Source organism: Glycine soja, chromosome 2 (assembly GCF_004193775.1).
Source record: "Glycine soja cultivar W05 chromosome 2, ASM419377v2, whole genome shotgun sequence".
Taxonomy (NCBI): domain Eukaryota; kingdom Viridiplantae; phylum Streptophyta; class Magnoliopsida; order Fabales; family Fabaceae; genus Glycine; species Glycine soja.
The window spans coordinates 40,993,110-41,136,538 of record NC_041003.1 but is presented as its reverse complement, the minus strand read 5'-3'; the positions used below and the strand labels follow the sequence as shown (position 1 = coordinate 41,136,538).

At 32.9% G+C, this 143,429-nt stretch overlaps 13 protein-coding genes, 3 long non-coding RNA genes and 1 pseudogene across 19 annotated transcripts in view; 5 read left to right on the top strand and 12 right to left on the bottom strand.

Annotated features, from left to right (window-relative positions):
* Positions 1–5,047: 5,047 nt before the first annotated feature.
* On the bottom strand, positions 5,048–8,260 carry LOC114394508. Its single transcript, XM_028356104.1, has 4 exons — positions 7,299–8,260; positions 6,163–6,233; positions 5,629–6,025; positions 5,048–5,533 (listed from the first exon to the last, which is right to left on the bottom strand). Exons 1-4 carry the CDS (start codon positions 7,410–7,412, stop codon positions 5,336–5,338), a joined length of 780 nt encoding a protein of 259 aa, XP_028211905.1. The 5' UTR covers positions 7,413–8,260; the 3' UTR covers positions 5,048–5,335.
* Positions 8,261–10,954: 2,694 nt separating this feature from the next.
* Positions 10,955–14,550, top strand: LOC114394501. The gene is made up of 2 exons (XR_003662783.1): positions 10,955–11,258; positions 14,187–14,550. It is a non-coding gene; the product is annotated as an uncharacterized LOC114394501 (long non-coding RNA).
* A 670-nt stretch (positions 14,551–15,220) lies between these two features.
* On the bottom strand, positions 15,221–22,356 carry LOC114394490 (serine carboxypeptidase 24-like). Of its 2 annotated transcripts, XM_028356078.1 has the most exons (9): positions 21,925–22,355; positions 19,377–19,484; positions 19,076–19,171; positions 18,814–18,906; positions 18,638–18,720; positions 18,133–18,524; positions 17,895–17,990; positions 15,621–15,726; positions 15,221–15,551 (listed from the first exon to the last, which is right to left on the bottom strand). In XM_028356078.1, exons 1-9 carry the CDS (start codon positions 22,190–22,192, stop codon positions 15,408–15,410), a joined length of 1,386 nt encoding a protein of 461 aa, XP_028211879.1. In that variant the 5' UTR covers positions 22,193–22,355; the 3' UTR covers positions 15,221–15,407. The 2 variants fall into 2 exon arrangements, with proteins under 2 accessions (XP_028211879.1, XP_028211889.1); XM_028356088.1 differs by lacking the exon at positions 19,076–19,171 and having other exon boundaries at positions 21,925–22,356.
* Positions 22,357–24,684: 2,328 nt separating this feature from the next.
* Positions 24,685–28,540, top strand: LOC114376284 (annotated as a pseudogene).
* A 17,811-nt stretch (positions 28,541–46,351) lies between these two features.
* LOC114394480 (early nodulin-55-1) lies at positions 46,352–48,081 on the top strand. The gene is made up of 2 exons (XM_028356067.1): positions 46,352–46,735; positions 47,443–48,081. Exons 1-2 carry the CDS (start codon positions 46,546–46,548, stop codon positions 47,850–47,852), a joined length of 600 nt encoding a protein of 199 aa, XP_028211868.1. The 5' UTR covers positions 46,352–46,545; the 3' UTR covers positions 47,853–48,081.
* A 634-nt stretch (positions 48,082–48,715) lies between these two features.
* On the bottom strand, positions 48,716–53,534 carry LOC114394472. The gene is made up of 2 exons (XR_003662777.1): positions 53,154–53,534; positions 48,716–49,026 (listed from the first exon to the last, which is right to left on the bottom strand). It is a non-coding gene; the product is annotated as an uncharacterized LOC114394472 (long non-coding RNA).
* Positions 53,535–58,326: 4,792 nt separating this feature from the next.
* Positions 58,327–70,196, top strand: LOC114394462 (probable cyclic nucleotide-gated ion channel 5). Its single transcript, XM_028356048.1, has 8 exons — positions 58,327–58,475; positions 59,807–59,894; positions 60,527–61,106; positions 61,606–61,818; positions 61,902–62,200; positions 67,011–67,122; positions 68,631–68,867; positions 69,246–70,196. Exons 2-8 carry the CDS (start codon positions 59,836–59,838, stop codon positions 69,930–69,932), a joined length of 2,187 nt encoding a protein of 728 aa, XP_028211849.1. The 5' UTR covers positions 58,327–58,475; positions 59,807–59,835; the 3' UTR covers positions 69,933–70,196.
* A 307-nt stretch (positions 70,197–70,503) lies between these two features.
* On the bottom strand, positions 70,504–73,698 carry LOC114376266 (transmembrane 9 superfamily member 9-like). The gene is made up of 7 exons (XM_028334293.1): positions 73,579–73,698; positions 72,910–73,074; positions 72,705–72,814; positions 72,501–72,609; positions 72,301–72,413; positions 72,043–72,205; positions 70,504–71,956 (listed from the first exon to the last, which is right to left on the bottom strand). Exons 1-7 carry the CDS (start codon positions 73,696–73,698, stop codon positions 70,796–70,798), a joined length of 1,941 nt encoding a protein of 646 aa, XP_028190094.1. The 3' UTR covers positions 70,504–70,795.
* A 1,119-nt stretch (positions 73,699–74,817) lies between these two features.
* LOC114394449 lies at positions 74,818–78,119 on the bottom strand. Of its 2 annotated transcripts, none has more exons than XM_028356028.1 (7): positions 77,854–78,119; positions 77,585–77,626; positions 76,213–76,295; positions 76,027–76,128; positions 75,704–75,918; positions 75,449–75,543; positions 74,818–75,358 (listed from the first exon to the last, which is right to left on the bottom strand). In XM_028356028.1, the coding sequence occupies exons 1-7, from the start codon at positions 77,993–77,995 to the stop codon at positions 75,105–75,107; spliced, it is 933 nt and encodes a 310-aa protein (XP_028211829.1). In that variant the 5' UTR covers positions 77,996–78,119; the 3' UTR covers positions 74,818–75,104. The 2 variants fall into 2 exon arrangements, with proteins under 2 accessions (XP_028211829.1, XP_028211838.1); XM_028356037.1 differs by lacking the exon at positions 77,854–78,119 and adding an exon at positions 76,540–77,453 and having other exon boundaries at positions 77,585–77,602.
* Positions 78,120–80,968: 2,849 nt separating this feature from the next.
* Positions 80,969–85,892, bottom strand: LOC114394439 (leucine aminopeptidase 1-like). The gene is made up of 10 exons (XM_028356017.1): positions 85,649–85,892; positions 84,988–85,402; positions 84,701–84,895; positions 84,329–84,554; positions 83,761–83,887; positions 83,318–83,413; positions 82,741–82,818; positions 82,243–82,303; positions 81,848–82,035; positions 80,969–81,452 (listed from the first exon to the last, which is right to left on the bottom strand). The coding sequence occupies exons 1-10, from the start codon at positions 85,835–85,837 to the stop codon at positions 81,315–81,317; spliced, it is 1,713 nt and encodes a 570-aa protein (XP_028211818.1). The 5' UTR covers positions 85,838–85,892; the 3' UTR covers positions 80,969–81,314.
* Positions 85,893–90,055: 4,163 nt separating this feature from the next.
* On the bottom strand, positions 90,056–94,251 carry LOC114394430 (probable GMP synthase [glutamine-hydrolyzing]). The gene is made up of 5 exons (XM_028356005.1): positions 92,965–94,251; positions 92,257–92,314; positions 92,077–92,160; positions 91,783–91,924; positions 90,056–90,756 (listed from the first exon to the last, which is right to left on the bottom strand). The coding sequence occupies exons 1-5, from the start codon at positions 93,428–93,430 to the stop codon at positions 90,391–90,393; spliced, it is 1,116 nt and encodes a 371-aa protein (XP_028211806.1). The 5' UTR covers positions 93,431–94,251; the 3' UTR covers positions 90,056–90,390.
* A 4,541-nt stretch (positions 94,252–98,792) lies between these two features.
* On the bottom strand, positions 98,793–100,109 carry LOC114394423. The gene is made up of 2 exons (XR_003662771.1): positions 99,975–100,109; positions 98,793–99,642 (listed from the first exon to the last, which is right to left on the bottom strand). It is a non-coding gene; the product is annotated as an uncharacterized LOC114394423 (long non-coding RNA).
* Positions 100,055–107,203, top strand: LOC114394412. The gene is made up of 2 exons (XM_028355987.1): positions 100,055–100,274; positions 106,934–107,203. The coding sequence occupies exons 1-2, from the start codon at positions 100,088–100,090 to the stop codon at positions 107,116–107,118; spliced, it is 372 nt and encodes a 123-aa protein (XP_028211788.1). The 5' UTR covers positions 100,055–100,087; the 3' UTR covers positions 107,119–107,203.
* A 310-nt stretch (positions 107,204–107,513) lies between these two features.
* LOC114394391 (probable WRKY transcription factor 32) lies at positions 107,514–115,106 on the bottom strand. The gene is made up of 5 exons (XM_028355969.1): positions 114,661–115,106; positions 114,472–114,524; positions 111,410–112,116; positions 111,141–111,299; positions 107,514–108,068 (listed from the first exon to the last, which is right to left on the bottom strand). Exons 1-5 carry the CDS (start codon positions 114,899–114,901, stop codon positions 107,711–107,713), a joined length of 1,518 nt encoding a protein of 505 aa, XP_028211770.1. The 5' UTR covers positions 114,902–115,106; the 3' UTR covers positions 107,514–107,710.
* A 7,642-nt stretch (positions 115,107–122,748) lies between these two features.
* LOC114394375 (eukaryotic translation initiation factor 5A-2) lies at positions 122,749–125,962 on the bottom strand. The gene is made up of 5 exons (XM_028355968.1): positions 125,750–125,962; positions 124,136–124,258; positions 124,000–124,056; positions 123,391–123,465; positions 122,749–123,260 (listed from the first exon to the last, which is right to left on the bottom strand). Exons 1-5 carry the CDS (start codon positions 125,870–125,872, stop codon positions 123,156–123,158), a joined length of 483 nt encoding a protein of 160 aa, XP_028211769.1. The 5' UTR covers positions 125,873–125,962; the 3' UTR covers positions 122,749–123,155.
* Positions 125,963–129,333: 3,371 nt separating this feature from the next.
* On the bottom strand, positions 129,334–132,722 carry LOC114394359 (probable LRR receptor-like serine/threonine-protein kinase At2g24230). The gene has a single exon (XM_028355967.1). The coding sequence runs from the start codon at positions 132,097–132,099 to the stop codon at positions 129,535–129,537; it is 2,565 nt and encodes an 854-aa protein (XP_028211768.1). The 5' UTR covers positions 132,100–132,722; the 3' UTR covers positions 129,334–129,534.
* Positions 132,723–141,122: 8,400 nt separating this feature from the next.
* Positions 141,123–143,429, bottom strand: part of LOC114394333 (ubiquitin carboxyl-terminal hydrolase 23-like) — a 6,886-nt gene continuing 4,579 nt past the window's right edge. The window contains exons 8-11 of one of the 2 annotated variants that reach the window (XM_028355965.1): positions 143,313–143,423; positions 142,594–143,236; positions 142,090–142,198; positions 141,123–141,705 (exon numbers count right to left, since the gene is read on the bottom strand). In XM_028355965.1, the coding sequence (XP_028211766.1) occupies positions 141,546–141,705; positions 142,090–142,198; positions 142,594–143,236; positions 143,313–143,423 (1,023 nt within the window). In that variant the 3' untranslated portion in view covers positions 141,123–141,545. The remainder of the gene's footprint in view (positions 141,706–142,089; positions 142,199–142,593; positions 143,237–143,312; positions 143,424–143,429) is intronic. The other variant, XM_028355966.1, reaches the window with a different exon arrangement.

Sequence of the window (143,429 nt, the reverse complement as noted above, 5' to 3'; positions counted from 1 at the left end):
ACGGGTTCCTTACTAGTAGTAAAATAGATTTTGAATTTTTATATAATACATTTATTTTCAAATTTAAATAATTAAAAATAAAAATAAAAAGGTGTAAAGTGAAAAATAAAGATATACTCAAAGTTAATTTAAGCTAGTTTTATATTTAATTAAAGCTATAAATTATATTATTTGTCTTTATTGACATTGAACCTCTAACTTTTGATAAAGTCATGGAAGACAAAAGTTGAGACAAACCATTAAGAAAGAAATCAAAGTCATTAGAAATAAAAAAGAAATTTTTTTTTCTCACTTTTACATTTAATTAGAAAATAAAGAAATAAATAATATTATCAAGTTTAATGTATGTACATCACTAATCACACAACTTTCAGTACTAAAATAGATTTTTAAGATATTTTTCAAACAATAAATTTATTTTTAAATTTAACTTATTTAAAATTAAAAAAATGTGTAAAGCGTAAATTAAAGATACATCCAAAGTTAATTCAAGTTATATTTAAAATTACTTTAACTCAATCTAATTCTAATGAACAATAAAGTCTCTTTTATTTTTATTTGTCTCTTTACTTCAGATAAATATTTATATTTTTTTAATAATTTATTTCTATTATATTTAACAAAAATAGTAAAAATCGAAAAAATTAATGTTTTTATCAAAAAAATTATATTTAATATTTTACCAATACATCCTTTATTTCAGTAAATATTTCAAAAAAAGGTTTATCAAATATATTAAATTATTAACGGTATTCTTATATGAAACATAAGGAAAAGCATTAAACTAATACCCTCATTTAAAATTCAAGATTTTAAATTCATTTTTTGATGTTACGTATTTGCCAAGATTTATATTCAATATTAAGCATTCAATACATTTAACTAACTAAAAATAAAATACCTCTAATTAATATAACAAAGAATTTAAAACAAAAATAAAATAATCATTGTTTAAAATATATTGGAAATAATAATTTTATTTTTTAAAACAATATTGTTCAAAATTAAAAAAAAATTATTATATTTTTTATTAATTAATAAAATAAAATAAAATAAAATAAATATCTTTGAAGACTTTTTCCTAATCTAAATTTTATTGTTTAACAATGTCATTGAAAAGTCTTCATTATTGCAATCAATGCATTTTATTTAAAAAATTATTTAGTGTATATGTTAAATGGAAGGCCTTTTCACAATTTACTATTTCATTCGTTCCTTTTTATCAGTTTTTTAAGATTGTTTTTATAGAAATCAATAAATATAATAAATTTTCTCAGTTTGAACAAAATAGTAAAAGATTTCCTATTTTATGTCGTTTTCTTGTTACTCCACAATAAATACATGTATAAATATTAAAAAAAAAGTAGAGATATAATTAACAAAAGAGTAATTAATATGATATTGAATTTTGCAAATGAAAAATAAATAAAAACAAAATTTTTACAAAAATTTGACAATTAAAAAATAACGAAAGCAGTACAATTACGAAATCTTCAATGTTGCAATTAATGTAATTAGGTCATCACAATAATGAAGGTAGAAAAATTGTATCTACAATTAATTGCATTGCATTGCAATAATTATTATTTAATTGCAATATTGTCCTATGTTGAAGATAGAATACATTAATTCCAATTATTTAATGCATTTACTATTTCAGTAAATGTTTTTTTACAAAACAAAAGCTTGTTAAATATATACGGCCACTGCTCATAATTATAAGAAATTTTAACTAATGCCCCTTAAAAAATAATTAATTTAGTTAATCACATTAAACATGTCAATTATTTGTATTATTATTCTAATATTATCCTTTTCTTATCTCTTTATCCATCTAATTGTTTCTCATTAATATATAGAGAGAATAATTAAATGAAAACATGTAGGAAAAAATAATAATTACATTTAGAAATTAGAAAAAAAATCTTAAGAAAAGGACAAACAAAATTCTTAAAAGATTTTATAAAAAGAGACAAAGGAAGTACTGTTAAGCATTTTTTTTATCATTATTTGTGTTATGATTCATCTACTAGTTGATTTATTAATAATATTAAATGTGTAATAAACGAATATGAATAAATATTTCAAATATTCTATATTTACTCATAATGAATGTTTTTTTTATTGGAGACAATTTTTTACTATGGAGTCTTATTCAACATTAGAAAAAAAAATTTCTTTTTCATTCTCATTTCATAGTATTGAAGCATGAATAAGGCAAACTCTCAATACTTGATTATCACATGCATCACCAAACCAAAAAATTATCACACAAAATGATATCTCTAAACTCAGACCATTTGATGGAATGAAAACACCTTGTTCTCTAAACGTGCCTTAGATGTGTGTGTGCCAATATCCCTCGGTCACACTCACATCTATTTAATGACACATTCAAACTCAACACTACACACAAACACTCACTCTTGGATTTTATAGGCACATGTTTATCTTTTTTAGTGTTTTTTTTCCTTTATTTCACTTTTGAAATTTTTCCATGGAGTTCAAATATCGTGATGGCCAAATCCAAAGGACACCCTCACCATTGCAACCCCCTCTTCCCTCCAACACCTATGTCGCCAATCGCCCATTACAAGGTAACACTTGTCTAATCTTCATGTTCCTTTCTTTAGTAGACCCATTTGTTTTTCTGCTTAAAAATACAAGACTTTTGTCACTAATTCACTCTATTAACAATCTAATTTCTAGGGTGAGTTTGCATCAGGTGGTTTTCCTAGCAATGTTTTGGCGCCTAGAGTTTTTCTAATGGTCATGTCGGTCAATGTTGACAAAGAGTTCCAATGAGAGTTGGAGAAAGAGAAAATAAGGCGAGGGCTAGAGAAGGAGGAAATCACGAGAGAAATCATTGCCCATTAGATGACATTGGCAGGACAATGAGAGCTGGAAGAGGAAGTAAGAAAGGAAATTGAATTGGAAAGAACATTCAAAATCTCGATGCAAAGATTAGATGAGATTGCGTTTTGAGAACCAACTTCAGTGTCTTTTATTCAAAATATGAGTCAGTTGAATAACATTACCATGTGTGGTGGACCACAATTCCATTTACCATCCTAAGCTTCTATGTAGATTAACAAGGATAATTCCCAAATTGATAACAAACAAGCTTCTAATAACAATGATAAAGTGATCATACTGGTTAATGTATAGTCTTATGATTAATTTATCCTTCGTCTTTGTCTTTATCATTGTCTTCAATTTTGATTTTCTTTTCTTGCTTCTTCTTTAGTGTTATTTGAACTATGAAAATGTTTTTTCTCTTTTTGTTTTTCATTTAAAAAATGCCACCTTATTGGAGAATGTCCCTTGAATATTTTGTTGTCTTGAAGCCTTTATTTGGCTAGTGAGCATAATAATCATCTTGGTGGAAAACACAAAGCAGTGATACCTATGATGACAATGAGAGTCTACAGAAGAAAGCCAAGAAGGTGTGGAGTTGCAAGTTGTGTCAAATTACTACAACAAGTGAAAAAGGCTTCAATGATCATATTCGAGGAAAGAAACATAAGGCTAACAAAGAATTCACTAGAACTCAAAAAATAGGTAAGAGAAAAAAACAACTTTATCATTGAAGAAAAGTAAATATGGTATGAACTATAATAAAGTCATTGTTACCATGAATTCAGGATTGGATTCAAGACTAGAAGGTCAAACACTTCATTCTTTCTTAACACCAATAGACATATCCAAACTAGAATCTAAAAAAGAGGATCAGGTTGTCCACAAAAGCAAAGGTTTAGGTGGTATGGACAACCAAAATGAAACAACTACTAGTAAACAAGCAGGGGAAACAAATGACCAAAAAGGAAGAAATTTAAATTTTGGTGTGCATTCTGTCAAGTTGAAACTCGATCGGAAATTGTCCTGCAAAGTCATAAGATTGGGAAAAAAACATCTGACTATTATGAAGAAATTTAACCACAATAATGATGGTGTTGCAAATCCTAAATGACAATACAACCCATGTTATATGTATAGTTTATAGATTCATAAATTGTAAATATAATGTTTATAAATTAGTTTTTGAATGTGTATAAAGTGCAAGAAATTAGTTGTGCAAACAATTTGATAACAAATTTATCTTTAAACTTTAAAACTTAATGTTAAATTAGTTCCCAAAAATATAATTTATCGTCAAATTGATATTCTAACATTACAGCTTTATGAAAAAATCATTTAAAAAATTTAATATGACTAATTGATCACACTTTTTATACATTTAAGACTAAATCTGTATTTTTTATCTTTTAGGAACAAATTTATCACTGCATCACACTTTTGAAATCAAATTTGACTATTTAGTCCAACTTTTTTCAAGCTCTTTTTATTTTATTTCTTTATTATAAACAAATTCCTTTTCCTTTTAAGAGTTTTTGTAAACACATTTGAACTAACTTAAAAAAATAAGAAAAAACTTACCAAACACCACCTAATTGCAATATTTTCTCAGAAGTTCATTTTCTTTTCTTGTCAATTAACATGAATAAGAGGGCTAAAAGCCGAAAAAATGCCACTATTGCAGAGTTAGTTAAGATTGAACTTGGATTAAGATTTACAAGTACTTATTTTATAGGGTTCCAAATAGGCTCTTTGTTCGGTTTCATATTCGGAGTTAATATCCAAACGTAAAAAATAAAATAAACATTTTTGAATGTAAAGATTTCCTGACTTGGGCAGCCAAATGTGCCTAGAGCTGGCCACCTAGTCCAATTTCTTAGCAACTTCTACAGAATAGACATTTAATAACTCCTTCGTCGTGGCGCCCAAACTCTCAACAGAATAGACATTTAATAACCTTAAATTCTGGTAAAGTATATAGTATTTTTTATACATAGATTTCTGCTAAATGGCTGTGAAGTTGAGTCATTATACAACAGAAAAATGCAACCGGAGAATCTTATGTTACATAATTTAAATACTAAACAAACAAATGTGCTAAGTGAACTAAGAATGTGTATAGACATCGTGAACAAAACCAACCGACCCTAGTCCCTAGTCCCTAGTCCTAAACCTTCGAAACCAGCCACAATGAACAAGAAACTAAGGCCACCATCTCAATCACAGAATGGAAATCCAATTTTGGATTTTCCATGCAAAAGATACATCAAGCAAAACTTGCGAGAAAGATATGATGATTTAGGGGAATAGAATTCTCCACTTCATCTAATATATATATTGAACATATGATTCTACAAGGTATATTTAATCTTTACAAAGTAAAAGATAAAACTAGAATTGAAGGTTAAAAATCTGTTGCATATCAAGGCAGAGTACAAGTTCGGAAAGGGTAGATTCAGTCTACTGTGCTTATATAAGTTCAAACCCTCAATGCCACCTGGTCTTGCCATGAAATCTTCCTCTTCCCTGCCCTATTAGATCCATCCCCAACACTTCTACAAGCAGCCGAGAGCTTGATATCGCCATGCTGCTCGTCAGTCGCAACTCTTTGTGAACTTCTCTTTGGTTCTTCGATTCCCATGGGCTCACTGTTTCCCTGCAATTCCTCCTCTTCTCTCTGCATGAAATAAAAAATGTAAGGAAACTATAGGTCTACTTGAATCAAAAACACAAACAAGGATTCATGACGCAAATGTAAGTGTAGTTAATTACCGAAATCTGGTTCAAGTCGAAAAATGGAGTTACACTCTTCTTCGTGGCTTCCTTGCTGCTGTTAATCCTTTCTTTGTGATTCAAGTTAAGCACTGGTGGACCAGAAATGTTAATGGAAGCATCTTTTTTACTAGAACTCCTAGCATTCAGGTTTAGATCAAACAAGTGGCCAGTTTTTTTCAGTGGGACATCAGCCACATTGGAAATCCTTCCATTTGAGTTCAAATGAGATGCAGGGTGGTGGGGTCGCAGGTTAGGCTCCTTCTTGTTGTAATTCTTTCCCTTTGAGATGATGGGAGCTTGGATTTTGAGCTTTTGTGGCTTTACAACTTGTTGCTTTGGTTGAGGCTTTAGAATAGGGTGTTTTAGCAAGTAATTGTAACGTTGCCTCAAAAATCTGCAGCTTACAAGAGAGACAGTGGTGAGGATAACAACAAACCGCAAACTATGAACAGTCAATAACCATTTTATGAATAACAATAAACTGCAAACTATGAAAAACCACCTACTACTTTGAGGCATGAAAAACATTACCTAACTTCATCTTCCAGCATAAACTTTTTCTGCTTCGTAGCCTGCAATTTCCTTCTCATGGCTTCTGTTTCCTGAGCATATTAGAAATAGAAATTCCATTAGAATAATTTCTCCAAAAAAATGTTCGACAAAACCTTTGAAGCAAGACTTGCATGAGGAACATAGACAAACAAACACTAACGAAATTATTTTGATAAAACTAGGGAAAGTGAGCCGCCATGAAAAGAAGACTAATAATTAAGTATTATTTAATTATTAAGTTCATGACGAGATTAATTTAAAAACCGAACGGAAAATACGACACGAAACAAAATATACACAGGTAATTAGCAAAAGGACCCATGAATGTCATGGGAAAAGTGAGCCGTCGGAAAAAAAGAGACTAATTAACAATTAAGCATTATTCAGTTGTTCATGATTGAATTGGTTCAAACAACTTCTGGAAAATATGATACATAAACCAAAAAACAAACGTACAAGGCTAATTAGCATAAGGACCAAAGAGGCTGAGACTCAAAACTATACAGAGGAAAGGCCCCGGGAAGAGCTTCATTAAACATGTAATTTTTTTTAACAAAACAAGAGAACTCACATCACAAGAGCACACTGCTATGTGACTGTAGTTTTATGTCCACAGATACTCGAAAATTTTGCAGATAAGAATCGAAGATTTTATTTGGAGTACAAAAAATTGATTTGCTTGAGATAAAGAAACGAACAAGTTAGACACACACAAGAGAGATGTGAACAAATACCATAAAAATGAACATAAAAACTCATCATCCCATTAGATCGGAACATAAACCTAGGTAAAAGCCAAACAAATGATCAAACAAGCATATCAATCAAAACATAAGATCCCTTCATTGTTTCCTCCAAAAAAATCCATAATGTTCACAACGATCAACCAACACAAACCCTTTAAACTATCAAACAAACATCTCAATCGAAACACAAGATCCCTTCATCGCTTCCTCCAAAAAAATCCTTAATTTTCACAACAAAGAACCATTACAACCCCAAATCAATCAAAAAGACACAAAGCCATCAAGGGAAAAACCAGATCCAAAGAACCCCACGACAAAAAAATTCGATCTTTGAGAAAAATAAAGAACAGGGCAAGGCAAAGGGGTTACCTTGTGCAGGTCTTCATAGTCCTGCAAGAGACTCTGGTGTCTCAACCTGGCCCTCTGATCCTGGTACACCTCATAAGGAGGTTCCATGGGGACAACCCCTTTCATCTTCTTCATGAGATCAGAGAGAAACAAGAGAACCCACAAGGGAAGAACAAACGAAAACTAAAGGGAAAAGGGAAGAAAGAGAGAAAGAAGAAGGTGGGTGGGGTGGGGGTAGGGTGGGGTGAGGTGTGAGGGATGATGGAGCGAAACGTGAGAGAAAGAAATAGGAAAAGAGAGAAGAGGTGAAGGGGTAAGAAGGTTCTCGCTTTCCTGTTTTCTCTGTGAGAAACTCTGACCGAGACAAAGAAACCCAAAAAGCCCACATAACTCGGTGAAAAATATTGTTCTTTTGAAAGACCAGTGATGAAGATGGGATTTTTTGGGGGCTTGCAGAAGGGCAATTCGGGGAACATGGTTTTGATGAGAGAGAGAGAGAGAGAGAGAAAGAGAGATGTAAGGTGGGTTTGGTTGGAGGACATTTGAACACATCTAACTTCTCTTTCTTTTGTTTTCCCATTCTTTCTTTTTTGTTTTTCTTTCTTCTACATAAATTTTGGTCCAGCTGGGCCATTGATGAGAGAGAAAGAGGGTTGGGTTGGGTGGTGTGGACTCTTTGGTTTTGATGGCATGATGGATGCGTGGAGTTTCCATGTTTCTTCTTTCATTGTGTGTGCCATTTGTTGTTGGTGTCTGTGTAGAGAGAGAGAGAGAGAGAATGGGTCAGAGAGAGAAAGAGGGGTAGTATTGAAGATAGATAGATACATAGATTAGGGGCTGGAAAAAAAGGCAAAGGGGTGGGATGGATAGATAAAATGAGTGAGATGATGCTGTTTCTCTGCTACGCTGTAGCAGTTGTTGTGCAACCTTATTTTTAGGCTTTGGACTTGAGTACTTTGGTTTTTGTTGCCCCTTCCCTGATGGTGCCATGGTGGCGTTTACGAATCATACAGATGCCCCTTTCATTTCTATTATTATTAGAGACACTTCGTCGTCTCTTTAAATTTTTTAAATAATAAAAAAATAAAAATTAAATACAGTTAATAAAATAAAAAATTAATAGTATAGAAGTAACAGAAAGTTTAACGTGAGTTAAAAGAAAAAAATTAAAATTTAAGAAATTGATTTAAAGATAAAATTATTTAATGAAAGTGAAAAATGACTAATGAATAATTATTTAATTTTGATTAATAAGTTAGTTTTAATCTGCATAATTAATCAGAATTAATTATTATTATTATTAAGAATAAAAGTAAAATGATTTAAAAAATATGAAGATAAAATTCAGAAAATTGTACCTCCTTTATATATATATATATATTTATAGGTGAAGGTCAATTGGTGTGCATTTACCTGTGTACCCTTCTCATTTTGATGCTTCCTTTTTCTGCTTTTTCACCCTGTGTGTCCTGGGTGGAGAAAAGAGAAAACCAATATCAATATGGTTTTGTTTTTTCATGATGAAGCGGATAAAGTAAAGAAGAAAAATGTCACACATGACACAGCCATTTGCCAATTGCGACATTATTAGTATTTGTGATAGATTAGTGCCTCACTAGCATTAGCATATAATACGAGAGAAGGGTGGATTAGGTACATTGTCTTCTACATTCATATATACACCCAACTGAACTCCTATCTTTATATTTAATGTTTCCTCCATCTTCACGAATGGAATTAGAAAGATCCCACCAGCACCTACTTTCAGGACTTTTGTGAGTGACACCAACCTACCTAACCTAATAGCCACTAATTCTCTTGATTGAAAGCTCCCTCACCATTACTCTTCATTTCTTTCTTTTGCTCCATGCTTTGCTTGGTGTTATAGCCACAGATTTTCAGATCTTTTTGGTTGTTTTCAACATGCGCACGCCTTACCCTTTTCTTTACGTAATTCCGCATTACGTATTTTTCTTTTTTGGTAGCCATTCCGCACACGTATTTATGTATAGTATAACAGAAATTTAAGTAAAATACGTTCTAGCTAATATATTTTTAAAAATAACTTTGATTAAAATTTACTAGTTGTAATATTATTGTTTTTAATAAATTTTAACTAATTATAATAATAGAAGGTATAATAAAGAGTGTTTTATAATTTATAGTAAGTATAATATTCTAGTTAAATGCGTGAGTACTTTGGTTTATCAATGGTCACAGTCTTGTATTGAGGGCAATCTGGTTAATGTCTCTGGTGAAAGAGGGTAGTATTGGTGGTACAAAAGGTGAACCTACCCACACACACCATCGACAACCAAGGTAAGAATTTTAAAACTAACACAGATTGCATAAGTCTCCGAAAACAAAGATTCTGATAATTTGACCAGTGAACAGAAGTTAGGGTAAAATAAAGCTGCCGGTGCCTGTTGATGTTGGAGTTTGGTTTTTTGCACTTGTTAACATTTTTTGTCGGTCACTAATATTCCACTCTTTCTCTCTCCACCACTGTGTGAGACTCCATTCACGTATATTTCTCTGTTTGTCCTTCTCTTGCAATTTCTATCAATCAAATAAATAATAACTAGATGATCGTGTATATATATATAACTCTTTCCTTTAATATGCAAGAAAGTGTGAGAAAGAAAAAAAAATAAGAAGAAGAGATGATTATAGTTGCTTGGTAGGAGGGAAAAAAAGAGATGGTAATAGGAAATAAATAAGCATATCTATAAAAAGACACAAATGTTCCTAATAAAAATGAGACATAATAATTTTGTTTATATATATTGTAATTACAAAGAATAAAATAGTAATGTAATTTTTTTTACTCTTTTTAAAGAGTCTTTTCTTCCTGAATCGGAAAGAATCAATTTTAATATGAGACTCATAATTTTTTTCACTCCTTTCTTATTTTCATATGAACTAAAGGAAGGGAACTTTTTTTATATAAAAAAAAATGTACATTTCTTCTCTGTCCCATGCTCCCTTTCTCTTTACCTCGATCCAAAATGCATCAAAGTGAGCAAAAGTTAAAAAAAACCATTATATCCTATATGATCATAACATATGCTGAAGATTAAAAAAAAAGAAGTAATTTATACAGGTTTTCACTTATTACATATTCCACATTCTATCATTTGCTAACCTTAAAAAAACTGAGCAATTTGTTGCCTTCTATAACACTTGGATACCACACTCCATTGTTTTAGCCTCTATTGTTAACTAACAATGTTACCAAATAATGTAAAACGACGTTGTTCATTGTCTTGTTACGTCGACAAAAAATGTAATCGATATTTATGTGAACTATGTTTTTAATAACTTATCAGTCAAAGGAACACTTCACAATTTTTAATAAATAAAATACTAAATTATAATCTAAAATAAAGTTAAGAAACTACAAGAGTAATTTAGCCAAAAAAATATTATTACTAAATATAATATTTTTTACACTTTCTTATGATTTATATAATAAATATTTTTTAAATTTTTTAATTAATAACTTAAGAATACTAAATAGGAATACCAAGGTCTTTTAAAAAAAAAGGCTAGAAATACATTTAAAAAAAAAACAGGGGAAAAATAGTCAACTATCGTATAACGCGGCAATTTGAGAGTGATAAGTGATAAACACAGGGACAGGCAATAATGAAACCAATTCGGAGGGATCACTTGTTTGTTACTTTACGATTGGTGAGATCTATGAGTAATCTAAAACAGAGATTACACACATTGGGTCACCGAGTTTTGAGTTTTCAGCCTCACTGTCCAATAAATAGAACCAAAATATCTCCATTATGTAATATAATACTGTGGTACTTTTCACCCTCCAAAATCCATCACCTCCCTCCATAATCAAAACCCATACTTTCAAGTTTCAACTCTTTTCCCCTCCGCATGGAAGCCAAATCCAAATCACAGGCACACTTTCTCTATCAACTGAGTGGGAAATGCTTTGCCCTCTATCATCATCTTCTCTCTGTAAGTCTCCCCTTCCATTAATTCATTTTTCTTCTGGTTGCTTCTAAGGTCAATAAAGTTGAAAACTTTTTCTCTATCATGTTGTATGGGATTGGATTGGGGACTGGAGGGAGGTGTTATTTGTAATATTAGTACCTTCTACCTGCATATGTTTTCTTCGTGTAAAGACCTTTCTCTTTGTTTGACTCTCTTAAAATTAAAATATCTTCTATAAACAGATTTATTATATGCTCGTGTCTAGCTCAGTAGGAAAGAGCGCAAGGCTTAAGCTAGTGTTTGTGGGTTCGGGCCCCACTGTGGGCGCATAAAATAAATACTAAAATTATGTTGTTGTTTTTTTAAAAAATTATTCTGGGTCAAAGCCAACTATCAATGCAAAAACATCCATTAAAGAAATTGAAATAATCATGTGTTGCCCGTAATTTGACTTCAAAGAAAATTCTGTTCGGGTGACTTCACAAAAAGGCATCAACAGTTTACAATTTACAAAAATGAGTCAATACTAGGAATATAGGTAACTCTGAAATAGTCTTAGATGAGTTTATTTATTTTAATTGTTAAATTTAACTTGTCATTAAGTTTTTCAACATTTATTACTATACAGGTCAAATTGATTTTATATAGTTTTGATTATTTATGCATCCAAGATACTTGTGTCCGTCTTCCTCCCAAAGGCACCCCTTTCTTTCAAGAGGATTCCCTAAGGTAACTCGCCTTGCATCAAATTATGCCTAGTATTCTCGTGTGCGGTGGTCACCCTTATGCAATAAGCTAATTTTTTAGGTTGAGATAAACTCAATTCTAGATTATAAGAATATTTCAGAGTTATCTATATTCCTGGTATTGACTTATCTTTGTAAATTGTAAACTGCTGATGTCTTTTTTTAAGTCACCCGAATAGAATTTTCTTAAAAGTCAAATCTTGGCTGAGAAAACTGACCTTAGTGTAGAGGTTTTTGTCTTGAAAATTGTGTATCAACTGTTCACTTAGAAAAATAAGCAGACCATTGATTGACTGAACTTTATTTCTATCATTTGTGAATTTTACTTTAGTTGGTTGATTGTCCTGTCTTCTCCCATGTTCTCTTGATCATCGGATATAGATTATTGATGTAGACCTCAAATAATGAGAGAAATAAGTCAACACAATAAAAAATTCTATCAAAGAGTAATAAGTAATGAAAATAAATTTTCTTAAACTTGTAAAAATATGGGAGAAGCACTAATAAAGTATAAAGCACAAAATTGATGAAAACAAAGACATAATTTGATTAACTTGAAAAACTCTTCAATGGAAAGGTAAAAACCACGGATCGTCTAGACTAAAGAAATAATTTCACTATGATCAATGAAAATACAAGAAAACCTTCAACAAGTGCACTAAAACCTGCTACAAATAATCAAATCAAAATAAACTCTCAAATTGGAACAATAGAAACAAGAAGATAAAACTCTAAAATATAAAACAGATAATACGAAACTCTTATCTCTCTCTACAAATATCTTTTTTCCGATTCAACCGTACAATTTGAAGTATCACGCGCTTAGAACCTACTGTCCAAGAATCAGCACGATCCAACGGTGAACGAATCCTCAGTTGCAATATAAAAATACTCTCCAGTGGGTATGCGAAAATCACGATGATTTTCCCTCTCTTTCTTTCTCTCTCTCAATGATGTGTAATTGCTTTCTCTTGGATGTTTGGGGGTGGTGGTGGTGACTTTTTTTGTGATTGGGGTTGTTGTATTTTTGGGCATGGTGGTTCGTGCTTTGAATTCAGGTTTAGAGTGGGGTTGTGACTGGGGTTGTTGTAATTTTGGAGGTGGTGGTGATGACCTTGTTGGTGATGATGAAGAAGAAGAAGACAGGTTGCTGTGAAAATGCAGAGGAATGCTGAAGAATGATTTTGTGATGCCAAAGGATAAAGGAAAACAAAGAAACAAAAAGATTCAAACTACGCGATAAAATAATGTCGTTTTTTACTTTAAAAAAATTATACATGTAATCATAGTCAGACAATAATCACACATGGCATGCCTGTATGGTCGATTAACGATCACGTAAGTAGATAATAGATTCTGACTAACGATAGGGACCTTGGACAAAACTTTTCAAATATTAGGGACTCGATCTGAAGAAAAAAATTATTAGAGACCAAACTCAAAAATTGAATATTTATCAAGGACCAAAAACATATTTAAGCCTTCATCTTTTTAAACCAACCTTTTATGTTTTTTCAACTGTATTAGTTGTGTAAAGGTTATGACTTAAGTGGTGTCGACAAAAAGTAACTTTTGAATCAAATACCTAATAAGATGTGTCAGATAAGTGTCAGTGTGTCAGTGTTAGAAACATGTCCGATATAACGACACTTCAAACAAAAGAGGTGTATGTGATTCATAGGTAGATTTAGATATTGGAAGTTAATTTGCCCTTTAGAGTTTTCCTTATAAAAGTTGTAAGACAGTTTTTATGTGCATCATCATCATCATATTCTTATATATATATATATATATCCTGTACATTAGATGGGGTATGTCTTATAACGTTATCATGGTTCGTTTTATGTTATGACTGTGGTGAAATAGGAGCAGACGTTTAAAAACATAAACAAACATGTAAAGATTATATATGCAAATTCCTTGATTCTTTCTGCTGCTTAGATAAAAAAAAAAATTCAAAAGAAATTGTCGGCTGAGACACCTAAATTTGGATAGTTTTATTCACTTTACAAAAGCATTCCACAGTTTTCCCTTTTGCTTTCAACTGGCAACTGACTTGCCTATAGTTCACGAAATTGAATATGTCAAAACTCAAAAGTATTGAGAGTTGGGGCGGATAACTGATATTTTTTATCAATCAAAGTATGGTCTTGAATGCACATCATAAATTGCAATTTGATACTATTAAACATGTTTTTGGTTGCAGAAACTTTCACTTTTACCATTGAACCATACAACGATGCACACAAGAAGGGTGTCCAGGTAAAAGTCTCAATATTCAAGAGGAAGATTGGAAATTAATTTGTGTAAGTGGTTATTGATATTGAAAAACAAGTTCCTGAATGCTGCCAGGGCTCAATAGGGTTGAAGACATGACAGTGAGATGAACCTCATTTTTGCGTACAAAACCCTGTCAGAAAGGCTTATTTCTCCTTTGACAGTGATTTTAATTTTGCAATCTTATTTATTCAAATTATGCACGGATAATTGGAAATAGTGGTGAACCTTCTTTTCTCCGTTTCTTTTGTCCTTGTCCTATTTTGTTTAGTGGGAAAAATCAATTCCATTTTTGTCTTTGTTAATTCGGGGCAAGTATAGATACATTTTGAAAAAGAAAAACCTTTAATGATGAAGTTTCTTCTTATTCTTTTTTCCCAAAAAGTTACTCTTTTAGTAAAGTCACTTATATATTTTTGCTTTTGGAAAATTTATCCAATTGATTTATTTTTTTATGCATTTTGAATTAAAAAAAATATTTTCTTACGTATAGCACAAATTACCCCAAGAAGAACTCGGGCCACATTTATCCTCTTTTTTCCCCTGTTCAAAACAGTTCTTTGATTTGTCTTTTATTTTTTATCAATGTGGTTTTTTTAGAAATGTTAAAAATACACTTTATAATTCACTTTTTTAAGCACATTATTATTAGTTAAAATTCATTAATAATTACAAAATTTTACAGGTTTTACTTATTTAATAAGTATCATTAATGATTTTATAATTTTTTATTATAAATTTTATCTAATATTAATAAAGAGTACGTTTGAGTGTAGTGTTTAATTAAAGCACACCTAAAAAAAAATTGCTCTAGACGAGGAAGCTACGGTGGCATTAGAATTCTTCCTCTAAATTTTGCACCCTCAATTTTTACAAATTACATAATTCAATTTGAAAAGAGGAATGTAAGAATGTAAGCAATAACTTTCAACATAGTTTTTTTTAATAGTACAAACTTTATTATAAATGTGAGACTTAATAAAAAGGAGTTCACATTATCCAATGAGATTCATGTTCATTTCATCAAATAATTAGTTGGAAAAAAAAAGAGGTTGTTACTAGAATTTCTCTATTTGAAAAATTGACACCCTAGCCGAAGGATATACTATTGATGAGTGTTGCAATTTGATTAACGTTAACGTGTTACATGTCAATATTTCGGGAGTTCATTTCCTGCCAAAAAAGACTTAAAAAGAATGTAAGCTCGCTTTGGCTGAAATAAAGGTACTTCATGGCCAGCTCCTCTTACTGTTGCAAAAGTTAGGCCATCATACACCTCTGTCCATCCACCAACCTAAAGTAACCACAAAACACATAAGCCTCAGTGTGAAATGGGTTTCAAATTTAATTAATAAATTAATACCTGTCCACCAGAGTACCATGGATACCAACGAGTTCTGGTCCTGAGGTTAAGGTGGTTGAGAGAAAACCTTGTGGCAGTAACTGGAACCACAGAATCTGTGTCCCCGCTGCATTATAGCAAAGCAAAATGATATTGAGTTTTTATTACACAGATATATAGTATCAAGTATCTGCATAATCTCATACAAGGAAAAAAATTTAAAAACAAATTACTAAGCTTCTTATTATGCTGCTATTCCCAAGAAAGATTTTGAGTTATGGGTCCCTAAGTTGTTATGAAGATGCTACACAAATAGGAGAATTGAGGTAGCATTTTTTGGATTGATTCTTTGAAATAAATCTAACTTAGATTGTTAGATCTTTTGTATATGTACATGTAGCTTATACACCTTGTCCATGCCGCTTTTGCTACAATCATATATATAATGCAACTTTACCTTTAAAAAAAAAACAAATAGGAGAATTTCTATGGTGATCCAAAAAATTGTGAGGGTTTTAATATTGTTGTTTTTTTAATCAATAAAATAGTCATATCATTTGTCTTTTCATTAATTAAATATTTTTTTTGTTTTTTCCAAATTAGTTCTTGACTAATTTAAATATTTTTAAAAATAAAAAATTACAACTATTTTAATTAAAAAATATGATTAAATATAAATTAGAGTGACGATTACCTTCAAGAAAAGTAGAATTGTGATTCTGTATTAATATCGGTGAAAGAGAGTAGGGTTCATACTTTTAAACTTATGTTCAATCAAATTTTTAAAATTTAAAATAGTTGTAATTTTAATTTAACAATAACTAATCAAGGACTAGTTTGAAAGAAAAACAAAAAATTCTATAATTAATGAGAAGATTTATGGCATAACAATTTTAATGGTTAAAAAAAAACAATACCAAAATTAATCCTCACAATTCTTTAGGACCCCATAGAAACTCTGAATACAAATAGTGAAGAATAAGTTTGAATTAGAGTAATTCTGGATTTTCATATAACGTACGAGTTATTTATTTGGTTGGGTTGATATTGAATGTGTTTTATATTTTTAGAATAAAGTTTGATGAACACTCCAAATCTCAATGTAACACTTAGAAAAAGAGAAAAAAATATAGGTATTATAGAATTTATGATATGATAGGAAAAAAGATAGAGAAAAGTGAAATGTGTTGATGGAGTGCTTAAAATAATGGTGGTATTTGTGTAATGGTAGTATTTGTGTATCATTACTCATACTTTTAAGACATTAATTATATTTATTTATTTTTTTTATAAAGTAGTAGGATGATTTAAAGGAAGATTTATATGAGAGAAATAATATACTATTACTCAAAAGTGATAAAAATCACCTAGTGTAATGAGCCTATTCCACTTGTAACATTTTTTTTATTCTTTTTTAAAAGCTAAGGGACTAACATTTCTCAAGTGAACAATTTCTTTCTCATTTTCTTTTTCGTGTCCTAATGAGAATTTTTGTAGTAATAGGACGTCGCCCAAGCCCTAACAATTAGTTAGAAAAAGGAGAGTTTTACAAAGCAAAGAGATTCCACTTTCGATAAACGGAGCTTCTGACGAGAAAGTAAAGAAAAATTCAACTAGGTTGTGACGACATATATAGGTCAATGACCCGTATGCTACTATAGTGAGTGAGACTGTGAGAGGCAACAATGACAAATAAGACGAAGTTGATGAGCTCAATGGTAATTATTAGGACTTATAATTTTTGAAAACGAACGAGAAAAGCATGCTAGCTGTTAGGTAAACTAAAAGTAATCCCCGTCGTGTGTGTCTAGTGCAATATAGGAGGCTTTTCTAAAGTCTAAAAATTAAACATGTTAGTTTCTCACCATTTTGTCAAACCAAACCTTAGTAGATAAAAAAAAGCTAAAAAAAATTAACCTGGCCTTTTTTATATTTAGGATTAATGAAATGCTTGCCTGCTAAACACGTCATTTTACCCAATAAATAGTCAACCCCTCGGTCAACGGGTGATCGTGGATGATTATATGATAAGTAATTAAGTACGACCTTCAAAATATGAGGTTTTAAATCAATAATAAATGTGTCCTGACTTTTTTATTTTATATATTTAAGAATCAAATAAAAGAAATCATGCTAAAACATTTGAAGTTTTCTACTGAATTTCATTCTAGTTTTGAAAGTGAAGAGGATACTTTAATAAAATATATATGATAAAATTTGAAATATTTTTTTATTTTTTGATTAACGATTATAATTAATTAACTGTTTTTGCATGTAAAGAAACGATTTAAATACCTGAAAACCCATATTCTTAATCCAGCGGCAATTAACTCTTTGTATATGGGCAACACAGAAATTTCAGAATCCTTCCAATTTTTCAGGAGCACATCACTGTCCAATAAACCAAGCCATGTGTTAAAACTTGTCATTTCATAGAATTTAGAAGAATTGGATTTTGATTTTAAGTTGTAAATTAAAGCACAGTGTTTTTGTTTATCTTTTCTAAACAGTATAACATAGTGAAAAACCAAACCTGCAAGCAGTCCATTTGTAAGGAATGTTGGTAACGTTCGCATGCATTGCTATCTGCACTTCTGGAAGGTTATAGTATTTCTCTGCATAATTTTCAGTACACGGATCATACCCAGAAATCAGATGAAGATTCTTGAATCGCATGTGCCTCACGGTATTGTTTTGTGATGTTGTGCACGTAGGAGTATAAATGCTGTACTGGTCTATATTTCCAAATTCATAGTTAACCGCATAACTATAAACATCATCACATTTTTTAGATGTTTCTTCTGCTGTGAAATTGCAGTATTTGAGGATAGATTTGTATGACTGATCAGATATCATAGAATGGCTCCACCAATATGTGACAGTTCCAATCCCATCATTGTAGCTATCAGTCACAGCATTTCCCACCTTAGGTAGTTTTCATATTGCAAACACAAAGCAAATATTACTTACATGTACAGAAAAGTTATGTAATTTTGATCCTTAGGTAGAGTATATTTGAGTTAAGAGAATTAACTTACAATGAACCCTTTGAGATTAATAATTTGAGGATTCTTTTTATTATAATCATGAATTTTCTTAGCCAACTGGGGGACGTAGTGCCCTATAAACATAAAATAATAACTCAAAACGTCAGCTTAAATTTTACAAAAATTAATTAGAAGTTTCTAGTGTTGTTACTAGCTAGTGCAAGTACCTGCATAGCTCTCTCCAGCAATGTAAAACTCCCTATATTTATATTGTGGAAATCTTGACATCCATCTAATTACAAAAATCAGTGCATCCTGAGCTGTGTGACAAATTCGGAATTCTCATGGTAATTAGTGATATAGAACAAGGGTAGTTATGAAAATGGATATATATATATATATATATATATATATATGCTCGTGCTGTGACAAATGACAATTAAATTAACTTCAACAATGCTTCAGAATCATATATATATATATATATACCTGTCCTTTTGTCCCCTGAAGTTTTGAGATCAGAGCTGGTATTTGTGTATGAGAAGCCAACACCAGCAGGCGATTCAAGAAAGAGGACATTTGCTTCTGAAAACCAATTTGAAAAAAGAAAGAAAATTGTGTTTATATTGTCATTCTGAAAGGTGGGTGACATAATGGTGAAAAATCGAGAAAGCTTAATAAAACACTTATAAGTTATACTATTTATCATTGTGTGACATATATTTAACTCCCGCTAAAAATATTCTTATAACTTAAAAAATAAAGTAATTAAGAGAAAACATAATATTACCTCTGTTCCATGCATATTTGTTGAGATATAGAGAAGAGCCAGTTTTGTTTATACGAAACGGCCCAATTTCCTCTGATGCCCCGTATGCTACCGATGAGCATCCTGGCCCTGAACCAGGAAACACAAAAATTATCATGTCACTGTGATTTAAGGGTTTTTTTTTATTTTTTATTTTTAATTACATTGGCATGCCAGTTTTATCTTTCTAATGATCTCTTTTCAAAATAATATATGCAATTATACTGATGTCCTTTTCGGTATGTGACTATAGGAGTTTATTTACATAAAGTAATCTTGCTTCAATTTTAAATGTTTATTTAATAAAAAAATTCTAAATATTTAACACAATTATATATTTAATCAATATATAAACTTGATATTATTGATTAATTTAAAATAATCTCGTACACACCCGTTGATTCACACTAATTGATTCAGGCTATGGTTGCATAGTATATGAATGTGGGACACCTTACAAATCATGTCTTCTATTCTAAGTAACTAACTAGTATTAGTATAACACCTACAACTATCCACTAAGCCATAAAATTTTTGGCCTTAAATTTCAACCACTACAAACTTTTTGGTTTGTTCTGGTTAGTCTAAAGTCTAATAAAGTTTCAGATGGGTGTGTTGTTAAAGATACCAAACTTTCTGGTCCCAAAATTTGAACAGGACCACATTGGCATTTTGCGGCATGACCATGTCTTTGACTTTCTTTTGAATTTTTATTTTTGTCAGATATGATTATATTGATACTGCCTTTTAATTACTTTAAGGTTTTTGTTTTAATTAAAATTTTAGATCGAATCTTAGAAATATTAATAAAATAAGAAGTACTAACACTTTTGTGCATCCTGACAAATATTTCATGTATTGCACATATTAATTTGTAAATACAAGTAAAATGTAAAAAAGTAATTTTAAAAAATATTAAAGTAGAAGTTGTTAAAAATATAAACTAAACACATGTGTAAAATATTTAAGTAAAACTTACCCAAAAAAAAGAGAATAATGAGAAAATAAGCATCTTTTTGAAGGGACAAAATGGAAAGGTTAATTAGTTCACTATGGGTTGCGTTGCTGTTGTTTCTGTTTGTTTTTCTCCCTAGAAAACAAAGAGGGAACAAAAAGAAGGTGAGTAAGAAGGGTTTTGTTTTTGTTTGTTTTTCTTCGGTTAAGAATGGAATAGGTTCTTCCAAGAAGGGAATAAATGTCAGAAATGGAAGGAATAAGGCACAAAAAAATACAGACAGAGAAAGATCACGAGGACACACATGGGTCACCCTAGTTTTTTTTTTCTTCTTTTTGCTCTCTTTTTTTCTTTCTTTCTATTTTCTCCATTTGTGAAGAAAAACTTACGTTTTAATAGCTAGTTGTCAATTTTTCTTCCTCAGAATCAGTGGTACAATACAACTCACTATGTGTTAGCAGTAAAGTGAGGAAACAGTGCACATTAAGTCAAGTGCTCAGAGAGGTAGATGGGGCGCGTTAATACATAGGTCCTTGTAGATAGGGTTGGTCATTTCAGGGAATAGAATGGTCAACACTCAACGTGTGCAATAGTTTAAGGGCTTCCCTTGCTTAATGCTTCAGCAAGCACAAAGTCACGGAGACAAACCATCAAGATTTTGAAAATATAGTGTTTCATTCAAGGAAAAATTTACTTGAAAAACTTAATGCATATACCAAAATTTATTTTTCAAAATCCTTATTTTATTACGAAATAATTTAATTTCAGTCAACTTAGTTGTATTAACGAATTTTATTAGGAAGTGACTGTTGCTCTTACTATGCTTTCTTTTTCGAATTAACCATTGCCAATGAGAATAACAAATGTTCAATACTCTTTCCTTTTTCCCTCGTTAATTTTGGTAGGAAGAGCTAGCTGTTATGCTGTTTTGGCACTTTTATGATTCCTAGCTAGTGCATGCAATGCAATTCATCTTTATACTTCCAAAGCCTTTTGAGGATGCACGGAACCTTTTCCTAACTCCTAAGCACTTAAAAATTAACAGCAATAACTGTATTTAGATTGACTGCATGAGTATCTTTCTGCGTTAATATATATGGACAAAATTTATATACAGTTCCGTAGGTGTTGTTTGTATTATTTCCTTTCAGAACTAAAGTTTTATATCAATAATTTGTATAATAAAAGTTTGCATAATGAAAGATCATGCCAGCTGAAAATCAATTCTTATTAGAGAATCATCTAAGGAACTGATGTTCAACCTTTTCACTTCTACTCGATGTGGGACTTCACCTCACACTTGTAACCCAAGATATATATGATTCATCAAACACTAGTAGGGAAAAAATAAAAGTCATGAAACTCACAAAGGCAATGGAATGAAGTTAGTATATAAGGTAGAAGGTGAGGAGTGAAAGCTCTCTCTACTCTGTAGCTCTCAATATATATGTAGACATGAAATTACATTATATCTAAAGCCTTTGTTTTTTGTTTTTTTTTTTGAGCTTCTCTACTGCAGAGAAGCTCTAATTAAAAAGCACTTATTTTTTTATCCAAACAGAATTATAGACTAACCTCCGTTGAGCCAGAGAACAAGAGGTTTATTCTGCGGGGAAGTGGGGGATTCAGTGAACCAGTAGAAGAGTGATCGGCCATGTTGCTCGTTCACAGTGACATAACCGGAGAACTGAGAGAATGCCACACGTGGCTGCCCCGGCAGCGCCGAGATTCGATCTTGCTCTTGCTCTTTTGGCACAGCAGCAGCAAGAATATTAATGGATGAAAATGCAAAGATTAATAAGCACAGGAACAAGATATGTGCCTTGCTTTGGAATGCCATCATTAATTGCACTCTTAATTAATTTCGGGCTCAAGGGCCAGTAGAATATATAATGTGTTTATGTTATCCCTCCCTCTAAGGACTAAAAGTCTAAATTAAAACTGTGTTGTTTGTACGAGATCTATAGAGAGAGAGATGAGAGGGTGGTAGCTATAGCTGGAATTATATGCAAGACAGCTTATATATATATATATATATATATATATATATATATATATATATATATATATATATATATATATGATCATGGAACTGTTGAGGATGTTGATGTCTCAATTATAAGGTACTCATAGGGTGGACTCGGCTATGTTATTGCAATACTACAGACAACTTGCATGCCAAGTTGGATATGAAGAGAGAGAGAGAGATGATTCTACAAGGCATGACTGTAACTTTGATCAGATACCTCATGCCCGATGAGAACAAAGAAAGCAAACATCCACATTATGCATTGCTTTCTCCGTCCCTCCCTCTTTATTTCAGTCTCAAATCATGTCTGACCAGTCACTCACAATTTCAATTGAAATAATGGCCATCAATATCATACATATGTTTTAGTTATATTATTACTTCATCTTTTTTAATTGGGTTGCGCTAGCTGCAGAGAAATTTTTATACGGTATTTTAAATTGATGAAAATTGTTAAACACACACACACATATATATATATATATATATATATATATATATGCATATAATTTTTTTTTCAAAACAAATTAATTAAACTAAATGTGATAGACATTACTCATGTGAAACAAGACAAAGCACGTCTTTAAATTGTTGATGAAAATTGCTAAAAAGACGTCGGGCACTCTTTTTTGATGTACGTATAATGTGGTTAGTTAGTTAATTGAGAGTAATTTTTTTCTTCCTTCTCCCTTTTTCTTTCGGGGCTAATAATTTGGAAGCATGCATGTGCAATGATCTATCCAACTTACCCGGCTATGCCTGGCCTTGTATTTGACTCAAATATTAAAAAACAACACTAAAAGCTAGAGACAGCACACTAGTCGATCCTTAATATTAGCATTATTCGGTCAAACTAAATGGTAGTTGCTTCATTCATATGCACATATTAAGTTTCATTTTGACTTCAATCAAATAAATTAAAAACTTGGATTGGAAGATTACGTAACATGAGGTAGCTTAGCATTGTCGGTATATTCAGCTTCAACCCTCCTCAAGCCAGCTAACTAATGCATATATTATTGTCTTGAATCAATTAATTTCAATTCAATATTGCTATATGAAAAAAAAATGTACCGTGAGATTATTAATTTTTGTTCTCTCTTTTAAATTTGATGCGTATTTTATAGTACTATATACGCGTATATATAAAAAACAATGAAAAGTATTATATATATATATATATATATATATATATGTAGTATATTCTTCCCTAGGTAGCTCGCTTGTGGTCATAATTAGAAGGAAAAAGAGGCACAGCGAGACGTGCGTGGGGTTGCATCAATATCTTGTGACCTTTAATGGACGAAGGGTTTTGATTCCTTGACATATAAGACAGGGGTTGCAGCCGCCCCATCCCATTCCCAACCATTAATTTGAGGGCTCACAAGAAAACGCTAGTTCTTGTCGCCTCATTTTTGTTGGAGAGTTAAATTGCTGATGCTGTAAGAATCAGAAATGGTGCAAAGTCGAAGACACAATTATTTTCTGAAAGAAGAAATTCCAGAAACCCATCGTGCATTTAATACAAAATATGAGGCAAATCAATTTTACCATTCACTTCTCATGAAAATTATGCGTGCTTAAAAAGGCTATCAACAGTGATCACTAGCTAATTACGTGTTAATTAATTAACTGATACATAAGTCTTCCAGTTATCAGATGCTATCAACGAGAAATAATTTAATTTCAAAAAAGTGTTATTCGTTTTGGAGGAGTTCTGTCAAAGATGAGTTTATTTCTTGCTTTCATCATAGGTTACAAGAAGAATTATTTTGTTTCTAGGCTTGCATGTGACTTGATCTTATATATGTAAATTAAGGTTCATAAATCATAATAACTTGCTATCTAGAGCCAACACATGGGTCATGTGAATTTAACAGCAAAACCGAATTTCTTCATGAAGCATATGGCTGCCATATTAGAAATACATTACTTTTAGTTAGTTACTTTTCCATTATTCAGTACATATTGTAAGCAGTATATTAATTAGAAATAAAACAATTTTTTTCTGACTCTATCAGCTCAATATTTGAAAGTAATGTGGATGTAAAAATGAATACAACTGAACTAAAAGAATACATTGATACACCCATGTATATAAGAAATAAAACAGATTTTTTCTCTGACTCTATCAGCTCAATATTTAAAAGTAATGTGGATGTAAAAATGCATACAACTGAACTGAAAGAATACATTGATACACCTATATATACTGCTTAGAATATGTACTGAATAATGGAAAAGTAACTTAACCAAAAGTAACCCTTTAAAACAAAACCAACAAAAAGTAATGATTTATTTCTAATATGTCAGGCAAAGTGTAATAGAAGAGCACATGGCAAACCTTTCCATTGTGGTTCAAGGACAAGGAGAGGCTGAAAGCTTAAGAGAACTCTGGTAAACAGGCACTGCGGTATTATGGTAACAAAGGAGGCAATACTAAAGATATTCACACATTAAATATATAATTATATTAAATACTAGAAAAATCTATTGCTTAAAATTTTTTATTTAGTTCGAATAAATTTGTCTCTCGTAAAAATAAGAAATATATATGTGGTCTATAAATAAAATAAGACCCAATATATTTTATACGGCATGACATATGCATTAATTTTTCGTTAATGCGAGTATTTATAAATATAAATTAAAAGTAATAAAAATTATTTTAATAATATCTAAAGAAAAAAATTGTTTTGATTAAATAATCAATTAAAAAATTCATTTACATGGAAGAATATACAACGTACTAGCTAGTACGTTCGCAATGTTTTTTTTAAGCAATACGTTAGCATTGTTTCGAACTAATTACTCACTACTACAGATCTAAGATTTTTTTTTTTAGCTGATATTAACGTACATATATAGATCCAAAAATAAGCGTTTGGTACAAGGAAAAAAAATATTTGGTGCATGAGAATCATCATTCATGTGAATTATGAATTTCAAGAAACACTAAATTTGTTTAATTGGTCATAAATATTTTCATAAGGTTGCTGAAAATAAAAAATAATGTAATATTTTTTTACTATAAATAATCCTTAATTATTTATCATTTTAACGTGATATTTTTATGAGAAATGATAAAGATATTTTAACTAATTACATTAAGAGTGTTGGAACACTATTATACATATAATTTTTACTAATATTTTTTTATTTAACATTAAAAAAATTAAAAAATGTTGTTAAAAACTTATAGTAATATTTAAAAAATGTCGTGAAAAATTTTAGTGACATTTTTACTAAGTATTAAACAAAAAAATGTTGTTATAGATTATACTTGTAATAATAAAAAGAAAATGTTAAAAAAATGTCGATAACATTTTTTAAATTTTTTAAATTTATTTTTTTAACTAGAGAGGGTTAAATTCCTGTTATGAGAAACACTAAAACTATTCCTGAAATCATTATTTCTCGGGGATATTATTTAAAAAAAAAATAAAAATAAATCAAATATGAGAAACAAACTTTCTGGGCATCAAATTCTTAAGAAACTTATAGTTTTGTTGTAGCCAATGTTAATGCTAAGCATAGTGGTGGTATTGGGAAAGAGAATGAGAGTTCCCATGTTGGGGCTTTTGATGTAAGTAGGCTTCAGAAGCTTAAAGGAAAAAAGGGGAATGGGAAGAAGAAAGATGCCCTTGTTGTTGCTGCTGCTGCCATGGAAGAGCCGAAGAAGGTTGATAAGCGATCACGTGGTACACTACTTATGTAATCAATTTCGTTGAATTGGAACCTTATTGATATTTTTTCTGCTGTTATTATGCATCATTCGTGGTGATATCCTTTAGATACACATTCATCATCAAGATGCCACAGTAATTGAACTTGTCCTGTTGTTAGGAAATTTAGGAAAGGAGTTGGAGTTGGGGACATAAATTGATAGGGGGAAAGGATAAAGGAGTCAAATAAATTAATTTCCATTTTGTTAATCTAGGGATGCTGCCCCCTCTTTCCATTTTCCTTTTGCTGGTATCTACTGACTACTGGTTTGAAGCTTATTGTGTTGTTTTGATGTAAATAACTTGCACCTGCTACATTGCTTGGCCAATTGAAAAACATTCAAGTTTATAACTTTCTACTTTGCAAATTCCATCATTGAACTGAAATGGCTGATGATAATAATCCTGTACATCCTTGTGCTCAGTATTGCAGGAAAGGCCAATTTGGAGAAGTCAGACTTGGAACCGGCTCTGAAAGCTCTGAAGGACAGGCTCATGACCAAGAATGTGGTATGCATTTATCCTCAACAGAATTAATATCTAAATGATTATCCATTGGCTGCTTTTTCCTATTATCAAGATTGCTAATTTTGCTTACATTCTTTGTCTCTTGTAGGCCGAGGAAATAGCTGAGAAACTATGTGAGTCTTGAAGGCAAAAAGCTAGCTTCATTTACAAGGATATCTTCAACAGTGCATGTTTGTTCCTATCCTTTGACCTATCAACACATTTGATTCTGGCTTTTTTCTTATATTTATGCTTCCATAACATTCATACTAATATGGTTCAAAAAATGAATGCAGACAGCAATGGAAGAAGCACTTGTTCCTATTTTAACCCCTAGGCGTTCTATTGACATATTGAGGGATGTGTATGCTGCCAAGGAGCAAAGGAAACCGTATGTTGTTGTGTTTGTTGGAGTTGGAAAATCTACTAATCTAGCTAAGGTAAAGAAAAATCATATTATTTTCTCCTATTTATTTAAAATTCTGCATGTTGGGCTTGCATTTTAACCAGCCGGAGATATTCTATTTTATTTGTAACTGTGTAGGTTGCTTACTGGCTTCTGCAACACAACATTAGTGTCATGATGGCTGCTTGTGATACATTTCGATCGGGAGCTGTTGAGCAGCTGCGGACCCATGCACGTAGACTTCAGGTTTATATTGATTTTTCTACTTAAAAATTAATGCATGTACATATATGTGTGTACTTCATATCATAATCAGTTATTGGAAGCATGTAGTCTTATAATTTCCCTTTCCAGATTCCTATATTTGAGAAGGGTTATGAAAAAGATCCTGCCATTGTAGCAAAAGAAGCAATTCAGGAAGCTTCGCGCAATGGTTCAGATGTGGTTCTAGTTGATACAGCTGGCTGTATGCAGGTAACTATTGTAGCTATTGTTATATTCAAGAGCTTAATGATTTTATGAGAATGTAAAAAGTACTAGGGAACTCCTATGATTTGTTATCTCAGTTTATAGTCTTTGCATTTACTTCCCTATTATGAACTTTGTATTTATTTTATGCATATTGGAATAGAGGCCCATTCTTGTTTCAGATTGAATGGTTTTGGCTATATTTTTGGATACCAATGATGATATTTACTTCGATGCTTTTACTTGTTCATTTGACATGACACTGCTGGTTTTCAGGATAATGAACCATTGATGAGAGCACTGTCAAAGCTCGTCTACCTCAACAATCCTGACCTTATCTTATTTGTTGGAGAAGCACTGGTTGGTAATGATGCAGTTGATCAGCTTGCGAAATTCAACCAGGCTTGGTTCTACATACTAGATATTTTTGTCCAACTACAATTTTGTTTTTGTCTCAGTTTTTCCTATATCTCAGTTATTCAACCCAGAAATTAGCCGACCTCTCAACATCTCCCACACCCAGATTGATAGATGGGATCTTGCTCACCAAGTTTGACACTATTGATGATAAGGTATGTGAGTTAAAAAATTGCAAGAAAGTTCAAGCATTTCAATCTTCTTGAATAGTTACCTCGCCTAGTAGGAGGATAAGGCTTTGTTGTTGCTGGAGCTGCACTTTCAATGGTTTACGTATCTGGAGCTCCAGTAATGTTTGTGGGCTGCGGACAGTCCTATACTGACCTCAAGAAACTCAACGCCAAGTCGATTGCGAAGACTCTCCTTAAATGAGGGAACAACATAAACCCGTCATGAATGTTTCTGTTTGATGAGGAACTTGATTATCCCCGTAGATCCCCATTACATCGTAAGACAAAACATTGGACGCAAATTGGTTTGTTTAATTTATATGGGAGGTAAATAGTCATTTTGAAAGATGAAAATATAAAATGTAGTCCCTAAGTATAAAAAGTGTAACAAATATATTCGATCGTTAACTTCTCTCCATCACCGTTAATAAAATAGTCTACGTGGCACGGGAGATGAATTTGTCACTGAAATGATTGTCAACGTGAATTGTCAGCATAAGAGCATATTTGTCATAATATTTTTTTTTTTACTTTTCGTCTTCTCACTTCGCTGATAAATACGTTTCTAAAAAATGAAAATACAAAATTTAATTCTTGAAAGTATAAAAAGTGTGATAAATATATCTGAACGTTAATAATAAATTGTATGGGAGATAAGGTAGGGAAAAAGGATTAAAAAAATAGTAAAATACAACTTAAGAATTGAATTTTTCTACTTTGATTATTTATTTATTTATCCATCTATTAAATTGTTAATTAGTTTTTTAATTAATCAATATAACTATTTATTTTTCAAAATAAAATAAATTTCTTTAGTTTTATGATATCATAAAATGAAAGTTTTTTATTTCTTGAAATTTTTTATTTTTTTAATTAATTATTAATTTTTATTACTTACTCTGTCACAATATGTCAGATAAAATGCAATATGCCAGATCGAATACAAGATCGCTGTAGCCCTTGAATCAGCGAGAGATACAACTTTACGTCGCAAAGACAAATAATAAACCTATGTACTAGTTTGAGCATTATTATATGTTTTTATTTAAATTTATTTGGATTTTTTATTTGTTAATAATTATTTTCATTTCATTTATATTATGTATAATAAGTATTGTCTCAAGTGGAAGCATATAAGGTTTATCCAAGAGATTCTTTCATATTTGAGGTATATATATACATTTTATTGATTAAAAAAATTATAATTCCATTTAGTTTTATCTAGTTTAAATTTTGTGAGACTTTTTTTTATAAAAAAATAGTCGATTAAATTCTTTTTTTAAAATAAATAAATAAATTTGGTCCTGCGATCGGTTGTGTTTTTTCTACTCAAAACTCTCGACATATTATTTTCAATCTAAATATAAGGATACTTAAGTTGGAATTGAGATATGAAATAATTTTAAAGATTAAAAGTGAAAAATTTAATAGAAATTTGATAAAATTATAAGATATAAGATAAAAAAAATTTAACAACAAAGATTAAGGTTTGACAATGAAATCAAAATAATAAAAAAAATATATTAAAAGGAAATTAAAAAAACATATTACCTAAGTACTAAACAAATAGGAACAGTAAATTACAAACACATAATAATAATAATAATTAGTCACAATCTATCATTAACGTCTTGGATATATTTGTCACACTTTTTATACTTTTTAGGAATAAATTTTGTATTTTTCTTTTAGGAACTTATTTGTTAGCAGAGTGGAAAGACAAAAAATAAACAAAAATATTATAAAAAATATACCTCTATGCACAATTCACCAATGGTTTCAGGGACAAATTTATTCTGTGTCAGTAAACTATTTCATTAATGATGACGAAAAGTTAACTGTTAAATATATTTATTGTACTTTTTACATTTTCAGGAATTAAATTTTATATTTTCATCTTTTAAAAGATGCATTTATTAACGAATCAGGCTTAAAAAAATTTTCTCTCTTCACCATGAGAATAACGCGGAAGGTGTAACTCTATCCAGTGTAGTACATTTAATTTTCCTCACCTTAATAAGTGAATAATCCATGCGAATCGTTCAAATATTTATTGCGACAAATGCATAGATATCGTGATTCTCAGTTATATGATTTTCCACAACTAGGGACTAAAAGATATGACGATTACAACATGATTTGAAGTATCTGTAACTCCAAATTTTGTTTGATTGACGTGAATTCATTTTCGGTACTTAAATAAAAAAAAGTTAAACTACCACTCATTGGTATGATATCACATCGAATGTGATTAATCGATGCCCGCGGCTATAAGCATTGAATTTTAAATTGCGGACAAGATGGATATCTTGTTAATTTTTGGATATAAGTATCACGGTTATTTGATTCAACATCCATCCTTAATATTTGGTCAAAATTTTGGCCTTTTTTGTGGTAACTTATTGCTCATCACAAAATGAGTTTAATTGAAAGGGGAATTTAAGCCTAACTAAACCTCAAAAGCTAGTTTAAGGGATGAGGCTTGTCTTTTAATTATATATATTCTAGTCTGGTTTCATTTTTAGTCAATGTGGGACTTCGATTTTTCCCAACATACCCCTTCACGTCCCGCACTTCTTAAACTTTCCCTGAATAACAATAGCCAATGATCCTTATTTTTATTAATCTTGAATATGAGATTTGAGTTTTTTCCAATACACCGTCTCACACTCATTATTTCTTAGGTTTTTTTGGTGCGTGAATAACAATGACGGTAGTCCTTTGGATTACTTGAAAATGTTCGGATACCATTTTAAAATCTTAAAATATGAGTTTAGATTTAACTCAACCCCAAAAAATAATTCAGGAGGTGAAAATTATCCCTCACTTTTATATATATATATATATATATATATATATATATATTCTAATTTAACTTTTTTAATTGATATATGTCGGTTAGATTTTTTCCCTTGTTAGCCTTTGAAATCAGAGTTCTTTGCAATTAATTTTTAACTGCAATGAATTAACCACTAATTTTTTATACGTTGTAAATTCAAAAAAATTGAATGCTGAAAGCATAATTGCACGTCTTATTATTAAAACGGTGATTGATTGTTTGTTCTGTTTCTTGATCTTGCTTCAAGTTTTTTTTCTGACTGAAAGGGGCATGATCTAGCTCCAAGTTATTATAGTGTGATAGTGCCCAATTTGTCGTTATTAAGATTAAAATACAGTCAGTGTGTAAATTCTTTTACACTAATGAATAATTAGAAATTACCAGCTTCTATTTAGTAGTTAATATGCAATATTTTATACTCATTTAATCACAAGTTATTATGCATAATAAATTTATTTATTTTTATAATAATCGTTATATAGATTATACTAATAGTTATTTTTTATGAGCCAACAATTTTATTAAAGAATATAAAATCAGCACAAGATGTGTCAATTCAATACACCAAAATAAAACATTACATCTGTTTACGCTGAAATCTGGTAAACAATCGCTAGTCTAAGTTAATTGCTTGCGAGATCAACTAGTGAATCTCAGGAGCATATCATTTGTGTGTTTGCATTAAAATGTAAAGCTTTGAATGTTCATCATTGCAACAAACCTTTATTGGTTCTGAGGTTTGCAGAAAGTAAAATTCTTTGAAAGAATCGAAATGCTGGAAGTAAATTGACAAGGGAAAGGTAAATTGCAGAATTTAAAGGATCAACAAGTTCATTCGATCGAATGAACCATTTAAAAGACAGGAATTATATAAAATGAAACGTAAATTGCATTGCATTCGAAATGTAAAGTTTACAGAAACTTAAAATGGTTCACAATCATACATTCTCCTTGCGTACTCGTTTCTCTCTGCGCTGGGTACTTTGAGTGTATAAGGATTTGTAGAAATGATTTGCGACCCCGAAATCTGACTAAAAAACTGCTATATATAGACATTCGAAAATAAACTGCCCTAACGGTCGAAACACTATCCTAATGCCAAGTGTCCTGCTACGTACACCTTGCATGCACATAACTGCTCCTTAGAACGGTTATTCATATCGCTCGAAGTCGAACTAATTTTGTGAAGTTTTGTCAGAAATTGCGCTAAGTCCCGAAATCTTGCTGCCTTGACTTCGATTCGACCATATGCCAGCTCGATTCACCCAATGGTTCGAAGCCCTCTTTCTTGTCTTAGCCTTATATTTTGTAAATACTTCCTTGAACCTGTGAATCCTTTTCAATAGACTCTTCTTTCTTTTCGATTCAAACAGAATCTGACAAAATTCGTATTTAGAGCATATTTTTAGCTCATCAAAAATATGGGCTAACAAATTGCCCCCAAAAAATGTCTGCTTCGATTCGAGATCGAAGGAAGATGAGAAGTTGACATTTTTTCTCTTCTTCTACCAGTTTTCCTGAAATGGTGACATGATTGCATGTTTACTGTGTAACCGTCGCCTCGATTTCCCACTACCCATCATTAATTCCACTTTTCTAGGCAGAGTGGGACACGTGTCACGCTAGGAAGTCGGAGGGAAATCTGATTTGATTGATTTTTGACAATTGATTATTATTATATTGTTTTTCCCTTTTTAAAGTGAAACTCCATAAATAGCGCAGAGAACCCCAGAAAAACCCCTTCAGTTCCTTTGCTTCAAAAACCCTTCTTCTTCTAGCTCGTATCTTCTACCTCCTGCGAAACCTTCTTATTTTCAGATATTCATATCAGCTTGTTACTCCTTTCATCATCATCCTCACCGTATTTCTAAACCTTGCAACTGTTCTCCGTGAATCCAAGCTTTTACTCACTGATTCTACCAGTTACCAAACCCTTCGCAAGAATCATCCCATTTCAGATTTCTTACGATGTCGCAAGGGCAATCCATTCCGTTTGCTGGGAAATGGCAACACTTTACAGTCAGGAATGATGGAGAAAAGGTGGTTCCAGAACCACATGGTGACGCCGAACAGACAGAAACCTGGGAATCAGAGGTGATGATCCCTTTTGCAGTGGAAAAAATGGTTTACGCTTTTGGTGGACCCCTGCCAGACAAAGCATCACTTTCGAGTAAAATGAGTAAGGTATTTCCCTGCTACCAAACTTGCGAACCTAGGATTTTTGATAGTGAGCCTTACAACTTTAATTGTTTAAGCAAACCCAACAAACTCTTTCAATCCGCCCCGTCAATAGCCCATAGGGATTACCTGCCTTGGCTTGATCGAGTCGAACAAGCGTATGAGGATTTCTGGAAGACATATGGCATCTTTGATTTGATACAATTTTCTCGATCTGGTCCTGAATATCGACCAGAAATGCTGATAGCAGCTATGCACTTTTTCGAATCTTCTACCAACACCTTTCAGTTTAAGTGTGGTATGATGACCCCTACTCTCTTAGATGTGGCCGCGCTCACAGGCCTTAGGCCTAGCGGAGAAACTTACGACCCCACTAATTCTAGTGATAATATCAAGCTAGTATATAAGGAGAACACCTTTTCCAAATATATAGCTGAACACAAAGGACCAGTCGAAGAGGAGGTCTCTGATGAAGAGCACGTAGCCTTCTTAACCCTGTGGCTATCTCACTATGTCTTCTGCACGAAATCCTTGCAAGTAGCCAAAAGATTTATTCCAATGGCATTACAAATTCATGAAGGTCAGAACTTTGGATTTGGACGCCTCTTGTTAGCAGTATTATACGAATCACTTGGTGAGGCATGCGATGATCTGAAGAAATCGAAGGATGGGTCTTCCTTCTTAGTGTCTGGGCCTATGTGGCTTCTCCAGTTGTGGCTAAATGCCACTTTTGAACAGGAAATGGGATTAATAATCCCACAAGATTATGCTGAAGAAGTTGCAAATCGCTCGATCGAAGGCCAGAGAGCACTTCGACTAACGCCCAAGACCTTGGATCCAAGCTCACAAAAGCTGTTCCTAAAGTATATGAGGATTTTCCTGAGTTTTGACAAGTTTCTTCCCCAACATGCTCCATTCATTAGTCGAGAAGTTGGCCCGGCCTGGTTCACTGATTATTTCCCTACTGTTGATCCGGACAATGAAGAAGAGGTGAACGAAATATGGTCATTTTACTTGAATCCACAGATCCTGTCTTGTCGTACAGGTGTTCAATCGAACTATTTAGGCCTGGTTGGATACCAGCCTAATTTGGTTTCAAGACAATTTGGCCTCTCGCAAATTCGTCCTAAAAACTTGTTCGAAGATCCTCAAGACGTCATAAGAGGGGCCAATCTTTCGGAAAAGACCTTCAAGAAGTTTTTGAAGATTTCTCTTAATGAAAACTATAACCTGCATCCTTTTGAGTTCAACCATTCCCACTTCTGCACCATGGGGTTTGTTACCTGGTGGGAAAAATATTATTCGACCCGTTCGATTGGAGACACTACTATCATGATCTCCAGGCTTGAGAGTGGTTTTGCGCAACCAACGATCGAGAATATTCGCTCAAGCCTTCAAGCTCGAGGTATTAACTTACTTTTGACTTTTCTAAATTGATATGTATTTTCCCTTTTCTAAGATTATTAATTTCAGGCAAAGCACCCATGACGAAGAGGAGTGCTGAAACGTCTCGAGCCGACGTGAGACCCAAGAAACCCACTGGGGTGAAAATCCAAGAAGAGAAACAAGAAGAGAAGGTAACTCTTCTGAACTTATCTTTTAATCTTAACGTCTTGCCTCATATTTCTTTATTTCTTCAGAGTCAAAAGAAAGATGATAGTACTGAGACCACCACAACTTCCAAACGCTCGAAGCATGCGGGCGTCGAATTAGACGAAGAAAAAGATGCAAGTTTTATTTCTAATGTCAATATTATAGCTTTCTTTCAAGTCTATACTCTGACAATTCTTTACCCTCGTAATACAGGAAGAAGAGGAAAAACCTCTCATAAGAAAAAGAAAGTTACCTACGACTTCGACCAAATCTGTTGACCAAACAGAGGCAGGCAATTCCCAGGCTCAAATACCTAAGAAGAAAAAGAAAGTGAAGCAGGTCGAGCCTGAACCTTCTGTGACTGTCGAGGGTGGTGAGCCAGCCAAGAAGAAAAAGAAAAAGACCAAGTCTTCAAAAGAACAAGGTGACAATCAACCTGTTGACGTCCCACCACCTTCGACCGATATTGACGGCACTGAAGTAGAAGCTGCTCCTTCTATTGCTGAAATGGGCAACCCTGTCGAGCAACCGAACTCACCACAAGAACAACCTGCCGTCGAGGTATCATTCTCTTAATGTGATTTTAATCATAGCTTATACGAAACTATTTGTTAACCTTTTTCCATAACAATTCGAATCAGGTACAACAAAATGTTTCTGCAGAAGAAATACCCTCATGTGCTCGAACATCTCCCGCTCCTGAGGCGGATGCAGTGAATGTTGAGGAATGGGGTGAAGGTCAAGGCATTGGATCCAGTAGTCCTCATGGTTGGGCAGAGGTCAATGACCCTCATGAGCCGAACCAGTCAGATAACACCATTCCTCATGAATCGAGTCAGAAAAGTTCATCCGAAGAAAACTTTTTCGATGAAGAGGCCATAAAAGAGGCTGAAGCTGGAGGCTCAGACATTTACCCGGTGTCCTCAACATCTAAACTTTCCGCTAGCATAGGGATCGCAGAAGACACATTCATTCAAATGCAAAATGAAGACCCTGCTGCAGCCCTTCGACTCTTGCTGAACACAAGTCAAGCCAACACCTCAAGTGACAAGATTCCTGGTGCTTCGTCCTCATCTGATGCTGAAATAAACTCTTCCGTACGCCAAGATTCTCTGCTCTTGAAGTTATCAACGGAATACGCACGGAAAGATGTGCTTAAATCCATTGAAGAGAACCCCTCTGCTGCCTTTGGGCACTTGAACTTTTTGAAGAAATTGCACAACCCCCTTACCTCTGATGAGACTCTAGGCAAAGTTATCCAAATCGAGACCATCATTGACCAATTTGCAATTGTTGTGCAGAAAAAACGCGAAAATGGCACAAGACTAGATGTCCAGAAACAGGCACATACCCTTCTGCTCGAGAAAGCCCGAGCTGCTCAACATGAAGTCGAACGTCTCATCAAAGAGGCAAAAGAAGGGTCTTCTGAGATCAAAGACTGTGATGATAACATCTCCTCCTGGGAGGCAACTATTACGGATCTGCTGTTTCAGGTCGATGATCTAAGGCAGGAAATTGTGACAGAGCAGGCCAAACGCAAGGAACTCCAGGAGAAGGCCGCTAACTCGATCCAGAAACTGGTTGATGAAAAAGGGAGGGAAGGCCTGAAGGCCTTTAGCGCATCTCAGGCTGTAGCAGATGAGGCAAAAGTTATGGAGAGTGCTGACCAGGTCTTAACTAAAGAGATAGCCTCCTTGAAAAAGCTGTATGGGGATTTGGTCATGAATTAGTAGAACTTGTAATTTCTTTATTTCGAATTCTGTATTTCGATTCTACTCTTTTTTTTTTTTTGTAATATTGACAAATGCCCTTTTGTGGCAATTTACTGTTATCGCCATTTTTATGTTTCCAGTATTTCTCTCATTCTATGCTTATTTTAACTTCGAGCAATGTTGGTTTATATTTTTTCAAATACTTACCATTTATACTCAAAGTACGTTTCTGAGGGGTTAGCTCCTCTAACTCATAAGCACCATTCGAATAGATCTGAATTATTTTAAACGGTCCTTCCCAATTTGGGGACCATTTGCCCAAGGCTCGATCCTTACTATCCATGGGTAGGATAACCTTCCAAACCAAGTCTCCAATATTAAAAATTTTTGACTTCACTTTCTTATTATAAGCCTTAGCAACTCTTTCTTTTTGTTTAGTCAAAACTTCTAATGCTCTTAATCTCTCCTCATCTAAATCAACCAATTCATCTGACATCATTTTCCAATAATGGTCGATTGGAATGCCCATTTGTTTTTGTACCCTGGCTGATTGCAAATGTATTTCGACCGGAAGTACAACATCATGCCCATAAGTCAGTCGAAATGGGGTAGTATTAGTTGATTCCTTAGGAGAATTTCTACATGCCCATAGAACCTGATCTAACGTTTTATTCCAATTTCTTGGCTTTTGGGCAATGTGTTTTTTAATCAAGTTAATTACAATCTTATTGGCTGCTTCGACCTGACCATTTGCTTGCGCGTAATATGGTGTTGAGGTTAATAATCGAAAACCAGTTTTTTGGGCAAATTCTTGCATTTTTCGTCCAGTAAAAACTGAACCTTGATCAGTGGTAATTGTTTCGGGAATACCATACCTATAAATAATATGATTTTGAATGAAACTAATTACTGCTTCCTGATCAACATTTGGCAAAGGGACTGCTTCGATCCATTTTGTAAAGTAATCGACACCAACTATGATATAACGCTGGTTCTTAGAAGAAGCAGGCTTGATTTCACCAATTAAGTCCAAAGCCCATCCTCTGAAAGGCCAAGGTTTGATTATGGAGTGTAACTCACTAGCAGGTACATGCTGTATCCCTGCATGCTTTTGGCATTCCTGACAGCCTTTAGCAAATTCTATGCAGTCTTTTAACATCGAAGGCCAATACAAACCTTGTCGAAATAAAAGCCATTTCATTTTATGGCCTGCTTGATGTGATCCACAGGCCCCACTGTGAACATGGGAAACTGCCAAGTATGCTTCTGATTCACTTAGACATTTTAGCAACACTCCTTCTGCAGTCTTTTTAAACAAATCATTTCCCATAACCACGTAATTTAAAGCCCTATATTTGACCTTTCGAGCCACATTGCCTATTGGATTTTCCAAATATTCAACAATGGACTTTCTCCAATCATTATCTAACATATTGTCAATGGCCAAAATTTGAATTTTTATTTTTTCCTGGAGATCATCCATGCTTTCATCTTCATTATTTTGTGGTGTACTTGCCCCCACAAGTTTTGGCATTGGCAATTTAGTGCTTAATGGCTCCGGTAACACCAGTTTATCTTTTATTTCGATCAACTGAGTTAACTTTTCCTTCGACATTTTGTACCCTGAAGCTATTTGGGCTAAATCATTTGCTTCTTGGTTTTCTTGTCGAGGTATATGCTCAATGTTAATGTAATCGAAATGATTCAGAAGAGAACTTGCTATAACAAAATATTTTGCTAAGTGTTCATTAACACATTTGTATTCTTGTGTTAATTGCCTCAACACTAATTCTGAATCACCCCTTATGTTAACATTTCTTGCCCCCAGGCTAATTAAAATTTCAAGGCCTGTAATTAGAGCCTCATACTCAGCCTCATTATTAGAACAAAGCCCTTTGATTTTATATTTGAATTTAGTTGGAACTTTATTGAGGGATATTATTAAAACTCCAATTCCAGTTCCATGTTTGTGTTTCAAACCATCGAAATACAAAATCCAAGGCTCTGTATCGACATAGTATTGCGGCATTTCGATCACTGAGTGATCTACAATAAAATCTGCCACAATTTGACCCTTAACAGATTTCAAAGGCTTGTATGTTAAAGAAAATTCTGTTAATGCTAAAGCCCATTTTCCAATTCTACTGTGTAAAATAGGTTTTGACAACATGTGTTTAATAATATCATAATGAGAATATACATAAACATCAACAGGCTTTATATATTGCTTAAGTTTTGCACAAGAGAAATACAAACAAAGACAAAGTTTTTCTATGGCAGTATATCTAGTTTCTGCATCATTTAGTACACGACTAAGATAATAAATTGCATGCTCTACGCCATCATCATCTTCCTGAGCCAACATGCTACCAATGGTCTTGTCAGACGCAGCAATATACAACTTCATAGTCTTGTTTCGACTAGGAGGCATTAACACAGGAGGCTTGATCAGATATTCTTTAATTTCATCGAAAGCCTTTTGATGCACTTCATCCCATTTGAATGGTTCATCTTTCTTGAGTCGAAGTAATGGCGAAAAAGTTTGAGCTTTGCCACTTAGATTCGAGATGAATCACCTCAAGAAGTTGATTTTTCCTAGCAAAGACTGAAGCTGTTTTTTGGTCGAAGGAGGCTTCGTCTCAAGAATAGCCTTTGTCTTGTTTTGATTTATCTCAATGCCTTTTTTATGCACCACAAAACCAAGGAAATCTCCTGCACGCACACAAAAAGCACACTTTAATGGATTCATTTTTAATCCATGTTTCCTCATTCGTTCGAAAGATTGCCTAAGGTAATCCAAATGGCTATCTTCTGAGGAGGATTTGATGATTATATCATCAATATAAACTTGCATAAATGTGTCAATAAAATCATGAAACATGGAATTCATGGCCCTTTGATAAGTGGCCCCAGCATTTTTCAACCCAAAGGGCATAACCACCCATTCATAAGTGCCTAAAGCACCTGGGCATCGAAACGCTGTTTTTGACACATCACTTTCAGCAATAAATATTTGGTTATAACCAGAATAACCATCTAACATGCTTAAAAATTCGAAGCCAGCTGCTGAATCTACCAACATTTCTGCTACTGGCATAGCATATTCATCTTTAGGTGTAGCATTATTTAAATCCCTAAAATCTATGCATACTCTAAGAGTTCCATTCTTTTTAATGACAGGGACTATATTTGCTAACCATTCGACATACCTGGCAGATCTGATGAATTTACACCTCAGCAGCCTTTCGATCTCTTCCTTAATCTTGGACATGATTTCTAGTGCGAATCTTCTTGGTAGTTGTTTTACTGGTCTTTTTCCCTCCTTAATAGGTAATTTCATTTCGACCATTTCTCTGCTTAACCCAGGCATTTCGTGGTAATCCCAAGCAAAACAGTCTTTAAATTCTCTAAGAAGAGGCACCAGCTTTTCTTTTAGACTTGAGGTGATATTGGCACTGATATAAGTTGGCCTTTTTACCGAGCCATCTCCAATGTCGATCTCCTCCAAAGGATCTTGAGCCTGCATCTTTGGCGCCTCACTTATGGGATTTTTCTCAAAACCCAGTGGCTCATCATCATAAATGCAGTCCAGTCTTCGATCCTTTGTTTCTTTGTTTTCATGATCTTCGATCTTGGCTTCAACTGCCATATTTTGTTGGAATTCAGCCTCAAGGGCCGTATTTAGTCTATTTTCGGCCATATAAGCCGTAATTCTGGCCCATGCAGTGGCCTCAGTCATATTAATCTTCATATATATTCCACCCAGTTGGTGGAATGACTCCATCTTCAGAGGAAACAACATTAATTTCCTCCCTCTCCCATATAAATCTATGGGTAGGATGGAGTTTGACAGAATGGATAACATTGTCACCTGACTCGAAAGCAATCTCCTTGTCACCACAAGGTGCTATGTTAGCCAAATTTTTGTCAAAGGTTTGTGGAGTAACATTATCAATCTCTGACTTATAGAAACTTTGATCTGCCTCTATATTTTCAACAATCCCATCCTCCCTCCAGATAATGAGTTTCTGGTGGAGAGTAGATGGCACAGCCCCAACTCCATGGATCCATTCCCTTCCTAATAGCAAGTTAAAATTAGCCTTGGACTGTATCACCAGGAATAGAGTTGGTCGAACTATACTGCCTACAACAACATCTACTTGAATGGCTCCCAAAGAATAGCCAGTTTTGCCCTCATAATTAGAGAGCACAATGTTGTGAGCAGATAGATCAGTGTCATGTTTCCCGATCTTGTAGAGCATAGATCGAGGCATTAAGTTGACAGCCGCTCCTCCATCTATGAGCACTTTGTTGATTCCAACATTCTCAACTTTTGCCCTGATGAAAAGAGGTTTGAGATGACTTTTCATCTGAAAATCTGGCTTTTCGAAATAAGCTAATTGTTCTTCCACACAGCCATTGTTCATAACATAGTAGCACACTGGCTTTGGGTCAGCCATATCAAAATGATCGAACTCACCTTCGATCTCAGTAACCTCAGACTGTACATCATATTCAGATGGCAAGATAGATACCACACAGATGACATCAAAGTCTGGTTCAGAATCCAGTAGATCCTCATCCTCCATCTTATCTTCATCCACTGGAGGCAGGAGTCTCTCCTTTACTGGCCTCCTAGACACTTCTTTATACTGGCCCGTTTGCAGATTCTGTTGGGCCAATTTCCTCTGACGCTGGAACCTGCGCCATTGGGTCCTCGTCATAGGATTCTTTCCTTTGTAATTGTTCCTATAAGAGTACCTATTAGCCTCCTGTGGGCCAATTTGCTTCGTTCCACTCGAACCACCTACTTCCATGGCCCTTTTGTTGAACCTTATGAGTCCCTGGTGCATCCATTTTTCGACCGGAACTGAACCAGGAGGAGCGAAAGTATTCCTTCGACCAGACTTCTGATTACTGTTCGACTGCACCATAACCCTTTTGCCTTTATCGAAACGTTGGTTCTGCTCTGCCCCCTTGTTAATAATTTGGTATTTTTTGAGGCCCTCAGTAGCCTCCCTATCACATACTGCACTGCAGCAAGGGCAAAGCATCACACTCTTGCTTTCGAGTTTGCATCTGTTCAAGAAATCAATTAGATCCTCCTCAGCCTGGGGATACACAACCTTCATTTGTTCGTTGTAATCCTCTTCAGATATGCCCTGCACCTGCACCTGAGACAACTCCATTGTTTCGACCATCATTATTTCTTGGGGTTCTGCATAGAGAGTTTCAGCAGCTTTGGATGTTTCAGCATTTGCCTGAGCAACCTTTGGTTTCTCACCAAATTTGAGCCTCCCTTCGTTGAGAGCCTTTTGAACCAAATCCCTGAAAAGAACACAACGTGAGGTTTTATGGCCAAGGAAATTATGAAATTTACAATAACCCCTTTTCTTCTGTTGTTCGATTGGGGGTACTTTCAAGCCCTTAGGAACAACAATTTGGCCATCTGTGACTAATAAATCAAATATTTCATCACATTTAGTTATGTCAAATGTATAAGTTTTAGACACAAATTTATCATTTTTAGGTTCAACAGGGTTTTTTCCATTGGAAGGTCTAAGGAGTTTACAAACATAAGGAGGTCCAGGTTTTAACTCTGCTAAATCAACCTCATTGTCTTCGATATCTTCATAAATAATATCGAACTCCTGGTCACTGTCATTGGTTTCGACATATGCAACCTTTTCCTTCTTGTGGAACTTAAAATTTCTAGCCTTTTCAGCCTTCAATCGTTCGAGTTGTCGAACTCTATCAGCCAATTGAGCCATATCCCTTAAATACTGGGTATCTAATTTCTTTCTAATCGAATAGTCTAGGCCACCAGCAGCCATTTCGACTAATTCATGTTCAGGGACTTGGGTGAAACACCTTGCCTTTAAGAGTCTGAATCTGTTCAAATAATCATCAATTGATTCAGGTGCCTTACGTCGAATGCTGGCTAACTCTTTAAGGCTTATCTTAGACTGTCCCATATAGAATTGCTCATGGAAAATCCTCTCCAATTGGTTCCAATTATGTATGGAATGAGGAGGAAGGGTTGTAAACCATGTGAAAGCATTTTTAGTTAAGGAATTAGGGAAATATTTCATTCTTAAATTTTCATTATTAGCCAAGTCCCCTGCCTCGACCAAATATCTAGCAACGTGTTCGACAGTAGACTCATTTGTCTCTCCTGCAAACTTAGTAAACTTAGGGATTTTCACACCCCTTGGTAATTCTGTCTGTAACACATATTCAGATAATGGAGACACAAAATTGGGCCTGTGTAAGCCCAAGTTCAAACCATTCTGTGCTAGAATTGTTTCGACCATTTGGGCCAGGTTATTCTGCCTATCGAAACGGTTTTGTTGAACATTCCCTATTACTTCATCAGCATTTTGGTTTCTATTTACCAATACTATACCAGGGTTTGGTTCGACCTGTTGGGCTGGCGGCTCTATGCGTGCCAATGGTTGTGGTGCTTGAGCCATTTGCATCCCTGGGTTGTTAGGCATCTGTATCTCTTGGAGAGGCGCCTGTATTTGGATCTGTCGAATTGGTGGTTGCTGTATGGGTGGTGCCCCAAAAAAGTCAGCAATTCGACTTATTTGATTTGTTAACATTTGGTAACTGTCATTTGTATTTTGAATTAAGGGGTTAATGACAGTTCCTATTTGTTGTGTTAACATGTTAACCATATCATGGTTACTTTCATCCATTTGTTGTCTGAGTGACAAAACGGATGTATTGGTTAAATGTTGAGGAATTACCCTACCTTGATTGCCCGCTACAGACCCTGATGGAGAGGACATATTAAGATTCTCTAAATTTGGTTGAGAGTTTTGCAACCCTGCCATCAAAGATGTAGGCATGCCATATAGAGGGTTTTGAAGCGGTCGAAAAGGACTTCCACTGGGATTCCCTAAACTGGGGTTATTCCATGGGGCAAAAGCAGACGCTGACGTGGTCGAACTTGCCAACGTCATGTTGGTCATGGGAGAAGTTACCCCTGTCTGATTCATAACCGTCGAAGCGGTCGAACTTATCGTGCCAACAGTTTGGCCAGGAATTGCTCCTATGCCAGAATTTATATTGGCATTACTGACAGATGTCTGCGTTGGTTGCCCCTCCATATTTGGAAGGTCATTGTTTTGATTACTTGGGGGTGGTCTAGCCATCCTTGTACGAGTTTTAAATTCTGTTAAGTGTGGAACAGATTTCCCACTTCTTAAATGCATACAAGATCAAAACAATTAAGAGTGCAATAAACCAACAGCACTGAATAAAACTTTAATAATAATTTAAAGCAGAAACACACAATTGACTGGTCCCACTGGGCGTGCCAATTTGTTTACGCTGAAATCTGGTAAACAATCGCTAGTCTAAGTTAATTGCTTGCGAGATCAACTAGTGAATCTCAGGAGCATATCATTTGTGTGTTTGCATTAAAATGTAAAGCTTTGAATGTTCATCATTGCAACAAACCTTTATTGGTTCTGAGGTTTGCAGAAAGTAAAATTCTTTGAAAGAATCGAAATGCTGGAAGTAAATTGACAAGGGAAAGGTAAATTGCAGAATTTAAAGGATCAACGAGTTCATTCGATCGAATGAACCATTTAAAAGACAGGAATTATATAAAATGAAACGTAAATTGCATTGCATTCGAAATGTAAAGTTTACAGAAACTTAAAATGGTTCACAATCATACATTCTCCTTGCGTACTCGTTTCTCTCTGCGCTGGGTACTTTGAGTGTATAAGGATTTGTAGAAATGATTTGCGACCCCGAAATCTGACTAAAAAACTGCTATATATAGATATTCGAAAATAAACTGCCCTAACGGTCGAAACACTATCCTAATGCCAAGTGTCCTGCTACGTACACCTTGCATGCACATAACTGCTCCTTAGAACGGTTATTCATATCGCTCGAAGTCGAACTGATTTTGTGAAGTTTTGTCAGAAATTGCGCTAAGTCCCGAAATCTTGCTGCCTTGACTTCGATTCGACCATATGCCAGCTCGATTCACCCAATGGTTCGAAGCCCTCTTTCTTGTCTTAGCCTTATATTTTGTAAATACTTCATTGAACCTGTGAATCCTTTTCAATAGACTCTTCTTTCTTTTCGATTCAAACAGAATCTGACAAAATTCGTATTTAGAGCATATTTTTAGCTCATAAAAAATATGGGCTAACAACATCAAATAAAGTAAACACCCAGCATAGTTCCTAAAGATCCTTGCATGAAATCTATCCCTGCTACAAATCAACAATTATTAATTAGTTGATAATGTAAAAATCATGCATAGAAATTAAAGTTAATTTCTGTAAATAAAAATTAAACTCAGTTATCGTATTATAATTTTAAAATAATGATTATAAAAGTCAATAATATTATTAGATGGTAATGTATTAATTTTCTACAATGCGATACATTCTAATTAAATTCTTAAGATTATAAGATTTGTTTCCTTGTTTATTGAGATTATATATAAGAAGTACATAATGTGTAATATTACACGCAAAGATTCTTTACAAAAATAATTATTAGCATGTGGCATTTACGATTGTCGTAAGTCACAAAGATGAACTCACGAAGATGAAATTGCCCTGCATCGGCTGCCTCTACTTTGAAACGAAAAAACAGTTAACCCTTCAAAAAATGAACAGCTATACCGCACATTCGTTTCGAGATGTAGCTAATATACCTTTATATGTTTTTTTTTTATGAATATACTTCTTCCGAACTTAATATACACAATAAAAAATATTTTTAAACTCAAATATATATATATTTTTAATTATTTTAACCGTATTTAATGAAATTTAAAAAATGTTCTTCAATTAAGTGTGATTTTAGTTCCAAGGATTCATTTTTATTTTAGATATCAAATTTTAATGAAGGATATTCTTAAAAAAAGTTCATTTTTTAAATATAATTAATAGAATTAAATGAAATTAATCAATTTTTTTAACTAACGTAGAATTAATTAATTTTGTTTATATTTAGGTTTAGAGTAGTATGAATTTTTATACTGACTCGTGACTTCCCTAATAAGAGTTAATTGGCATGAAATTCTAAATAACATGTTAGTTAGTATTTCACTTTACAAAAAGAATGCTGGTATGTTTGAATAAATAATTTAATTAAATACTTATTTATTAAACTCTTAAGTATTTTGTCAAAAAAAAAAACTCTTAAGTATATTTGAGTAAATAATTTAATTAATCAATTATTCAATAGGTTCTTACTAAACGAGAACTTATTTCTAAGTTAATTATTAAAATACATTAAAAAATATTTTGATAAACTATTATATGTAAACTATTCAAATAAGTAAAAAAAAAAAAATAACATTGATCCAAGTCAAATTAGATTTGGATTTCTTAACCAAAATTTTGGATTTAAGTTTTATTAAAAAAAAGTAATTTTATTAAAATTGATCAGTCAAATTTTATACAAAAACAAGTCATTAATGGTCATTGGTAAAGTTAATAAAGACTTTATACTAATAGCATTATGTTTGTTGATGTATATATATTTGGTTGTAAACGCCATAATGGTTTAATCAGTATCTTTAATATTTTTATTCAGAATATCTTTAACATTTGTTAATAAAATAAAATCCAAAAAAATTATACGAATATCATAAATCAAACTTCAAATAAACTTTTGCAGCTCTTAAAAAAACTTTTACTAACTCTCAATCAAATGAGATAATCTTTATAACTTTGAGTACGATAATAAAAAAATAGAATCCCTTTAGTAAAAGTAAGAAAACTAGAAAATAAATTGAAATTATTTTCATAAATTGAAATTTTATTTTTATCAAATACCCCATTGCCGTCTCCGGTTCATTTTGCGTATAAAAATGTACGTATAAGCTCGTAAACGTTAAATCCACTAACTGTGACTAGGGAATTCAGGACCATTTACTTTAATTAATTAGTCATTATAAATATTCTAATATGTGGTTCATCCTAAAAAAAGTATCGAAAAGGTGCTTTTTCCTTTAATTTAAAACTCAGGAATGATGGCTCGCCATTTAGCCAAAATGTGATGTTGCATCCAATTGCCAAGTGGCTGTCATTCACAACATACCCTATTTATTAATTGGAAAGCCAAAACCCACTACTATACTGCTTCGCATTGCATAATATTCAATCAAACATGGCTTCCTGTTTACCAAATAATGCATCTCCATTTTTGTTTATGCTCTCAATGTGGCTCTTAATTTCCATCTCTGAAGCTGCAAAGTATGTGGTTGGAGGCAGTGAAACCTGGAAGTTTCCTCTCTCAAAACCAGATTCACTCAGCCACTGGGCCAGCTCTCACCGATTCAAAATCGGCGACACTCTCAGTAATTACTCTCCATTAATTATATTCCTACGTACTATGTCTCATGTTAGGTGTTTACTTAGTATTGGAAAAGAAAAATCTAGTTAACTAAAAATAGTGATATATAAGGGCTTGTAAAACTAAGATACCTCTTATCTTACTACCAAATCTTGAAAGGATATGTTAGGGCCAACTCATAAACTTGGATTTAATACAAATAATACGAGGATGACAACATTTATTTATAGGGAGAAATGAAAACTATAAATTTCTACTATATATACAACCATATAAATCATTAAGATTTTATAAGTTACTCAGTTACTTCTTTTTTTTTTTTGAAGAAAATTACTCGGTTATTACTTAAAAAATAATTATGTGTACTTTTTTAATCTGGACTATTAAAATACAATAGTACTATATATTTACTGTTATTTTTATTTCTCACATCAACTAAGTGTTTTTACAAGAGTCGCTCCTCATGTAATAATGTTAATCATCCATCCCATTTTGAGGTGAATTGAGATGGTGGGAGGACAAAAAATCATAAAGATAATGTGACAAAAAAATAGAGAGAAATAAAAAAAATGAGGTGAAAGTGAGTTGAGAGAAAATTAGATTAACATTTATAATAAGTTAAAAGTTATAACCGTATTATGAGTTTATATTTCTTATAGTGGCATTCTGTTTGCATTTTATGATTGCTGTTTTTGTATGCATGTTATGCAGTATTTAAATACGATGAGAGAACAGAGTCAGTGCACGAAGTGAATGAGACGGATTATGAACAATGCAACACGGTGGGGAAAGAACACGTTCTGTTCAACGATGGCAACACCAAGGTGATGCTTACCAAATCTGGATTCAGACACTTCATTAGTGGAAATCAGAGTCATTGCCAAATGGGGTTAAAGCTAATGGTAGTTGTCATGTCAAACAACACCAAAAAGAAACTAATTCATTCACCATCACCATCACCTTCACCATCACCTTCACCTTCACCTTCACCCTCACCTTCACCATCATTATCATCGCCATCACCTTCACCACTTCCAAATAATCAAGGTGTTACTCGTAGTTCAGGCGCTGAATTCATTGGAGTTATGATGTGGTTGGGGGTGATGATGTTATTGCTTTAAATTAGAGAGTATTGTGTATTTACATGTTAATTTCTCCATAACTAATCACTATATATGCAATATATATTTGTGTGGTTAGTTAATTAGGTCAAGCATGCATTTTCGCTTTCATTTTTGTATTTTTTTAAGTCTGGAAGATTTTCTATTGATTGTGCAATTGTGCCCTTAAACTCCAATGCCTACTCGTTGTAATTTTGAAATTGAATAAGCCATTTGGATTTTTAAATGCATGTGCGTTTGTTGTTCCAAGGTCCGTGATTGTTGCCAAATAAATTCTCTACTTTTTTTTCTTTGTCTATAATAGTTACCCTGAGATTTGAACATAAGATCTCATCCATATTACTTCAAACCTCCCACCACTAGGCCAACCCTAGTGGTTAATTATTTGCTTCTTCTTAATTTTTTTATTTTACTATTACGCATTTAAAATAATTTTCACTTATATGCATCTTTTACCTTGCTAAATGCATCACTACGCTAGATTTCTTCGTTTACAACATCTTTTCTTCAATATATAGCGCTATCGCTAACGAATATTTATATATAGCGTTTGAAAAAAACCGTTGTATATTGCAAACCTATATACAATGCTTACCGAGAAAAACACTGTATATATGAACCTATATACAACATTTTTTTACAAAAAAAAAAGCGCTATATATATGTGACTATATACAACATTTTTTTGGAAAGCGTTGTATGAACAAACTTAAATATACAACATATGATTGTAAAAAGTGCTATATGTTTTTTTTTTAAACCTTCTTTGGTTCCTTCTCATATTTTCCAATCACATACACACAATCCATGTTTTCAGCCCAACAAACCTGTGCACATAATCTAAGCTATTCACACAATCATTCTAAAAAGTCAAGTTATTTTTTAAACTAACTTTTACATAACTAGTAAACATAATCCAAAGTTCCAAACTATATAAAAAAAAGTACATCGAGTTGTACAGATAGAATGCCACAAAATAACAATCAAAGATGTTGCCATTGCAAACATCATACTCAGTATACAAAATGCATATATAGTGTACTACTACAATAGGCAATTAGATAACGAAAGTATAAAGACGCACTATAAACCTAGTCTTAAATTCCCAATGTCATTAACTCGAGTTAGATGTCATTTAGCTCCTAGTCTTGATTCCCATGATCTTTGGTGCACGCTGCAAAGACAAAAAACACACAGCAAGTCATTAACACAATACACAATACAGATTTTGAGGGTATCAAAATAAAATTGTGCGCTTTGGTTTCACTTGAGAAGCTCAAACGGTTTGAAAATGACTCCATTTCAAGTTTCAAGTAAAAAAACGAGTTAGAAAATAGATGGTTTTCAAAGTTGAATTTAAAATGCATGAGAATAAACTTTGTATATCCTCGAAAAAGATTTCATACACCTAAAAATAGGATTGTAGAAATTGGTCTCACGTCGAAATTCATCTCGGATCAAAATCTAGGCTTTTCAAATCACCAAATGAACTAGTTTTGCATCAAAATGGACTTAGGGGTCCGAAATGAGCTATCTAAGTCCAATGGCTATGGATTTTGGGGAAAACTAGACATTGGAAATACAAAACTATGGGAAAAGGTTTCATCCAAAAATTCATTCTATGCAGAGAGCTATGTAGTGTCAAAGTTGGCCTTTTTACCATTTTGAGTCATTTCTAAGATACCTAGAATGCACAGTTTTGGCTCTTATCATCTTGTCTTGGTTTTGCTAGCTAAGACTCACTAATTGGAGTATAGTATGGTACTAAAACACATTGAGCTAGTAATAGAAACCTAGAATGTGTTACACATTGAGCTACCTCACCTAAGGATCCTTTTTGAATTAGGCTTTCTAAGAGGTAGTTTTTGGGAGCAACACTGAGAAACAATAATTTCTGCAACACCTCGTTTTTTTAAAATAAATTAAAAAGAATTTTACTCAAAAATAAATAGAGTTTTAAGAAAATAATTAGGTTTTTGTTATTAAATAAATAAGAAGAAATAGTTTTATTAATTAAAATAATGGTTTTAAGGTAAATAAAATAAATATATGTTGTTAGAAAATAAAAAGGATGTTTTATTTATTAATTTGATAGGGAGTAAAATAGAGTTCATTTTTATAAAATAAAAAAATAGAATAAATAATAGGTTAAGAGTACTCTAGTTATAAATAGAGGCCTATTATGTCATTTTTTTATATTAACATACGGAGACATTAAAATGGAGGCTCCAATCTCTTCTCCTTCTCTCTAACGCTTGGAAATCCTAACAAAGAAACCAGAGAAAAAGTTTGAGGAATCTTAGGGAACCGCTAGAGACGCTGCTATCATTGTCAGACTACACACGTGAGTCTGCTTAGAGGTAAGGGATGAGTTTATCACAATTGGGGTTAGAATGGACATATGTAGGGATCCTTACAGGATTAAATTGGAGTTTATTTTGGGATGCTTATTGAATTATAATTCTTCCTTTTACGATTATAATTATGATATTGTTGTGTTTGATGAACCAATTGATGTCCTGATGCAAATTGGTTGATAAAATTGAGTGTTTTTGGTGTTTTCGTGTTTTTGGCCTATGATTTTGATTCCTTGATTTTGATATGATTATGTGAAATTATTTGAGGGGTTTTACTCCCCATGTTGTGAGAATTATTTCTGTATAAATTATTTGTATTTTGGACAAGATTTACTAAATTAGCATGATAAATTGTTGTATTGAGATCATAAAATTATTATTGAAATTGCGAGTAAGTGACATTGAATATGTGATGAACTATGTGTAAGTGACAAGTTGAGTATGTGTTAAATTGTGAGATCACAGATGTGTATTGAGATGTTGTCTGCATTGAGTTGTTAGTTATGAATCGTACAATCACACGACTGTAAGACCCTTTAAGGGTGATGACTTAATGCGTAATGAGTATTGTGATGGAATCCACCGTAGGAACCCGAAGAGTTTTACCACTTTGAGGCACGATGAGAAAATTATGTTGAGAACAATTGAAGAGCCATATGTTTTGTACAATTCATAGATAGAGTCTGTGTGCTAAAATGTTTTCTGGGTTGGACTTGAATCAGGAAGGAGAGGTCCTAACGAACTCTTTGGAGTCTAAACCTTGGGGGTAAATACACCCGGTTTGAGTGCTCCTTTGAGCATGTGTCAATCCCACATGGTTAAAACATTCTCTCAAAATAGCATAATCCTAACTGGTCTTCCTATGATTTTACCTGGTGAGAGTGACCTGACTTATTAGTGTGTGATCTGTCTTGTCATGTACTCCTAGGTGCCCGACAAGATTTTTTACTAACATGGTACCACATTGCATATAAGATTGAATCTTAGTATATTTGTTACATAACGCTTGTGTATTGATCAATATTGATTGGTTGAATGATATTGTGTTTTGTTTCTTGAGTATGTGAAAGATGTGAAAATTTGTGAGACGTGTAGTGTTGAGATGTGATGTTACGCGATAAGTGGTGGAATGACATGAGTTGTGTTAAAGTAAGTTGTATTTCATTTATATAATATGTATATTTATGTTATTTTGTTTCTCTCTATTAGTTAGAAATGTAATAACTCACTCTTAGTGTGTTATTTGTATTTGAATTCTGTGATGATCTTAAACTTTGTATTCGTAGGAGCAGATGATTAGGAGGATGACTATAAAGAACCTCATGTTAGAGAACACTGAAACACAATACTCTGATAGGATGTAACATTAGAAAATGGGTTTTTGTATTAATTGCATAATGTTTTGAGCATGTTACTTTATGTTATTCCGCTGCTTAATTTGTTTCCTTTAGTAAAAAAATGATAAGTCTTGTTTTGGACCAGAGATGTTTTTCACACTCTTAATTGATAAGTTTTTAATTTGATTATTAACGTGAATGAGAACCTTATACGCACGTGAGCTTCTTTATGCTTATTGAATAAAATCATTTGAATTAATGATATTATATAAATATCACAATCTCTAATCCTATCCTAAGTACCCAAAATATATTTAGTACACTTAAAATGTAGATCCTGAGTTTTGGTTTTGTCCAAATTGGAGTTACAATTAGAAAACTGCGTGCGTTGAAAGTTTGTGATTTTAAGGAATTCTTGAAAACGATTTTTTGTGCAATTGAGCTACAAAACTCGAAACCTTTTGGAACTTGAAAACAGATTTAGTGTGCATTAAATATGACTAATTGGCTTTGGTTTGACTTAATTTTAGCAAGCGGTTTGGATATGGCATGCATCAAAAGTTTGCAAAATGCAAGTTTCTAGAAAATGAGTTTTTCTTCTAAATTCATTGTACAAGGCTCAAACTTTTGGGAAAACTCAAAAACAGATTTAAAGGGTATCAAAACAAAGTTGTGGGCTTTGGTTTCACTTGAAAATAGAGTCTTAAGAGGATCCTTGAAAACAAAACCACAATGTAACTCCTATCATCAAACAAACGACCAAAATAGAAAATCCAAAGTGATTCAAATAAACATAAATCGTACCAAAACTTACAAGTCTCCTCAAAACCAGAACCATTGAATGCAGAGACATTATTACAAAATTTCAAAAGATTCCACTAGTTTATAAAGCATGAATCCAAACTGAACAATATTCAAGATACTGAACAAAATTTCTATAACCAGAAAAAAAATAGAACTACAAGATGGAGCTAGAAAGGCAGGAAAAAAAAATTTAAGGTCCTTCAAAACATTCCAAGAAAGAGTTCAGAACATAACATAATTCAAAATTCATGTATTCAAGTCTACATACGCAAAATTTCTAAAATCAAAACATAACTAGCTAACTTCACACAATGTTGTTAGGGATAAAGATCGAATTGAGGTAATTTTATCCTTCTTACATGAATTGCTATTGCCTCCTATATACCATAACACTCTTTGAAGTTTAAGTTGTTAGGTACATAATCAATTAACCATTAATGAGTTTTAATCAATCTCTAACATGCCACCTCAAGCGAGATCCCATTGCACTCAACTTTAGAAGATTCTAAGCATGAGAATAGCATTTTATTTGTGTCCTCATGGTCTAGATGAAATAAAGCTTAGAAAAGTCTCCTACGTCAGTAAGCACAAAGCATAGTGACAGTGAAATTCAAAGCATAATAACACACAAATCAAACACAAATCCTCCCTCAGTAACCACAAAGCAAAACACTAAAATTTAGAGAACCTTGAACCAAATACCTAATTTCTTTATGGAAAACGCCTAACATTTCAATGTAAAAAAACAATTTCTTTTAGAGAATAACAAAAAAAACCTAAACTTCCAACAGCATGTAGCATACCTCCGACAATATCTTCTAGTGATTTCAAAGTTTGCCACAAATCGAGGTTTCTCTGGGGAACTATGCGCCGATGAAGTTGTTTGGATGCGAAGTTAATAAAACGAGTTGAAGACAACAGCGCAGTCACAAAATGAATAGGGTTTACACAAGGGTGTAAGAATTTACAAGAGAAATAAGGGCACGAGGTTTACGAGAGAAAGAATTTATGGGGAAAAGAGTTTATGCGAGAGAAAAGGTTTCAACCTCTTATGATGACGACCTCGACGAAGAAAGGTCTTGGGTGTGGCGGCAAAAGGAGGCCAGTGAGAAGCAAAGCAGGGGGGAAAAGGTTTGCAGGTCAGGGACGAAGTCGATAATATACTGAGAAAGCTGAAGGATGAGTGCGAATTTAGATAGAATGAAATATTTAGTAAAAAAAATAAAATCTTTGTCTAATATTTTTATTATTTCTATTTATTATTTGAAATAATACAATAATTTTAATAATTATTATAAAGGAAATATATTATAATTTTATTTGAAAATTATATATTTCATAAGCTTTTATTGAAAATAGTTAAACCAAACACATTTTTAATATTTTTATTTTTTAAAAACATAAAAATAGTTAAACCAAACACATTTTCTAAACTTTAAAAATATGGAAATGAAATTTTTTTTCAAAAAATAAAAAACAAGAAATAAAAATAGAAAATTTTTTCTCAAACCAAACAACCCCTAACATTTTCTAATTTCTTATTTTTTTAAAATATATATGCAATGACGATTTAAAAAAACGTTGTATATTTTGTTTCCATTTACAATGCCTTTCTTGAAAAGCGGTGTATATATCTTCCGCGTCTAATTTTTAAGTAAGCGCTATATAATTGGCACTATAAATTAAAAAAATCTGGCGTTGTGCATTTTTATATTTATTTGCCCAGAAACTGTCTTAAGTATTAATTGATCGTTTGTTTTATTTTATTTTTAGTACAAAATACTAAAATAATATGTCACTCGGTGCATGCATATTATTATTATATTGGATATAAATTATTAACATTATAAAATTTAAATAATTAATATTAAAACAAAATTTAAGCTAATTAAGGAAAACTTCTCAAAGAAAATAATTTTCCTAAATTAAGAAAAATAATATTTCTTAGTTAATACAGTTGTATTTTTTAACTTTATAAAGTTTTTCCGTACCCTAACATTCTCTATTCCTGACCTTGGCAGAAAGTTATGATGAAACAAATCCATCAATTATGAAATTGTGGATGTCCTTGACCTTTGCACCTTCAAACTATTTTTGAAGGTCAACCACAGGACGTGTCAAATGCCAAATACTTCATCTCTAGAAACTCCACTTGCACATAAGGCATTGTTTTTCGCCTTGTATTCCTTCCTACCACTCCCACAAATATTCTCCTCCATAACCTACAAAATTAACTAAAGCTAGCGCGTACGTACATATATAACATAGATTTGCAAAGAGTCAGAGTCATAAGAATATAGATATATAACTCACACACAAGGAAACATTGAAGAAGATAAAACATAGAGAGGAAGTTAATTAGAAAGAAAAGGAAAATGGTTGGAGGAGGAAGAGAAAATATGGGAAAAGCTGAAGCAAAAATGAAAGAGGTTTCTTCTGCACCTCAGCAACATTCGACAGATGTACTTCACCAACGTAAGAAAATGCCTCAGTGTCCCATGAAAATGGCCATTGGGGGCTTTGTAGCAATCTCTGTGTTAGGTTATTTCGTCTTGTACTCCAATAAGAAGTCCGAAGCATCAGCCATGGATGTTGCAAAGGTTGCCACTGGAACGTCCAACCCAGAAAATACCCGTCCCCGCAATTAATTACATCACCAATTAATTTCTTAATTTGCTATGCACCTTCAACGAATCATGCATATATATATATACACACACACACACATGTTTTGTTGTATTATGGCTTCGTCTAGCTTTTTTTCTATCATTCTTTTAATTATGTTCTTCAAATTGTATTAATCATCAGTAAACTGCAATAAATAATTAGTTCTTATATTCCTTATATGAAGAAGAAGAAGAAGATCCAAAGCTTGAAATGCATGCCCACTATACATGAGTTTTAATTTTTTTTTTCCCTTTCCTGGGATAATGTTCATGAAACAAGATCTAGTTTTCTTAGTATTAAGCAACATTTGTTACTAGCGTGAGTTGCATAGAGATATAAGGTTAATTGGATAATTAAAAAATTATTATAAGTTTAATTTTTTTATCAACAAAAAATTAATAAAATAATAATTAATATTTATTGATAAAAAAATTAGTATGAGTTTTTTTTCACTTGTTTTTTCTTTCATTATATTCTCATTTTAAACGTAGTTTTCCAAGAGTACTTAAGCAATGGGTTACCATTTTCGAACAGATAAAAAAATAAAAATAGATAGCTTTTGAGTTAAATTAGTTGCCTATAAATTTGATTTTATTCCTCTTGTTACATTTTTTCCCCTGTAATTGACTTTCTTTTGAAACTTCTTGACACTTAATATCAAATTATCGTTGTCAGTTTAATCAATTTGACATCCAATAATTCGTTTTACATCAAGACTAAATCGAGATCAAAGTTTTGTAAACAATTATATATACTTGTTCAAAACAACAAAGTTGAGTCATAGGTAGGAAAAGTTGTCATATGTTTGTCTTTTTTAAGAAAATAGCATAGTTGCCACTGAACAAGAAAAAAGTACCATAAATTTGACATTTGACGTATGTTGTAATTGGACAAATTTATGAATCAAGTTGTATATAAAAGGAGGCCTTGTCTCTCCCAAAAGTGTTAATCAAACCTATAATTTTTGCAAGTGACGTTTTTATACAAGATATAAAATATTTTCGCTTAATCAAATCTATAAAATATTCCCCAAAAGTTAAAACACTTTTAGTAGTCTAATCATAAATCATTATTTATATGATTTTAAAAATAATTATGATAAAAATTAATAAATTTATTATGCACAATGAATTATAATTAAATAATGTAAATCTTTTTATATTATCAACTTATAATCGTTTTTCTCTCATTTTAAATGCTTGTTCACTCCTTTAATAAAGTCATTCAATCAAGGATTATTCCTAGGAATTTGAATAATTTGTATGAAATTTGAAGTTTGAATTTCATTCTTCAATTTTACGGACACACAGTCCTCTCAATCTAATAGTAAAATGAAACTATAAGTTAACCTTACTTAATTCATCGTAATGTAATACAGCTATGGAATTAAATTTATAAATTAAGTCAAATATATATTTCTTTTATAATAAATGAGAATATTTACACGCCAAAAGAATTGATATAAATAATCATAAGTAGTTCTACTTATAATTTTTTAGTTTCTAATACATTTTAATTAATATTAAAAATGTATTAAAAAGAATAAGTTTAAAATACACTGATAACAATCCTCATCATATATGAATTGATAGACATGCAATAATTAAATAAATAATCTACAGAGAAATTAAATTCACTTCATAAGAACAAGCTCTGTTTGTTTTAGCAGTGGAAATGTTACAATTGGCCAACGCCAAAGGAAGAAATATGTCATTCTAACAGTATTAGCCGGGAATGCAAGATTTTGACATTTTGTGGCTGCAAAAAACTAAAACAAATTGACTGTAGATATACCAAATATGATAATATGAATATGTACATCAAAAACTAAATAATCACATACTTGAGGAGGCCATGTAGTTCTTCACTAAGCCAAAATTAAATCAAATTTAACAATTATGATTTTTATTTTATTTTATCAGTTATAAGGACTATTTCCAATTACTAAAAGATGACTGATAACTATTAATTCGAATTAAATAATGAATATTAAATTGCATATCAGTAAAAGAATTAAAAAAAATATTATTCTAACAAGTATATGAAATAAGAATGATTGTTTTAATCCATTAGGGTTGGTGACAAATGGTGGGAGTTGAAGTAAAACGTATGAGATCATAGATTTGATATGACTATTGTAAAAAAATGATTGTTTTAAATTTAATCAAAGAGAAAATATTCATTTAATTTAATTATATTGATGCTTTTACTGTCTAATCTAATGATCTCAAGTCTCAATTGATTTTCTCAAATTTTTATGCATTTGTGTAATTCTATATAATTTTTTTTCTTAAAATTATAATAGGAATCTGCTTGTGACCGTTATTAAGCCGAGACCGAAAAGGTCAAAACCTACCCGAGATTAACGAGTAAAACTAGACACCAAGAAAAAGTGTCTTTGTAGAATTTATTTTTCAGCTGCTTTTTTCGTTGTCTGATATCGGATAAGTCATAACACTATAGCCGTCACAAAATTACAAGCGCATTAGGATTTGGTATTTCCTTCTTCTTTTTCTAAAAATATTTTATCAAATTAGGTACGAAAAAAAGCCAAGAATCTAACTCTAACTATCTAATCTGACGGGCACCGACGCGCACAGAGTCTAATTATTTTGGTTTATAAAATCAAATATGTGCGCGTCTAATTATTTTCTTTTATAGATCAAATGAGAAGGGCAAATATGTCTTTATTATTCATCTTTTTTTTTTCAGTGTAATTATCTAAATGAAAAAATAAGTATGCTGACGGTATAGTGTTTTATACTGTTATTTTATTATTATAAATTATTATATATGATAAGATTATTGATTTTATATTAATTATTTAATTTTTTTACAATAATAATATATAATCATTAAACTTTATTTAAATTTTAAAAAAATTCTATTTGAATTTTTTAAAATATTTTTGTTTGGCCAAGTTAATCTTTGGGTCACTTTACTATATTAATCTTTGTCGCATACTAACATTGTTGCTGGAAAAAAAACTGACCAAAGCATTTTAGGGATCAAATTTTTATACTTAAAAATAAAAGTGAAAAAAATGAGAGAAAAATATTTTTTTTAGTTAATCAAAAGAGCGTAACATTATTGTGGATAAGAATGAATATTTTTTTTAAAAAAAAAACAAGTATTTCCACAATCAAATTCCTGACAGTATATTTAATTAATAAATTCAATCATTAACAACTGTGTTGAATATTATTGGTTAAGAATGAATATTGTTATTGTCTTATCCCCTGTAATACCGGTTATTACAGCATTTTTTTTTTTTTTTTGTATTTTGCTTTAATTTAATATCTGGCTGTGTTGCTTCCTCTTTCCTTTTCTCCGCTCTTGTGATGACAGCGACTTAATCTGTGAGGGACCGAGATTCCGCCATAAATGCTTTCTTCTCATTCTCGCTCCTCACTCCATCTTCTCGTTCCGTTCAGCATCGCTCATTTCTCTCCGACGAGGTTCGTTCCCTCCTTTTCCACCTTCCTTGCTTAGTCTTGATGGAATGAATAAGCGTTTCACTTTCTAATTATCTATTTGATTTGAATTGCTGCATGTTTATCGAATTTTAATTTCGGTTTTGGTGTGAGAGAGTTGCTGAGGTTTTACTTGCTCTTGTGTTGGACTTGAACTTCAGCGACAGTTAACCCTACCGCGAATCCTGGTTAGGCGGAGAAATTTTAGGAGTCTTAATATTTGTTGATAAGATATGGAAAGAGAATTTTCGTTAACTTTTTCTGGTTTTGTTTTTGGTAATTTTTACTCCAATAGGCGTTGACGACAATCCCTCACCGGCGGCAAAATTTCCGGTCGCCGGTCACCGTCTGCTCTCGGTTCTTAACCGAGGTTTTCTCTTGATTTATGATATTATGTGGTGTTCTTGAAGATGATTTTGCAGAGACAGTGAGATGTTGAAGGCTAGCCTTATTGTTGAATGTTGAACATGATAATTCTGCATATGTTGAACTTCAACGACTGAGGACCTTTATTTTAATTGTTTTATAGCATTTTTTTTTTTTATGTTCTGGACGTCTTTCATTTTTAAGGGATAACAAATTCTACTCCTTTAACATTTAGTTCATGACAATTTCTCCTATGAATTCATCATCTACCTTAATTTTAATTTTGTACCATTACAATTTTATATATATCTGTGTGTGTGAGAGAGATAAGGCTTAGCTGAGTGGTTGATTACCAATAGCTGGTGAGTGAAGAGAGGCAGAAAGTTGTTTTTGAAAATTTCTTGAAATAGCTGTTTCAGAGTTTGTGACATTGATCTGCTTTATGAATCAAGAAATTAGAGCTGGGTGAAGAGAGGCAGAAAGTTGGCAATGATTATTTCTCTATGGATGGAACATCTAGAAAATGGTATTTCCAGGGATTTTTAATGCTAGCTTAAGAGTATGGGTCTTCGATTTAACTATGTTGAGATACTTTATGAGAACTAGAGTAAACAGCAGTTTGGTTTAGAGGATGAAAAGTTTCACAAATATTATGCTGGAAGGAAGATGATACAACAAGCAAGTGGGCAACTTTAGTTTCATTTGGCTGGTGCAATCAATCTTCATTATAAAGTGTAGATATACATTTGATTTAACACCCGAAGAAAGTAAACATGAGCATAAGTTTTAAATCTGTGCAATGGTATTTCTTGGAATATATATACTTTCCAGATTTGAATCAGAAACCTCTACCCCGAGGCTTGTGATGAACAATTGGAATCTGAGCTTGAAGTTGGCAGTATTATTATTGTTATTGTTCATTGTTTTGAATTTTGTTTGTTTCTATGCAGGTTGTTCATATGTGATCAACTGTTGAAAGATGTTTGACTGTGGTCCCAAGTCAGAATACATGGGTGGCCAGCGGGAAAATTTTTTGAGGTATCCAATATATTTTCATTGAGAAGTTATGGTAGAGATATGAAGGAGAAGATAGTGATGCTAATAATATTTATTTGCATGTTCTTAGCTCGTGTAAGTTATTGCAGTTTCTAAATTCCAACTTTAGAATAAATTTAGGTTATTGCAATTTGCAAAGATAAATTATGTTGATATGAAATAAACTTTTTGCATCAGTATATTGAATTGCTTTTTTGGCCATAAAGCATGCAAGGATATATAACCACTTAACCATCTGCTATGTCACTCATTCAGTTAGTTGAGTTGTACGCTTTAACGGTATAAGAAGTAGAAAATTTGCCATTTTGAAATTTTGCTAGATGGATGTCCGGTTGAACCTTAGAGAAACTATTCTGACCTGTAACTTTAAAATGATTTACATGAATCTTGTTGACATAGCTTTCTTAAATTGAATTGATGTTTATTGTATTCAGCTCATAGTGACCTTAAGTCTCATGATATTTGATAAAGCATTCTCTTATTTCTTGATTTCCTCTTTGCCTTTCTCTAATCTAGAATTGATCTTGGCATAATTCCTGTTTATGAATATGCAAATACTTAGCTGCAATTTCAGACAAAAGTGATTTGTTTCTGTGCATGCTGTTAATTTCTAGGTTGGAGGCCTTGGATTCTACACTATCTTCATCTTCTGATGCCGGAGTTATAAAATCTGGATTTAATATTGATAAATTAAGCCATGGTCATGGAAGCAGCACAACTTCTAGGTCTTTCAAAAGGGGAATGAGAAGGGGATCTGAAGGATTGAAATCAATTGGGCGATCGCTTGGGTTGGGAGTATCTAGGGCAGTGTTCCCGGAAGATCTTAAAGTGTCAGAAAAGAAGATATTTGATCCTCAAGACAAGTTTCTGCTCTTATGGAACAAACTTTTTGTTATCTCATGCATTTTGGCCGTGTCTATAGATCCACTATTTTTTTATCTACCAGTCATTAATGATTCATTTCATTGTCTTGGCATAGACCGAAAGTTGGCAACAATAGTTACAACCTTAAGGACAATGGTTGATGTTTTCTATCTTATACACATGGCTCTCCAATTCCGTACTGCTTATATTGCTCCATCTTCTCGTGTCTTTGGGCGTGGTGAGCTTGTGATAGATTCTGCACAGATAGCCAAGCGATACTTGCAGCGGTATTTCATCATTGATTTCCTATCCGTGTTGCCGATACCACAGGTCAGAAAAAACTGTTATTATCTTTAGTCATCTTTTTCTGCTGCTTGATTTATGACCCTCTTGTACTAAACGTGTTTGTAGTTTGCTATCTTTCACTTTGGATTGCTATAAAACAATATCATGGCTGATATCCCCTCCATGTTTATTTTTGTGTTTTGATCTAGGGTTGGTGTCATTAATACAATAAAGTTCCCCAATCCTGTTTTCTTTGGTTTGAAACTAATAAACAAGGGTATTCACTTATAAATTTATTTTAACTGTTTTAACTTTTGATTATTATTTCTATTTTTAATATTCTGCTGAAAAATTTGCAATTGCTTACCGGAGACATTCACTAATATATTCAAAACACTTCTTTGTGACTGCTTAGTGGACATCCATTAAAAGTTACAGCGGAAATTTGCATAACTCTAATGTTTGTCCTTATTGTCTGCAATTTTGAGAAGCATAAGAAAACTCAGTCCTACTTTTGGTTTCTTTTATTTGTTTTTGTATTCAGATTGTGGTTTGGAGATTTCTTCAGAGGTCAAAAGGTTCAGATGTACTAGCAACAAAGCAGGCCTTGTTGTACATTATCTTGCTTCAGTATGTTCCTAGATTTCTCCGAATGGTACCGTTGACTTCAGAGCTTAAGAGAACAGCCGGTGTCTTTGCTGAAACTGCATGGGCAGGGGCTGCATATTATTTGCTGCTATACATGCTTGCCAGTCATGTAAGTTTTTGTTTTATTTTGTTTTTTTTATGATGCTTAATTCTGTCAAATCCCTGCCTTATTCCACCAATGATTATTTGCAGATAGTTGGTGCTTTTTGGTACTTGTTAGCTATTGAACGCAATGACACATGCTGGCAGAAGGCTTGCAGTGACATTGGGTGCAAAGAAAATTTCCTATATTGTGGGAACCGGCACATGGAAGGTTATAGTGCTTGGAATAAAACAAGTGAAGATATTCAGTCAAGGTGCTCTGCAGATGGTGATCCTGCACATTTTGATTATGGAATTTTCGGGCAAGTCTTGTCTTCTGGCATCATTTCATCTAAGAAGTTCATCTCCAAATACTGTTACTGTTTATGGTGGGGGCTCCAGAATTTGAGGTAATTAAGTTTGTTTCCTTTGGACATTTGTGCCGCACATTCCATAACAGGCTAACGGCCATTAGAAAGACTGAAACAAGTATGTTCTATGTGAAGTCTGACTTAAATACTGACTTGCAAGATAATAATCTGAATATTATTGTAATTCTATCTTTCAAAGATTGAATACAAGACTTATTTATAAGCTGTCAGCGACCTAATTAAGGAAAGAAATACAATGGAACAAAATCTGTACAAATCAAAAAAATAAAATTTGTACTAATTACAGAATAAAATCTGTGTTAATTATGGAATGTATCATAACACTCGCCCTCAAGCTGGTGAATGTATATCTATCATTCCCAACTTGCAAGTAAGGTCTTGAAGCTGCTCCATGGGAAGTCCCATGGTGAACATATCTGCCAACTGAAGCTTTGAAGGGATGTATTTGGTGGCTATAAGACCACTGTCCAATTTCTCCTTAATGAAATGTCAATCTATCTCTATGTGCTTTGTTCAATCATTTAGAATTGGATTGTGTGCAATGTTGATGGCGGACTTATTATCACAAACTAGTCCCATAGGAGCTTCAATTTTATTTTGAGGTCATCAAGTATGATCTTCATCCATAACAACTCACAAACCCCTTGAGCCATAACTCTGAATTCTACTTTTGCACTTGATCTTGCAACCACATTTTGCTTCTTACTCCTCCATGTTACTAAATTTCCACCCAAGAACATGCAGTATCCTATGGTAGATCTCCTATCAACAATTGATCCTGCATAGTCAACATCAGTATATACTTTCATGGATCAATTTTTCTTTTTTTTAAACAACAATCCCTTTATTGGAGAAGACTTCAAGTATTGAATGATCCTTTTTACTGCCTAGAAATGTCTTTCTCTTGGGTCATGCATGAACTGACTAATCACACTAACTACATAGGCTATATCAGGCCTGGTGTGGGATAAGTAGATAAGTTTTCCAACAAGTCTCTAGTATTGTGTCTTCTCTACCTTTGGGATTTCTTCATCATTTTCAATCCTGTGATTTTGCTCTATGGGCGCTCTAGTGGTTTTACAGTCCAACTTGCTAGCTTCTTTGAGGAGATCAAGTATATGTTTTCTCTGAGAAATGAAGGTACCCTGCCTAGAGTATGCAACCTCTATCCCGAGGAAGTACTTTAGCTTCCCGAGATCCTTTATCTCAAATTGGGCTGCTAACCTCTCCCTCAAGGTCTGTTTTTCAAGCACATCATTGCTTGCAATAATTATATCATCGTCATAGACCAAGAGCAAAGTAAGTTTACCATCTTGGGAGTGTTTTATAAAGAGAGTATGGTCACCTTGGCTTTGCTTGTACCCTAAAGATATCATAGCTTGAGTGAACCTACCAAACCAAGCCTGAGGAGACTGCTTGAGACCATATAGGGCCTTCTTTAGTCTGCAAACTTTATTTCTTCCATTAGTGGCACCATATCCAGGTGGAATCTCCATGTACACTTCTTTTTCCAAGCTTCCATGTAAGAAGACATTTTGAACATCGAATTGATGCATCTCCCAACCAAAGTGTGTTGTTAAGGAGATGATGATCCTGACTGTATTCATTTTTGCCACTAGAGAAAATGTCTCCTCATAATCAATCCCATAGGTTTGGGTGCATCCCTTTGCAACCAACCTCGCCTTATACCGGTCCAATGTGCCATCAGCCTGATATTTAACTGTATATATCCACCTAAAACCCATTGCCTTTTTGTCTTTCGGTTTCTTTACGATCTCCCAAGTCTCATTCCTTTCCAATGCACCCATTTCTTCATTCATGGCTTGAACCTAGTTCTCATCTTTTAAGGCTTCTTGTACTGATTTAGGGATTCTGATAGAATCAATAGCTAAAATAAAACTCTGGTGTTGTAGAGAAAGGTTTTTAGTAGACACAAATTGGGATATAGGATATTTGGCACAAGAACTTTTTCCTTTTCTTAAGACAATTGGCAAATCATCTAGGTTAGATTCACAAGAGGCATCTAAGGTGTCCTCAAGAGTATGAGTTCTTACCTCCAGTTCGGATGATTGAAGTTGCTGTTGGACCAAGTTGGGTTTTTTTCTTCGTTGGTACTGGTTCCCAAAGCGTTTGTCCTCCTTATGTTGAACTGGTGATGATGCTGGTTCAAGGTCTTTGTCATCCTCTTAGTGGAATCCTATAACAAGGGAAAACATGACAACTCAGGGATCTCAGCTTCTAGACTATTCTCCCCTTGAAGCGAAGGACTAGTGAAGAAAGACTTAGTTTCATGAAAAGTGACATCTTTGGAAACATAAACACAACGACTTTGAGGGTGATAACATTTGTACCCCTTTTTGTTTGAGGCATAACCTATGAAGACACATTTGATAGCGCGAGGATCTTACTTTTCCCAATGGGAACCGTGAACATGAACAAAGACAGAACATCCAAAGACACGAACTTTGAAGACTAGTTATAATGGGAACAAACGGATAGAATGTGGTCATGAGTTGAGTAGGACTAACACCATTTAAAATACGAGATGGTAACCTATTTATCAAGTAGCGGTTAAATAGCTTCCCCCCAATAAGACTTAGGAACAGGCATTTGGAAGAGTAAAACTCTGGTAACCTCAAGGAGATGTCGATTTTTTCTTTCTGTAATCCCATTTTGTTGAGGGGTGTCCACACAAGTTAACTCATGAACAACACCATTATCTTTGAGGAAATTAGAAAGGTTTTGATTCACATACTCTATCCCATTATCAGAACACAATCTTTTAATTTGGCTCCCAAATTGTGTTTGAATTAACGGTAAAAGTTTACAAATAATTGGAAAACTTCAGATTTGTCTTTCATGAGAAATATCTAGGTAACCTGAGTACAGTCATCAATAAAAGAAACAAACCACTTTGCACTAGAAATATTACTGATAGGTGCAAGTCCCCACACATCCGAATGAACAAGATCAATAGGTTTAGAACTGTTATTAGTACTGGGAAGAAAAGTTCGATGGTGTTTAGCAAACTCACAAACATCACAATGAAAAGACTCAACTGACCTTTTTGTAAACAAAAATGGAAATAAGGACACTAAACGGAGGATGACTTAGATGCCTGTGTTGAAGCCATATTTGGGAGGATGATCAAGGTTATGAACCTATCTGATGATTGGAAGTGAGAGCCTTCTGTCTGGTACACTCTTTATTGTCCTCACGCTGCAAGTAGTATAACCCGCCTTGTTCTTTAGCAATTCCAATCGTCCTCCCCATGGTAAGATCATGGAAAACACAATGGGAGTGGGAAAATGTCACAACATAGTTTAAGTCCTTGGTGATTTTATGAATAGACAAGAGGTTATTAGATAGTTTGTGAATATGGAGCACATTGTTCAAATGAAGGGAAGATTGAAGTTGAATGTTACCACAACCAGTAACGGGGGTATGAGAACCATTAGCGACAGTGATGTGTTGGTTACAGTTAAAAGGTGTAGGATGAAAAATAAAAAGAGTGAGGTGTCATATGATTAATAGCACTAGAGTCTATAATCCAGATATTTTCAGTACCAGAAGCATTAAAGGATAGGAAGCTAGAACTCTTACCAATCATGGTTAGGGAACAAGAGCTAGATGTCTTGCTGAGAGAGTCCATAAAGGCCCCTAGACATTCCAATGACGACGGTGGAAGGTGACTGACGGTGTCAGATGGTGGCCAGTGGTATATGCAGTGACTGGCACTGAAACAGTATCAACTGCAGCAATGAAGGCTGCCTGTAAAAATGCAGAAGCAGAGCCCCCTGGATCGGAGGCCCTGATACCAACTTGAAAGATAATAATCTGAATATTATTGTAATTCTATCTTTCAAAGAGTGAATATAAGACTTATGTATAAGCTGTTAGCAACCTAATTAAGGATAGAAATACAATGGAACACAATCTGTACAAATCAAAAATACAATGGAACAAAATCTGTACAAATAAAAAAAATCAAATTTGTACTAATTATGGAATGTATCACAACATACTGATATACCAAGCATTTCTCCAGAAGTATGTATTTCCCATTGCGGTGATTATATTATTTCTACATAGTTATCAAACAATGTATTAGTGATTTTAGTTCAAACAAATTAGATGGAAAAACTGTTGGTTATTGTTGCATCAGTAATGGAGTGGGTATTAGGTAAATTAAACTCTATTTGGGTTGCACTTGAACCTCTTGAACATTCCTTTTGTTAACACTGTTTAGATGAAGAATGAATTAGGGAAGAAAGAAATAGGAGGGATAGAGATAATAGGAAAAAAAAAGTAAAAAATTGTTGTTTGAATGGGGATAAAACAGGAAGAAAAGAAGTGTAAAAATTTCTTTCTGCTTATTTGGATGAGTAGAAGAGGGACTAAAAGGAAAGAAATTGTGAAAAAAATATGCAAAAAGAGTGGGAGGTTTGGACGTCCCTCAAAGAAACTGCCGCATCTCCTTTTATCTTATATTTTCCGCTATTACAGAAACTGATTGTGACAGATTCAACCTGTAACCTTTCATGTTGGTACTGATATCGGTTCTGTATCAGTTCAGAAAAGTAAAAGGTCTGGTTCTGCAAATAGTCAAATGCATTAACAATCACCTGATTCTAGTTTCTACAAATTCTGAGTATTTTTGGGGACTTTACTTTTAAACAGTAGGGCTTTTGGCTAAAGTATGTGATCTACATTTTCAGATTTAGTCTATAGAAAAAATTATTTGTTTGGCATCTTCTTCCCCTACCCCCTCCCTTTCTCTCCCCTTATTTGATATACCTATACCAACTTTTCATTGACTTCACTGCAGTACACTTGGCCAGGGGCTTCAAACTAGCACCTATCCTGGGGAGGTTATCTTTTCAATAGCACTAGCTATAAGTGGCCTCATCCTTTTTGCCCTTCTGATTGGCAACATGCAGGTATACTTCAAATCATTGAGCTTAACATATCATGAAAGTAAGGTTGCTGGATGTCTTGTCATTCAGTTTGTTCAGAACATGCTGGAGTTTCCATGGGCTTGTAATTGTTCGGGTCAAATAGACTGGATACTTGAATAGTTGAATTACCCAATGTTAATGTTCATGCTTATTAACATTTAACAATATCAATATCCAAGTGATTAAATGGAATTAAATGTTGTAATTGTATGTATGGTGTGAGTGGGATTAAAAGAAATTAAGTAGTGTCATAATGGAGTATCTAGCCCCTCAATATTCATTTAGTTACTTTCTATTTTGATATATGTTCCATATGCAAAATATTGACTTGCCACTTACCACTTGTCTTTTTTCTCTGGCTAAAGCATGTTGAAGATGAATGCTATTATTGGTAAATTTTGTCTTAACCTGTGAACTCACTATTTTGGTGCCAACAGACGGACACAGACATGAGTTTGACACGACACATTGATGAAATGTATCCTGTTTTAAACTGTTAAGCAATTTTTTATAATACTAATAATAGAAAAAGGCAAGGCACTTTTGTCACATAACAATTTTATTTCCCTCAACTTTTCATTTCATGTTGCCTCTTATGGCACCCATCAAGATATTGTAAACTTTGAAGCACACATGCATGCGCGGGCACACTATATATATATATATGATGTTATGAATAACGAGTATCAAACGAAAGCCTGAGAACTAGGGTCAATTGGTTTAAACTTATTTGTTGAAAAAAATACTTATTTTAATCAAATAAGTAACTTTCTATTTTTTTTAGTGTGCTTGTCTAATTTGTTTCTGCATAAAAAAAAAATCAATTTATGGTTATTTTGAGAATTAAATTTTATCTGCTTATTAAATAAGCACTTTTTAAAAAAGAATTTGTTTTAAAATTTCTTATTTAAGTTTAAACAAACTGACCCCTAAACTTGACTTTCAATGTAAAATTAAATTGTCAAGATTAACTCTTCTAATGCTCTCACACTTTCACCTAACTCCCTCCTTATATGTCAGGGTCAATGTATGGTTATGCATTACGGGCCTGTGTGGATAAACTTCTTCAAAAGTACTTATAGGAGAAGAAAATAAAAAGAAAAAAATAAAATGAACTTCTTCATAAGCTAAAATTATTTTTCTTCATAAGCTATTTTGTAAAAGCTCTCATAGTTTTTCTAAAAGACTATTTTTAACTTATGCATAAGCTATTTTAACTTATAGAGAAGCTTATTTTATTTTTTTCTTATTTTATTCTCCTAAAAGTGCTTCTGGATAAGCTTATTCAAGCACACCAAATTAAATCAATTGTACATTCACATGGACACACTGATACACTTCATATTTTTAAGTTCAAAATATTGTTTCTTGTTATCGCAGAATGGCCTTGCAAATAAATAGCTGTGAAGTTTATTTCCTAAAGTATGAAAGAGAAGATTATTTGTATTTGATAGTTGATACTGAGATCTCTGTGTTTCCCATGATTACAGACATATCTTCAATCTCTCACCATTAGGCTTGAGGAAATGAGAGTCAAAAGGCGTGATTCAGAACAGTGGATGCACCATCGCTTACTCCCACAAGATCTTAGAGAGCGTGTGAGACGGTATGACCAATATAAGTGGCTGGCAACGCGGGGTGTAGATGAAGAAAATTTAGTTCAGAGTCTACCAAAGGATCTTCGGAGAGATATTAAGCGTCATCTCTGTTTGGCCTTAGTGAGGAGGGTATGCTTTCAAACACTTGAAAATAAACAAAATACCAAGAAGGCCCTCTATCTGAAATGTGCGACTAAATAAGACCACTCTTTTCTCTGACAAACTAAGGACCAACTTATTATACTTAAAAGAATAAACTTGTGGTAATCAGTTCAATATTTATGGTTACTGGTTATAGTATTTACAGCAAAACAACCACCCAAGGTTATGTGTAATTGGTCCTTTCGCTGACTCTCTAGATTTGCTTTCCAAATTCTTTTAGAATTACATCATGCAGAAGCCTCTCTCTGAAATTTTTTGGAATTGATGTCTCTTAGATTAACTTATCAAACTATGTTTGAGCATCTGAGTTTGTTAATTCTTTGATTGCTTTTCATGGATTTGTAGGTTCCACTATTTGAGAGTATGGATGAGAGATTGCTTGATGCCATATGTGAGAGACTGAAACCGTGTTTATTTACAGAGAATACTTACATTGTTCGGGAAGGAGATCCAGTTGATGAGATGTTGTTCATCATACGTGGTCGCCTTGAGAGTGTTACCACAGATGGTGGGAGGAGTGGATTTTTCAACCGCGGTTTTCTAAAAGAGGCTGACTTCTGTGGGGAGGAGCTTTTAACCTGGGCCCTGGATCCTAAATCTGGTTCTAATCTTCCATCTTCTACTAGAACAGTTAAGGCATTAATGGAGGTTGAGGCTTTTGCCTTAACTGCTGATGAGTTAAAATTTGTTGCTAGTCAGTTTAGGCGCCTTCACAGTAGACAGGTTCAACACACTTTCCGTTTTTACTCCCAACAATGGAGGACCTGGGCTGCATGCTTTATTCAAGCAGCATGGCGTCGGTATTCAAAAAAGAAAATTATGAAGCTTCGTCAAAAGGAAGATGAGTCAGACGGAACTCATGAAAATGTTGGTGGCAGTTCCTACAGCTTTGGTGCTGCCTTGTTAGCCTCAAAGTTTGCTGCGCACACTCTACGTGGTGTACATCGCAATCGACTTGCCAAGACTGCCAGGGAGTTAGTGAAACTACAGAAACCCCCTGAGCCTGACTTCTCTGCGGATGATGCTGACTAAAATTTCCATGTGTTCTCTTAAAATGCTTGTTTTGGTTGACTATGATGATTGAATTTGTGAAGAAAGGTCGAAAGCAATGTATTATACAATTATCCTGGTTACAGTTGTAAGGGTTTCAAGACTTGTAATGACTCTTCATCTGTGTCCTTGTAAATTATAGTATTATACATTAAGCCAACTTGGCTGTGGGCCACCGAGCATGTAAACTTATGTACTATTCTCAAGTTTATTATTGAAGTTATATAATTACTGGTTGACAGAATATACGTGTGGTTTTCCACTGGAATCATTTTCAGTATAATTCAAGATGACAAATAAGTGGGAAAAGTGGAGGTTATTCCTCCTTAAATTCAAACGTGGTTTTCACATCCGTACAGTTGACTACCTACGTCTAAGATGAACAGGAGCACAAGCCAATTCAAGTTTTGGACTGGTTCATTTCGTAATACGAAGCATAGCATATACAAGGGAAACCATGCAGTTGTCTACCAGAAACATTCAATTAAAAGTACTGGCATAGATTGCAATATTTATAGCAAATTTCTAATTGACAAAAAGAAGTGATTTTATATTTTAATACAGGATCTAAACCAAGGTTTACATTTAGTATTTACTAGCAAGACAAACTTTTTCCAAGATAGGCATTGAGGACAGATAAATTGCTCAATAGTCCTTGTGAATGTGCCATACAAAACAATGAGAACATTCATGGATACCAATGAAGAATACAAAATTGGATACTATGAAAATACATTTGATGACTTGGAACAAAAATCAGAACTACCAAATATCCTAGGTAGAGGAGACTAAATTTCTGTGCTTGAACTTAGAACTGAAACCATGAGACTAAAATTTGGCAAGGTTCAGTCGATTTTGACCGACGAATAGATCAGCCTTGTGAACCAGAAGCATGCATAGAAACCAATTGTACCGGTCAACACAAAGAAAGTATACGAAAGCAGCAGCATGTACCCGAAGTACAAGATTCCAGATATTGGTTTTGAGATTTCAAGTTTTGTGAAGAAGTAAAAAACAGCATATAGGAAAAGGTAGAGTGCAGAGGAACCTGAAGTCAGATACGACCTCCACCACCAATTGTAGTTCTCACTACACAGCTGAAAGTAGCAGAGCACAATTGTGATCTCAGCACAGGTGATAATGAGGATGACGAACACGATGAAGAGGAAACCAAATATATAATAAAACTGATGTAACCAGATTGATGTGAGGATGAAGAAAAGCTCAATGAAGACTGCACCAAATGGGAGTATGCCTCCTATTAGAATAGAGCATACATGATTCATGTACCAAGCCTGCTTTGGAATCTGCCTAGCTATCTTGTTTGTCTTCACAGGATCCTCAATTGCTGGCTTCTTATTAAACCCAACAAAACCACCAACAAACACAAGTGGAAATGAGATGCCAAACCATAACAAAAGAAGCGCAAACATTGTTTGAAATGGCACAGCCCCAGAAGACCTCTGCCCCCAAATTAGAGCATTTAGCACAAAGAATACAGCAAAGGCAGTGGCAGGAAATATAAAGGCAGTGCCAAATGAGATTTTCTTCCATTCTGTTCCCTTGAACATCTTATAGAGACGTGCCGAAGCATATCCAGCAAACAGTCCCATAAATACCCAGAGCAAGAGCATGGCTGTCATCAACCCTCCTCTATTTGAGGGAGACAAAAATCCAAGGGCAGCAAACATCATGGTGACAAGAATCATTCCGAAAAACTGAACACCTGTTCCAACATATACACAGAGTAAATCTGAGTTTGATGGAGGCCTGAATACATCCCCATGGACAAGTTTCCATCCTGTCTCTTCTTGTGCTTCTTCTTGTGTCTCTAGTTGATTGTACTTAGAGATATCACGGTAAAGTGTCCGCAACATTATCATAGCCACCATGCCTGAAAGGAAGAGTACAATCATCAAAGAATTGACAATTGAAAACCAGTGAATCTGGTCATTGGCCATAAGAAGATAGGTATCCCAGCGATATGCCCACTTCACATCACTTGCCTACAAGGTAAAAAAGAAATCAACATCTAAATCCGATTCTTAGTGTCACTTTGGTAATTCAGTTGCTACAAATTGTAGTAACTAACCTCAAACTCAACATCATAGGAAAAAATGATTTCCTTCTTGTGTTCAACCTCTTGAGGAGATTCAGAGCTAGTGACTAGCTTTTTTGCATGGGGATCACAGGTAGTTAAGCGGGTATTCTCATTCCATTTACCTTCATATTCATGCTTTACACTGAATTCATAAGAATCATTTCAATGTACAGTTATTATTAGCCATGAGATTAATAGATAAGTACAAAACTATATTAAAAACTAGGTGGAAAAGAATTATAATACAACCTGAATGGTGTAACCTCAAATCCTACAATCCTTGACAAATCTAACTCTGGATCAGTATGATACTTAACCACAAATGCTAAGTGGTTGTGAATAAAATACTTGTCCTCTTTGATCTGTCAACAGTTGAGTACAAGAGGTAAAAAAGAAATCAAAATAAAGGTTATAAATTTATGCTCAGCACTCAGCAAGCTTGTACATACTCCAGAATATTGTCCCTTAAGACCTACAAGGAAGCCATGCAGATACACCACGGAAGATTCCTGATCAAGCCTTCGTATAGGAACAACCAAAGGAAGATTGTCTAAAATCCTGCAACAATGCAAGGATAAAATATCCTTTTGTCACAAAGACATATTCCCACAAAGTTGCATGAGATATAAACTTCAGGGTCATTAGTGCCTCACATGTTCACCCGATACTCATCATCTATCATTTCCTTGAACTCTTTGGCTGCTTTTTCATCAAGAATCAGACGACAAGCAACATTGCACAGCTGTGGTTCTCTCATTTTAAACTGGAAAAATTTAAAAGTTTCAATATTTTAGTAGTGAAACATACTAAACATAAGGTGGAAAGTTGGAACCTGTCCGAAAGATTTAATAAACCAACCACATAGGGAGAGTTTTCAATGCGATCTCCCCGGAGAACTTCCCCCAGGTTTTCTGCACTGTCGAAAATGTGTTTTGGCCGGCAATAAGGCAGTGAATAGTATGAGTAAGGCAGCTGTGTTTTTGTGGAAGTCAGTTTGTTCACTTTCACCTTCAACGGATCTCCCTGCACCAATGAACACAATATAATAAACAAATGTTACGAATTAGGAAAAGTCACGGCCTGTTTCTCTGGTTGATCACCAATGCATTGATTGAATTAGGAGAATAAGCTGTCAACTATGTTACTGTCTAGGAAATGCAAATTTTTGGTGCAATCACATAATGGCAAACATATATAGTTATGCAAAGTTTCACACACGCCTTATTCCTATAACTCCCACAATAGTTGGCATTGGCATTGCATGATGGAATCAGGATTGGTGTGATTCTGATTACTCATCAAAATCACACAGAATTCAAATTACTCATCCCCTCATCAAATGAAAATGAATCAAGAGGATCAAGCAAGGATCAAAAACCAACAAGGTAAAAAAGAAGGGATACAGAAAGCATAAAACCAACATGACCCATCACTGATCTAACATGAAATTCAATAAGAAATGAATGAACATGCTTAAAATACTAAAAAAGAAAATAGATTTTGAAGGAAAACAAGAAATGTAATGACCTTCCAGAAATCCTCAGGTGCAACACCAGGGAGGTAAAAACAGGTACTTTGGTGGGCAATGAGTAGAATGTAAATGCACACACAAATGCATAGGTCACGAGCCAGAGGCTCTCTCGCCATTGTTTTCAAACAAACACGCTCCACCCGCTCTCTTTCTCTTCCCCTGTTCTGTTCTGTTGTAATTTTTTTGTGTCAATTTTTATTGCTTTGTTCGTCGAAATGCAAAGGTTGTTTTTTTTAAAAAGTAGTTGAGACACAAAAATCTTGAGGATTTGTGAGACATTTCTAAACCATGCATGACTATGAATGAGATCAATATCATGACGTGCGGCACTGAATGGATCACGTAGTTTAAACGGTGATTGACGAATCATCCACCCACTCGTGTTCATTACATTAATTGAAGTTAATGATTGGCTGGTGGTTTAGAATAATGTTTGGAACAATTCGTTCAAGTTAAAATGTGGCTCCACTCAAACTCGATTCTCATACTTTGAATTAACTCGAACACTTCTGATCATGGATTGTCTGTTAAGTGATTTTTTTCTATTTTTGTAATTATACCTTGAAATTTATATCTTTTTTTTATAAAAAACTTATATCTAATGTTGAAGATGGCAAAACTCAAAATTTTATTATTTGATTGGATCGAATTTCGACTGCAATTTTAAAATTTGATTCAATTCAAACCAAATAAAACATAATATTTCAAGTATTATTTGAAATTTCTTTATTTTATTTTAAAATTATTAAAATTTAATCCCCAAACAAGTCATTTTAATGTATATTATTTTAAAAGTTAAATTTTTTCTCTCATAACTTACACAATGTTGTAACAATTAATTAATTAAATTTTTAGTCCCTCATCTTTTCTAGATTCTAATTTTTAGTCCCTCATTTTTTATATATAACTTTTATTCCTTTATTAATTTTCTATCAGTATTTTTAGTCCTTCTAAATTTTTTTGCTTATTTTTAATTCCTTGTTTATTTTTATTGCTGAAAATTAGTCATTATTTTACCAGTTTATAATTCCTAGTTTATTTTATATTTGGTGGAATAAATTTAAAAAATTTAGGGAACTAGAAACAATTCATTACCAAATCGTTAGTATTTAATGACATGGATAAAAGAAGAAAAGAAAAAAAAAAACTAGTCATCATGCGTATATGACGAATCTGAAAAGCACGCCCCTTCAAACTTCAAGGACAAAGTTGTGTCAATATAATTCAATCGAAAATTGAAAGAAACAGCAGGAACAAATTAAATTTATAAGCAAATTAAATATGATTCAATACATGATCCTCAATTATGGGGGGCAGTATTCAGCTAACAAATTTTGCTGACAATGATGTGTCCACATTTTTCAGAAAAACATAAAGCATACTTCAAACTCTTCCCTCCCCTCAATACCCCTACAAAGTACAAACCCCAATTTACCTACAAAATACATTCATGATGGACAGCTATAAAAAGGAGAAGAAGAGCACCACAAGGGAAGCACCAGATATGGCAAGAAAAAAGAATTTAGCTATCTTCTTGTACAGGTGATTCTAGCATTCTTACAGTGCGAGGAAGCATAAACTCGGCAAATATAGGAAAATGAGATGATGGATAATACCCATCAATATTATCATTTACCACTTCACAAGAAACCGGAATCAAAGATCTACCTCTGAAAAGGATCCAATCAATGTGAAGATCCTGTGTTTGACGATCCCAGCAGAGGCAGAGAGCTCTAAAAATTAACTTGAGGAATTCAAGGGTTCCTTGTTTGTCACCTAACAGCACCAGACGGATAATACTCAGTAATAGCAGTCATATTATACTTAAAAAACAGAATGGCAGTCTATAAGCACAGAAAAAAGTACCCTTGAACCCATGATAAGTGTGGATTAGGGAAACATTTTTCCTCACACGAGCACTAGGCCATGCATCCCTCATATCCCCAACAACACCATGCTCTCTGCACTCGATTATGTAAATACACGGTGTAAAAGAATGACAAAATAGGTGACCAAGTACTAAAGGAAATATGAACTTGAGTTCATAACAGTAACATGATATAAACTTGAAATTGATAATATGAAACAATTGGAATATATGTATATGTAATAAGAAACTACCTTGATCTTCCAAGAAGAAAGCGTCCAGTAGTTGATTCCTTTTGTGTATTGAAACCTCCACAGTACACAACTGGTAGGCTAGGGGGTAAGGATGCAATGTGCTGCCATGTAAGTAAAGCACTTCGCCTACGGGCACGAGGACTAAACTCATCCATATTTGTGTTTACTATCTGAAATGAGAATCCAGGAGGCTCAACACCTTTCAGTTGAAATGTGTGGACATCATGTCAAGGAACCACGTGATCCAAAGGTTGTGCAACAAACGTAAAACACAGTTTGAAAACAATTGAAGCTATGATTTCTTTTCTAAATCATAAGGATATAGCCCATGTTGCAATGCAAGGAACTTCAGAACCCCATGACATGCTTCCAGGTACAGAGGGAGACTCAGACAACCAAAAGGTTCCACCTTCTAGAAGCTCGACCTTTATTTAAGGGGAAAAATATCAGTAAACCAATCAGTTAAATAAAAAATAATACCAGATAACACTGAAACTATCTCATAATACCTTTTCCTTATCATAGAAGATAGTGCAATGCTGGTCAGTAGTGTCTTGGGGCCCTTTCCGTGATATCCCAAATTGATCATAACCTGAGATTTTTTAATCAAAGTAAAAGAGAATCCATTTAGAAACAGAGAAATATTAAGCACAAAAAGGGGATGACTGGAATTGTCTATATAAAAGACAAGTCCTTCCATTAGAAAGAAAAATGTAACAAAGTGAAGTGAATTAATTATAATGTCTAACAGTAACTTGAGCCAGTGCTGAATAGAAAATAGAACCCTTCCTAATAATAGGATTGAAAATGAAGTCTCCACTTAATAAAGACCATACCCTTTTTCATTGCCTTGAGCAACAAGCACTACCACTGATATTAAAATAAAAGCCCTTTTGTAAACACCACCAGAGTTGCATTTTATCTTGTAAGCTCAACCCATCCAAGCAAGATTTTCACAAGTGAAGGAAAGACAAAATCGTAGGTATCATTCTTGTCAAGAGCATTCTTTTTCCTTACTATAGCTAGTTTCCCAGTGGTCATCAGGTTTCACTAAGTTGGCAAGTATGATTGATAACCACAATGTCATGATAATGGTATTTTCATGTTTCCTAGGACTCCATGCATCACTTGCTTTTCTTGCAGAACAATTTTATGAAGTAGTTTGGAAGCCAGCTTTAACATTAATTCATATTTCATGTTCATTAGCAAAGGAAGCCAGTCAATTTGAGTTAAAAATTTACAACATGTTCAAACTAAAGGGACTAAACAATAAAAGAAAAAAGGATAGTCAATAGAGAAAGATAGAATTATTTCCAGAAACTACTGGTACATAGCATAGCCATGCGTACACTTATCACTGCAAGATTGTTGGCTTAACAGACTAGCATTTCAGATATTTTGATCATTTTGACATTTTATAACAAGTGAAATCCTAATAACACCTCTCTCCCACTTTCTCCTTGTATATAAACATAACAACTTTGAGTGCCTATTTACAGATTTAGATATAGAATCTTAGTTTATCTAACCTTTTGACATTTTTGAATGCACTACGCACTCATTTTAACACCACCAAATAATCTATTAGACAGGCATCACATAAGAACATCTGCATAGCAAGCATTAGTTTACTTAACATTCAAGCAGATTTTAAGCAACATGATGGATAACAGCACCTTATTGAGATATTTCTCTTCATAACCAGCACCATGTCATATAATCCTTCAACAAGGCCAAGGCTATGTATGGCCTATGGCACATACATTATGTCAAATAAGATACAAAATATGCTAGTGACCACATTATGCATGTAATGAATTTGAGGACCATAAATGAATCTTTTCAGAAGCTGAAGAACAACTAATTCAAAAGGTACTTCACCTGGCAAACCCTGCTGGAGAAAATCCAATTGTGCTTTCACTCCTGAATCCAGATGAAAAATAAAATAGAAAAAAGGGGATAAATAAATTGAATCATAATAACCAAAGGACAAAACAAACAAAAACAGATCAATCGATCTGATGGTAAACAAACAAAAACTTCATAACCATCTAGCAAGTTTCATCCAGAGGGATCAAGACCGAAATCGCAGAAAGAAGCAGCAAAGGAAGCATTTTTAGCAACCCCAAATGCAAATTAAGAAGAGAAACCTTGTTGGGTACAGAGGATGATGGGTGAGTAACTGGTAATAACGCTTATGCACATATCCCTTCTCTTCTCCCACGAATTAGGACTGTCTTGTGGCTCATCATCATGGAGATTGAAGGTCATCACAGTCAATGATACACTCATTTTTCTTCCCTCTCTATCTCTCCTTGCCCTTCTCTTTACTTCATAGCTGATCGAAAGAATAACAAATGCTTGAAGAAAGAACAAATGTTGAAAAGGTTGTCATGGTCTTATATATATTATAATCTTTGTCATGGAAGCACCCTTTTTCAACCAAAAACACCATACAGACAAAAAAGGGAGATCTTTTTCTTTTTCTTTTTTTTTTTCCTTATTTTGGTAGGTGTGAAGTTTGTGTGAGGTGAGGTACACCCCAAAATCCAAGGTCCAAGCATGTGTCTCCTTTCTTTCATTTGATTCGCTTTTGATTCATTATTATTTTATTTTGATAAATTAAATTTCAAAAGTTTTATTGATGTTTTATGTTTTTAAAGGTTTTATTTTAACTTTTTTTATGTTTTTGTAAGTTTTGTTTTGATACATTAAATTTTAAAAATTTTATTTTTATCTTTTATGTTTTCAAAAGTTTTATTTTAATTATTTTTTATAATTTTCATTAATTAACAAAAGTTAGTGTTATGTTAATTTTAAAATAATAAAATAATTAATTTAAAATAATGACGACTAAAAATCAAAGTAAGACCCAAAATCATCACCATAACATCATATCTAAAGTTTTTCATCATTGTTGAGATCCAATGTTTTTAATCTATATTGATATTAGGTAATGATGTGATTATGAGTGACGTACTGATATTTTTTAGTGGATAAAGATTGTAGATCTGAATTATTTGATGATGATGAATGTATTATTGTGAAGGTTGAGAATTCAAGTGTAAGATGGCTCTAATGTTTTGTTAGCTGGTTATAAAATTTGTAAAAGATGATAGAGATTAAAAAAGTAAACATTTTAAAGATAATAGGTTTTAGTCACTATTATTTTAAAATTTAATAAAATATTGACTAATGAAATTAGAATAAATGATCAAGATAAAAAAAACCTTCGGAAATATAAAAGATTAAAATTAAACTTTTAAAACTTAATATATCAAAAGAAAACTTTCAAAAACATAAAAAATCAAAATAAAACTTTCAAAGACAAAAAGATCAAAATACAACTTTTAAAACTTAATATACTAAAATAAAACAACACTAAAATATAATAGAAAAAAAAAATAACATTTAGCCCCTTCCTATTCCATGCCTTCTTCCATTTCCAAGTTCTACTTTACCTGCCATCCAAAATAAAGAGACGGGCTTAATTGTTTTGCCTTTCTAAAAAAATTTCCTTATTTTATTTTGTATTAAAAAACGGTAATTTTATTTCCTGATATTACTTATTTCAATTGCTGTCAAATTTAAATTTTTATGTCATTTTTATATTGGAAAACTTTTCATTTTAGTATTTTTCCTAATTTCTGTTAGTTATCACTTTACAGTGAGAATAACACAAATAAAACAAAAAATATATATGAATCAAAATAATAATAAAATAATTAAGAACAATAAAACAAGTACAACCTTATATTTGAAGAACAAAAATGCTTTTTTTTTTACTGAAGGGTAAGTCAGAAAATTATATAAATAAGGTTAAATATGTTTTTATCTTTGTAAAAATTAATTTTTATTTTGTTTCTTAAATTATTTTCTATGATTTTCATTCCTCTAAATTTTGAAATCATTATTTATATTTTGGTTTTTCCTCTCTTATTCGTATAAATTTGTAAATACACATAGAAACACGAGTAGATAGTTGAATTGTATTTTTTTAAAATATTTTCATAGATCTTTTAGAAACCGAAAGGTAGACAAACGAATGGATTATCCCAATGTGAATACACCCTTTTATGCAAAACTTAGTTTGAAAACCAACATTTTCAAAACAACATTTTCAAAGTTTTCATCTTGGTCTTAATCTATGGTCATTGTATTAAAGTACTTTTGTATGTCTACTACCTTAAAACTATCATGTCTATTTTATTAATTTAAAATGTTTTTTACTGCATTATTTAAAATGTTTTAGTAGTAGCAACATATTTCATATTAATTAAAAGAGATTAATTGAATAAAATGTGAAACTTTCAAAACTGTGATTTTTAATAGATTTTAATTAATAAAAAAGTGTATTCAAAATATTAGTAAAATTTCTCATAAAGACTTAATTATGTTTCTCAAATTAGGAGGTATGATTTTTTTAGTTCCCAAATAAATACTTACATTTATTAGTCTCACAAATTCAAAAAATGTTCTTTTTACTCTCTCCTCAAATAAAAAATTACATTTTTTTAGTCTTCAAATTCTGAATTTTTTTCAAATTTGAGAGCTAAAAATACAAATTTTTATTTGGAGGACTAAAAGATTATTAATTTGAAAGACTAAACACATATTAAGACTCATTAAAAAAATACCACCAATCTCTTTCTTTTCGAGCACCAACCTTATTAAAAGGATATTTTTAATTATACTTGAAAATTCTGATTTAACTGTTTAAGGATATACTTTGAGATAAAATATAATATTTAAACATAAATTATAAAATTTCGAATGTTAATTAATTTCAGATTTTTTTTTTCTTTTTTACCCTATATTAAAGACAATTAGTGACAACGGCAACACATATATTAAATGATTCCCCTTTCTCCCTATGCTATTTTCATATAAGAGCAGGTTTAAAACAGCTATCTTAACAGTTATTTATTTCGTTTTTTTTTTCTTCAAAAGGTAATTATCACGCAGAAATTGAGTTACTCGTAAAAAGGTACAATTATACACCATTCAGCAAAAAAAGGGGTACTATTATACACAAACAATTAATTTGTATAACAATAGGCCAGTTCTTTAATGGTAACATCACCTATTGCCCTTCTGGGTTCTAAATTGTCTTTTATAATTGAAAAAAAAAAAGAATATAGGTGAAAAATATAATATGCATATCACTTCTCTAGTTCTCTCATTAGTGTTATTCAAATTGAAAAATAACATCACATCACAAAAATGTCTCTTTACCTCCAAGTCATGTTTCTAAATCACCATGCATAGCCCCAAGAATGAATCCCTTTGATTACTTTTTTATAAAGGCATAGAATAAGGCTACAATTTTATATAGGATACTAGTATTACAATTGCGAAAGCCGACGGAAAAATATAAATAAAACAAACTATGAGAGGCAAACTGAATTATTGGTAAATGTGAAAAAACAAAAAGGTTGTTTTTTGTATCTAGAAAAAAGTTTGAATACACTAAAAAATGCCTCATTTTACCACATTTTCCATCCCTTTAAATAACTTATTTCATATAACCAAACCCCATTGAAGCACAAACATCACAAGATGAGCTTATCTCATCCTGTGTTTCACATACGATGTAACAAGATTTGAAATTTCAGTTGGCATTTGAAGCATTTTTCAAAACCCATTCCACTAAAGTAGCAATGCCAAATCCTGTTGCTGAGCGCTTCTTGTCATTCCACACAGGACCAGCCATGTCAATGTGCATCCATTGAACCTTTTCATCAACAAACTGAAAAGGAAAATTGTTTCAGAAACCGCTAACATGAATATGCAGTGGAACTACACAACAAGAAGCTAGACAACTGAGAAACACACTTTCATATTTACAATGCAGCTATTTTTTTCCTGCAATAATTCTCCTTAAATAATTGGTTTCACAGGATTTTTCTAAACTTCAAATTAGGATAGTTCATGCACCAGTGCACACACTTTATGTGGAACACTGCTTATCGGCTGTCAAAGTTTGCATGAAACACAATCACTTGGAGAAACATGGAGCAAGAAAATAGCAGTATATCATTAAGATATTATTAAACTTCCATGGTCATAAGCCATAACTTCCCAATAAGTTTGAGGAAAAAAAAATTAAGAACAACATGATTTATATCATGATTAAGTGCATACCTGTTTCAGGAAGAGAGCAGCAACAATAGCACCACCTTGTCGACCACCAGTGTTCAACATATCAGCAACTCCTGATTTCATTGTTTCCCAGTAACTTTCCTCTAATGGCAGCCGCCATAGTTTCTCCCCACTCACATCAGAAGCTTCAAAAACTTCCTTTGCTAGGTCATCACAGGGTGTAAACACACCTTCAAAAACAATAGTTTGCAATAGTAATCAGGATCAAGCATTTTCACAGATATATCTTTCAGGTCCAGCCTCTACCAGAGCTTATACAAATGCTTAGTGCTTTCGGTGCTGACTAAAATATTGGGCCCTTTTGTGTTTCTCACAAGCAAATATTGATATATGGTCTTAAAAAAAGTTGATGTAATAGAATTTTAGTTTATAATTACCAGCAATTGAGGGTCCAAGAGCAACAACACAAGCCCCAGTCAAGGTTGCCAAGTCAATAATCTGAGAGAACAATTGACCAATCTATTAGCACCATTCTAAAAACAAACCATACACCTACGAAACAATTTTTAAGCTTATGTAAATTGAAACCATAAACCAAAATATGAAGACAATAGAGTACAAGTGTGTAAATACAAAATGCCCAAAGTCAGCACTTTTTGCAATTTTTGAATAAACTATAAAGAACTGAACTTACCCCCAGATATTTTTAAAGAACAACAATTGTATAAGTTTATCAAATATTTTAATTGAGCTAGACAAATTAGAATGGTTCTCACAATTTCTCTAATTCTTGTTAGAAAAATAATTAATCACCAATACAAATACAATTTTAAATGCTAAGCAAATCTTTTGGGTGGGAGGCCTAGAGTTTTGATGATTTATGGGGATATTACAGGTATAGAAAGAAATAAATGCATAGCTGTATACAGTTATACCTTTTCAACACCTTGGTTACAAGCATATACCAGAGCATCTGCCAGGGTAAGTCTACCTTCAGCATCAGTGTTGTTAACCTACGGAAGATGTTAAGCCTATCAAATCCTCAGTACAAAAACGAGGTAAAGTACTACACATGTTCTATTAAATAAATCATCGAGGCCAAAACTCCAATAAATTGATTTTCAGTTTCATTGTATACATATATTTATATTTATTAGTACCAGATGTAGCAAAAAACAGATTTGCAATACAGATAGACTGAAAATGATAGTCATAGTTTCCATCCCAAAACATCATAAACGATTGAAGGGAAACTTTCCTCAAAATGAAATAACTTATGCATTTCATTCAAATGTTCGAACTTCGAATTAAATATTCCAATAAGCACCAATTACATTTTCATTATATAAGAAATACCATTGGACCATATAATATGTTTGTTTGCAAAAAATAAATACAGCAAAGTAATGGTTGAAACAGAAACAAAATCCACCAAATACTATGAGTCATATCACAAAAAAACTTAATTTTAACGTGCAAAATTTACAAATAAAAAATATATTAAATCCTCACCTCTATAGTCTTTCCATTTGAAGCTGTGACAATATCTCCAGGCCTCATACCTGTTCCACTTATCATATTCTCACAAGCTGCAACTATAAAATGAACCTGCACATGTAGGATTTTTAATCTGGGTATTGCATGCATTATTATTACCACAAAAGATACTACACAATATCCATCAGAACTCTAAACAAATTAGCCACCATAAAAGAAATGAAAACTGATGTTCCATAGGTTCATTACGGAAAACATTAGCTGAGCCTGAGACAGAAATCGCAATTGGTTTTACACATATGAACCCATGATTTGCCATATCCCACCCATCACCCCTAAGTAAAGCCTTGACATAACATTGAAAGATAGAAAGACTTAGGATACCAAATGCTAATCAATCAAACCAAATGATATTCTATGCAAAGAAAAAGTCATGACCAATGACATAAATGACTGACCTCCACCCCAAGAGGTTTGATTTGACCGAGAGCTTTTGCTGTTCCTAAAACTGCTGCTGAACCACCCATATCAAATTTCATGAGCTCAATTGAACAGCCAGGTCCAGTCTTGATGTTGTAGCCACCACTAATAATATGTAGACAACATAAGAAAATAAATCAAAGAGATTAATAGATGTTATCATTATAATGATGAATATTTTATTATATTGAATAAGAATAAATAAAAATGATAAGACTTTTAACTTGTGGTCCATGTCTAATTATAAGCTTAAGAACCAGTTAAATAAGCTATGAGTTAACTAAAATGGCTTGCCAAACATGGAAATCCCATTTCAGATTGATCACTCTCTAATTGTAGTTATAATACTGAAATCAAACCACAATTGATCACAAGGGAAAATCCCAGTTATGAAGTTACAACATCATAACAAATTGAAGTTATAATGTCATACCAGATTCAATTTATAACACCAAAAATCAAAACCATGGATAACACACTAGGGAAATCCCATTTCAGATTGATCACTCTCTAATTGAGTTATAAATAAATAGGTCACCTATTTACCTGTCAAAAGTCAAACCTTTTCCAACTAATGCCAACTTGACATTGACAGGTCCACTCAGAGGTTTGTAACATAGATGGATAAAATGAGGAGGATTAGCCGAGGCTGCAGCAACACCCAGATAGGACCCCATTTTCAATTCTGCACATTGCTCAGAATTTAATATTTTAGCAGTGAAAACATCACTGTAGGTGGAAGCAATCTTAGCTGCCTCTTCTGCCAACACCCCTGAGGTAAACAAATCATCAAGCACAGATCAATTTTAGAGAAGCACAATTCCCTAACAGATATGAAATTGTCCAACTGCCAGCCAAACAACTGCAAGAACTAGGAACAATATATCATATCATATACATTCAAAGTGTCATATGAACCTGGTGTGAGCACATTAGCAGGAGAATTTACAAGCTCCCTTCCAAAGATAATTCCGGAAGAAACATCTCCTGCGTACTTCAGTTTCTTCTCCAGTTCAGGTCCTGTCCCAAGACCAATAAAGTCAATGGACCTTAGTGTTGATTTCTTTGCTTCTGATTTGTATCTATTATCTTCAAATAATCCCAGCACAGCCCCTGCCACATTTCAAGCCCACACATTGTCAAGCATAACTACAAATCACAAGCTTTTATACATATCAAACAAATCTAAACCACAAATTCAATACCAGAAGCAATTGCATAAGCAGTGCTAAGCTTTGATTGTGCGGAGAGTCCTTCAGAAGAGGCAAGAGCAACAGCAACACTGCTTGCTTGAGAAGACTTGGCAGCCGCCACAATGGCCTCGCCAAGACTCTTAAAAGGTGCAGGAGTGGAAGGTGACTGACCAAGACCAATCAATCCAACCCTTTTTGATCCAAGTCCTGTAATTCTAAGAACAGTTGACTGACCAACTTTGCCAGAGAAATCCTCTTCAGAAGAGGCTTCAGCTAATAAACCACCCAACTTTGAGTCAATCTTGCTCAAAATCACATTCTCAAACTTCGAGTTTGCATCTCTAGCCAAATCTTTTTCCGTAACACCCACTGCCAGAATGTCCCCTTTCCATTCCGTCACATCAACATCCTTAGCACCAAAAGAGATCTTCCAGGAATTTTCACAAACACATAAAACGCATTTTCAGTATCACATCAATAAACACACACATACACCAATACATTTAAAATCCAATCAGGCACCCCATAAAAAGTCAAATTCAAAAGTAAACCCCCAAAACGAGAAAATCCACAAGTTATTAACTTTTTAAATCGTTAAAGCATATAAAGAGTTAAACAAAACATGGGCACGGAAGATTGAATGAGAAAAAGTAGTTAACGAGTTTAGACTGACCTTGGGGGTTTCGATATTAGAAGGGTGTGTGAGACCAAGAGTGGCACGTGCAAGAGTGTGCGACATGAGTTTCCTCGTTGGAGAACGCAGAGGGAATGCAGCGAAATGGAGGCGCGATGTGAGTCTAGTGAGAAACGGAGAAGGCGAAGTGGGTATGATAGAAACGAAAATGGTAGCAATGGCTGCCATTTCGGTGTGGGAGAGTGTACGTTATTTATAGTGAACCTTCGCCTCCTTCCATCTCTATCCTTAAATTTTTCGTCGCAATAATTTTACTATATCTTTCTATAAAAAGAAAGCATTAAATCCACCAAATTTTGTGGATTAATTATGTGAAATCGTTTCAGCTCACTCAATGATATTGAATATGAGTATGGTTAAATAAAAAAAATTATTATTTATAATAATTCTAAAGAGCAGTAAAAAAAGCTCATAATATTGAAAAAATAATATAAAATTTTATTGGGTACCCATGAGAAGAAATAATTTATTTTAGTAAAAATATCTTGTTTAATTCTCTTAAGTCATTATGCAACATAAGTAAGATTAGTATGTGGCTCGATAGATTAAAAAACATCCGTAATATTTGACTTGTGAAAAAAAAAGCAATAAAAACAAATAATCATAAAGATTGTCATATGAAAGATATTTTTAAAAAATATATATATTAAATAAAAATAAAATGTATTTAATATTAAAAAATATTTTTAATTTTATATTTAATAAATAAAAAAGTAATAATAAACGTCATAGACAAATTGATTTTTTTTTATTACTTAAGACAAATAGAGTTATTCTTCTCTTTATTAGTTTTCGTTTATTTAATCGTTCATTTAATATTTTTCTTCCTTTTGGAAAGATGAGTAACAAGACAAGAGACTTTCTTTACTATTGTCATTTTTAGCTTCCTCTCAATGCTTTCCATTGGATGCTTTGTCAGAACCCTTTGATGCAGCACCTTTATCAATTGCCACGCCATCATTTCCACATGAGAAATTATACTGTATAGTGCAAAAACAAATCAATATCATCAATAAAAATTATAAAAGAAAAGTATGGCTGATAGTAAAGAAAGGATTGATTTATTTTATGCTTTTAAAATATTTAATACATTGATTTTTTATTTAATATTTACTCTAAAGAATATTGAAAGAATTGATAGGATGATACAACATCATCCTTTTTTTAATTTGTAATAAAAATAAAAAAAATTATCATATAAAATAGTATTATAAGAACTGTCCAATCAGTGTCGGTTGGACAATGTTGAAAGTTTTTTTTGCACTTTACTCTTCTTTTATTCTTTCCTTCTCTTAGTTTTTCATTTAAAAAAATCATATAATATGCGGATCCCACTACTATTTAATGTATATTCATTCTTTTGATAAATAAGTACAAATGATAAAATAAGATTTTAATTGTTCATATTTTATTGCCATGAAACTATGGGCTGTTTTCCATTTTTTCCACCAAAAAAAAGAAAAAAACTATGGGCTGAGTGTCATACCACGTGACTGAAATGTCAGTGTTTGGGCCAGCTGTTTTTTTTTTTTTTGGGGGGGGGGGGTTAAAATTTAGCTTAATTTGGGATTTGTGATAAAAGTGAGAACAAAAGGCCAATTTTGGTCTGGGGAAATTTTTACCATTACACCCTCCTTCCTTTTTCCTACACCCCCAACCCTTCTTCCTTCCTCTCTCACTTCTCATTTTTCCATCACTTCTCCAATTCTTCTCTTCTTTCTCTTGTCTCCCTCAGACCACCCAACATGGTAATTTTTTTAAACACAACAGAATCATGTTTCTACTGTGTAGCAAAAACATGATTCCATTATTTTATTTTCGAGAACACGTTATAATCATGATTCCGTTGTGTATCAATTTTGACACACAATGAAATCATGATTATATTGGATGTTGTTTTTTTTTTTGTAATTATGTTTTGTCCTAAATGGTTCTTTGTAGTGAATATATGAATTGGAATACATTTTTTTAGGCGAAGTTATGATGCCTCAAGATTTTGGAAACATGTATGATGATAATCAAAATGATTTTTACCAACCAATCAATAAGATGAAATTCTTGCAAATCAATAAAAAATGTTTGCAGATCAATTCCATAAAATGCCTAAAGATCTTCATAATGGGTTGGACATTGACCCCACCAACCTAATTATCTTGATTTTTCCAATCATTTCACAATTGATTACGTATATTGATTAGTTGGTGATTGATTTTATATTTGTGTATGTGAGCCATGCATATTGTATTGCAAATAATTTAATGAGTTCCTTAACAAGTGAATAATGACTGACGGACAAAACATAACAACGGAAACATGTTTCCATTGTTTTTTTCACAAAAAAATTTATAAAACAGAAACATGTTTCTGTTGTCTTTTTTTTTTTGCAAAAAAATAAAATAAAATTACAAAACAAAAACATGTTTCCTTTTTGTAGGTATACGACGAAAGTGTGTTTTCATTTTGTAAAGTGTATAAAAAAAATCTAACACCGGTTCCATTGTTACGTTACACAACAAACGTGTGTTTTTGTTACACAATTAGGAGTGGCAAAAATTTAACAATGGAATCATTATGTTCTTAAATTTTTTTCTCACCCTCATTTCCGTTTTGGTTTATATCATGGGACAATTTTAGGATACCACAAAAAGACACCCGCATGGGTAGTACCAATAGTAAAAGTAGGTTGTGACAATAGCAATTCCCTTTCCTGTTTTGGTTTATATCACTGTATGTATACCAAATACACAACAAAAACTAATTTATATTATGTTTTTTAATGAAAAAATACAAAGTGTCAACCTATAATACACAACATAAGCTATTTTTTGTTATGTATTTTAATGAAAATATACAGGGAGGTGTCATCATATAATACACAAAATATATTAGTTTTAATGTCAACATATAATACACAAAATATATTAGTTTTAATTTTCTATTTCATTTGAAATACACGATGAAATTTCATTGTGTAGTTTTTTATTTATTTGTGTGTAATATTTTATAAAATAATGTAGAACATGCTTGGATAAAGTTCTATAGAAGTATTTAAGGAGAAGAAAATAAAATAAAAAATGTTACTCCATAAACTATAATTAGCTTATGTATAAATCAATTTGTAAAAATTCTTTCTTAACTTTTTTAAAAATTAATTTTAAAGATATGCATAAATTAATTTTAACTTATGCATGAACTTTTTTCTTTTTTCATTTTTTTCTTCTAATGTTCTTCTCAAGGCTTACAGAGAAGTTTATGAAAAATCATTCTATTCATCTCAGTTATGATTATAATTGGCTGTTCGAAATGGCTGGTATTATTATATTTAACGGGTAGAGATATTTGAAATACTCTAAAGATGTTGTTCTCAGTTCTGGCCATATAGCCAATGGACAATGTATGAGTCATATATAGAAAATATTCTTTTACTACCGATCTAAATTAATTGAGTCTAGTGTTGATATGCTTATATTTACTGCTAAGCTTGCCTACGTCATTTCCGAATCTTATAAAGGATTTTGGCTTATGATATATTTATCTCATGGTAGTAAAGGTTTCTTAAGTTGTAGGTTTTGTTGCATATTTTGTAATGTTTGTGGTAAAATGTAAATAGCTATACATGCAGACATAGATAACACCTTCCCTTTGATTGTGGTGGCTCAGTAATATGCTATCCGTTTTCTGCTAATGTTAAGAGTGATTTTAGCTGTCATCATGGAAAATATAAATCAAGATTCCTTACCTTGTGGACTTACGCTTCTGCAGCTGTCTTCACGCAGAAAAAAATTATGAGCTCATGTACACAAGACAAAAAATGTCATTATTCTCAAGAATTGTAAAAGACTAAGAGACACCACCACAACATTGAAATTTTTAAGATTTCGTAATTTATAGTAATTGGAATTGGTTTTTGTTTCTTTGTCCGTTTATACAAGTTACTCGAGCAAAAAGACAGAAAATTTTGATTTTGATTTTTGGAGGTAAACAGAAGGTTCATGATAAACAAGCAAACCTCAGACTAACGTGCGATGATGATGATGTGAGAACTCTGTCCTCCAGGAATCTACCCATAAACTTCGTTACTAGAAAAACGAGCCAAAAATGATATTGCGTAAGGTTGGGAAAGAAAAGGGAGCACAAAGAGATATGAGACATTGGTGGTGACAAGCCACCATCCATCACAATTAACAGTGGTGGAATCCAAACGTAGCAAACATATCTATCAAGAATGAGTAGTCTTGCTGCCAAGGTGACAAATAGACAAACGCCACTGTTCTATCATTGTCATCCATCTCAAGTGGGACTCATCAATCAGTTCAAACTCTAGCTAGCTAACCAACACAATGCATGCATAACGAGTGTAACTATAATCAGAATGAGACGGTAACAAAGAGCAAGGTTATATCTATCACCTGCTGCCACTGGCTTAATATAATAAAAGATATTTCTAATCACCGACATTTTTTACTGTACAAAAAATTGTACAACAATTTGCTAGGCCTCCCTCAAGAAGCCACATACAACAGCATGGGTAGTTAGGTACTCAATTGATTTAATTCAACTAACTATGCTTTCAGTTTCCGGGATTTCATGAGATGGGTACACAAGTTCTCCTCCATCATGACTCAATCTAAGGCCTAAGTAGTATGAATTGGTCTACTAGATGAACTGCAAATAGAGCCAGGATCTATATCAGCCAAGACAATTGTTGAGTCATCAGTCATTCACTCTGAGGATAAACTCAAATTGTCGATGGCAATGGACAGATCAGACTCCACATGATCACCCTCCTTTTGTTGAGCATCATCCTTGACGGCATTCTCTTCCTTCCCTTCTGCAACAGCCATACAATCTTGGAATCTGAAGCAACTGATGAGGTGGTCATTTGTTAACCCCACAACCTGCATGAAGGAGTATATGACTGTAGGGCCCACGCCTCGGAAACCTCTTCTCACCAGGTCTTTGCTAATAACATCAGCTTTTGGTGTTTTTACAGGAACCTGTCGAGGATATCGGAATCTGCTAATTATAGGCTTATGGTTCACAAAACTCCAAATATACTTGTCAAATGACCCAAACTCTTCTATGACCTGGCATCAGTAAAACCTGCAAAAAGTTAGTTGCAATGGTAATCATAACCATGGTGCAAATTGTGCAAACTGCAATTATGGCAGTTCAGTGAAAAAAGGGTATTGTAGTGTTTTATGTTTGGAAAAGTATCAAGACTGATAGGTGACTTGGGACATACCAGCTAAGCATGCTGGCTGGTTAAAGAATAAAAATAATTAGGTTGCATATCATCGTTGCAAATTAGAATAAAAGAAGCTCAGGCTGTACAGCGGATTACTATCATGGTTTGTCCCATATGGGGTCATACAAATTGAATAAGGGTCAGGACCACAACCCAATTACCTTTATTACCTAACCTACCTGACCAAATGACCATTAAACACCAATTTGAAGTCATTCAATCGATCAATGTGGGGGGAAAATGGGAAGAAAATATAAAGTTCTTTAATTGATTTTGAAGAAAACTCAACAGATCCCAAGGCAACTCCAATCTTTTTTAAAAAGAGAATAAAATGTGTTAATTATCAAAACAAAATTGAAATATCCTGTTTGCCCCAATTGTTTTTAAATCTGGCATTTATGTTCAAGTGTCTCCCTATTTTGTCAAATACTGATGCAGTTTGAACAAAATGTCAGACTTGATTTTCTTTTTAGGTATTTCCCCCAAAGATCAAGGCAGAAAATAAAGCTATTAATTTTTAAAAAATAAAGGCTTCCAAACTTGAAAAATATTAGGTATATGATTATTTTCCTAACTAGCATATCCTAATAAGGATAAACACAAAGGGACCCCAATATTCCTCTTAATTCATAGATCAGCAATAAGGAAGTACGAAGTACCACCTAGATCAGTTGTTCCCTGGACATGTTATTAAATCCAGGGACACCCAATACAGAACAATGAATTTAGGATATGACAGTGAAATAACACCAAGGCTGTAATCTTGTCTTTGAATGGTCCAACAATCAACAAGTAATGATGATCAACCAAAGAGTTTGCATATTCCATAATGAAGGTAGCAAAAGTCATGAGAAAACTAATATACCTTTGATATTTGACGTGCATTCTCGATTATAGCACGCAATTTAAGGTCAGAAAGTAAGGAGCTTGCAGTGGATCCCGGTGCCATTATCTTTTTCTCATTAAATTTTGAGATAGCAACTGGATCAAAGTCCGCAAAAACTTCCCTGCAATGAACTTTGTTAACAAAAATAATGTGAACAGTCAAAGCAAATAATGGACTACAGCAGAGGTAGCAGCCAACTGGTACGAGTTTGAGGCTACGAATGGATAATAATTCTAAAAAATAAATAAATTTAGAAATCTATAGAGGTAATACCCTAAAATGTGCCTCTTGCTTAGAATAGCTGGCCAAGTGAGTTCAGACAGTGCACTAGAAAGAACAAGAAGCTCAAATAGTTTCCTACACAAGATAAAGAGTGTCAAGCAAAATATAACAGCAAAAGACATATTCCTTTTCCAGCCATTATAACAAGATTAACTTTTGTGGATCACTTACTTGTCATCGTGTACTGGAACTCCCCATTCTTTGTCATGGAAGGTAGCATAACATGGTTCTAATAATATTGATAGGTAAACTTAGTTAGGAAATAGAACTTTGAAAAAAGCCAATTTAGTTCAGAACTTAAAACTCAAAACAAGAATTATAGATGAATTTCCAAGAAAGGTGTGGCTTGCGTACATTCATCTTCACCACTATCAACCTATATCTGGTTCATACCATACATTCACTTAGGATTCCCGATTTTGACTTTAATAGTTGAAAAATATCAACTAAAATTCACCCAAAAAAAACACCATATATTCGTTGCATGTTCTATTACACTGGCTTCAAATACAAACACATGCATGTTGTATTACATTTCAAGCAAATGAAAAGAACTCAAATATCTTAAATTGACAAAGCCGCCTTCACTCTCATTTCACATTAATTTATATCTGAAAGAATACAATGACATTAAACGGAGCTATACAATCAATTTTTATAGTAGGAAAATCTCAAACTTCAAGAACTGAAATACATACTGAAACCAAGTGAGAATCACACAATTCAACTACATCAATATGAGCACCAACAAGACCAGACAACAGAAACTATCTGTCAAAACTCAAAAGGCTTATAGTAAAACCAACTTACATCACAGCATAACAAGTCTTCTAAGTATAAATTAGGAGAAAGTGAAAGAAGATGGAGAAGAACACGAACCAGTATTGGGAGTGATCCAAGCACACCTCTTCTTGGATTGTGAGCCATGAGGAGGAGATTCCAACACACCATCAGAAGCAACACTTCTAGGCTTTGACACAGAGCGCTTCCTTGTACACCCCAAGCTATTAGACCGAGTCAATCTTCCGGTAGAAGCCCGGCTATGAAACGAGTCAGTGGATGCATCAGACGAACACGAAGCATTGAGAGACAAATTACAATGCAGCAACTGCTCGTGCCGGCGCAGAACACTCGCAGAATATGACTGAGGAGAAGCAACAACCGTAGACACTTCATAGGACTTCTTCTCTTTGGCCTCGTTGTACAATTTCTCAGCTTTCCTCAGTGGCTTTGAAGCTGGTTTCCGAGAACTCAATGGCCCCGTCTTGTTCCCAGCTGGTCCAAACACAGGCCTTGCAGCCTCTGAGTCACCAACATTCATAGACCTCAATCTGGGACCTGACATTAACACAATTTTTTTGGTTCAATTTCCTTTTTTGTTTGTTACTTCACCAGTTGCCCCTTCAGAGAATTGTGTCTTTTTTTCTTCTAACTATCCATCAACTACCCAGAAAGAAAACTCACAGAAACACCACTCTTGGAAGCTTAAGATACAAAAGAAAACTTGACCATTGCGAAACTTTTGGCGAACACCTGGTGTGCAGTGATGTGGGTTTCTAAACAGATCTCAAATTTTCACCTCAAATATGCACTGAACTCGGTATCACTTAAACCACGTCCAAAGCCTGCAATTTGAGAGGCATTGGGACACCAAAACGGCATTCTCTCTGAGACCCAGATTCCCAAATAAGCTCAAAACCCAGAAAGGTTGAAGCTGGGGATGGGAGCTGCTGACACAACAGGATCAAGTTGTTGACCCTTTTGAGCAAAGCTAGGGTTTAAGCTTAGTTGCACTGTGTCAGAGTTGAGGGTTTGGAAATGAGGCTGAAAGAGTCTCCAAATGTTGAAATTGCATTCTGCATTATGGAGAAGGAGGTTGCTCTCAGCACTGCAACCTCGCTTACACGCATTCCTCAGCTGAATTCATGCTTCTTTTATTTTCTTTCCTTTTTTTTTTCTTTCCCAGAAAAATAGCAAAGAAATTTTCCGGGAAAAGGGGTTAGGTTTGGGAATGAGAATAACAGAAACGTTGAAGATTGGAGAGAGAGAGAGAGAGAGAGAGAGAGAGAGAGAGAGAGAGATTTGATCAAAACAAACGATGATACAAAAAAAATGTAGGAGATGAGATGAAGTGAGAGAATGAGAAGAGAAAGAAAGAACGCCTCTTGAGTAAGTGACGCAAGTCCTTTAGAAAACGAAATTATTTAAAGTCAAGTCTGGTTAGAATTAAAAAAATATGGTACTGTATTTTATTCTTTCAAATAGATTCATTTATTGACTCTAACTAATTAGGTTAGCAATATTTTTTTAATATTAAAAAGTATAAAAGTGGTAAGAATAAAAAAATCACTATATTAAATATTTTAAATAAATGTGAAATAGCTTTTTAAATGTAAAAATCTTTTATCAACTTTTTTTTATATTTCTAACCAGTGGGAAGAGAGACATACCACTTTTCAAACTTTTTTTTTGTAAAATATTAAATTTTAGTTTTTAATCATTTTTTTAATAATTTAATATAATTAATTTGATATTAGAGTCTAAAAAAATAATAAGTGTAGTGAGTAGTTTAGAGAACAGTTAATGATAAGATAATCTAATAAAAATATGGATTAAAAAATGATTCACAGATAACTTCATCTCTTAAGTATATAATTAAGGGTTGTATTTCAAGTTCATGCATGTGTAAAACATCTATTAGAAGAAATTGATCTCATATAAATTTTAGTATCTTTAAGAGATTAGTATATGAATTTTTGCACCATTAAGGATTGAATTTAAAGTTCATGCACATGTAAAACATATATATAATGGTTGGGTTTCAAGATCATGCATATGGAAAACATTTGTTAGAAAAAGCGGATCTCTTATAAATTTTAGTATTTTAAGATATCAGAAGAAGTAGTCCCAATTCTTGGTTGAGGAATATTTCGAGCTAAAAAATGAGAGAGAAATATTATTTCTAAGATTATTACCTCGTTAGTATTTATATCAAGAATAACACGAGGTTAAAAATATCAAGAATAATGAGTTTTAAAAGTTATAGTTAACCATCAAATTCAATTTTTGTACTTTTATTTTGTCGGTTACAAAGGATTAAGGTTTAGGAATGTTAATTCTGGATTACTTGGCTCATTAGGAACAAGTTATGGGTTAATAATTTTGAGTTGAATGAACTAAGTTAGAGTTTTCTTTTCATACGAATCCTTGATTGTTTGAGTTAACTAGGTAACTATTTTAAATTACAACAAAAATTCCTCATAAGAAAATAAGATAAGTGTAACGATAGGAAAAAAAAACAAAGGTATACATAGAAAGAAATATTATGTTTTTTCTTTTTTATTGTTTAAACAAGAAGAAATGACGATTTTTTTTCTTTTTTATTGTTTAAATAATTGTTTGTGTCATTGTTGGTTGTAAAAACTAAAAACCCTTTTATTCGAATTTTTTGTTTAGCATATCAGTAAGCACGGAACAAAAATAGTTACACTTTTCGACCTTTTATATTTTAAGATTATTTTTAACAATGCAAATATTTAGACAAAAAGGAAGAAGAATAGAGTGCAAATGAGAGAGGAAGATGTTCAATTCTATTCATCAAAATGCAAGTATAGGAGTGAAAAGAGAGAGAAATATAAAACTAACAAATAATAAGATTGAACTATCCTTATAAACAAGTGAAATAACAAAAATATATTTTATTTAACATATTTCCTCTAACTCAAGATGCATGCATCAATAGGAAGCATCAAAAGTTTAGTGGTTAAGAAATGGAAATAATCAATAGAATGTAATTTTGTAAACAAATCAACAATTTGCATAGAAAAAGAAACAAAAGGTAAAGTAATGGTCCTTTGAAGAAAGTAATTTGACAATCAATCTCAATATGTTTTGTGTATCCATAAGGATGATTTGTATGACACTTATATTATCACAATACATATGAATTAGTGTAAAGAGTGAAACATTCGTATATTCAAATAATCATCTTATCAAAATTATTTTTACAATAGTAGATGTCATGATTCAGTACTCAACTTCTGTAAAAGATCTAAATATAATTATTTGCTTCTTACTCTTGCCATAAATAAGATAATCCTCCCAAAGCATGCAAAGCTTTGTGGTAGACTTAGGATGAATGGAATCAACACCCCCAATCTACATTAGTATAAGCACGCAATTCCAAGGAAGATGAGAAAAACAGAAAGCTTTGAAGTTGAGTGCCCAAAAGATAGATAGCCAAGGATACAAAGAACAATGGCCCAATGAATTGTAGTAGAAGAATCAATAAACTGACTAATTACATGCACAATATAAGCAATATTAGGTCTAGTAATGGTAATATACACCAAGCTCGCCAAATTTAAGCACAATCCAACGGTCTAATATTACAAATGGAAAATTTATTGTCCGGTGGAATACAAATTCTGTGAACTGCACTTCAATTTTTTCTCTTTTGTGAAAGTTGAGACTTAAATCAATCTTGTTAGATTAGTGGCGAGTATTTATATCTCAAACTTATCCTCTTTTACTATTTGCAATTAAGAAAAACATAACTTCAACCTTAAATCAAGTTGATTTTTTCCCATCAAAATTAGAAGGAGGTAACTCCATAAATCATTTACTATATGCAGAATGTGTTTGTTGACACTCCAAGTAAAGGAAATGTGAATAGAGAAAACAATCACAAGTCTTACTTTTATGTTTAGTCTTTCCAAGTCAAATTAGTTGTAATTTCACTGTAGATACCTGTATAATTTATAAGCAATATCATATGCAGTAACCGACTTTTGTATTATCAACCACCATATACCAACTACAAGGACAATCAACCACAATATTCACCAAAACATTAAAGAAAAAGTAAGTATAGTTTGCTTTGCAAGTAGAGACTAAAAAAACTAGTAATAAAATACAATTTCGGCAAGCTGATTTTCTAAGTTCAGTAGATGAAATAGGACTTGTGCGAATGTAGAAAGATTAGATTGGATGAGGAAAGCTTAAGGGGTTGAGTGCAAGTTTAGATTGTAATTCAAATGCCCTGAACCATATTTTGGAGACTGGAAACTATTTTTCATTTACAAATAGCATGTTTAGCAAAAACACATTTAAGTCAAAATTGAGCGTAATTTTAAATTCCAAACCATAATTTAAGTAACATTTTCTCGTTAGGCTAAACCATAGTTTACAAGCTATAATTTAAGCGCATCTAAGTAACCATCCAGATTTAAACCATTTCTCGTTCTTCTTGGTCAACAAAATCTTTTACCACAAGTATATGAAGAAAACACACTAATTGATCGTATCAGATAAATCTCAAAAATCTAACAACACACTCTTTCAAATACTTATTTATTAAAAATTACAAAATTTTATAAGTTTTACATTTTATTTAATTAGTGTCACTCATTTATTATTTTCAATAAATTTTAACTAATTATAAAGAGTAGTATATTAAATGAGTGTGTTGCTAATTGTTTTTTTTATTTAGACTAAAATGTGGTTTTTGTTTATGTAAATATATCGAAGTTTGATTTTGGTCTTTGCAAAAAAAGAAAATTCCACTTTTCGTCTCCAAAAAATTATAATGTGTTATTTTTTTTCGAAACTAGGTTTAGTTATGTCTGAACCTATGTGTCATTCTTTTTTATTTTAAAATTTAAATACAATTTGTAGCAACTAAAAATCGTCACAAATCATGACAAAAAATAAAAATACAAGAATATAATTTGTGACGATTAAAAATCCTCATAGATTGCATAAAAAATACAAGAATTAGATTCTAAAATCCAATCAGCCAAATCGAAAATAAAAACCCATCTTCCCTAAAATGAATCTACATAAAAATCTCACAATGAACCTTCACCCCCTAATTCAAAAATCACATTTCAATCAAAGATTCAATAAAAAAGAATCACCAACCATAATACAAGAAATAAACCAATGAAAAGAAAGAGATTGTTGCAACAAAATCCTACAAATCATAGTTGCAAAAATTGGACCGATGACCGGTTGAATCAATTTGACAAAGAATTGGTGGTCTGGCTGATTTGATTAAACCATTGGACCAGAAATGCGATTGACTCAAATTAACTTAGTTTGATCTGATTGAGTTTGACAAAAAGCGATGACCCAAATTGAATTGGTCCGGTTTGACCCAATCGATCATTTTTTAATTTTTTTTTCAATTACTTTTTTTTACATATTTTTCTACAATTCCTAAAATATGTTAAACTATTAATATCCAATTATTGAATACTAGCGTATAATATGCTCATATAATATTATTTTGATCTTGATAAAAATATATAATAACTAATAGTTATTATTTTGATATGATTTAATATTTATGTATTTTATACATCTTCATCATACTTACTGATGACCATTTGATAATTTTTGTACTTAATCATAAAAGATAACAAGAATTTTCTTAATGATTCAATGATAATATCCAACAAAATAAATTATAATAATAAATACTTATGTAATATTGAAATATAGATTAGCGATACCCATAAATGACCCACATATTTGACATCTAATCCAATGCCTCGATGAGATAGATTTTCACAACACTGCTGCAAACCTTGTAAGTCATGATTCCAAAGAGCAAACCATTGGAATCATGATCTAGTTAGGGCCTTCAACAACTAAGCTTCTTAATTGTCCTTTCTCCCCATCAAACCTAGATAATTCAATTTTTATTTTTGAAGAAACATTAAGTTATGGTATTTCATTCATGAGTAAAACATGAATACAAGTGGGAATGGTATCAAAGAACTGTCTGCCAGCATGAAATCGTGAACTCCGGCTAAAGTGTCAGCAACATGATTAGTTTGCCGTCTTACAAAACTCACACTTGAGTTTGGAATCAATTTTAAACTATCACAACTTTTTTCTTATGAGAGATGCTTCTGATAAATAAGCATGAGATGAAATCTGTTTATTTAAATTGTCTGCTATCATCTTTGAGTCTATTTCAAAAATCACATTGTTGAGTTGCAATTGAATGGATGACTGAATTGCTTGATATAGTGTCCACGTTTATGCTTCTAAAACTGATGGAATGCCGTAAAATCAAGTTGTCTTTGCTGCTACAAACTCTCCAGGCTATCCCGGAAACAGACTCCAAGACCAAATTAGAGAATAACTCCCCCCAACACAACTCGCAACTTTCATTGTATTGTAATCTCCAAAGAGTTGCTCTTCTCAAAATCTCAAAAAGGTGCTGAGTTGGAATCCCGTTCTAACTAAGGATTCTTGTGGTGTCAAAGGATCTTCCCTGTCCCTTTTTTTTCGCCCGACTCTTTGCTCTTAAGAATACTGGTTTTTAAGAAGGCGTGATTGCCCTTCTCCCACCCTTACTGTCCAACCTAAAGAGCGGATAGCTAATATGGTTCTATGGTCAGTCCGTGATCCCTGCCGCATTGAGATTGCACTTGATGTAGTTTTGAGGTGGAGGACTCCATTTTATAACTTGGTCTAGTGCTGGTGGTGTTTGGTTCGAGCCTGTTGTTGTGCGTGCTGCTTGCCATTGGGAGTGGTAGTTCGTAACTGCATCAAAAGAAATATCAGGAGGTTTGACAATCTGATTCCACAAGGCCTCATTCCTACGTGTACCATATGCACCTTTACTTGGTTCATCTAGTTGCTCCAGCAGATAATTCAATTAATAAACACAATTAAACCAAAACACTGATACAATAACCCACCAACACATCCATTAAAAAACTTTAATCCAATTAGCCAAAATTACAACCCACGACAGAACTTTTCCAATTGACCACATCTTTCTAATTGGATGCAAAGGGAAAAGAAAAAAAAACATATTCGCCAATTAAAACAATTAAGCTAACCAAAACTAAATCCAGAGAAGAAGAAATTACTCTTGAGGTGGCGGAGAAGACGCCTTGTTGGGAGGTTCGCTAAGGCTTCCGTTATGTGACAACTCATTTTCGGAGACAGATGTTATAGAAGAGGGAAGGGAGGAAAGGAAGCCATGGAAGAAGAGGAAGATTTGGACGAGGTCGATTCCACCACCGAGATCGAAATTGTGCTAGAAAATCTCGGGGAAGGGGGTCTTGTAGGCGTGGTAGCCGTGGTTGGTGGCGGCAGAAGCGAATCACCCATGGAAGAGGGGACGCGAAGGTGGCACGCCGTGTTTGGTGGAGGCTCGGATTTGGGTGTTTTTGTTAGAATTAATGTCTCATGTGAGAGGCATATGACTTAGTAGGGACTAATAAATAAATAATTAACAATTAAGGGCTAAATTGTAATTGGGCTTAATAGGAGAAGTTTCTAGATTAACTGCTACTTGATGGGAGTAGTGGTTATAAAAGGGGCTTAATACCCACTAATGTGAAATAAAGTCCCCTGACCAGAAAGTGCTCTTTTCTCACCCATAGCCATCACGAACGGAGAGAGACATAAAAGAAAGGCCAAAGGAAGTGAAATCCTATTTCTCTCATTTTCAAGGAAATCAAAGTGCACCAGAGAGAAGATCCTATGGAGAAAGGTACACATAATTATCTATTATTCTTTATTGATTGTTTTGTGAGAACCATAAATTTCAAGATCCGGTTGGTTTTCTATAATTGATAGTCTAGAAAACCCTCAAGAATTTTTTACATGTGGTATCAGAGCATGTGTTATGAAATTTATGATTCTCCAAGAATGATTTAATTTCTCCCAATTATGCATAAACCCTAATTATGAAATTTAGGGATTTTTAATTTATGTTACATGTATTTTCAATTACATGTTTTGATAACGTGCCTTTCGTGTTAATTATATTTTCCGCTGCAAAGTATGAAATTCTAGATATATAAAATTTCATGAGAAGGAAAGCCATGAAAGTGATAGAATTTTTGGAAATTATATTTTGGGAAAGAAAGCCAAAAGTGACACTTTAATCACGAACTGCAAATTCGTGCCTTTTATTTAAGATCAAAGATGACAATCATATATTATAATAATAATAAAATTGGGCAATTACGTACCACTTTATAGAAAGTTTTAATTCCAATTACGTTTTGGAAAATGCAAATATTATCCTTTTTCAAAAGCTGCACGTAGGTACGTGCTAATTTCAGTTTTGTGAAAAATGCTGCTGCCATGTACGTGCTAATTTTAGTTTTGTGAAAAGTGGTGCTGCTATGTACGTTGGGTTTGGATTCCTTTTCGAATTTCTATTTGCAAACCCCTTTCTGCTATTTACAATCCCACTTGCCTATTTTTTTTTTCTCTCAAAAAATGATCATTAAACATGATTAAAGGATTGAAAGTTTATGTTCTATAATTAAATTAATGTGAATGTTTTACAATTATTGGTAGCAGTAAAATATATGTATATACTATATATTTGCTTGAACGTGTTAGAATGTAAAACACAAATAAATGCAAATATTATTTTATGGCCTAGAATGAAATTAATGGAATGGCTATGAATTGTTAATAGCAATAAGTATGTGCAGGTCATATATATTTGGTTGGAATTAAATGTATGTTAAATTTGTTAGTCACCAAAGTGACCAAATTTGTAAGGTTATTTAATTCCAAATTAATAATTATTTCAATTACTCATAGAATAATGGATGTTAAATTATATGATTGTTGGCTTATGGGTAATTGAAATTCATTGTTATAAGGCATTTATGGATCGCCCAAAGGTTGATTAGTTGTTCTTATAATTAATGAATATTATTGTAGGCGATTTGTGTGTATCATTAGTTTTATTTATATACCCAAAGGAAATAGATACTACTAATTGGTGCATATTTAATTGTCAAATAATGTTAAAATTTTATTAGCATCATCATGTTTGTATGTTGTGTGTTGGTGTGTCACCCAAAGGAGAACATCAATATACATTGATTTTTATCTGAGTAAATTATATGTATGACTTGTGTTTCATGTACCAAAATGCTTATGTGAAGTTTTATTATGCAGTACCTGTTCCCAACTCATTGAATTCTCATGTATCATCTGTACCAATTTTTAATGGGCTTAACTTCTCTGATTGGAATGAGCAAGTCCAATTTCATCTCGGTGTTTTGGATCTTGACCTTGCTATATTGGAAGAGAAGCCTGCTACTATTACTGATGCTAGTAGCAATGAACAGAAAGCTCATTATAAAGCTTGGGAAAGATCTAACAGACTCAGCCTAATGTTCATGAGAATGACTGTTGCAAACAGTATTAAGACAGCTCTCCCTAAAACCGATAGTGCTAAAGAGTTTATGGGGTTAGTGGGAGAGCGCTCTCAAACAGCTGATAAGTCTCTTGCTGGGACATTAATGAGTACACTAACCACCATGAAGTTTGATGGTTCACGTACTATGCATGAACATGTCATTGAGATGATAAACATTGCAGCAAGACTTAAGACCTTGGGAATGGCTGTGAATGAGAACTTCCTTGTTCAGTTTATTCTAAACTCATTACCGTCTGAGTATGGCCCGTTTCAAATGAGCTATAATACCATGAAAGATAAATGGAATGTGCATGAATTGCACAGTATGTTAGTTCAGGAAGAAACGAGGCTTAAGAATCAAGGAAGTCACTCAATCCATTATGTAAGCCACCGAGGGAATCAAGGAGCTGGAAAAAAATTTGTAAAGAAACATGATAAAGGCAAAGGACCATTAAAGATCAAGGACGGTCCTGTGCAAATCCAGAAGAAAGCATCAAAGAACAATAATTGTCATTTTTGTGGAAAATCTGGACACTTCCAGAAAGATTGCCCAAAGCGTAAGTCTTGGTTCGAAAAGAAAGGTGAGCTCAATGCTCTTGTATGTTTTGAATCAAACTTAACTGAAGTTCCCCATAATACATGGTGGATTGATTCTGGATGTACAACTCATGTTTCTAATACTATGCAGGGATTCCTTACAATCCAGACCATAAGCCCAAATGAGAAGTTTGTTTTCATGGGGAATAGAGTGAAAGCTCCAGTGGAAGCGGTCGGGACTTATCGTTTAAAACTCGACACTGGACATCATTTAGATTTACTGGAAACTCTTTATGTACCTAGTTTATCTAGGAATTTGGTTTCATTATCTAAACTTGATATTACTGGATACTCTTTTAATTTTGGTAATGGATGTTTCAGTTTATTTAAGTATAATCATCTCATTGGTACTGGTGTTCTTTGTGATGGTTTATATAAATTGAAATTGGATGGTTTGTATGTTGAAACCGTTTTAACTCTGCATCATAATGTTGGCACTAAACGTAGTTTAGTGAATGAACGATCTGCTTTCTTGTGGCATAAACGTTTAGGTCACATTTCTAGAGAGAGGATAGAAAGATTAATAAAGAATGAAATTCTTCCTGATCTAGATTTTACGGATCTAAATATTTGTGTGGATTGTATCAAGGGAAAACAAACAAAACACACAAAGAAAGGAGCCACAAGAAGCACTCAGCTTCTTGAAATTGTGCATACAGATATTTGTGGACCTTTTGATATTAGTTCTTTCGGAAGGGAAAGATACTTTATCACCTTTATTGATGATTATTCACGTTATGGTTATGTCTACTTACTGCATGAGAAATCTCAGGCAGTGAATGCTTTGGAAATTTACTTGAATGAAGTAGAAAGACAATTAGACAGAAAGGTGAAAATTATTAGATCTGATAGAGGTGGTGAGTATTACGGAAGATATGATGAAACTGGGCAACATCCATGTCCATTTGCTAAGCTCCTTCAAAAACGAGGCATTTGTGCGCAATACACAATGCCTGGTACGCCACAACAAAATGGTGTATCAGAAAGGCGTAACAGAACTTTAATGGATATGGTTAGGAGTATGTTAATCAATTCAACCTTGCCCGTATCTTTGTGGATGTATGCTTTGAAAACTGCCATGTATTTGTTAAATAGGGTTCCTAGTAAGGCAGTTCCAAAGACACCTTTTGAACTGTGGACAAATAGGACACCTAGTATGAGGCACCTGCACGTTTGGGGTTGCCAGGCAGAAATAAGAATTTACAATCCGCAAGAAAGAAAATTGGATGCAAGAACAATCAGTGGATATTTCATTGGTTATCCAGAAAAGTCAAAGGGGTATATGTTTTATTGTCCTAATCATAGTACGAGAATTGTCGAAACTGGAAATGCAAGGTTCATTGAAAACGGTGAAATCAGTGGGAGTACAGTTCCACGAGAAGTGGAAATTAAAGAAGTTAGAGTGCAAGTCCCTTTAGCTTTTGCCTCTAGCAGTAAGGTGATTACTACTTCAGTTACTGCTACAAACAATAATGAAGAAGTACAACACAATGATGAGCCCATGATACATAATGAACCCATTATGGAAGAACCACAGGAAGTAGCATTAAGGAAGTCTCAAAGAGAAAGAAGACCAGCTATTTCGAATGACTATGTGGTATACTTACATGAAACAGAAACAAACTTAAGCATTAATGATAATGATCCAGTTTCATTTTCACAAGCTATAAGTTGTGATAATTCTGAGAAGTGGTTAAATGCCATGAAAGAAGAGATAGATTCCATGGAACATATTTATGTTTGGGACCTTGTAGAATTACCAAAGGGTTGTAAGAGAGTTGGTTGTAAGTGGGTCTTCAAGACTAAACGTGACTCTCATGGCAACCTTGAACGTTACAAGGCTAGACTTGTTGCTAAGGGATTTACTCAGAAAGATGGCATTGATTATAAAGAGACGTTTTCACCAGTCTCACGAAAGGATTCTTTCAGGATTATCATGGCATTAGTAGCCCATTATGACTTGGAGCTACATCAGATGGATGTGAAAACTGCCTTTTTGAATGGAGATTTAGAGGAGGATGTTTATATGGACCAACCAATGGGATTCTCAGTTGAAGGGAAGGAACACATGGTGTGCAAATTAAAGAAATCAATATACGGTCTTAAGCAAGCTTCCCGCCAATGGTATTTGAAATTTAATGATACCATTGTTTCCTTTGGATTTAAGGAAAACACTGTTGATCGGTGTGTATATCTGAAGGTCAGTGGGAGTAAGGTTATGTTTCTAGTCCTGTATGTTGATGATATATTGCTTGCAACTAATGATCTTGGTCTTCTTCATGAGACTAAGAAGTTTCTTTCTAGTAACTTTGAAATGAAGGATATGGGTGAGACAAGCTATGTGATAGGGATAGAAATATTCCGAAATAGATCACAAGGATTGTTAGGCTTGTCTCAAAAGGCATATATCAATAAAGTACTAGAGAGATTTAGGATGGAAAAGTGCTCAGCATCTCCCGTTTCAATTCAGAAAGGAGACAAATTTAGTCTCGCACAATGTCCTAAAAATGATCTGGAACGGAAGCAAATGGAAGCAATTCCGTATGCATCAGTTGTTGGGAGTATTATGTATGCTCAGACCTGCACTCGACCAGATATAAGCTTTGCAACCGGAATGTTGGGAAGATATCAAAGTAATCCAGGAATGGAACATTGGAAAGCTGCAAAGAAAGTTCTGAGATACTTACAGGGAACAAAAGACCACATGCTTACATATAAGAGGTCTGATCACCTAGAGGTGATTGGATATTCAGACTCAGACTTTGCTGGATGTGTGGATACAAGAAAATCCACTCTTGGCTTTGTATTTCTCTTAGCCGGAGGAGCAATATCATGGAAGAGTGCAAAACAATCAGTTGTTGCTGCATCCACCATGGAAGCTGAATTTGTAGCATGTTTTGAGGCTACAATTCAGGCTAATTGGCTGCGGAACTTTATTTCAGGGCTTGGAATTGTCGACAGTATTGCTAGGCCGCTGAAAATGTATTGTGATAACTCTGCAGCAGTATTCTTTTCTAAGAACGACAAGTACTCTACGGGTGCTAAGCATATGGAATTGAAGTACTTTGCCGTGAAAGAAGAAGTTCAGAAACAAAGAGTGTCAATAGAACATATTAACACAAAGCTTATGATAGCTGACCCTTTGACAAAGGGATTACCGCCCAAGACATTTATAGAACATGTTGAAAGTATGGGCATTATTGTTATTGATGATCATTAAGTGTAATTTACCTTATGTAATTTTGCTGACACTCTGAGCTCAATTATGATATGTTTCTGATTACCTGTTCTCTATGTTTGCATGCATGTTTGTGTTAAAGTAATGTTAACAGGTTTTGTCTTGAATGAAGACATTATGTTGGACCAATTATGCACTCCTAACTAATGGTCATATTAAGGAGAAGACTAATTTGTAGTACATGGAAGGGACTATGTCGATTAGATGATGTACAACCGCCATGACTCGAATTGGTTCCTATTCTTAATCATGAAATTATGATGTACCCAATGTGTAAAACAATTTAGTCAATTTTTAATGCGCATTATGTTAGTTAATCTATTTATTTATTTAGTCCATAATGTTTATTAATGTCACATGAGCCAAGTGGGAGAATGTTAGAATTAATGTCTCATGTGAGAGGCATATGACTTAGTAGGGACTAATAAATAAATAATTAACAATTAAAGGCTAAATTGTAATTGGGCTTAATAGGAGAAGTTTCTAGATTAACTGCTACTTGATGGGAGTAGTGGTTATAAAAGGGGCTTAATACCCACTAATGTGAAATAAGGTCCCCTTCCTGACCAGAAAGTGCTCTTTTCTCACCCATAGCCATCACGAACGGAGAGAGACATAAAAGAAAGGCCAAAGGAAGTGAAATCCTATTTCTCTTATTTTCAAGGAAATCAAAGTGCACCAGAGAGAATATCCTATGGAGAAAGGTACACATAATTATCTATTATTCTTTATTGATTGTTTTGTGAGAACCATAAATTTCAAGATCCGGTTGGTTTTCTATAATTGATAGTCTAGGAAACCCTCAAGAATTTTTACAGTTTTGGGTAGCATCTGGACAAAGATGATGTTTATTGGGCGGATCTGGCTGGTTTGGTGGTGTCGGAGGTGGGTGTTCGCCGAGGAGGTTCCGATCTGGCTGATGGTGGAGGTGTGGGAGGTGCGGGAGAAAGAGAAAGAAAAAAGAAAAAAATTAATATGGAACTTCACATGTCCAATTTTCTAGTGGACAGACATGAAACATCGGATTCATCCACTCCAATCCTAGCTCTAAACAAAAAATTATAACATTATAATCTTGTGAGAAAGAAAAAACAATGAAATCTTTTCACGTGGACTGAAACTGAAATTTAATATATTTAAAAGGATAAAAATATATTTTAATCTTTTATTCATCATATCAATGATTAGAATCTTAAAATCATCACTTCAAGAAGAATTTTACATAACCATATCAATCTCGCCCAAAATTGCGTGAATTTTTTGCCTAGCAACACCCACTTTGTTGAATTGACCAACATGTATGGGTAATTTGCTGACATAATCATTGTATGGAATCATTTGAGACTTTTGAGTAGGAAAACTGGAAATGATAATGCCAAAATGCCGTGCTAGCCTCCATGACCGTGAGAATAAAATGATGCCAATCAATTCTATATCTGTTCCACTACTAGCAAACTGTTTCAGACAAGTTGAACCGGTGTACTAGCAAATACACACGAACTGTTCCACTACAAACCTACGTGGGGGAAGAAAAACAATAACAAGAAAGGATAAACATGGGGAGCAATGAAATTACAAGAGACCTGCCAATTAATTTAGCAAGGCTTAATTTCAAAACCTATGCTCAGAAGTGTTCGAGCTGACTCCATTGCTTTCTCACCTCCAAGCTCTAGCGCTTCCCCGGTCAGTTCTCCTTCGGTGTCCACTGACCATTGAGTAGAAATTTTCTTGTTTTGTGGGGAGTCAGGTTTCTTCACCTGCAAACTGTTCATGGAGGCAGGTGCTGCAGCAGCCACAAGAGGAGCACTTGGTGGCCCATGTCGTTTCTTGGGGACTGGCATGTCATGGTCATGTACACCCTTGTATGTTATGATGACGGCATCTGAGTTATCTACTGCGGTCTCAATGTGCTTTCTGACAGGACATCCAGCAGAAGTGCATCTGTAGTAGTTCCTGAAAAATTCATGAGTTGATCAGAAGAAAAGAAATATATTACAATTTCAACGGCCAAACTAAAAAAAAACAAAAAACGGGGAGGCCAACATCCCATATAGAAGAGGGGGGAGGGGGGCAGCTGTTTGGTTACTGTTTCAGAAAAAAACTAATAACAAGCAGAAAAATAAGTTTGACTTCTTTTATTTGGATATTTTAAAACTAGCTCCTTGTTCCTAAGGAAAACACCAGAACAATCTGATTGTTTTTGTTTAATTTTAAAAGAAGTGATTTGTATTGTCGTATCATTATAAAAAATGGTAAACTTGTGGAACGTAAAAAAACATGCATTCATAATCTCTTCCTTCTCCCAAGAGTGTTTCTCTTCTCCGCAAGTATGTCTGCTGACATGTTTTTTTCCCTTGGAGTAAGTTGCAGAGCTCTCAATGGTTGGGATTTCTCCATACAACAATGATGACTCACCCTATATTTCATGTCAGTCACTTTCAATCATGAGGATGCACCCCAGCTTGCAACCATCATTTCAATGGCACCACCACCATAGTCTCACTGACAAACTGCCAGCGCCTAGCATCACAGTTCCAGTGCTGTAGGCATGCTGGGGCGAAGATTTTAGGAGATGAATGTTACAAAGTTATTCTTCACAGTTCTTTTTTAAGAAACACTTCAGAAATTGTTCATCCAAACAATTTTTTCAGTCTATTATTTTAAAAAATTATTTCAAAAGGACCTAAGTAATGAAGATTTTAGGAGATGAACGTTACAAAGTTATTCTGCACAATTTTTTTTTAAAGAAATACTTTAGAAATTGTTCATCCAAATTATTTTTTCAGTCTATTATTTGAAAAATTTATTCCAAAAGGACCTAAGCAAGTTTTGAAATCAAGGACAAAAACAAATTTTAAAAATAAATTAGAAAAACAATTTCAAACAAGCCCTAATGGCTAGCAAATTTTATTTTACAGAATTGCTGCTTCATCACTTGGACACCTGTTCTTGCCATTTTGCCCAGACAAAGTAGAGCTCTTCTCAGCATAGCAAGGAAGCAAAAGGACGACACCACCACCTACACATCTTTGCTTTAGAAGATAAGAAATCTCATCCTCCCTGATTTGGAAGGAATGTACCGATAGTTATTCGTAGTGCAAATGATGCAAACCCAAACTAAGTATGCAAAAACTAAAAAATAAAAAAAATTAATAAAATTAAGAGAATATTTGCATCCAAATGGTTTTTGGACTATAAAATGCACATGTATGTCCCAGTTACTGACACTTGTTGATTTTGAGCACAGAAAATCCAGTGAAAATACATTAAGCTATGTAAATAAGATGCTTCTTTCATTACTTGTTGCACCAAGGAGAGAAGAATATGCATCTAAAACACAATACATAATGTCTGAAACTCCAGACCAAGTTAGGTAAGATTCCCAGACTTAATAGGAGATACAGATAGAAACACCTAACTTCATAAATAGGCTTTGCCAATATCTCACCATAGCTGTTAATAAAATTTCCAGAATGACTGATTGGCTGTTAAAGATATTCTTCATGAAGGGAAAAAAATCAGTATTTGGCTCATAGTCTCATACTTTGACTTACTATTTACAAGTGATCAAAGGTTTGATTCCATGACAGATGGGAAAATACAGACTCCCAATTTTATTTTTTTTTTAACAAACCCAATCATTACTTTTTTTTTTGGATAAATCCACCAATACATTTTATTTTGGGGAAAATCCACCTAAAAGTTAATTCTGCTATAATGTAGTCCACAGTCCACACTCAAAAGATGTACAACAACAATACAATAAAATTCAACTAATTTAGAATTTCTGACAATTGGTTTTACTATGTTATATGGCAGTACGCCTAAAAACAAGACCTACATTTATGTAAATGACTAACAACATGCAATTTCCAAACAAAACTTGTGCCAATGATCACAAAAGAGCTCCTCTAACATATATCAGCAAATTCACGTTATCTTTAATTTAGACACTTTATGCAGTTTTCTTTTATCCATGTACACATTTTTCTGTCAACAACTTGCAACTGAACACTGAAGATAACAGCAATTCCAGTTATTAGTTATTACTCCATATTATGAGCTTTGGTTTCTTTAGCGAACGGAGAACCAACAGAAATATGGTAGTCTGAAATGATATTACTGATAAACAAGAGTCCATATATATTCTCTTGAAGAACCAATAATTCAGTTTTAAATAATACATGCTACCATGATGAATGCAGCATTTCTTGGAACATAAGAAAGGGATAGACAAGTCTCATGGTGTGTTTGGTAGGAGAGAAATAGGATGGGAGAGGAGAAAATAGAGGGAAAATTATGTGGGACCCACACCTCCTACACTCTACTTTAATTAAAAAATCTCCCTTCTATTTCCATCTTCTCTACCAAACAGACTCTCAGTTTAACACAATTCATCAGCTTTAGATATAATAATTTTTGGAAACTGTTTCATTTATTAATTTGACACTCAGTCCATGTTTGTTTTGGCTTAATTTTCCACAAAAATAACTTCTATCTAAAAGATCTCTAAGCAACTTTCTTATTCTGTTATTCTAAACAAAAACTAGGCTAATACAAACATGCACAGAATACAACTGCCTTTATCCTGGGTCACTAAATACAACTATGAGTTTTTTGTTCAAGTTTAAACCTACACAATAAGAAATTATTAATGAAACTCAGTAATTAGCACTCCCATGGAAAAAGGGAAATTAATAATAATATATATAGGGGCATTATTTTTAAAAACTAGCAAATGTTAAAAAGAAAGGGCACTAGCTAGAAATAATGTATTTGCCATTGCATCATTGTCTTTGAACTGCTTACAAGCAAATAAACCAACATGTAATTTCTTATCAGATTCTACAATTTTATCAGTTTATTTTTTTAATTTGACACCGATTAAATCTAATTACAACTTGATTTTCACCAACAATGTGTAAGGATACTAATTTGTCAAGGCAAAAATATGAAAAACATGTTAAGGACTGGAAAAATTAAAAAAAAAAGAAAACAGAAAGTAAGCAGTAAAGAGGCACGCACCTGGGATGTGGATTTCCTTTCACCATTTTCTGCCCATACTTGCGCCATCGGTAACCATCACCAGATATCCCCACATCCCCTGCTGCATGTACAACGAACTTGGGCTTTTTTCCAGGTTTTACTGGAGAATCCATTTCTGTTAAGTCACCTTTCTTCATTCTGATTATCAAATTAAAGGAAAGAACATTAAGTATTATAGCCTGCCACAATAAAATGGGTTTATTGTCTAAATTTTTTTCCATAAAGTATGAGTTCATATGCAAACTTGCCTTTTTTTCGGCTCTGGCTCATTTACATGTTCCTCTTTCAAAATAACTTTATCATTACCACTGATATTAGATGTATTTTGTCGTTTCTTATCATTGCTGCAGGGTGCTTCTTGTAGAGATTCTTTTGAAGAAATGGATGGATCAGCATCCTTCAGAACTCTGACAGGCTGCTCCGGTACACTGTTTTCTACAATAGGTTCACTGGAAGACAGAAACTTATTTTCCCTAATGGAATTAGTCTTCCGCGGAGGATCATGACTGTGCTCACTTTTATAAACAATCTCTATCACATGACCTGAATCATCACAGCATTCAATCTTCTTAGCACAACAGTCTGAATGAGTACACCTGTAATAGCTTCGAGAACCTGTAGGACTCTTCACTTGCTTCTGACCATACTTCCGCCAGTTGTATCCGTCAGATGCTGATGTCCTTGCAACAGAAACAGCAGATAACGTTTTGCGACCAGAAGGATTTTTCCTATCTACTTCTGGCACATGTGTGTTATTGACCTTTGGAGTAGATATTTTCTGTTTTTGTACGGTTGGACTAGAAACAATTGATAAAGATTGTGTAACAGAAGTTGGTGATAGATCAGACAATGGAATTGAACACACAGACACCTGAAGCCGATTTTCTGTCTGAGTTTGGAGTGGCTGCACTGCTCCTCTTTCAATAGTTTCCTTTTCAGGAGATTCAACTGTCTCCTGAGCATGAAATGATCTACTTTAGTGCAAAAGAAGCCAAAAATATTGGGGATGTACAGAACATGCAACTTTCTGATGCTTAATTCGAACAAAAGATGTTAATTTTTACTATCAATTTTAAGGAAATTAGTTTTGTGTTGCACTTTCATACCAGATTGCATAATCTAAACTGTTCATATGCTTGTACATTGATACACAAACCAAAATGCAACTCTGGACCCATCATCGATGCTCCTGGCTGAATTGGGATGGGAAGCCAAATTCCAAAAATCAAGCTTACTGGTTCTTGCCAAGGACCAAGTCCACACCCCCAAAAAAACAAAAAAATCCCTTGGTTGAGTGAAGCCCTGCCATACAAAACATGGGTCCACCGTCCACCATACCTGGTAGTCATACTAAAATGCAACTTAATTGTGAAAAAATGGGTCATCACAGACAAACTCCTGGTCCTGCAGGCTTTAATAGCACGTCAAGGATCAATTCTCCCAAAAGCTCAAAGTTAGACATAAGCTCGAGAATCTCGGTTTATGGGTGTGTTTGATACGTGTTGAGGTACAACACAGTACAAGTAATCAAGTAACAGAACAACTTTTTGTCCAGGATTATGTTTGACGGACAATGAACATCACAAATAAAATAAACATTATTTTTACCAAAATATCTTTTTTAATAATAATTATTACAGACTTATTAAATCAGAATATGCGGGATCAAAATCAGATCTCAACGATCTCTACCTATAGCCCTTTATTGATCTCACTATGTTTCCATAAATTATTTGCAGGACCAAAATCAGATTTCAACAACCATGGAGATTACGACACCAGAAAACAGAACAAACAAAAGGATGAAGTGTTGTAATTTTGGGTATTACAAAAGGCAAAGTTCCCCATTGCCTAGGATAGCCATGGCTCACTAGTTTATATATCAACTTATGATATGAACTTTCAAAGTGGCTAGTAAGAGATGGAAGTGTAGCATGCATGAGCTTGGACCTCGTGGGCTTGTCATAGTGCAAATCCACCAATTTGCCACCCCCCCCCCCCCCCCCGAGTTTGAGTCTTGCCAGTTTGTGATCTCCAGCGCTGTTTCCAACACAAAGTTGAAGAGATCCGCCAAACACCTTTCGCTTCATTTCTTCAAAGCCCCTTCTTTTTCATCATTTCACTGATCTAATTAATTTTATTTCCAAAACATCAGATTTTTGGACGGAATTGACACATAATTATTTTACAACAAAAAATTTCTCCTTTCAGTTTTTTTCTATTGATACTTCATGCTTAATCATCAGGCCTCCATGGCACTTGGGTATTTGTTGAGTAAGGTCAAGTTGTATTTATTGTCATGATATAAATGGAACTTGAACGTGTGAAAGAGACCACGCACGAATATCACTGTTACAAAGTGGAGTGTGCACGTGTGAAAGTGAGAGGGGAGAGAGAAGGATAATTGAGAGATTTCTATTTATTAGCCACTGGACAAAAAGTTGTCCCGTGGGAGTAAGTTATAAATTTGTAAACTTTTGTCCAGTCCTGTTCTCCAATTATCATTTAAAACAAACATGGGACAAATGCTTTTGCACTGTCCAGTTGTTTAAAATTTAGTGAATCAAATGGACCCTCTATCTCTACTGGTTTGTGACAGTAGATTTTTTAGTACTAAATGCACCATCAGATAGACATTTCCTAAGTACATTAGATATCGATGTTAAAATGAAGTGTAAACCACAGAGATAGGAAAAGTATTCTAAGAATCTTGACAAGCATCAAGCAATCATATATTTTTATGTTTCAAGCTCCTTCTATGGTATGCATTATCATTATACTTTGAACAGCAGGTCTGAACTCTTTTTTTAAGTTGAAGCCTCTAAGCATCTACTTTTTAATGGGATAAAAAGTGGAATCAGGAGGCCTGAGAAGTCTTGACTAGAATAAGTTTCATAAATTCAAACCCCAATTTGGAACGATTTATTGTAAAAAGCAAGCAATCATTCTAATTCCAAATCTGTACTCATTCAAAACTAACCTGACCATCATCATCTAGAAGACCTATAAAACAAAGAGGAAGGTGAAAGAAAGAAAATAGAGGAACACCCACACTTCAATCTACCTTTCAAGCAGTTCAGATTTCAGTTATAATAAACACTCCCCTCAAAAACACAAAGTGCTTTAAAACAGAGATAAAAATATCTAGTGAACAAGCAAACTAAGCAAAACTTTTTAAACGGGTTACACTCACACTACATACTAAAACCCCTAATCAGAGCAGAGCTAATAGAAACCCTTTAACAAGATTTAAAATCCCATTCAAAATAATTAAATTCAATTATATATCCTAAGACAAATGCCCTCTGACCTTACTTTCGGCTTTGCCACCCGAATTCGGAGCAGTAGAGCTCCCTTGCAAATCTGTCACATCAACAACACACAATTCACTTAAAAAATAAATATTCATTTTCATATATATATATATATATATATATATATATATATATATATATATATATATATATATATAAGGAGACACACTGAACCAAATAAATACCGTCACTCCGATGCTGCACAGCAAGGGTTTCAACCGAAGAGGTAACACCAGCGCCTAGGGTTTCTAAATTGGAGTCCGAACAAGGTTTGTCGGAGCTCCGTAACTCGCCATGCCGCGACTCGGCGTCGGACAGCGATTCCACAACTCGTTCTGTTTCCTTGGTGAGTTGCGTTTTTGGGTGAGAATCGTTTCCTTGGGTGTCTGACTCTGGGAGAGGTTGGGGGCTGTGGCGCTGGTCCATGGCGCAGTAGCGCAGGGAGAGAGAGGGTGAAGGTTTGGAGAGGCTGTGCTTTTTATGGTGTCCAAAGGAGAAACGTTTGGGATTTGGCGAAACGCCAGAGTTTGTGTGTGAGTGTGTGAGAGTTTGCTGGGGAGGGGTGTGTGTCTCTGACCAGCATTGACTCAGGTGCCTCTTTTCCTAAGGCCAATAGTTAAATCAGTGTTCGCATTTCTTCAAACTAAGTAGTTTCTTATAGTGTCCTAGTGAATTTAAATTTATTTATTTTTATTAAGAACCATAGTAACATTAATTGTATTTCTCTAGAAACAATTTTCTTAATCAAACCATTAAAAAAACATATTTATTGGAAAATAATAATTATAATTTATTTTTGAGAAATTGATGATGCACCAACAAATATAAATTAACTAATCACAAATCATCATCATACATTATAAATTTGATGACTTCTACAATAATTATTTAGTCATGCAAACGATAATTTTTTTTTATTTTACACTGTAAATATATCTTTTAAATTATTTATTTTTTATATTTATAAAAATTGAATATAATTACTTTACATTATTAATTTTTATATTGTTTATTTAAATATATAATAAAATTTGATTGAAATGCATCTACAATATTTTTACATATTTTTTTATTCAATTATAAATGATCATATATCATATTTTTACTTGTTTAGAATGATCATATTAAAAGTTATACTTTGATAATATTTTTAATAAACAGTTCTTTTAATAACATACAGTAATTTTATAATTTATAATGTAATCTTGTTTTGACTTTTGATAATTTTGTATTTATTAATTTTCTTAATTAATACTCTTTTTTGGTCTAATTTTTTTACGGTATCTTATATGGTTATAATGGAAAACGTAAATTTATTTAATATTTCCTTTAAATAAATTAATTTATACAAAAAATAGTATATAATATGTGCTAATATGTAACAAAATTATATATTTTTATTCGATTACAAATTTATTTGTTTTTATGGCAATTATTTTAAGGATTATATTAAAAAATATTTTTAATTAATTTTCAGTGTAATTAGGCTCCTTAAATAATTTATAGTATTTTATAGAATATATTTAGTGATTTTTTTCTATATTTTTGAATTCACAATAAATAACCTCGTAAAAAATAATACTACGATTATTTATTAAGAACACATGTAATAATTATTTTAAAGTAAATTAAAATATTTAGTGAAACGTAAAGGAGTATATTTTAATTAACATTCTAATAAATCGTTTATGAAGATTATTCTACTTATGTAAAATTATTTTTATTTAATATATATTATAAAATATTATAATACGTTCCTATATCATGACATCTTTGCTTCATATTTTGCATTCTCCTGTGTTATTAATTAAACTTATGTAATTAACAAAAAAATCTTTTTATAAATATTTGAAGTCTTTTTGTATGTTTTTTTTTCTCTTTTAATATAATCAGAACTCAGAACTAATAAGGAGAACATCCTAGTAATTCATTTTCTTTCTCTTCTGCTCTGACGGAAGTTAACACACGCCGTGCGTTAGTAGCGCTATTGAATTAGGGGTTGCGTTAACGCCGTCAATGCTCTAATCTAATGTTCCCGATTCTTTGACTAAGTCCTTTTCTTTTGCTTTTGCTTTTTGGACCATTAATGACCCTTGAATCCAATGTGGACACTTCTCTACCTTTCTTTATTTTCAAAGGTTTAATAATAGTATATTTTGTTAACCAGTATTACGTTAAAAATTACTAAAGAATATTTAATATTTTTAGATTGAAATAAATATTTTCTAATATGTATTTTTGTTTAATAATATTTTTTTTTTTGCTGATCAACTTTTTTAGTTAAATTAATAGATAAGATACTTATAAAATAAAACCATTGTGTTTGAAGTTGGTTCCTCCAATTATAGTCCACTTCAATGCTAGATTTGACATAAATCAGGATTGGGTACGAATATAATATATTCTATCATAGGATTAGTAGTACTGACCAAGTCAATAAAGTTCCTTAGCTCAGGTGCATGTGAAAGTTGATGACGAATCTAACCTAAATATATTATATCTTAAGACATATAGTTGTATTTCACTATTTAATTATATAATAATGGAAGTATAATGTAAAAAGATTAAATAGAAGGAAAAGTGGCATCCACACCACGAGCAAATAACGAGAGAAAAGAAATCACAAGCATAAGGTTCTGTAACTTCCGTTATTAAAAGGATTGAATAATGCAAGTATTATCAATCTATCGCAAACTACAACACTTAGATTAACTAGCTTGAGATTATTTAAACTTAATCAAGAATTTACAGTTTAAGTCTAAAGTCTTTAATATGGAATTACATTAAATGTTCAAATTAATCTTATGATATTCAATTATAAAAATATCTTACTTTCAGCTAAATAAATTTATAGAAAAATAATATTATCAATTAGATACGAATTTATTCATTAATAAAAAAATACAATATAACTAAATGTTCGAGATAACTACAATTTGAATTTCAAAATGTTTGCGTTTTCGTAAACAAATTAAATGACATATATCTCAATAAAAAAAAACTAAATGACATATATTCATGTCGAAGTTAACACAATGATAAATTAGTATAGATAAATGTTTGTATAAAATCATCTAAGATAAAATGTCTGTATGATAAATTTTTGAATATGTGTATATATTTAATATTTTTGGACGGACGAAGTAATGGGATAACGTTGTGAAAAAGAACATTAGAATTTCTGTTCAACAATTGGTTGAATTTCTGTTAAAGTGGTTTTTTATCATTCACAAGATAGCTAGATAGGTTGGTTTCAGATTGTGCTCCCGTCCAGAGCAGCATTAATTAGTTTGACCTAAGCTTATAAAAAATACATCTCTTAAATCATGTATTTGTTGAATTCAGATAAATTTCTCAACCCGTACACCAATGATGCAAACACAGTACAATGAACAGTAAACAAAGCCATGATTATTGATTATCATCCGCTGAACACTTCCACTAACCAACTCAATTACTCCATTTTTAGCTTTGATTGATGAATGGATCACTTAGTATATATTTTTAGCTTTTTAAGATTTTTTTTTTATTGGCATGCCTTTGACTGTGAGACTAACTATTATAAGGCTTTTTTTATTTTTAAATTGATTTAATTCAATATTATTTTCCATAATGTAATCATTGTTCATTAGATAATTATTTTGTAAAATATGTAGTCAGATAAGAAAAGTTGATTGTATAAATTTTATTTATAAAATCTTAATTTTTTTTAAAATGATTTAATATTTCGTTGATATATAAAAATTAACGTTATATATACACATTTTTAAAAAGATACATGTTTTTTAATATATAAAAAATAATATTTTAAAATGATAGATATATTAAGAGGTTAATATAAAAAGGTTATAGAAATATACATTCTTAGTGCTTTATTGAGGCTCCACTTTATTAAACAACAAAATCAAAATTGCTACAATGGTTGAATACTTTTTTATCTTCTTCATTTTCTCATGACTATATGTTGTTTATCCCACCACCTCGATCTACTTTATGGAATGGTGAGGGTGGACAAGGAGTGGTGAATTTGAGTTGAGAGGGTGCTTTGAATGGTAAAACTTGCTGCAGGCTGCGATGATGACTAAGAAGTAAGAAGTCTTGAAGCACAAAACGAAGAGGTTCTAAATGTTGTTTAGTATGGTAGGTGGCACTAACTTGGAAGTCCTCCAAAACACTAACATGTAGGATCATTCACCAAAGTACTATTATATCAGCTCGAGATTGTTTTATTCTTTTAAGTGTGAACCTTATGGAGAGGCAAAAAAGCTTTCTTGTCCATCATAATTAGTTGATAATTATAGCCTGTAGAGCAAATTGGATTTTCATTAAGACCTGCCTAAATGATTGAGTTCATATATCCCCTTATTATTAACGTTTAGCATTTGAGTATTTTAAAGTAAAAAATATAGAATTTTAAAAATAGTTACAATTCCTAATTGGAAATTATTAGTAGTATTAAAAATTGTGATAAGATATGTTCACATGTATAACAAATTTTAAAGTTAAAATTTCAGCCGTTAAAACTATCCTAAGCTGCATCGCTTCTCCCTTTAAAATGGTCCCAATTCTTCCCCACCAGCGGTATTCACCGAGGGAATCTTTTAAATCCTTTTCTTTTTGGTACTATCATGATTAAATTGTTCATATCATTGCAGCTAAGTTCAATCTGATGAATAGAAAGTCATAAATGCTGGTAAAAAGGAAACCAAATTTCTCGTCTTTTTTACACACAATTTGCTTCTCTTAAAGTATACCCCTTTTGCGTTTTTTTTTTAAATTATAATGCCTTTTTGCATTAATTCTTACAACTTTCAAATTTTAATTGAGTACGATATAATTAATAAATAGTTAAGTCTTATAATTATAATTGATTGATGATTGCGTGTACAATAAAATTTTGTTTAAGAGAAAAACTATATAACTTACTTTAGTGATCTCATCACCTTAAAAGGAATTAACTTTTTATCTTAATGCGAGCACACACACTTACACAAAATTCTAATACTTGTTTGCTAACTTGTTCAGATAAGTTCAAGATATTCTCCTCGATTGTATATAAAGTGCCCCATTTGAATAGTGATCCACATATGGAACATTTTCCATGCATGAGTTGTTAAATAAAATATTTTCTAAACCATTGGTTCTGAGTGACGACTAAAAATCTATTTAGTGTGTGTTTGTTTTTCCATTAAATTATGGGTCTTACTAATGAGTGTCTTTTAAACATTGGTTAAAAAATTAAAAAGAAAATATATTTATTATACAAATCATAAGAGAACGTTAAAAAAATTACAGACAATATAGTTTTCTTCCTCTCAATAAAACTATTTATATTTTAAGTTCCTTAACCAATTTCCTTAAAACACTAGTTAGTATTTGCCTTAAACTATACACATTTCATGTCAAATTGCTTTATATCATGCCATTTTGTAGTTCTACACATGTTTTTAGGTGTCCCCAAAAACACAAAACACCTATTAGATTCCACGTCCATGGACGACAACTTGAGTAAGCAACCGATCAATGTGGACAACCAAAGTTAATATTATTGTTTACATCAAAATGTAAAATGGATGCAACTTTTTTAACAAAAATGATGCAATCCAAACATACTAAGTGTGTGTTTGAATGAACATTCGTGATCCATATTTAATCAAATTTTCATGTCAAGATGCACCAAAAGCAATCAAAAGTTGCTTTGTGATTCACGATTGAGTTGTGTGGATGTAAATCCAAACAAGCTATAATGGGTTAAGACATAAAACTAAATACTTGAATTCCAAGAGTAATTAATGAAAATTTTTATTTGCAATTGTAGTTGGGGGCTTAAAACAAAATTCTTATTAATTTATTTATTTGAACTTTTGTTTCATACAAGAACAGACACTAAATGTAGACATATCTTTAACGAAAATTCAAATTTCGATTCATCACAAGTCAGTCACTTCTGCTAGACTTAATCCTGTGGATATTTGGACGTTGTTCTTATTTCTCGTAGTAGCTTGTTTGGTGAACAAAGTTTTATGAACTGGCATCTATCTATATTTGGTGGGTGATGCGGTAGTTGACAGAAGGCAGGTAGAGGATAAGATAGTAGTGCAAAGTGGTGATGCCAGCAGCAAGGGATTAAAAACGACGCAATTTGGTTTATAGATTGCGATGCGAGGAAGGACAAAGATTGAACAAAAATATATATTGTGATAAGCTGTGAACAAAATGGGGACCATACGTACGTTAATTAGTAGAGGTGTGCCATGGTTTTTTGGATAAATATTACTGTTGGCAATAGTGGCGTGTGTGACAAAAGCTACTATGAGACAGAATCCATCCAATAGTGGCTGCTGCATTGCATACAAATCCTTGTGTGCAACCCCACAAGTGGATAATGAGCAGTGTAGCAGCCAAATCAAATGAACTAAGGCCTACATGCCGGAGACAGAAACAAGCAAATTTATTTAATAAATTGAAGGCCAGTTTCACTGAGTCTCCCCCGTGGTAAATTTATTTTCTGACTGGTGATAGGCTTTGCCATTTTGATATTATTTTTCTGATGTCCATTTTTGTTGGTATTTGTTCTAGAAAGATTACATACCCAAAGATCATTTAACTATAAAGCCAAAGACTCCAAAGCTGTTTACTATAGCATCCTATACCTTGATAGTTATTGCCAACCTAATAATGCAGATCTTGAGCATAACAAATTCCCCCCAACAATTCCCAGAACTAAGCACTTCCAAATTAGTCATCGAAGATTATGAGCCACTAACAATCCTGACAGGGCACACATGAGTCATCAAAGATCAAACACACCGTATATTAGTTCTGTATCAACGGGAAAAGCAAACAAGTTAAGCTCCAAAGATGAAGGAATTGAATTTAGGAGATTCAAAATAAGCAAAGATAGTGAATATAGTTTTAAGTGTAACACACCGTATATAATGATGCTGCAATTAGATCAGAGAAGAATGAGGAAGATTTTTTGTGTCATACATTCGTTGAAAGACTATGACCTTCGAAACTATAGTATGTAGGATTGTCACAATTTTGAAGTTCAATTTTTTAATGGTGTATATAATTATATTTACTCGGCTCCTTGTTTTCAAGAAGATTGTTATTTTTTATGTAAATTATATGAAGTAAAATAAAAATCTATAAAATATTATTCCTAAAATTTACAATAAAAAATAAAAAAGGCAAATAAATTTGGAGATCCAGGCATGACGTGGTTTTCTAATCGTGGTGTTCCAGGTATGTGCTATCACAGAATTTTGCAAGTGCTGGGAGATGGTCTAACATTTTGAGGATTACCAGGTTACTGCCATCAAGGTGTTAGAATAGGAAATACAACATATTTTAGCCGTTCAAAAGAAATGAAAGTATGGAACTGAATGAATTTCGTTGGCTACATTGTTTTGGTCGGAGTTATGATTAAAAAGATCATAATTGTCAAATCATACGGTGCAACATTTCCAAAAATGGAAATTGCAACAAATTTGTGAAGAATTAGATGTTGAAAAGAGGAGGCAAATTACAAAGACACCTCTTGAAGAAGGATATGTTAAGTAAAGGACCTATCCTAATTGTGCACCCTAATTGTGCATCCGTGTAGCATTTTAGCAGCTAGTGCATCGTAGACACAACCTAAATTAGAAAAATTATATTTTTACTCATTTTTTATAATGTAAATACTACAATAAGAGAAAAAAAGTGTTATTTTTAATAACTTTTACGATTAGAAGAAAAATTATTGGAAAAAACTCAAGTCTTATATCGGCTAAAAATAAAACTTCCTAACTTTTGAGATTGAATTAGACTTAAACTCATATTCTAAGAATCTAAGATGGTATCAAAGCTTATTTAAGATTAATCCAAAAAGTCACCCACCGTTGTTACTCACGCACCAAGTCCAAGAAGTGTTGGACGTGAGATGTGTTGGAAAAAACTCAAGTCTCATGTTCAAGATTAATAAAAAAGGACCACCTACCATTGTTGTTCAGGCACCAAGCCCAAGAAGTGTTGGACGTGAGGAGGTGTGTTGAAAAAAACTCAAGTCCCACATCGTTTAAAAATAAAACCAAGTTAGAATATATAAGTGAGGGACAACACTCACCCCTTGAGCTAGCTTTTGGAATTGAGTTAGGCCTAAACTCATAGAATTCTAAGAAAAATAAGTAAAAGAGAGAAAAAAAAAATGAGATGAGAAAGGTAATGAAAAAAAAATGAATAATAAGAAGATGCTGTAAAAATATATAAGAATATAATAACACCTCATATTATAGTTAAAGCCGTAAAATTTTACCATCTGATCCCAAATTAAGATGGCTAAATTCATCATATCAAATCTTTGGGCAATATCCGGTTAACCACGTGTTTCAGAAATTCAGTACAGTATTATTCAGTGCAGAGAACAAATAGGGTTATATATTAAACTCAACAAAAACAAATAATATGAGATGTTTATGAGAATTTCATCCACCCAAGACCGTTGTGTTCCTTAATTAATGGACAAAAGCTAAACTTAGCTCAATTTCTTCTATCCCAAGCATTTGAGTTTCAAGCACAGGCAAATTTCCATCTTATGAAGTTTATTTTGCACACATGTATCGGAGAATATACTACCTGTTAGCAACATAAGAAGAAAAAGCGTGCTATCAGCTATAGCTACAGCCATAGCATCATATTAATTTTTGGGACCGATGTCCTTCAGTGAACAGATCTGTTCTTCTCCCATTGCAGACATAACAGAAACCACAAGATCTTTTCCTTCAGAAAATCCATCTTTAATCTAAATACAAAAGCAAGCAAGCAAGTAGTCAATTAACTGGGAAGAGTTCATATGAGGCATAAAACCACAAATAAAAAATAAAACACATCAAACAAGGAAAGGAACTTTAAAAATGATTTCAACAAGACACCTGAGCAAGCAATGCCTCATCAGTAGGAAGCTTCAGATCATCCTTGGTATTTCCATTATCAGTCAACAGACTCACCTAAAAGAAACCCACGCCAATTGGTTAAGAATGCTTTGCTACTCTCAGAAAAATCACAATAATCTAACTGTTTTTTTCTTGCTGGATGCTTGCTTTTACACTACCAGTTAGAGTTATAATATAGCATTGTTTTACTTGTTTAAATAAACCAAGTTATATTTAGTCAACTTCACAAAAATATCATGTTGGAAGTGCGCCCAATGCCATTTTATCTTGGATTATAAACCCGAAAGGAGAAAACAAAACAAACAAATATTACTATCTTGAATTGAATGTAAAGGTTTTTGTTAGAAATTAAAAAAAGAAAAGAAAAGTAGAATCAATAGGAGATATTCGACTTTCTCCATGTTATGGAAGCGTGCCAGAAGACTATTTTTATCTTCTAAAGCAACCTTCAACAAAAGATAATCTCAGTTTTTAGAACATGGTATCCTCAGCTATGTAGTTGAGTATTAATTTCTCTTTTCATTTTACAAACCACAACATAATTGACTTCCATGACACCTCCAGTGTTGGAAGTAAAAGAAAACTTACAAAGCCGTCTTCAGAGATATCAATAAGCTGATAGTCAGTGCGATTCACATGTGGAACCTGCAAAAAGAGCAATTATGACTGAGAAATGCATCACAAGCAAATATTACATACATAGATGAATGCAGAATTGCATTACATCACAGTTGTGGGATGATGGAACAATATCTTCAAGCTTTTTCCCATTAAAAATATCAATTGCAACAAAGTGACACTTTGCATGTCCATGCTTGCCTGTCTTTGACGTAGAGACCTCTACAACCTGTCAAGATAAATCGACAAACAAACAAGGCAAAAAAATATGTTTACTTAACTGATTGTCTCAGATCATAATAACAGACAAATAGCATACAACGGCAACAAAAATCCTATCCCATTAGGTGAGGTTGGCAATAACAGACAAACAACAGAGCAATACTGAAAATATTTTGTCATCTGTGTTTCATGGATACATGTATGAGTTCCAGTACTAGTACAGGTATGGGAATACAACAAATATTCTAGAACCCAGGCATGGTTACTACAGCATATTATCATATAGAAAAATAACAACACAATCTATAAAATATTAAAATCATAACATAAATACAATGTTCATAAATCATAATATTCCAACTCAAGTAGCAAAAATATTTAAGAAAATACAAGTTTTGAAAGGATGGAAATTGCAGTTTGTTGTAATATTTAGCAACAAAGCAAACAAGGAAACAACTAAGCAACAAAACTGGGTGCCATGTATGAACTCATTTGTAGTATCCGTGTGACCACAATATAATTGTACCAAACACACACCCAATATGGGGTACGAAAACTATAGATTGTCATTAACTCATTATTGTCAAGTAACAAATTTCAGTAGTATCTGTTACATGTGTGTGTAGAAGAGAAACTGCAACAAACTCGGCAATTTATTGTGCTTCACAGGGATCAACAAATTGATAACAAGGTACAAATTGTTGGTTTGTCCTTGTACTTGTGATTATACAATAATACCTGTGGAAGAATACTTGTTGTGTGCGCGACAAAAATATTCAGAAAACATGCCACCAGGAGAGTGGGACAATGTAAAGGTACCACCACAGCCATCTTTAGACATTATAAAATTGACATTTTATGTTTTTTATTTAACATAAGGACAATGTCAAGCAAAGCAATAATGATAGACTCACACACTAAATGGTAGACTCACACCATAAAACACCAATAGTGAGATTTCCACACAAAAAAAATCTCTTGTTAAACCCTCATTAGCACCATCCATTCATCACTCTTTCTTACCTTCTCACTTTTTATTCCTCCACAACACTATAACGTGAATCATGTGAGTTGCACGCTATTTGCATCTATGACGAGATCAAATCAAAACAATTCATCTCATGTTTCAAGCTTTTCCGTTATTTCTACTTTCTACTTCCTTTTTAGCAACAGAAAAGAAACTGTTAACTTTCTTTCATAATTATTTTTTATACAAAACAACCTAAAAACCTACTATTCTCCCATCACTTTCATGCTATCCAAATTCTTTATGGTTTATTTATTTTTTTGAACCAAACAAAGCCTATCTGAGGAAATACCTAACTCATCGAATCTTAGGCAAACAATGGACGCTACATCGAAATTCCTCAGAAAAACGGTGAGTGGAGTTCGTATTCGATGCAATAGATAAGATCGCCGAGTGAAAATCACAATCAGAGAATCCACGCGAAAATAAAACGGTTATAATCGAAAAAAGCGAAGGAAACGATTAGAAAACCTTGCAAGGCCTGGATTTGATGACGATGTAGCCATTCTTGCGAATGGTACCAGCCTGCTGAGGATACGTCTTGGACGCTCCCGCATCCGCCTGAGAATCGAAGTGATGCTCTTCGTCCGACATGATTCACGCTTTTCTCTCTCTCTCTTTGCCTACGCAGAAAAAAAAAAGAAACAAAAGAAGAAGAAGAAGAAGGAAGAAGAGTCACTCGTTACGGTGGTCCCGGTATTTTTATTATAATCCCCAGATTACCCTCGCCTCCTTCACTTTTATATATCCAATCTTCGCCGTTCGTTATCATTCATAGAATCAGAACTTGTTTAGGATTTCACTCTTATAAATTAAAAATAATAATTATTAATTACTAAATAAATGATTGATATTATTAAATATTTGTACTTTATTGTGAATGCGAGCATACTACATAATATTCTCCACTAATTTTATCGTAAAACAAATTCTTCAGTTAACCGTAACTATTTGATGCTTTCTGTTGCTTTATATTTGTCTATTTTTTAAAAAAGAAAAGTTTTCATTTATAAGGAAATACTCAAAATTCGTAACAATTAATCTTTACCAAATCCAGTTAGATTATTTCATGCATCTATCTACCAATGAGTTTGTTTAGATTAAAAAAACAATTTTAAGACAAGTACTTTTATATAATTATGTTTTTAAGAATTAGATATGATTTATTTTTTAAAATAAATAAAAAATTATTTTTTAAGCATAATTAGTTTAGACAAACATGCTAAAAAATATAAAATTATTTATTTTTATTAAAATAAGTATTTATTTCAACAAATAAATTTAAACAAACACATTTTATATTTAGTGCAATCAGCATTGAATCCAAACTTAAAAATCAGGATTCACAAGGTTTTTTTTTTTTAATAAGAAATGTCCACCATCCATTTTTATCATTAAGAATCGAAAACATTATCTAGAGGGTTATAATAACACACAAGTTTGACTCCATCAACAGAGAGCCAGACCCCTTTAGTAGTGACACTCACTCTCTCTAACATTCTTTCATGGCAAAAAGATTATTAGAGAAACAGTCTCCATGTAAGGCTGCAAAATACCAAGAGGAAAAAAACTCCATTGGATTTGGACCACACTGTGAATGTCATCATCTCTTGTCATTAGCCATAGGTGGGCGAAAGGGCCGAACCCCATATAATTCTCTGGGTGATCGCATCTTTTTGTTTCTCCTGCAGTAAAACTAAAACATACATATACCTAAGGCCAATAAGGGCAAACATATTCTATTGAGCATTCCTTCCACTTCAAAATAATTGAAATTTCAACAAGAAAAGACAAACGCAAACTTAGGTCCCGTTGGACATAGTTGAAAGTTTCAGATTTTTATTTTTAAATACAATTTTTTAAACAAAACGTGTTTGATAAAAATGAACTAAATTAATTTTTAACCCAATTTCAAAACAGTTTTACATTCATTATAAAAAAAAAACATTTTGTGAATTTGATTTTTAATTTTAAAAAGTACATTCTAACCATTATCATCATAACACCACCACCCTTGACATCCTATCATTATTGTTGTCTCCACTACCACTATCATCGTCACAACCACTATTGCCTCTATCATTCTCCCGCCATCGCACCTCGCCTTTATCGTCTTCACCACCATCACCACTACCACTATTGTTGTCGTTTTTATTGTCATCGTTATCACTATTTCACCTCTCACTATTGTCGTTGTCACCACCACTATTATTATCACTACCACCATCATCGTTCCACCACTGTTGCTGTCATCATTTTGTCATTGTTGTCACCGTTGTCATTGTTCCACCACCACCCATAATTTTAAAACCCGAACCGGTGATTGACTTAGTCAAGACATTGAATCATTGGGCCAATAGTCGAAACAGTGAGTCACTGATTGACTCGCATGACCCAGTCTTCATTAGAAAAAAATAAATTTTTATACCCAACCTTAATTAACGCGTATAACCAACACATTTTCTCCCTTGGGCGTGACATGGCCTTGGTTAGTGGGTCACCAGTTTAATTACAAATTCAATCTAATAGGCAACCTAACTTGGTTAGACCTCGAGGTCGCAATCAAGTTGATCCGACCAATTGAGTCGGGTCGGGTTTTAAGACACTAGCATCACCATTTCATCACTACTATCATCATCGTCACCACCATCGCTATCACTATTTCATCCCACCATCATTCCACTGACATCACCACTATAGAGCATCGTCACTCTCACTCCGCTACCTTTGTCACGTCATTATTTTATAATAAAATGAGATAAGATAAAACGATTGAGTCATTTTATTTATCTTTAATTTGTAATATTTTTTAAAAAATAAAAAATAAACCAAAATTTAAAACTATAATTTATTTTAGTTTTTAAAAATTTTAAAACTAAAAAGGAGAAACCAGCCAAGGAGAGTTAGTTAATTAGTTTATCGCAAAGTTGCAAACTTTCGATCTTCCATGACACACCCATATAAAAATGAGCTTGAGCCCTGAGGCATATCATATGAAAGAAAAATGGGGTGAGGTGGGAGTGAATTGATCATCTCTAGTTTTGTCATTTTAATTCATCACATAATTTAAAATTTAATAATGGCTATAAATTAACTAATACACCATTTAACCACTTTTAAACCTCACTACATGTTTAAGGTGAAAAAAGGTGCATTGGTGGGTGCTGGCCAACCAAACCAAAATGATCGACCATCCAAAATTATTTGCAATCATATCATGCTTCCATTGTTCCGCACATGCTGGGTGTTTCGGGTTAACTAAACTAATAAATAAACAAACACATTATTTTTTACATTAAATAATCATATAAAATATTCGTGGCACATAATAATTTATGTTTTTAGTTGATTTGGTCTGACTAATGTATATGTTAGACAAAATAGTTTCAAGTACTGCCCTCTACTCCAATTCCAACGTCACTGCTCTTTCTCATTCACCCGCGGTTTTAGTTGTTTCTTCACTCCCCTTTCAACAACATCAAAGATTCAAACATATTTGTTTTTGGCTGGATACTGCTTAGTAATTATATAAAGGTGCATAATTGCATAAAATGAAATAAAATCAATCATACAATCGAATGATAAACAATGTGTATCAAATTATAATTATATAAATGAGCAACTGTATACGTTGTTCTTTTTTGTGTGTGAAATATTGCAGCAACAAGGTTTAAAACACCGTTAACACTTGCCTTAGTTTATAGAGAAGTTTATTTACTTTTATGTTCTTATAAGTATTTACGAAAAAGTTAATCCACCTCCTATTTTTCTTTTCACGTTCAAAAACACATGGTAGACTAGAGGCTAATTATTATCGCATTTTTCTTTGTGATGGTTTTGCCGTTCCGGTTCCTGCATCCCCTGGCTTGCCTTCAACTCTGCGTATCTCTGACAAAGATTTACAGTAAGATCATTTACTTGTAAAATCAGCATGTGTTTCTAACATTTACAAATAGTGAGTGTCTCCAACGGTACCTAATTTCCACAGGCGTTTACTTTTATAGAGGAAGATATAACTAAATTTACAAAAAAGTAAAGTAAACTGCAGCAACATGTGATAGTGCAAAGATCACGTCTAGCTGTATATTCATCATCAAAGTTTTGTTTATCTACCAGAAGTGGTGGGGGGGAAAAATGAAAAGAGATCAATATTCAAGAACTCATAACTGCTTTACATTTTCTCCAAGGTAGCATGAGAAGCTCTCAAGTAGAAAAATCAAAGAGAAATTAAAAACAAAAATGAAATAACATGGTCACTAACTAGCAGTAGGTTCAATATCCTTTAGAAGTCCAACTATCTGTTGCATGCTTGGTCGCTTGAAGGGAAGGTCAGCAGTGCAAAGATAACCAATCTTAAGAGCCTCTTCCATTTGTTCATCTGGTCCTGTGTCGTGAATTTTCGGATCGATAGCTCTTGAAGCTTGGTTCTTTCTTACAAGTCCTCTCACCCAACTTACCAAAGTTGCTTCTTTATCATCAGGGTAATCATCTCCAACTGGCATCTTTCCAGTCACTAGCTCAAAGAGCACCACCCCAAAACAGTACACATCAGATTTTGGTGTTGGAGTGTCCAATTCTGGTCGAGTAAACTCTGGTGGAACATAACCAGGCGAGCCACGCACAATTTCATCATCCAAGCCACTTCCAAAAATCTTGGCCAACCCAGAATCAGACAACCTTGGCTCCAAGTCATAGTCTAAATAGACACTGCTAGCCTTAACAGCTCTGTGGATTATTGGAGGTGAGCAACCATGATGCAAAAAGGCCAATGCTCGAGCCGTGCCAAGGGCGATTTTGTGGCGAAATCTCCAAGATGTGAGTAGCCCTTCAGAGCCAGCATTTTGAATACCATTGTTGTCGGCTTCTTCCCATGCGTCTGTGCTCCAATCATCTGTGCTTTGTACCCCAAGTGGCAAGTCATAAAGCAGGTTTTGCAAGTTACCATTCTCCATGTAATCATATATGGCAATTCTCTGGTCCCCAGCTACACAATATCCAGTTAAAGGAACAAGGTTGGGGTGCTTGATTCTACCAAGAAATTCTAGCTCTCTTGCAGCCTCTTCATCGGTCAATGTAGAACCAACAACCAAAACCTTAACCGCCACATGAACGCCACCAAGCAGAAAGCCTCTATAGACCGGCCCAAATTTTCCTTCAGCCAAAAGGGTGCCCCTATCAAAATTTGAAGTTGCAGCCAAGAGGTCTGCAAATGTGATATTCAACAAAGGCTTCTCAAAGATTACTACTGGGACTGATGTTGCTTGCTTAATATCAGCTACCCAAGTTGTTGAATCAGTCTGGAATGAAAAGGGACCTGAAATGTTTTGCTCTTCTTTGTATGAAGTTTGCTTGAATTCCCACATTTTTGTTTTCCTTCTGAAACCAAATGCTAAAAACAGAAGGCCAGCAAGCACAAAGATCATTGAGAAGCTTAATGCCAGGGCTAGCTTCATTCCCTTGTTTCCAGTGTCTCTCCTTTTGAAGAGTCGTGGATTTGCAGCAATTGGACAACTGTTCAATGATCCAAAGAATGCTGTTGTCAGGATCTCAGGTTTGATTTCAGAAGCACAGAGGATTAGGTTATTATAAGAGAAGTTGTACTTCTCCATCCATGGGAGTTTCTCCAAGACAGATGGAGGGACTGCTCCAGTCAAATTGTTGTTTGAAAGGTCAAGGACTTGGAGGTGTTCATTCCTCAGCAAGGGAATTTTCCCACTAAGATGATTCATAGAAAGATCAAGTGCACTCAAATTACTCATTTGTAAGATTTCATCAGGAATTTCACCAACAAGGCTAGTTTTGGACAAGTTCAGATATTCCAATTTCAGGAGAATTTCAATTTGTGGGAATTTCTGTTTGGTAAATCTATTGTGTGCAAGATTAATGTGTTTTAAATTCAGGGACTCATTCAAATTTTGAAAAAAATCCCCACTAAGATTATTCTCTGACAAATCAAGGTAAACTAAATGAGACCAATTGTAACTACTAAAGTTGTGTAGTACCTGTGGAATGTGACCTTGAAATTGGTTTCTGCTAAGGTCCAGAACCTCCAATCTTCCCTGAAACACATCCACAATAGAACCCTGAAACGAATTCCCTGATATGTTGAGATTCACAATGGACTTTAACCCAGAAATATCTGAAACATGACCATACATATTATTCCCAGAAAGGTTCAAGACCCTAAGTTTAGGAAAAGCAGCGCCAAAACCTTCTGGAAGTGTTCCATTCAGCTGATTTGAAGAAACATCAATTGAAACTAGAGACTGGCACTTGAGAATCCCAGAAGGTATGCTGTGTGCAAACCTGTTGTGGTCAAGTTTGAGGACCCTCAGACTCAGCAGTGAGCTAACAGCTTTAGGAATTTCCTCTGAGAAATTGTTGCTGGACAAGTCAATGCTTTCTAGCAAACCAAAGTTGCCAATGTTGTTAGTCAATGAGCCAGAAATCTGATTGGAGGACAGGTTAAGGCTCTTGAGAGAGCTTAAACTCCAGAAATCTGAAGGCAAGCCAGTGATTTTGTTGTGGCTAAGATCCAAAGATTGAAGTTTGCTTAGCTTGCCAATGGTGTTGTCAGGCATAGTGCCAGAAAGGTCCATACCAGAAAAGACTAAGTCAACAATATGTTCTCCATTGGCATCACAAGAAACCCCTTGCCATGAACAGACAGAAGCAGAGAAGTTGTAGCCTTGGGAAGATGCTAAACCCATCTTCTTCAAGAACTCAGACACAAAGAATTCATCAGTATTCGGTTGCTGAGATGCCAAATGCTTGAATAAGAGAGCCAAAACCAGAACAGAACCAAACACTCCCAACCCCATGAAGGAGTGTTATCTGATACTTGCAAAAGATGCAAACCACCACAGGAAAATATCCCCTTAGAACTTCAAAACCATATCATGAAGTATAGAATGTTTTACTATAAGAAAAATCTCTCAGCTAGGGAAACAATGTTTTTTTTACTGCATGATATAGCATAGAAGGACACAGTGGTTGAGAAAGTAAAAGTACACAGCACAAGCTTATAAAAACTAATGGTACTTTTTAAAGACAAAATAAAGTCACTGTGATGTAATATGAGATTGTGGACTATAACAAGAGAATGTGAGCAAGTTTGTCTGGATGTGAGGATCCCCGAAAGGCAACAAAAAGAAGGATAAATAAAGAAACAACCGATGCAAGAAGCAAACTATTGGCTTTGTCTAGACTCAAGGTTGTGGAAAAGCTGTGATGCTACGGTTCTGTGGCAGCACTTTTTGTGTAGAAACTGAATTTTCAAGAGGGGCTTTCCCCCCCCTTCAAAAGAGGCAGCGACAGCGCAACATGCAGTGCTGTGTTTACTGAGAAAGAAAGGGTGAATAGTGCAGTGTTTCAGCAGCATAAATGGGAAGGAACTGAACTCATTGAGGGTGACGGTTGGTGATGGTGGTGAATATATCACAGATGACAGATTTATTGGTGTGAATTAAATGATTCTTTGTTGAGTGTGTGAGGGTGTTGATCACCATTTTTTTTTTTTGGATAAAAGAAAGAAAGATAAGTCTCTTTTGAATTTTGATATAATAATTATACAAGGAAAAAATGAGCACGTATCATTTCTTGTTTTTTTTTTACTCTTTTTGAGAACAAATTTTTTGATATAATGGTGTAAAATTGTTTTATATTATTAGTGTATAGACATTAATTTTTTTTACCTCTCCCATATTATCATTAAATGAGTGATTGAATTATCTTATTTAAAAATTACTCATAATTAAAATTTTAATGAAAGAATTTAAAACATAATTTTCTTAGGCTTAATATGAAGCTAATTGGCTAGACATTTATTAAATTAGCACAAATATTTAGAATTATATATTTCTAAATTAACTTTTAATTAGAAATTTTGGGTCCTTTCAAGTTTCACCCTCAAACAACTTGACTTGTACCAAGAAATAATCCAACTGCGGTTCAGTGGAAACGGTGTGACCCCTATTGTGTGTTGTCTTCCTGTCCTCGATTTTCTATCTCTCTTTTCATGAAAGTTGATGATCTTTGTTGTGCAATTAATGTTGTTGGTACTAGGAAAGTAAGAAATAATCCAACTGTAAATCGTGGTCTCACAACACAACCCACCCTCCAGTCCCCCCCAAAAATTAAATAATTGTAGATGATGGTCACTTCAATGGGTTAGCTAGATTTCTTGTTGGAATAAAGAGTACTTTTTTAACTTTGAAACATAGAAAATAGTTCCCTTCTACACCATTTTCCTAAAGTGAGTGTTTTTTATTACTCCTTTTCCCACCTTAATTTATGCTCACGAGGTTGCCAATTACATAATGCGGGCCATTCTCAATGTAAGGCTCTAGGAACAGTGGCAGTAGCCAAGAATCTACCATGTGGACACCATTCTTCACTTGAAAACAATAATCCATTTCAATTTGGGTATTGAGCCCTTCGGCTAGTTTGTCTCATCACGTGAAGCAATGGAAAGGACCAATATTTATATCTTTGCCAATAATAGGGTGCAGTTTATTTTAGTGGTATAATCTTAGCAAAAGCTTATATCTAACATTTTTTTATATTTTTTATATTTTCACTTGAATTTCTTAATTCTTTTAATTTTCATCTTCTTTACCTCCAATGTGTGTATACACTATACACCTTTTAAAGATGTTAAAGAATCTTTATCCTATATATCTAATGGATTTTTTTAATGAGATTTTGTCTAATGTCTTGATGTTTTGACTATAGAGTTAATTTTGTGACAAAATTAGACTCTATTTTTCTTCTAGTGGCCCACAATCCCTTCTTTCTCTAACACCCCACTTATTTGAATGTTAATGGGAGAAATGCACACTTGACTTTAGAAGGCTGATCTGACTTCATTCCCTTTTATATTATATAGACAAAATCTTCACCTACAAGGAATACAGTAATTGGTGCTTTCACATGGCAAGTTTGGTTCTTGATGAAACATGCGCAGAAACTGTCCAGTTTATAAACAAACCTCCAAGTTGGGCCAATATGCATAAATATTTGACTGTGGACACATGTAAGAACTCAAGTCACAAGCATCTAGTGAGTGGAGAGGGTGAAAATGAAGCCGCGCACAGTGTCTAATGATTTGCATTGATTAAGGGTGAGGCTTAATGAGTAACATTGAAATCAACCGACAAAATTACTTTGAATAATCATAGCATCTCCACTAATATTTTAATGCGGACATTGTGTATGATATCCATTTCCTTAATCATGCCACCATACTTATATTTCAAACCACGTCAAATTAATAATGTTACTGCAACAGAGGGGCCACTTCCTGAGGTGCATCATAATATATATAAAAAATAACACTACAGTAGTATTATTATATGTAGATATATATCATGGAAAACCCTCTCTAGATATCCAACGGTGGAGGGAAAGAATACATGATTCATTTAAAGAGAGAGCATGCTATCGTGTGATTTCATTAAGTAGAATGTGTGGGATGAGAGAGAGAGAGAGAGAGCTATACCATGATATCGTTTTGCAGGACAATATTCCATGAATACGATGAAGATCTAGTCAAACTTTCTAAATTAATAAACCATCATGCACATACTTCTGTGCAAGCCAAAATTCATCTTGAGAGCAAACCTTTCAAATATAGCACTTTCACACCATTCCCAAACATCATGCCAATACATAAGTCACTTGATAATTAAGATATATAGGAAGTCATTATTTGATCATAGAACAAATTGGAGTTCTCAATTCTTGAAAGCAGGCTAACTTATGTACTTTTTTTTTAAAGTCAGGTGACTTTTATTTTTTATTTATTTTTGTAATACATGTATTATTTATTTTAGTATCAAATTAAATTAACATTTTTCTCGTTAATTAATTTATAGATGTTTTTAAGGTTCTTTGCCTACTTTAAGCATAATGAGATGCAAACTTGCATTTGTTAAGCCCGCACTCTGCACAAATCCTGACTTAAGTGGCCTATCGGTTGGCATTAACCCAAATAACCTAGTTTGTATTAATTATTATTATTATGAAGAGTCAAATGGACTGCGATATCTTAAGTAACGTTTCCACTTATTGATGAAAAAAAAAACATTAATTAAGTATGGTTTTGGCTTGTAGATGAAAAAAAAAACACAGAGGCATCATAAATGATAATTAGTAATACTTTCTGATAAATATTAATCATCAATAAAATTAATATAAATATATATTTATATCATGGTGAAAAGAAAATTGAATTTAATTATTAATGAAACTTATATTAGAAATTATAAATGATTTTGTATTCCTTTTTAAGTGATGTCCTGATGATATGATAGGCTTGTGTTGTCACTTTAACATTTATAGCTAAATTTGTAGATACTTTGTATATTGTATAATTTTTTTGTTAGAGTAAAATATAAGTAATTTAAATCTAGAGGGAAAATAAAAAATAAAAAGGGTTTATTTTAAGTTATATGTATTAAAGTAACATCTGAGATAAAGAGTTTTAATATAAAAAATAACTAAAGTTGTAATAAATGCGTTTTTTTTTCTTCTTTAAGAATTTTCTTATTTTTTCAACCCCCTTAATCCATACACTCGGTACATGGTAATATAAATATCTATCTACTGAAATTTCTATGGAAATTAAAAATCAGCACCATTGTATTTATAAGGTAAACTTGTAATTTTTGTCCTTTAATACATTATGATTCAATGTTGAGAACTAATTTAAAAGTTTACCCTCATATAGGTTATTATTCCTTAATTAGTTAAGTTATTCGTTGTGATGCACGGGATAATTTTTTGAAATATTAAATTTAATTATTAAATTGAATTATATGTTTTTAAGAAATGATTAAATATTATTAAATAAAAGTGATTAAATGTCAACTTTGCACAAGATATAAGAGAATTATTGTCAACATTAAATTATGAAACACATATACAATATAAGAAATCTTATTTTATTGATATAAATCATAACTTATTGAAAAAAACGATTAATTTCATGTCGCTTAACCTTAATTTATTAAAAATAATGATTAATTTGATGAAGGTTGTTCAAAGCAATAAAAACATAAAGAAACTGCATGTTACGACAATATGAATTAACTAATTCTCAATAATCATGATATGTATTTTTTTGTGCTCATATGCAGACACTAAATTGAATGTTATTAACCTTTTTTAATCTATAGATGTTAAAATTTATTTTCATTCAAAAGTCAAATAACATTTTGTATTTCTTGATCCTGTCCACCTAAGGCGGTAGGACCACATACGTCTTTTATGATTCTCTAAAGTACATGTCTTGTGAAAATGTAATAGAATAAAACTTAGCTTCCAAAAGTTGAAAAAGAGTAAAAGAAGTTGAAATTTTTTTAAAATTTTTTATGAAATGATATTTTATCCAATTTAAACATAATCAATGACTTTAAACTTACTAATGAAAAACATTTTGCATGATAATAACTCAATTTATTTTCAAGATCATAAAAAACACAAACATTATCTTCTTGGCATGCTCATTATTTTCATAAATAACTTGAGTGTCTTCTGAATCAGAATCACGTATATCTATAGGATAATGGATTTTACTCTTACTTAAATCAACAATTTTCATTTCAAATTCATCGTTTCCCAAGAAGTGCAACTAGGCCTCATGATTTGATTTTAGCCAATAAAACTCATCACTTTTATCATTTCACCTAAAAATATTATCAAACCGCTTGATCTTTTTTATAAATATGTTGAAATTTTAGGGAATCCTTATAAAATACTAATAACCACCAAGAACACATTATGTTAGATTATCAGGAAGAGTTTTAGGAATACTTGGATTCAAACAAATGCAACGAAATCTGAATCCGCAGGTGATTTATTATCTATATGCTCTTCCTTTGAATTTGTTACTGAATGTTGTAGAGATAACAAATAACTAGCTTACAATGTAGTTGGTAACTTCATGATTCTTCCTCAACCGGAACCTCTTTATTCCTCAATAGGACTGTCATAATTGTTCAGATGGAGCAAGAGAAACTATGACGACTCGCTATATCGAGGATCATAGCTTTCTTATAATCTGTTAACCTAATAGGGTTCTCATTATCCCTTAATGGATTAACACTAACATCTGTTCATTTAAGTTCATACCCTCTAATTTAGTGTCTATCATATTCACTTAATTTAATCATATAAAATAAATTCCAATAAATAACTAATATAATTATCTTATAATATTAATATACATTAATTATTAAAATAGAAAATTCTAACAAAATAGACATAGAAAGCATTGTCTTCGAGGTCAATGAGTTTTGCATTGCCGTCAACCAAATATTTCTTCCAAAAGAAATTAAAAGTAGCACCAAATTTCATACAATCATGCGCATATTGCATTCAATTAGTATTCTAATACGGCTCCTTTTATCATGTTGAAAAGATAGAAGGAAAAAAAGTAAAAAGAAAAAAAAACTTGTCTATTATAAACGATAATAATACCTCAAAAGGATTCAGTTTTGTTCACATAAAAAATCCTCATTTCAGATCAATTATCTATTATAGATGAATTTTTTTTTATAATCGACACTGAGTAATGAACTTCACCATAGTTCACGTAAAAAATTATCATTTCAAATAAATTGTCTATTATATGGTGCATTGCCACAACATGATATGTTTTTAAGGAATAAAATTTAGAGATTTTCAAGCCACCACATTTGAAATGGGGTTTCTCATTATCAACCATTGTAGAAACATATAGAGTAATGACATTTCTATTTGGATCAATTCCATATGCTTATCCAGGTTCTAGGTGGTCTCCCCAATATGAAAAAAAAGTATTTGGGATTCTCATTTCGTCAGTCCAATGCAAATTTAAGAAGAAAACATATTCGTAAAATATATATACTAAATTTCATGAGTAATTATAATTGCTAAACATTAAAAAAAAATTGACATTTTTAGGAGTTAATTTTGCTCCAAAACTCTTAAACCAGTCAGCGAACTTTTGTCTCGAGTAAGATACCATCCTATAAAACATAGTAACATTTGTAACACAAATGAAATGGACAATAAAATTTAAATATCATAAAAAAATAGTTGTAACTTAAATGAAACGAACAATAAAATTTAAATATTATAACAAACTTAATTTCATAGAACCTAAGCTTTTCAACTTTGTTAATGGGAGACAAAGTAACTCATTTGTATAAACATGATGTATATTTTTTAATAAAAATAATATTAAAAATAAAGAAGAAAAAATCAAGAAAGTTAGATTGATGTGTTTTTCATGTGAACATCCAATAATTAGTTGTTAATGAAAGTATAAGCATACCTTCCATTTGCTACACACACATGCACTCATGCAAACACTCGTCTTAGCCTCACATGTACACATGTTCACACTTCCAATCCTCACACAAATCACAAAAGTATGATAAAAACTTAGTATAATAAAACTTGAACATGAGAAAAAAAAAACTAACATCCTTGTAGTAGTGATGTCAAAGGAGGAAGAAAAAGATTAAAAAACACATTAACCATCTAGTTTAAATAGGAAGAAAATTGTGATTCCTTCAAATTCATAATACCTAAAATAACAAATCACCTTATTTATAGTCTTAATTCAATTTTAATGTTATATTCCTTCATATGGTTAAGCTTCAACTCTAATATGCTATGTAATCATTGTTGTGAAATTTCATTCTTTTGGGAGAATTGTAACTTGTTTAAATTCTTTATACTTAAAATAATGAGTCACCTAAATTGTGTTCTTGATTCAATTTTAATGTCATATCTTTCTACATTCTTAATCTTCAATTTCAATATGTTCTGTAATAATTGTTGCAAAATTCCACTCTTTGTCTTTTTGTTTGTTAATTCAAGAATATAAGATAAGATATTATTCAAGAAAGTAATTCAAGAAAATCATTCTTTATGTTAAAGGAATTCAAGATATTATTTTACACTTCTAAATTTTATCCTTCTAAATGTATTTTATATTTCAGAAATATTATATATTATATATATATATATATATATATATATATAAATATACTTTTTTATTTAACATATATTTTATAAAGACAGAAATAAAATTATAACACCTTTGTATTAAAGTCTATAATTAAATCTTTACAATTAATAATTAGTTCATATAGTGCATTAATATATGAAGACTTGTCTAATCAAATTAACATTAATTTGCACAAATATTTATATTTTTTTCTTAATTACAAATTTATGACTGCAAATTTACTAGAATGGACACTCAAAAGGAAAAAAATTGATTTTACAAATATGCAACCACTTTTACTTTATATAATATTAAGATAAGATAACAATATGTTTATTCCCTATTATCATATGTTACGTGTTTAGGGTATATAAGCAAACTATAGAATTAATAAATCTATGATCAGAATGTTTGTAATACGAAAAATATTTCTTTAATTTTTTAGCTTTAAAAAATAAAAAATAGATAATTATAAAAAAGAATAGAATAGCAAAATTTAACATATAAGATATGAAAAACAGATTCTAATAATAATAATAATAAAAGATAACCAAATGAATTGTAAAAATAAACATAACAATTATTATTAAAATTCTTTCAAATGAAATTACACATCATACACTGGGAACTAAAAATATTAAAAATATAACTAAACTGATTGAAAAAATAATTCATTGTTCTTGTTTTCATAAACCATAAGTTTTATGGATTTCCCTTCAGTAAGATGATTAGTTTGACAACAATCAATCTAACCACCAATAAGTTTATACGAGGAAGCACAATCAATCTCCCAGATGATTTTGCATGACCACTTGTTTGCTAATTGATCAAATAGTATCATCACATTGTTCTTCTTAGAGAAAGCACTATGGCAAAACACAAATGACATTATCTGTTACATTAATCATATATTAGAAATTAATCACCGTAGTTTTTTTTTACTTTTTATGTCTTCAATTTTGTTTTTGTGTATATACAATATATCTACCATTAATAGAATCTTATATGTTTAGTCTAAGACAAAATAATTTATAATAGGAAAAAGTTGCTCCTATTTTTTATTGCAAATTGGCTCAGTTTGAAACTTTTGAATTCAGTGAATTTGCACATGTCTCTTAGTTGGCTTAGTTTCTTTAAGTGTTTCATGTTCTTGATTTTTCCATAGTTATTATGACAAAGTTGTATCACTATTTGAACCAATGTGTTGATTTCAAAAGAAGTTTTTGCTTTTTCAGTATGATGTCGGTTAAACAATTCAGGCTATATGTTTCAAAAAAACATATCAATTTTATTATCTCAAATCAAGCATACAGACCACATAAAAAATAACTAAACCATATTTTTTAAAAGAAAATAAAAAAAATATAAGACATCATCAAAGTAATTGATCCCTCCCTTTTCTAGGACAACACTTTCAAAAATAACATTTTTCCATAACATGTATACATATAAAAAAATATTTAAATATTTATTGACATATTTACTTATATATATTTATTAAAATTTAAACTATATAATTAATAATATATTAAAAACTTAAAATAATATAAAAAATTATTCTTATAAATTTATTGTCCATGCAACACATAGGACACTACACTAATAAATTTAGAAATGATACATTGTAGTATCCATCTACTGAGGTTTACAATAACATACAATATTCAAGCATCTAAGTTAAGACCTCTTTGTAGTTGTTAAATTCAGATTAGTGCTATGTTTGATTTCAATTAACTTAATCCATCATCCCGTTTTTTCTAAAAAATTAAAGTCAACACACTTAAACAATTCCTTTTATGTAATTCAAACAAAAGCAGACTTACATTTATGAGGCTTATAAAAAAAGACTGCAATTATGAATCAGGAGATAAATTAATTATCCTATACATTTTTTCCTAGTACATGAAAATATAGTACCTAAATCCAAACTCAAACCAAAAGCAAAATACAACTTCGATACACGACGCACGCGCTTCGTAACAAAATTAAAATACAGAATGTCTTGAATAATTAAAATTCATGAACAAAATTTCTGAGCTACGGCGTGCAGCTACTACAATAATACAGTCTGAAAATGAGAAAAGTCCAACAGGAACACAGGTGCACAAAAACCCAACCCTATGCGGACAATGATGTGAACCACCAAACGAATTTTTTTTACTGGAGAAAAGAATTTAGGTAGGTGCTCTCTTCATTACACTTTCAGCGTTTTGACAAAATTGCTACAAAAAAAGCCTGCAAGCAATAGAAGGCATAGAGTTTTGGACGTCATATCCTAAATGGAGGGTTCCCTGAGCAAGATTGGTCAAACTTTGCCCTTTTAAACTTCGATTTCTCGACTGCAATTTCTTGAAAAAGATTAGGCCCACCAAAGCTATGCTTGAAGCCCCTTATCTTCTTCCTCTTCCCTTTATCATATTCTTCATCCCTGCAAATTGTGGCAGCAAGATACAAATTTATAAATACATATGCAAAAATTATAGATCAAAATAGCCAAGTCACACAGTAATGACAAATCCCAACTCCAAAGCCTTCCCCCACCAAAAAGCCAACATTATGGTGAATAGCAGCCTGTAACTGCATAAAGACCATATTTTATCCATATCTCTGAACAAAACCTGCCTAAATACACTAACATTTCCCTTTCTTTACATTTGAAACCAATGTACCAATTATTAGCTAAAGGACCAGGTCAACAAGTGCATCTACAAGGCAAGATACTTTAAAGGTAATCATTACATCATATTTTGGACATGACAGACCACATGACTAGATATAATAAACAAGAAACAACATATAGCTGAGCTCTCACCATTCATCCCCGACATATCCAATGCTGACAAGTTTGTCATTCTTTGACTCCAAATGCTGAGATGAAGGTAATTCTATATCATCCCAACGTGCAACTGTATGAAATTGAGCTAAATTAATAGAAGCAGTTAGTTTATCAAGGATAACATTATTTAGATGGCATTAGGTATGTAGAAAAGATTCACATTCTAGACCACTTTACAGTAGAGTGTCCCTTTAATGTTGATCATACACATACTGAAAATATTTGTTTGGTTAACTTGAAGCATTAATGTGCAACTTGTGTAGCATTTAGATATGCTAAAATGTGCAAGCAGACATGTATTTACTTGAACATAAAAAAGTATATTTATGAATGATACAAATCCAAAGACAGCAACATCAACAATTATGCAAGTCCGCCTTATACAGCACTAGAGCAAGCATAAAACCAAAAGGATGTGGAACATAAATTTAATGTATCATGCTAGACAAAACCACAAAGGGAATATCACTAGAAACTTACCAACTGTCTCCTCCAGACCTCGACTAAGCATACTCATTAAACCATTATGCATTTGATCTCTTCTGCTATCTTGTGCACTATCAGCCTGTCTAGCTTCAAATTGACTTACTATTGAACCACTCCCGGATATAATTTCAATTTGCGCCGCTGATGCAAGCACAGCACAGCTATGATCAATTCTCTTCCTAAATTCCCCTTCAGCCCTATTTTCTATCAGAGATTCATCACTAGATTTAAAATTAGCACCAGGTCTATAACCAGCCTTGGTTGCTTTACTTTCAGAGCAACTTAATAACAAAGGAAATACAACAGGTTTGGCATCTTCTGATGAGAAAGCAAGCTTATCCATCTTGTCTTTGTTTGGATTCTTCATACCCAAAGTGCGGCGTTTACTTCTTTTGTGATTCTTCTTCCGTGGGCCCAAGTATACCATGTAATGGAAGATTGGGCGAAGATGCATCCAAGATACCTGATACCTAAGGAACTTCTTTTTTGATTTTTTCACAGGCTTTTGATTAAGACTCGCTGTATTCAAAGATGTATTTACTGACTCGTTAAGAACCAGTCCCTGAGAACCAACCAGATCTTCATACGTCATGCTACTTGCTTTCTCACACACCGAACCAATTGCAGAAGTTCCAAGCTAAAAATATAAAGATAAAGTCAATACATAAAAAAATCATGCTCAAAGCAGTAGGCACACAGGATAGCACAGAAACCTGATGGTTAACTTTCGGATGAATTAGTGATGTCTTAGGGCAAATGCCATTGGTCATATTTGTGCTTGAATCTTGAGGTGCAGCAACATCAACTATCTTGACAAGATTTTTCTAAGT

What these genes read in the sequence shown, in the direction of transcription:
- LOC114394508 (XM_028356104.1), bottom strand. Translation starts at nt 7,412, where the DNA reads ATGAAGAAGATGAAAGGGGTTGTCCCCATGGAACCTCCTTATGAGGTG. An exon ending in ACTATGAAGACCTGCACAAG is followed by an intron (nt 6,234 to 7,298) that starts GTAACCCCTTTG and finishes TAATATGCTCAG; the next exon opens with GAAACAGAAGCCATGAGAAG. An exon ending in ATGCTGGAAGATGAAGTTAG is followed by an intron (nt 6,026 to 6,162) that starts GTAATGTTTTTC and finishes TGTAAGCTGCAG; the next exon opens with ATTTTTGAGGCAACGTTACA.
- LOC114394490 (XM_028356078.1), bottom strand. Translation starts at nt 22,192, where the DNA reads ATGATGGCATTCCAAAGCAAGGCACATATCTTGTTCCTGTGCTTATTA. An exon ending in TTAATCTCAAAGGGTTCATT is followed by an intron (nt 18,525 to 18,637) that starts GTAAGTTAATTC and finishes AAACTACCTAAG; the next exon opens with GTGGGAAATGCTGTGACTGA. An exon ending in TTAAGAATATGGGTTTTCAG is followed by an intron (nt 15,727 to 17,894) that starts GTATTTAAATCG and finishes GCTATAATGCAG; the next exon opens with CGGGGACACAGATTCTGTGG.
- LOC114394480 (XM_028356067.1), top strand. Translation starts at nt 46,546, where the DNA reads ATGGCTTCCTGTTTACCAAATAATGCATCTCCATTTTTGTTTATGCTC. An exon ending in CAAAATCGGCGACACTCTCA is followed by an intron (nt 46,736 to 47,442) that starts GTAATTACTCTC and finishes CATGTTATGCAG; the next exon opens with TATTTAAATACGATGAGAGA.
- LOC114394462 (XM_028356048.1), top strand. Translation starts at nt 59,836, where the DNA reads ATGTTTGACTGTGGTCCCAAGTCAGAATACATGGGTGGCCAGCGGGAA. An exon ending in CCGTGTTGCCGATACCACAG is followed by an intron (nt 61,107 to 61,605) that starts GTCAGAAAAAAC and finishes TTTTGTATTCAG; the next exon opens with ATTGTGGTTTGGAGATTTCT. An exon ending in TGGGGGCTCCAGAATTTGAG is followed by an intron (nt 62,201 to 67,010) that starts GTAATTAAGTTT and finishes ACTTCACTGCAG; the next exon opens with TACACTTGGCCAGGGGCTTC.
- LOC114376266 (XM_028334293.1), bottom strand. Translation starts at nt 73,698, where the DNA reads ATGGCGAGAGAGCCTCTGGCTCGTGACCTATGCATTTGTGTGTGCATT. An exon ending in CACCTGAGGATTTCTGGAAG is followed by an intron (nt 73,075 to 73,578) that starts GTCATTACATTT and finishes TCATTGGTGCAG; the next exon opens with GGAGATCCGTTGAAGGTGAA. An exon ending in TTGAAAACTCTCCCTATGTG is followed by an intron (nt 72,815 to 72,909) that starts GTTGGTTTATTA and finishes AAATTTTTCCAG; the next exon opens with TTTAAAATGAGAGAACCACA.
- LOC114394449 (XM_028356028.1), bottom strand. Translation starts at nt 77,995, where the DNA reads ATGAGTGTATCATTGACTGTGATGACCTTCAATCTCCATGATGATGAG. An exon ending in CTTGCATTGCAACATGGGCT is followed by an intron (nt 75,919 to 76,026) that starts ATATCCTTATGA and finishes CATGATGTCCAC; the next exon opens with ACATTTCAACTGAAAGGTGT. An exon ending in TTTCTTCTTGGAAGATCAAG is followed by an intron (nt 75,544 to 75,703) that starts GTAGTTTCTTAT and finishes AATCGAGTGCAG; the next exon opens with AGAGCATGGTGTTGTTGGGG.
- LOC114394439 (XM_028356017.1), bottom strand. Translation starts at nt 85,837, where the DNA reads ATGGCAGCCATTGCTACCATTTTCGTTTCTATCATACCCACTTCGCCT. An exon ending in CAAATGGAAAGACTATAGAG is followed by an intron (nt 82,819 to 83,317) that starts GTGAGGATTTAA and finishes CATCTTCCGTAG; the next exon opens with GTTAACAACACTGATGCTGA. An exon ending in TCTTGGACCCTCAATTGCTG is followed by an intron (nt 82,036 to 82,242) that starts GTAATTATAAAC and finishes TTGTTTTTGAAG; the next exon opens with GTGTGTTTACACCCTGTGAT.
- LOC114394430 (XM_028356005.1), bottom strand. Translation starts at nt 93,430, where the DNA reads ATGTCAGGTCCCAGATTGAGGTCTATGAATGTTGGTGACTCAGAGGCT. An exon ending in TTGGATCACTCCCAATACTG is followed by an intron (nt 92,315 to 92,964) that starts GTTCGTGTTCTT and finishes CAATATTATTAG; the next exon opens with AACCATGTTATGCTACCTTC. An exon ending in ATGCACGTCAAATATCAAAG is followed by an intron (nt 90,757 to 91,782) that starts GTATATTAGTTT and finishes TACTGATGCCAG; the next exon opens with GTCATAGAAGAGTTTGGGTC.
- LOC114394412 (XM_028355987.1), top strand. Translation starts at nt 100,088, where the DNA reads ATGGAAGAAGAGGAAGATTTGGACGAGGTCGATTCCACCACCGAGATC. An exon ending in TGGAGGCTCGGATTTGGGTG is followed by an intron (nt 100,275 to 106,933) that starts TTTTTGTTAGAA and finishes GAATTTTTACAG; the next exon opens with TTTTGGGTAGCATCTGGACA.
- LOC114394391 (XM_028355969.1), bottom strand. Translation starts at nt 114,901, where the DNA reads ATGGACCAGCGCCACAGCCCCCAACCTCTCCCAGAGTCAGACACCCAA. An exon ending in GTGGCAAAGCCGAAAGTAAG is followed by an intron (nt 112,117 to 114,471) that starts GTCAGAGGGCAT and finishes TTTCATGCTCAG; the next exon opens with GAGACAGTTGAATCTCCTGA. An exon ending in AAAGGAAATCCACATCCCAG is followed by an intron (nt 108,069 to 111,140) that starts GTGCGTGCCTCT and finishes TGAATTTTTCAG; the next exon opens with GAACTACTACAGATGCACTT.
- LOC114394375 (XM_028355968.1), bottom strand. Translation starts at nt 125,872, where the DNA reads ATGTCGGACGAAGAGCATCACTTCGATTCTCAGGCGGATGCGGGAGCG. An exon ending in CATCATCCCACAACTGTGAT is followed by an intron (nt 124,057 to 124,135) that starts GTAATGCAATTC and finishes CTCTTTTTGCAG; the next exon opens with GTTCCACATGTGAATCGCAC. An exon ending in ATATCTCTGAAGACGGCTTT is followed by an intron (nt 123,466 to 123,999) that starts GTAAGTTTTCTT and finishes GGTTTCTTTTAG; the next exon opens with GTGAGTCTGTTGACTGATAA.
- LOC114394359 (XM_028355967.1), bottom strand. Translation starts at nt 132,099, where the DNA reads ATGGGGTTGGGAGTGTTTGGTTCTGTTCTGGTTTTGGCTCTCTTATTC.